This window comes from Schistocerca americana, chromosome 8, assembly GCF_021461395.2.
Source record: "Schistocerca americana isolate TAMUIC-IGC-003095 chromosome 8, iqSchAmer2.1, whole genome shotgun sequence".
NCBI classification, from domain to species: Eukaryota; Metazoa; Arthropoda; class Insecta; order Orthoptera; family Acrididae; genus Schistocerca; species Schistocerca americana.
In genome coordinates this window covers 521,339,981-521,484,159 of record NC_060126.1, presented here as the reverse complement: position 1 = coordinate 521,484,159, position 144,179 = coordinate 521,339,981, and the positions used below count along the sequence as shown (strand labels likewise).

The 144,179-nt window shown below is 41.9% G+C and overlaps 1 protein-coding gene across 1 annotated transcript; it reads right to left on the bottom strand.

The window, feature by feature from the left end:
• Window positions 1-28,402: 28,402 nt before the first annotated feature.
• On the bottom strand, window positions 28,403-128,049 carry LOC124545252 (cytochrome P450 6j1-like). The gene is made up of 9 exons (XM_047124124.1): window positions 127,974-128,049; window positions 95,691-95,977; window positions 69,808-69,970; window positions 61,127-61,257; window positions 51,733-51,992; window positions 42,474-42,624; window positions 37,921-38,142; window positions 35,294-35,545; window positions 28,403-29,408 (listed from the first exon to the last, which is right to left on the bottom strand). The coding sequence occupies exons 2-9, from the start codon at window positions 95,911-95,913 to the stop codon at window positions 29,221-29,223; spliced, it is 1,590 nt and encodes a 529-aa protein (XP_046980080.1). The 5' UTR covers window positions 95,914-95,977; window positions 127,974-128,049; the 3' UTR covers window positions 28,403-29,220.
• Window positions 128,050-144,179: the final 16,130 nt, after the last annotated feature.

Here is a 144,179-nt window from a genome sequence, read left to right as displayed (position 1 = left end):
TGACTTCCCTCAAGAAATTCACAGTGGCTGTTGACCCATACATACAAAAGAGTAAAAGTTGCACAGCCCACATGAAGGTGTAACTGAAATCCTCAGGGAACTTAAATGGAAATCTTTGAATGAAGGACGGCACAGTCCTCACAAAACCCTCTTCGGTAAAATTAGAGGACCTGTATAAAAAAAGGCTGTTCTACCATTATGCTGCCACCATCAAATAACTCAAGCAGGGATCATGAGAATAAGATAAGAGAGATTAGGGCTCATACAAGGGTCACATGGAAAGTCATATTTCCCTTGCTCAAATTTTTAATACTGGTACAATATTGCCTATGCACTGAACAGTGGGCTGTGGAAGACACACGTGGTTGTAAATCTAGACAAATACAACATGTTTGATTTCATTGGCTGCTTCACAACCAATAGCATCTGGAGCCTCTACGCCAGTACTAATGTCTGAATTGTGGTGATGGTATTTGTCCTTACCAACACATCTTTGAGCCTGCAATCCTCCAGACCTGTCTCTACTAGCCAATGTCCTGTAGATGGTCCCCCAGCCCTACATACACACACCGCTTCTCCCATTGATCTATGCTCACCAAATTCCCCTCTGCAGTCTTTGATTAGTTAGTTGTAAAAATTGGCATTTTTCTGAAGCTCAGTAACATTTACTACCTTGGTTATTTATCTGTCAACCACTCAGCACCTCAACTTCACAGATAAAAAAATATTCCTACCACCGAGGAGGAGTCGTGCAAGATAACCAGAAGTAGGTAGGCATTTTTCTGCATCTGAAAGGTGGCTTCTGTTCAGATTTTGTGCCAGTCACATAAGAGTGGCGCTAGTGGCACTACTTTGAGTTTTCAAATCAGGTTTGCTTTAAATAGGTGATGCAGTGGTAGTGAGTGTTTGTTACCTTTGGTATTGGACATAGTGAGGTCATGTTAGTGAAGAATGCCTTCAAGATGATGAAGAGTCATTATCAATAGCTCACTGAGTTTGAATGAGACCATGTAATAGAGCTGAATGTTCCATCTGCAATACTGCAGAAAGACTTGGGAGGAATATAGCCAATATACACTATTGTTGGCTGTGGTGGTCACACGCATGAAGACTGAGTTCCGGACAGCCACACACTACCGAGAGGGGAGACCACCGTGTTTGGTGTATGTCTTTGGCGCATCATATTGCATTGCCAGCAGCAGTTTGAGCACAGTTGGCACCACAGTGACACAACAAACTGCTACAAATTGGTTACTTCAAGGGCAGCTCCAAGCTAGATGCCCTGTAGCATGCTTCCATTGACCCCAAACCACCACCATTTGCAACATCAGTGGTGTCAGGCAAGAGCTCTTTGGAAGGCAGAGTGGAGGTCTGTTCTGTTTTCTGGCGAAAGCTGGTCCTGCCTTGAACCCAGTGATATGCGTGGCTGGTCAGGAGGTGGCCAGATGAGTGCCTATCTGTGATTTAGACGCACTGGACCTACACCTCGAGTTATGATCTGGGGTGCAATTTCTCATGACACCACGAACACACTCATGGTTATTCCATGCACTCTGACAGCAAATTTGTATGTCAATCAGGTGATTCGATCTTGTTGTGCTGCCATTCTTGAACAGCATTCCAGGGTGTGTTTTCCAACCACATGGTGCTCGCCCGCATACCACGATTGGTCTTATTTTGGTTTAGCCATAAAGTAAATTCCTTTAATAACCATTGGAACACTGTGGATGGCACTGATGCAGTAGAAATGTGCCACAACAGAAAGAGAGATGTACGAAAATAAAGGTGACATACATCTGTGTTCTAATGTTTCCATAAGACGTTATCAGATTCTTCACTCTTATCACTCACTATCGGTCTCTTCCCATCTGATTATGGGAGGACATATTACATGAGTGTTGCATATTACATGAATGTTGCACAACAATATACATATGTATGCAAGTTTTTCCAATATATCTTCTGGGAATGGAGGCAATTAATTTCATTTCTAATTTGCTTTATCCTGATGTTATTTCTGATTTTGTTATACTGTATTCTTTATTGAGCTGGACGCTACAGCCTCTTCTTCAAGAAAGAAGAGGTAAATATCACCCTGACCAAAGAAGAGATAATATATCAGTTAATTTGGACTCTTACAGTGGTAATCGTAGGGAGAGACTTTGGCGGTGCAAACTTAGATGCATGAATTGCTGCTGTTGAAAGTATGCACCAGCCACATACCTGGAAGTAACCCACATTATTCGCACCTCCTTACAGCACCAGTATAACTGGCAACTGTGATAGGACGGTGTAAATAATTGGAGTAATTATAATATGTAAGATTTGTAAAAATTTTGTATTGTATTACTTGTTGTTGTTGTTTTCAGTCCTGAGACTGGTTTGATGCAGCTCTCCATGCTACTCTATCCTGTGCAAGCTTCTTCATCTCCCAGTACCTACTGCAACCTACATCCTTCTGAATCTGCTTAGTGTATTCATCTCTTGGTCTCCCCCTACGAGTTTTACCCTCCACACTGCCCCCCCAATACTAAATTGGTGATCCCTTGATGCCTCAGAACATGTCCTACCAACCGATCCCTTCTTCTGGTCAAGTTGTGCCACAAACTTCTCTTCTCCCCAATCCTATTCAATACTTCCTCATTAGTTATGTGATCCACCCATCTAATCTTCAGCATTCTTCTGTAGCACCACATTTCGAAAGCTTCTATTCTCTTCTTGTCCCAACTATTTACCATCCATGTTTCACCTCCATACATGGCTACACTCCATACAAATACTTTCAGAAATGACTTCCTGACACTTAAATCTATACTCGATGTTAACAAATTTCTCTTCTTCAGAAACGCTTTCTTTGCCATTGCCAGTCTACATTTTATATCCTCTCTACTTCGACCATCATCAGTTATTTTGCTCCCCAAATAGCAAAACTCCTTTACTACTTTAAGTGTCTCATTTCCTAAGCTAATACCCTCAATATCACCCGACTTAATTCGACTACATTCCATTATCCTCGTTTTGCTTTTGTTGATGTTCATCTTATATCCTCCCTTCAAGACACCATCCATTTCGTTCAACTGCTGTTCCAAGTCCTTTGCTGTCTCTGACAGAATTACAATGTCATCGGCAAACCTCAACGTTTTTATTTCTTCTCCATGGATTTTAATACCTACTCCAAATTTTTCTTTTGTTTCCTTTACTGCTTGCTCAATATACAGATCGAATAACATCGGGGACAGGCTACAACCCTGTCTCACTCCCTTCCCAACCGCTGCTTCCCTTTCATGCCCCTCGACTCTTATAACTGCCATCTGGTTTCTGTACGAATTGTAAATAGCCTTTCGCTCCCTGTATTTTACCCCTGCCACCTTTAGAATTTGAAAGAGAGTATTCCAGTCAACATTGTCAAAAGCTTTCTCTAAGTCTACAAATGCTAGAAACGTAGGTTTGCCTTTCCTTAATCTTTCTTCTAAGATAAGTCGTAAGGTCAGTATTGCCTCACGTGTTCCAGTATTTCTACGGAATCCAAACTGATCTTCCCCGAGGTCGGCTTCTACTAGTTTTTCCATTCGTCTGTAAAGAATTGGTGTTAGTATTTTGCAGCTGTGGCTTATTAAACTGATTGTTCGGTAATTTTCGCATCTGTCAACACCTGCTTTCTTTGGGATTGGAATTATTATATTCTTCTTGAAGTCTGAGGGTATTTCGCCTGTTTCATACATCTTGCTCACCAGATGGTAGAGTTTTGTCGGGACTGGCTCTGCCAAGGCTATCAGTAGTTCTAATGGAATGTTGTCTACTCCCGGGGCCTTGTTTCGACTTAGGTCTTTCAGTGCTCTGTCAAACTCTTCACGCAGTGTCGTATCTCCCATTTCATCTTCATCTACATCCTCTTCCATTTCCATAATATTGTCCTCAAGTGCATCGCCCTTGTATAGACCCTCTATATACTCCTTCCACCTTTCTGCTTTCCCTTCTTTGCTTAGAACTGGGTTTCCATCTGAGCTCTTGATGTTCATACAAGTGGTTCTCTTATCTTCAAAGGTCTCTTTAATTTTCCTGTAGGCGGTATCTATCTTACCCCTAGTGAGATAGGCCTCTACATCCTTACATTTGTCCTCTAGCCATCCCTGCTTAGCCATTTTGCACTTCCTGTCGATCTCATTTTTGAGACGTTTGTATTCCTTTTTGCCTGCTTCATTTACTGCATTTTTATATTTTCTCCTTTCATCAATTAAATTCAGTATTTCTTCTGTTACCCAAGGATTTCTACTAGCCCTCATCTTTTTACCTACTTGATCCTCTGCTGCCTTCACTACTTCATCCCTCAAAGCTACCCATTCTTCTTCTACTGTATTTCTTTCCCCCATTCCTGTCAATTGTTCCCGTATGATCTCCCTGAAACTCTGTACAACCTCTGGTTCTTTCAGTTTCTCCAGGTCCCATCTCCTTAAATTCCCACCTTTTTGCAGTTTCTTCAGTTTTAATCCACAGGTCATAATCAATAGATTGTGGTCAGAGTCCACATCTGCCCCTGGAAATGTCTTACAATTTAAAACCTGGTTCCTAAATCTCTGTCGTACCATTATATAATCTATCTGATACCTTTTAGTATCTCCAGGGTTGTATTACTTACCTTTTGTTTTCTTTATTACATGAAATGAATAATATTGCCAAGAGAAAGAGAGGAAAGATCATGAAAGAAGGATATGGAGAATAAAATTTATGAGGAAACTACCAGAGAAGAAGCAGGGGGGGAGTGGGAGTGGGAGTGGGAGTGGGAGTGGGAGTGAAACCCATCGAGAATGTAGGAAAAATCTAACTTACAGCTTACATGGCTGCATTTGGCAATGCGTCACTCTGATGTAATATTAGTAGTACCACCTCGCCCCTATCATCCTAAAAACCGGAGTATTTTAAATTGTATGAGGGTAATCCTAAAAGTAACGTCTCCTTTTTTTTTTTTTGGAAGAGCAGTTGAACGGAATGGACAGTGTCTTGAAAGGAGGGTATAAGATGAGGATCAACAAAAGCAAAACGAGGATAATGGAATGTAGTCGAATTAAGTCAGGTGATGCTGAGGGAAATAGATTAGGAAATGAGACACTTAAAGTAGTAAATGAGTTTTGCTGTTTGGGGAGCAAAATAACTGATGATGGTCGAAGTAGAGAGGATATAAAATGTAGACTGGCAATGGCAAGGAAAGCGTTTCTGAAGAGGAGAAATTTGTTAACATCGAGTATAGATTTAAGTGTCAGGAAGTCGTTTCTGAAAGTATTTGTATGGAGTGTAGCCATGTATGGAAGTGAAACGTGGACGATAAATAGTTTAGACAAGAAGAGAATAGAAGTTTTCGAAATGTGGTGCTACAGAAGAATGCTGAAGATTAGATGGGTAGATCACATAACTTGGAGTTATTGAATAGAATTGGGGAGAAGAGGAGCTTGTGGCACAACTTGAGTAGAAGAAGAGATCAGTTAGTAGGACATGTTCTGAGACATCGATGGATCACGAATTTAGTATTGGAGGGTAAAAATCGTAGAGGAAGACCAAGAGATGAATACACTAAACAGATTCAGAAGGATGTAGGTTGCAGTAGGTACTGGGAGATGAAGCAGCTTGCACAGGATAGAGTAGCATGGAGAGCTGCATCAAACCAGTCTCAGGACTGAAGACCACAGCAACAACAACATTTTTTTTATGAGTACATAGACCTATTTATTTCTGCAATGGCTTACATCAGTTTACAGCTTGAACATTTAGTTATTTTTCGACATAATCGCCATTTCTGTCGAAGCATTTTTGTAGACGCTGTGGCTGTTTTTGTATGCCCATGTCGTACCAGCTTGCCACCATGCTGTTCAGAAAGTTATGAACCTCTTCTTACACCTCATTGTCAGAGCTGAATCGCTGGGATCACAATTAATGCTGACAGGTACCATGAGACTCTGAAAAAACGCAAACAGGCAATTCAGAACCGGAGAAGAGGAATGTTGAGCTAGGGTGTACACATTCTCCATGACAACGCTCGCCCACACTTCGCTTGGCAAACCTTTGCTCTCCTGCAACAGTTTCAGTGGAACATAATTACTCACCCACCCTATAGTCCTGACTTGGCACCCAGTGACTATCACCTGTTCCCTAGCTTAAAGGAACATTTGGCCGGAAAGCGATTCAGCTCCGACGATGAGGTGAAAGAAGATGTTCATAACTTTCTGAACAGCATGGTGGCGAGCTAGTATGACATGGGCATACAAAAGCTGCCACAGCGTCTACAAAAATGCATCAACAGAAATGGTGATTATGTCGAAAAATACCTAAATGTTCAACCTGTAAACTGATGTAAACCATTGTAGAAATAAACAGGTCTATGTACTTAAAAAAAAAAAGTAGGAGACCTTACTTTTGAGATTACCCTCATAGTAAAATAATATATTTTTAAATATATTCAATGTCTGCTTGTGGCTGTATATGTGTGGATGGATGTGTGTGTGTGTGTGTGTGTGTGTGTGTGTGTGTGTGTGTGCGCGCGAGTGTATGCCCGTCCTTTTTCCCCCTAAGGTAAGTCTTTCCGCTCCCGGGATTGGAATGACTCCTTACCCTCTCCCTTAAAACCCACATCCTTTCGTCTTTCCCTCTCCTTCCCTCTTTCCTGACGAAGCAGCCGTTGGTTGCGAAAGCTAGAATTTTGTGTGTATGTTTGCGTTTGTTTTTGTGTCTATCGACCTGCCCTTTTGTTTGTTTTTAGATATATTTTTCCTACAAGAAAGAATTAATATAGATTTAAAGAACTTTATAGAGAGAGCAATATCCGAATTACTAGATAGGGTATGACACTAACACAGAAACTAAGATCTATGTAGAAGTGGTCAAAGAGGCAGTCAAGGAGAAGGAAAAGGATTTAATTGCCAAGACTGAATAAGGTTTAAAGGAAATGAAGAAAAATTGAAAAAGTGCAGAACAGTTTGACTACTGATACTGATTTCATGGAGGAGCCACTAATCGCTAGCAATCAGGTGCAGTCAGGCAGAATACCTGTCCGCTGTTTACCGCTAGACCTTCAGGCAGAGAGGAATGGAGTATACAATGTAACAGGCCCTACCAATGTCAGTTCCAGTTGCACTATCTTATACTGAGTATACCCATATGTAGCCGAAGAATGCAATGGCAGTAGCAGATAGTACCTTCTGCCTGTCTACTCTTCTAGCTGATGAAAGGTTACTCCAATAAAAGCAGTTTCCGATTTTTACTACAGAGGGTAAAAGAACGTACCCCATGGTATTCAACAGAGCTTTCCGTAACGTGTTAACATGCAACAGGACCAAGGCACAGAAGATCAGGTTCATTGTGGGGTACACCCAAGATGATGCTTTATTATGAGCAACCAATATGGCCAAGTGGCGTCATGCTTATGAACAGTTTGAGTGTGCCCTCTTGAAAAAAATTCTAATAGGTAGCAGTCCAGGAGAGACTACAGCGAGAGATATTTAACCCAGCAGCTTTCAATAGGAAATTTGGGGGGCTATGAAAGTATTTTGGAAAATATCTGAAAAAAAAAAGTACTGGACATATCCATTCTTGCACATGGCTGTGCAAAAATACTCAAAAGTCGCATACCAGCAAATATAAAGGAAAAATTGATCCCAACACATGAGAATGATGTACAATACTTTTTATCCAAGCTGGATTCGGTTGACCTGATTTATGAAGGGGGGGAGGACAACCCCAGAATAATAACATGCTAAATGAACCTCCACAAGATAGTGATCTGCAGAGTTGTAATGGTAGAAGGAACCAACACGGTGGGCACCCGTGCTGCCTGCATAATAATACCAAATAGAACGGTTTCAGACAACAGATTCAAAACGTAACCTTGGCAGTTGCTAATAACTAGAGATGGGATTATATGCATTTGCATGTTGCTTATGCATTTGCATATTTGGCTCCTTTTCGCCGGTTATTGCACATTTTAACTAAAAGCTAGTGATGATGCATATTTTCACTCTGTTTACAATATTTTAAAAATTTAGATGGGCAGTCACTACCTCGGTCTAGTTTTGATATCGGCAACAATTAAAGTAAACTACGCAAGCTTTTAATTGCGCGTCCAGTGTTTCAGTTTATCTTTATGTTTACTTGTACACAGTTGAATGTGTTTACGGCATGTAATGTGTAACATGTTGTGCGCTTTGCTGCCCGAAAAAAGAAACGTCATTTCATGGATAGCTGACCATCCGGAACATTTACGTATATTGTCAAGATCATGAGAAAAACGTTTTGTGCAAAAAAAATTTGAAATAGACCATCATGTCAAGACAAATCTTCATATTGCAGGAGTGCAGAAGAAAGGACCCCTACTTCTGACAACAGCAAGTTGCTGTAGCAGGGATTTGTCCAAAGGTAACCAAAAAAGTTGGTTTAACATGTATATATGTGAAGCATTCATTGCAAGCAATATTCCTCTTCACAAACTTACAAACCATATCATCAAAGGCTCCTGCACAAATATTGCTTAAACCAAAATACACCAGATGAATCAACATGGCGTAAAAATTACATACTGACAATTTACGTATTTGTTCTGGAAGAAATACACAATAATCGCAAGGGCAGCATTATCTGGATTTCAGTTGATGAAACTACAGACACTTTGTGGTTGTTACATTGCAAATTTAATTCTTGGTGCTTTAAAAGAAGAGCCTTCTTCTATTAAGCGGCCTACAAAGAACTTGCGAAAGTAAATCATTCTACAATCGCCAGATTCGTGAATGAGGGTATTAGAAAAATATTTCCAGAATTTTCTGCAGATGAAAGGGTGTTTGTGTTTATTTCAGATGCTGCTCCCTATATGATCTAAGCAACAAAAGCACTCAGAGTCTTTTATCCCAATTTGGTTCACGTGACATGCTTTGCTCGTGGAGTACATTGCCTTGCTGAAAAAATATGTTCCACGTGTGTGAATGTAAATAAACTGATTCCATCCACAAAGAAAGTGCTCCTAAAGGCTCCTGATCTATGTGCCTTTATCTCCCAAAACAGCGGTAACTCGTTGGGGTTCATGGTTCGTAGCTGTGTTGTTTTACAATGAACGTTTCGAGGCCCTTAAAGGGGTAGTAAACAACTTCAATAGTGCAGAGGCTTTGGCAGTTTGCCAGTGCAAGGAAGCTTTTAATGATTATGTTATTAAAGCAGACATTGCTGTGGTTAGCACTCATTTTTCCCATATACCTATAAGTATTAAAAAGCTTGAAACTCAAGGTTTGGTGTTGAACAAATCTATTCAGTTAATGAATAAAATTATTGTAGTGAACTCCTCATTGCCCAAGAAATTCACAGTGCCGTAGACACTGGCGAGCAGATTGATGCCGTATTCCTGGACTTCAGGAAGGCATTTGATACGGTTCCGCACTTACGTTTAGTGAAAAAAATACGAGCTTACGGAATATCGGACCAGGTTTGTGATTGGATTCAGGATTTCCTAGAAGAAAGAACACAACATGTCATTCTTAACGGTTCAAAATCTGCAGATGTAGAGGTAATTTCGGGAGTACCGCAGGGAAGCGTGATAGGACCTTTATTGTTTACAATATACATAAATGACTTAGTTGACAACATCGGTAGCTCCGTGAGGCTATTTGCAGATGACACGGTTGTCTACAAGAAAGTAGCAACATCAGAAGACTCGTACGTACTCCAGGAGGACCTGCAGAGGATTAATGCATGGTGCGACAGCTGGCAGCTTTCCCTAAACGTAGATAAATGTAATATAATGCGCATACATAGGGGCAGAAATCCATTCCAGTACGATTATGCCATAGGTGGTAAATCATTGGAAGCGGTAACGACCGTAAAATACTTAGGAGTTACTATCCGGAGCGATCTGAAGTGGAATGATCACATAAAACAAATAGTGGGAAAAGCAGGCGCCAGGTTGAGATTCATAGGAAGAATTCTAAGAAAATGTGACTCATCGACGAAAGAAGTAGCTTACAAAACGCTTGTTCGTCCGATTCTTGAGTATTGCTCATCAGTATGGGACCCTTACCAGGTTGGATTAATAGAAGAGATAGACATGATCCAGTGAAAAGCAGCGCGATTCGTCATGGGGACATTTAGTCAGCGCGAGAGCGTTACGGAGATGCTGAACAAGCTCCAGTGGCGGACACTTCAAGAAAGGCGTTACGCAATACGGAGAGGTTTATTATCGAAATTACGAGAGAGCACATTCCGGGAAGAGATGGGCAACATATTACTACCGCCCACATATATCTCGCGTAATGATCACAACGAAAAGATCCGAGAAATTAGAGCAAATACGGAGACTTACAAGCAGTCGTTCTTTCCACGCACAATTCGTGAATGGAACAGGGAAGGGGGGATCAGATAGTGGTACAATAAGTACCCTCCGCCACACACCGTAAGGTGGCTCGCGGAGTATAGATGTAGATGTAGATGTAGGTATTCCCAAGAAAACTTAAAGAAAAGTTTGAAAATGTTTTAAACAATAACCGAGGCTTTGAACCCTTGTGCCAAATTGATAGTTTTATTTAAAGGATGGCTGAACTTTTACCAGAAAAAAATAAGTGTCAACATAGCACCCAAATTCAAATACTGCCCAGTTACCTCAGTTGATATAGAACGGTCCTTTTCTGTTTATAAAAATGTTTTGAGTGATCGAAGACAGAATCTTACTACTGAACATTTGGAACAGTATTTGGTTCTTTATGTTTACAATAGTAGAAAAATGTAAATACATTGTAAATGATGTTCTGGTCCAATAGTATTAATTAATAGTTAATGCCGTTCAAAAAATTTCATGATTGTATGTTGTTTTTTTAAATAAAATATTTCGGAATTTTTGAGCGTGCCCCTCTGCGTGCGATATGTTGGTCCTGTAGATTCCTGTACATATCAATGGATTCGCTGCGACTCACTCCCGTCATTTCCACTTGTTACTGACAACAATAGCAAAGACGGAACAATTCTTGAAACACTGTATGCAGCCCCATTTTGCGAATTTTTAGAAAATAATCCCAGAATATCACCCTTCCTAACCTCTACCACAAAGTATTCGGAAAATGGTATCAGTGTTTTTAATGTATCAATTTTTCGTGTGGCCAGCACTGTTCCTCGTAATTGATATGCACAGGTTCGACTTTGAGATATAATGCATGCAGTAACTATCAAGATTTTTTATTATTTGATCTTGTATATTATGACACCTTTTCACATGTTTTAAAACATTTTTATGCATATTTTAAGGTTTTTATGTTGCATATAATCCGGTCTCTAATAATAATCTATATAATAATTGGCAAGGGCCGACCGGTGGTAGGCGACCAGGCAGTCCTCCTCCTGAACAGTCCTACAACCAGTAGAACAACAGTTGTGTACCAGGCAGGGGTCAAGGTCAGAGAGAATTTAATTCACAGGTATCGTTAATTAGATCACCCCCCCCCCCCCCCCCCCCCTTTCCCCTACCCTACAACCTTCCCAACTACCAACTAATCCGGAAAACAAGACAGGTCACAACAGGGTCCCATTTGCAGACTGAGACTGAGGAAGAGAGTGTGGCCATACAATTAGTTCCTAATTATTTTCTAAGATATGACTAAGAAGTAGATATCAAGGATGACTTGTGTCAGAAAATGTGGACGATTTGGAAGAGGACAGAAGAGAGTCTGCACAGGCCCTAATAAACACCAGGATCATTGATTTAGATATGCACATTATACTGGATACAGGTGCATCAACAAATGTCATCTCACGAGGTTTATTTAATGAGTTACAAAAACGAAAACACATACCAATTTTCCCTGTGCAGAACTGTGAATCCTGACTGTAGTAGGGAGCAAATCGAAATGGGTGCAACTTCAAGCACAATACCCATTACTATTCAAAAATGTTCTTTAAAATGTACTTTTCTAGTGGTGGAAAAACTTTTAGTCAATTGTCTTATTGGTATGAATACCTTCTGACAGTACAATGTATAGATTGACACATGACTGGGAAAGTGTTCCTTTACAATTAATGAACAAAGGTTATCAGTAGATTAAATCGGAACCAAAAAAAAAAAAACTAACTGTGCCAAATGCACATATTAGGGTACAGTTGTGTTGTTCAGATATTTTGTTCTGCAGTGCACAAAATAAGAACAGCTACATGAAAGAATTATGGATCCTAGCACTAGCACAAGAAAAGGTAAATGAATCAGTTTGTTTGTCGGAAGACCAGAATGTGGAACTATGGGAATTAATACTACGACATGAGCATCTGTTTGGAAAGTGCGCAGGAGTAATAAAAGGTTACACACACAAAATGGATGTTCATCCATCATACCTCATACCCTGAAGGAGGCAGTAGGGAAGGAAATTAAGAGGTTGATAAATTGGGGTGTCATACAACACTCATATTTGCCATATTGTTGTCCTACTTTAGCTGTTGCCAAACCTGATGGTAGTGTTAGGCTTGTACTCGATGCCCGGAATATAAACAGGATCATAGTTCCTGTTAGCACACATCCCAACAACTTAGAAGAACAGTTACTGAAGTTTCATAAAGTCAAATACCTTACCATAATGGATTTAAAGGAAAATTGTTGGCAGATAACTTCCCACGAATACAGTGGGAAGTACACAGTCTTTGTGTGTGGGGGCGAAAGCTGTGAATTTTGTGTCTGCCTTCTGGCTTAAATGTGAGCATAGGTGTCTTCATTTCCACATTAGACAAAGTTTTAGGTCCACAATTACTTAATAAAGCCACTGTGTACATGGAGTACTTGCTAATAGCAATGGCTGTCAATGCCTTGTCAAGAGCATTTGTTATTTTTGGCTCAAGTACTGTACCGATTCTCAGAATACAGTGTTAAAGCAAGTTTAAAAAAGTCCTAATTTGGAAAGGAAAAGGTCAAATTCCTAGAATACACCACGTGATATTTTGCCAGACCTGGGGAAATTAGATGTAATCAGACACCCCCCCCTCCCCCTGGGGGGGGGGGGGGGGGGAGTGGAAGTCAGTTTATGTGGGTTAGTGTCTTACTTTAGAAAGAAGAGTAACCCGTGGATATGGACCAATCAAATGTCAAATTGATGACTTAAAAAACATAAAAGCAGATCTACTCAATGCGAATGTTTTGCATCACCCAGATATGCCACAAGTGTTTTCTTAAGCACTGGTGTGTCTTTGCAGGGTCTGGGGTATGCCAATTCCAAGTCACCAAGACAGATGGACAACAAACACCCAAGAAATTAGTTTTGGAAGCAGAACTCTTACTGAATGTGAGTGATCATATTCATTAAAGAAGCTTGAAGCTCTCTCTACAGTGTGAGCTTTTAAGAAATTCGAATATTATTTGTGGGAAAACACAGCGAAGTCTGCTGTGATCTCAAAGTGCTTTCTTTTCTCTTGAAGTGCATGTTGCTGCACAGGAGAATAGATAGATGGTGTTTTTGGATGCAGGAATTCAGTTTCGAGGTAGTGCACATCAGAGATTTAAAAAAAAAAAAAAAAAAAAAAAAAAAAAAAAAAAAAAAAATATTATACTGTGATTGTAAAAACTTAAATTTATGTACAATTTATAAAAAAGTACTGTTTCATTCATGTAAACCTACCCAGGAATAATGGTGCATTTGTTTATGTGAAAAATTTGTAGAATAATTCATTCTTTACTCACAACACATGGCATCATTACGGTGTCTCTAAATGCACTGATAAGGCAACTTCCCCAAGTAATTTGAAAATGTGTTATTTGTCACAAGACCAATCATTTCAACAAATCAAAATCAATTGAACTACATCCAATTGTTCCCACAAAACCTTTAGAATTACTATCAGAGGATGCTGTCAGTCCTTATGCAGAAGGAAAAGGTGATGATCTTTCTAAGTATATTAAGTCATATTTAATGAGGTCAGTGACTGCTGGTTTTATTATTAGAATAATAACAGATGACTGTCTCTGTAGAGTAGGGAAGCTGTACAGCCTGTTAACTGATAATGCATAGTTCTTAATAGGTAACAGATGGAAGGAATTTACAACCACAAATAAAATAAAAAATATATTGGTATCATGTTTCCAGCCTGAAGCAAGCCCCCATAGAATGAGTGTTTAAGGAATTTAATAAGTTTATTTGCTGCTACACACCACAGAAACATATAAAATGCATCAAGTTCATCTTGCCATTTCGTCAAATCATTAAAACTTGCGACATACTTTCGAGAGGTTATTAATGTTTAATTAATAATTTAATTAAATTAATTTAATTAATGTTTAAGAAATGAGAAATGGATGAGTGGGAAAAACCACTACCTAAAGTATCCAAGGGAGATATGCCATTTGAAGGAAAAATGTGCCAAGCCTTGTTTAATCTAGGAGAAAAGATTGAGCAGAGAAAAAGTACTGTGACAAGATTAGGGTGCACTGTACAGTTCCATACAGGGCAAGAAGTATTGCTGCGAATGCACATAAAGTCTACCAAACAGGGAACTCTTGTACACTGGCCCATTTGTAATTACATAAGTTCGCCATCCAGGACCATATAGACCGGCTTACACTGTAAGTGGAAAGGACAAGGGACTTTATCCACACAAGGATTTGAAGGAATTTGTACACTGAATGGGTTTGACAAAGGTTAAACCAACTTGTGAAAATATTATGCATAAGTAGAGTGTAAATATTTCACTATAAATTATGAAAGATATTCACTTAGATTTAGGATAAGTTTCTCTCTTGTTATTTATATGCGTGTAAACAGAAATAAGATGAGTCATTAGTTATTCATGATTTTGTTCACTGAAAAAAGGATGTGAAATAAGTAAGAAGCTGAATTTAATCAGGATGATGCGAATTCACTACTAAAATACACACACCTTCCAACCGCAAGTTGACAAGTGTGGAGGGGAGCAATAAATCACTTAGTGTTACAACAAGTGATCTAGGCGCATGTGCGAAGGCAAAAAGTCCAACATACTGCTTAACATGCCAGATGCTCAACTACCATTATATCTGTACACCAAGCAGAATATATCCAAAAGATTACAAATATAAATTGATTACTAAAATAAATACCAAGGCCTACATTATTAGAGTAAAACTAATCCAAGAAAAGATGACGAAGATAAGGAAACATTTACATTGGAGGAAAGAAAATAACTAAGGCAAGATATCCACACAGTAGGTTACTATTTACGATGTGTACACAAAAATATACATTGCAGCTATAAACAATATAAACTTAAGCACTATAGTATATGAAATCTGTATATACTGCAAAAGAATGAATAATTCTAAGGATATGCTCACACTCTGAATAAGCTACTGGAGGGGGTAAGGACACTGCCTCATCTAGGAAGATACCTATTAGTTTCATGTGCACTCATTGTATGAATAGGAAGAGACAGTAAAGGTACGTAGAAGCGATAGGTATGCTGTTAATATCTGTGGATATTTGCACCCTAGGGAAAAAAGAAGAAAAGGTTGGATCTGAGACTCAGTCAGAAAATAATGAAGTAAAAACATTTGTGTACTGAATGAAAATATATGTATGATAAATGTGTATGATACATTGGTTGGACTTGGAGAAACTATGTACTTAGCTTATAAGTTTAGTATTAAGCTTTTTTACAGGGAATGATTCAAGGACATAGCCCAGTAATGCGAAGAAAGATAATTTAGGTAGCTGATACCAAAAGAAATGGGCCACACTGCAAACTTGAGTAATTATATAATAAATAAATATGTGTATAAATTGATAGTGTGAATTTTATGTATGAATATGAAGAAGTTATGATATGGAAAATGTTGTGAAATGAAGTAGAGGTCCTGTACTACCAAAGGATTAAAATAAAAAAGGGTCGGGGGCAGTTTTGGACTGTACATTGAAGAATGTAAGTAACAGATATAAATGCCAAATACAATTTTTCAAGACAGTTACACATGATCATGGCTTACCTGAATGTCTTTCCTTGAACATTTCTTTTGACACAATTTCCATAACAAATTCAGAGCCATTTGAACCATAACAAATTCACACACACATGAGTTGTATAAATTAAGTACACTGAAGCAAATGACATTAATAAGCTTGTATGGCAAAATGATGTTAGAATTTTTATCTATAGTGCTGCAATCACCGAGTAAATAGTTTGTTACAAAACACAAAAAAGAATGCACAGAGATTTCCTCAGTTACTGCGTGATGTGTAAACAGTGGATTCCAGCAGAAGATGATAAATGCTTCTTTCCATTCCTTAGCATGACCCCCTGTAGATTTGTAGATCACCTCCTGGTAGATTTGAGAGAGGTGGGGCTAAGCATAACTAGGCTTGCTTGTGTCCGAAATGTGAGAGTGAAGTTCTCTATTCCTTGTGTTAGCAGTCTGGAATTATTAACACTTGAGTTAAATGAGATGATGGTGGTAGTTCATGGAAGCAAATTATTCACATAAACAAAGATTACATCATGAGTTTAAAAGTTAAAGGGATTACTAGATCATCATAAAAGTTGTAAACATAAATCACTTAATAATGATGAGAATTAATATGAATTAACTTGGCACTGAAATGGGGACTAGTGTAGCAGGGGATACAACCCGTCGGCTTTGGACATTGACGTCACAAGTCGCCAATCGAGAAGCGATTCTTCTTAGTGTTGTAGCTCCCTTCAGTGGCCTATAAGTGTTTTTTGGCTTTTTAAAAAAAATCTCACGAGATAGAATAAACAGATCCACTTTATTAAGCAATCAGTAAAGAAACGAAACTGAAACATAACAGCAAAAGCGAAAATGGTAAACTGCTATCTGGCGACTTGTGACGTCATTGTCCAAAGCCAACGGGTTGTATCCCCTGCTACACTAGACCCCTGAAATGCTGCCTTACGAATTTTGAAGGCAAAAACAACTTGTTAAATGTTATTCACTTGTATTTAAGTATTATTATACAAACATCAAATGTTATATGACACATTCATGTATAACACACAAAGTTTATGCAAGCTTTCAGAGGCAGTGGCTCCTCCTTCTGGCAGAAGAGTTGAAAGGGAAGGAAGAACTTTATCCATCTGGTGTCACCTGACCTGGGGTTATTGGTGGCTTTTCTGAACTATACTTCTTTTTGTAAACCTCTCCAGTCTTTTTCCTTCACCCTTCTTCCTTCCCCCTCTATTGCGGCATCGAACTTTGTAACCAAACACACATCAATGTGCACGTGTGCTATGGAGCTACCCTCAGGACACTAAAACGACATGCAGTTCTTTGTCATCAACAAGTTTATGGACTCGGGGCATTGATGTTAGAGCAAGGGACGCACACAACAAACACAGCTTAACATTTCGAGATGTGGCCACAGAAATTATGAGTGGCAGTTACACCTCAGGAGCGAAAGACTCTAATTTAAGTGTGTCCTTTGTCGAGTCATGATCTCTCAGAAAGCGCACCTATAAAGTTTTGTAAATTTCATGTAAATTAATCATAATATAAATAAAGCTGACATGTGCAGGGGATAGATAAGGTATGGACTTGGCCACAAATTAAGGGATTTGATCCACAGCCAGACCAAAAAGTAGTTTAAGTGGTACTTCCATATGAAATTTGGTTGTTTATGTTATGTATGTTTGCAAAATACACCATTACTGTATATTGTCATCCTGTAATCATGAACAACACCAGTATACAGTAGAGGACAATTGTGATAGATCTTATTTTGGTTTAGCCATAAAGTATACGTCATTTAATAAGTACCAGAATGCCGTGTGCGGCAAAGATGCAATATAAACAGGCCCGTGCCAAAAAGAGATAGGTACGAAAAGAAAGATGAAAATATATCGGTTTTCTAATGTTTCCTTAAGCTGATATCACATTTTTCAGTCTTCAACTATCAGTTTCTTCCTGTCTGTTATTCTAGGTGGACGTATTACGTGAATGTCAGACAACAATGTATATTTGTGCAAACGTTTTTGCAACATATCTTCTGGAAAGGAAGGCAGATTCTTTAATTTTTAAATTGCTTCATCTTGAAAATGATACCAGGATAAACTGTAGCCTGCAGGCTTCGGAACATGTGGCATCATTATTTATTGTACTGCATTCTTTATCCAAAGCTGGACACTGCATCTTCTTCTTCAAGGACTCAGTGAGGTGGCGCAGTGATCAGCACAATGGACTCGCATTCACAGGAGGATGATGGTTCAAACCTGCATCCGGCTATAAAGATTTAGGTTTTCCATGATTTCCCTAAATAGCTCCAGGCAAATGCTGGGATAGTTCCTTTGAAAGGACACACCCAATTTCCTTCCCCATCCTTGACACCATCTAAGTTTGTGCTCCATCTCTAACGACCTCAATGTCGACAGGACGTTAAATTCAATCTTTCTTCCTTCCTTCCTTCCTTCCTTCCTTCCTTCCTTCCTTCCTCTTCAACAAAGAAGAGGTAAATGACACCCTGTTCAAAAGAGAGTTAATATATCAGTCCATTTTGCCTGTTACAATGGTAATCGTAGCGAGAGACTGTGGAGAGTCGAACTTCCATGCATGAATTGTTGCTAGTGAAAGTAACTGCCAGCCGTACACCTCAAAATAATCCACATTATTTGCACCTCCTTACAGAGCCAGTACTTGAAAACCAGTTTACACTGTTGCAACCCAACACGGTCTAAAGAGTCTCGAAATGTTGCATTGTCATGCTAGATCACCAGATCCGTCTCCATTCAAGCACATGTGGGACATCATCAAACATCTCCAGCATCATCCACAACCAGCAGTAACTGTCCCTGTATTTACCGACTGAGTGCAAAATACATGGAATTCCAACCCACAAACTAACATTTGGCATCTGTATGACACAATGCATGCAAGTTTGCATGCTTGCATTCACAAAAGAAGGCAACTGTACAACAAAATGTACATTGAGCCGTGGTTATTATTGCTTTGGTCTTGTTTACTGCAGGATATGCTACATAATTAAAGGTAAGAACTCACCATTAACAGACAGTGAGAATCTGAAATAACTGATGAGACTACACTACATGGATTTCTAAAAATCACAAGATACTGACTTATTTTTTATTAGTATGTTCTATTTGGAAAGTATAAATGTTATAATTATTATGTTTTTGAAAAATTTATTAGTTTTGGTGTCAGCCTTTTCTCAGGAATGTGTGGCTTAATCACACCTGTAAATTACACATCTGCTTCTGTATGTGATGTGACATGGTGCCACTATAGCAGTGCACCACAGCTTGATGGAGTGCAGTTTCTGTGCTGAGGAGTGGGCATCAAAGAGTTTGACAAATGACATACCCTCTAATTTGGCCAATGACATACCTAATGTTGAATGCCTCTTCGGTGTTTAATGAAGGAATGAATATTTTACCTGAGGTGTTTGGAAGGCAAACCATCCCCCCCCCCTTCCCCCCTTTCAGATTTTAGCCATTTCAATATCAGTGCTTTGAAGTGTTAAATGTTCACTTTGTTTAACTGAGTTTATTTTGATACTGCAGGTGCTAAATCAGTTTTGCTGCTTTATCTTTTCTTAATGTTTTATTAGTTTCATTTTCTTGATTGAAAAAAAAAAAAAAAAAAAAGTGATACAACTGCAGTGTAGAAAACAACTTTCAAGTCACTTAGTTGGTGCCTGATTTACTTAATACACTACTACTCAGGTTTGGATTGGATTAATTATACTTTTTTCTGTTTCGAAAATTAAGTTGTACTCTGTTATACTGGGGCCAAGGTAGCCCCCGAGAACTGGCAACCCATATTACACCACAGAGGACGAGTTGTCTATGCCCAAGGCATACCAAAAGCACCATGGTAAACACAAGCTATTTACATACAAGATAATGGAAACAGACATTCCGAGCACTACTTTCTGTAGGGGGAGCTTGAGCCACGGCCTGCAGGAAGTATCACTACTACAAAACTTGATTGGCTGGAGACAGCTATTTAGGGGCTAGAACCAGCCCCGAAGCTCAGTTCACGCTGGATGCCGACCTTGTGTCCTACGACCATTGAAGATTACGTCTTCATCTCGGAATTGTACAGTTACTAGTGTGTGTGCGTGTTAACACAAACCTTTATGGAAAATTAGAAGAGAACTTTTGTTCACCTCAATTAGGAGACTTTTGCTGGCATTGTTATTGTTACCTTTTGTTTGTTATTCAGTCATCAACCTTGCAGATTTACATCAATAAAAGTTGTGTTTGTAAAAAATTGCAAATTGTCAGTCACAACACAAGTGGCGACGAGTTGGTGCCTGCGTGTGTCTTCATCATGGCGGAAGTTGTCCTTCAGCAGCTGGTCCAAAGTGTGCACGACTTACTACAAAGTTTTCAACAGTTTTGCAAGAACTCTCAGGATACACAGGAACATTTATTTACGGAACTCTTGCAAAACTCCCCGGTTCCGTTGTCCCTGGCGTTACCCACTTCCAACAAGGATGCTGAAGACTGGGAAACATACGAGAAGTGGCTGCAGCAGCGTTTTCAAATCCACCAGCTTGTCCAGGACGCTGCTCATCGTTCCTACTTTTTGTCCTGAGGCAGTCCAAAGTATATGTTTTCTTGACGAAACTCCAACCTCGACCTCCGGATTCTTTGACTTTCTCCCAGATTTTTGAGGCTCTCACAGCTTACTACCGATGCCGGTTCCATGTGTTAACTGCCCATATCAAATTTTATCAGTGTCGCAAGAAGGCTGGCCAATCCTACAGCCAGTGGGCAGTGGAACTGCAAGGTCTCAGCCGGAAATGTCACTTCAACACACGAGTCTCCAAAGAATCCTACGCGGACGAGATGGTCCGCGACCACCTCATCCAGGCCGCCCCTGGTGCTGCTTTCTGGCGCGACGCCCTCAGACTTGATGATCCTACTCTGGACCGGATCATTGATCTAGCATTCAAGTATGAAGTCTCTACGGCGGCCGACAAGTGTTTGTAATCCTGGGCGGAAGTGGCAGCCCTCCGCGACCGTGACGCCTCGGAGCCCACCGCATCGCTGGCGGAGGTCGAAGACATTGCCACCGTCCATTCCAGTGACTGGTGCTGGCCATTCTGTTCTGCACAGCATGGACAGGGCAGCCGCCCTGTCCCCGACATTGCGTCCTCGGACAGCTCCGCGGGTCCGGCACAGACCATTAGTGCACGGAGGCCCCCGCACCCTCGACAGCACCGCCAGCATCTCCGGATGCCTTGTTGCCCAGGATGCTTTAAGGACCATGCACGGGAAGACTGCCCTGACAGGTGGGCATATTGTGCAGTGTGTACCTGTAACGGACATGTCAGTTCAGTCTGCCAATCTTGACAGCCCCATCCTCATCCGGCCAATGACAGTTGGGGGCCTATACCCATGTATGTCAACCAGGTGCAGTCTTCGGGATCTTCCAAGCTGATGATCGACGTTCAGGTCAATGGTCGGGCACATCAGATGCGGGTGGATACCGCAGCAACGGTCTCACAGATCAACTATTCCTCTTACGCGAAGATTGCCCCCCCCCCCCCCCTCCCTCCCCCTGATGCTCCCACCTTGGCACCTCCTTACTTATAATAAGCAAGCGATCACCCTCTTGGTTCAGTTCAAGTCTTCCGTCATGTATAAATTGGTTCGCCAGGAAGCTACCTTCCTTGTGGTCAACAATGCGAGACTCAGAGGACCATAGACACGGGTTCCCAGGTAGATACCGTGTTCCTTGACTTCCGCAAGGCATTTGATACAGTTCCCCACAGTTGTTTAATGAACAAACTAAGAGCACATGGACTATCAGACCAATTGTGTGATTGAGTTGAAGAATTCCTAGGTAACAGAATGCAGCATGTCATTCTCAGTGGAGAGAAGTCTTCCGAAGTAAGAGTGATTTCAGGTGTGCCACAGGGGAGTGTCGTAGGACCGTTGCTATTCACAATATATATAAATGACCTTGTGGATAACATCGGAAGTTCGCTGAGGCTATTTGCGGATGATGCTGTAGTATATCGAGAGGTTGTAACAATGGAAAATTGTACTGAAATGCAGGAGGATCTGCAACGAATTGACACATGGTGCAGTGAATGGCAGTTGAATCTCAGTGTAGGCAAGTATGATGTGCTGTGAATACATAGAAATAAAGATCCTTTATCATTTAGCTATAATTTAGCAGGTCAGCAACTGTAAGCAGTTAATTCCATAAATTATCTGGGAGTAGGCATTAGGAGTGATTTAAAATGGAATGACCATATAAAATTAATCGTCAGTATATAAGATGCCAGACAAATTCATTGGAAGAATCATAAGGAAATGCAGTCCAAAAACAAAGGAAGTAGGTTACAGTACACTTGTTCGCCCACTGCTTGAATACTGCTCAGCAGTGTGGGATCCGTACCGGATAGGGTTGATAGAAGAGATAGAGAAGATCCAACGGAGAGCAGTGTGCTTTGTTACAGGATCATTTTAGTAATTGCAAAAGTGTTATGGAGATGATAGATAAACTCCAGTGGGAGACTCTGCAAGAGAGTCGCTCGGTAACTCGGTACAGGCTTTTGTTGAAGTTTCGAGAACATGCCTTCACCGAGGAGTCAAGCAGTATATTGCTCCCTCCTATGTACATCTTGCGAAGAGACCATGAGGATAAAATCAGAGAGATTAGAGCCCACAAAGAGGTATACCGACAATCTTTCTTTCCGCAAAACAATATGAGACTGGAATAGAAGAGAGAACCGTGTCCATGGCAGATCTCTTTAGGTTGGATGCCTTCCGGGCATTTGGCTTCAACATCGACGACAATGTTCATCTGGTGTCTTACCAGGTTCCGTTCCCGGCAGTCGATTCCTTGTGCACGGAATTCCAGGTTCTCTTCTCGCCGGGCCTTGGCTGTGCTCAAGATTTTCATGCGTCGCTTCAGCTGAAACCGTCTGCCCACCCGAAGTACTTCCGAGCCCGGCAGGTTCCCCACACCCTCCAGCAGCCTTTTCCACAAGAAATGGACCATCTCACCATGGAGGGAGTCATCACTCCGGACCATTACAATTCATGGGTGACACCCTTGGTCGTCCTCAAGAGACCAAATGGGTGTCTTTGAGTTTGTGGTGACTTCAAGGCTACATTTAACACTCAGCTACAGGTTGAAGACTACCCCTCCCGCATCCCGAGGACCTGTTCTCCAAGCTTGCAAGGGGACAATTTTTTTCAAAGTTCGGTCTTGTCGAGGCCTACCTCCAAATACCTCTAGATGAGCCTTCTACTCACTTGGCTGTCGCCAACACACCATTTGGGCTGTTCCAGCTGAACCGCCTCATGTAAGGCATCGCTAGTGCAGTGGCCATCTTTCAGCGTTACTTGGAACAGCTCTTGCGGGATGTGCCAGGTTGTATAAACTGCCTCGATGACATCATTGTCACCGGCCGTACTGTGGATCAACATCCCAGTCATCTGTGACAATTGTTCCTGCGCCTGTGGACCGCATTTGCAGGCCTAACATGCAACCTTTCTAAATGCTCCTTTTTTCAACCTGCTATCTCCTACCTGGGTCGCATCATTTCCCACGATGGCATATTTCCTACCTCCTCCCACATCGCGGCTACAACGGCCCTTCCTTGTCCGTACAATGTCCACCAATTGCTGTCTTTCCTGGGTAAAATTGCTTACTATCGAAAGTTCATTCCCTCTGCACCCCTCCATCACCTATGTCAAAAGATTGTGCCCAGTTTGTGAATTGGCTTTCCAAACCTTAAAGCGGAGGTTGCGCTCTGCAGCATGGCTCATGCCATATAACCCCTCTCTTCCTCTCCTCTTGGCTACGAACGCCGCAGACTATGGTGTTGGGGCTGTCCTTTTGCACAGTCTAGTGGATGGATCAGAAAACCCGGTTTCATACATATCTAAATCCCTTACAGAGGTCCAATGCAAATATTCTCAAATTGAGAAGGAGGCCCTAGCAATTGTGTTTGGCTGTACCAAATTTCTCCCGTACCTTTATGGTAGGTCTTCTCGCTTAATCACTGACCATAAGCCCCTCCTGGTCTTATTTTCCCCTTCAGCCCAGTTACCCACGAAGACTTCCCACTGCCTTGCAGCGATGGGCCTTATTCCTTTCACGATTTAGGTACACCATCCATTTCCAGTCCACCTACCAGCATGCCAGCGCCGATACCTTGTCTCGGCTCCCCTCCGGTCAGGATTCGGCATTCGGTTTCGTCGGACCTAATTTTTCAGGTCAATGACGACATACAGAATGCATTCGCTGCATTCCCAGTTACAGCTGAGAGGGTGGCTGCAGCGATGACTGCAGATCCGTTCCTCCACCTGGTGCGCCGCTATGTTCTCCGCAGCCGGCCGACGCTTCGTCCGGCTCGTGCCCATGCTGACCTCCGATCCTTCTTCTCCATCCACCATCAACTGGTGGCCATCAATGGGGTTCTCCTCCGTGCGGAAAATGATGCCACTCCATGAGTCAGCGTACCAACTCCCCTGGGGTCCTGGATTCTCCACGTCTTACATCAAGGTCACTGGGGTATTGCCGAGACGAAAACACTCGTATGCCGCCATGTCTTCGGGGTAGGCATGACAGCGGACATGGAGCGCATGGTTCGGGGTTGTCAGCAGTGTACTCAGGCCCTTTCCACACCACGCCAGTCCTTCCAATCCTGGCTGGCTGCTTCCCTCCCATGGGAATGCATCCATGTGAATTTTGCAGGACCCTTCCTCGGCGCTTACTGGTTACTCATCACAGATGCCTACTCCCACTTACCTTTCATTATCTGGTGCTCCTTTATCACCACAGAGAATATCATCATGGCCCTGTCAAAAATATTTTCCACTGAAGGCCTTCCCGCCACCTTGGTATCAGACAACGGCCCACAATTTTGCAGTTAAGAGTTCGCCAAATTCTGCCACGATAATGGTATCCACCACGTCTTTACCCCTCCTTTCCATCCCCAACCCAATGTAGACGTGGAGTGCCTTGTTTGCACATTTAAAACTCAAATGAAGAAGTACACAGAGAACCGTTCTCCGGAGGAAGCATTTACGTTATTTCTCAGACCTACAGGGCCACACCGGTGGTTAACAAGAGTCTAGCTGAACTGCTCCATGGTCACCAGCCTTGGACCCTACTCCATCTCCTCCTGCCGCAGGTTGGACAACATGCCCTGCCAGGCGCTTCCCGATATTCATCCGGCTCCAAGGTGTGGGCTCGTGGTTTCGGGCTCTGGCCCAGCTGGTTTCCGGGGGTCGTTATCTGGCCCTGTGGTCGACAACTGTTAGACGTACGCCTGAACAACAGGGTGGTTTCGCATCACCGCAACCAACTGCATCCTCGTGCAGCCGCAGCCCCAAACGCCGGCTCCTCTCTTTCTCTCCCATCGCTGGACCCTTCCTTGGGGACTACTTTGGTGTCCTCTTCTCAGTTGGTGGATGATCTTCCTGGAGATAGCCAAGAGACGCTGGCTGCTAGCCTTGCATCGCTGCCTACTCCGGACCCAGGATAGCTCCGGGACCTTCCCCTGAACCCACTTCCCGGCCCCTCTTCGGCGCCGCGTAGGTCGGATGACACAGACATCCCCGTGCCGCTTGCCCAGTCCGACGTCGCCTCTCAACCGCCACCAGTGCGGTATTCCAGCTGACTCGCGCGGAAAGCGGCACCCTACTCTCCGGTGGCCGGGTTCCCCTGCCTCCTTCAGGAGGACTTAGTTGCATATCTGCCTACGGCACCAGGCTATATTGATACTCTCTCCCCCACAGTCGCCTGTGCCTCACCAGCTTTACCAAGGGGGGAAGGTGTGTTATACGAGAGCCAAGGTAGCCCCTGAGGGGCGGCAACCCATATTACACCACAGAGGACGATGTTGGCTATGCCAAAGGCATGCCAAAAGCACCGTGGTAAACACCAGCTATTTACATACAAGATACAGGAAACAGACATTCCAAACATTACTTCCTGTAGGGGGAGCTCGAGCCGCGGCCTACAGGAAGTGTCACTACACCAAAACCTGATGGCTGGAGACAGCTATTTAGTTCACGCCGGATGCCGACCTTGTGTACTGCGACCGTTGAAGATTAAGTCTTCGTCTTGGAATTAGACTGTTACTAGAGTGTGTGTGCGTGTTGCCACAAACCTTTGTGGAAAATTAGAAGTGAACTTTTGTTCACCTCAATTAAGAGACTTTTGCTGGAGTCGTTACTGTTATCTTTTGTCTGTCGTTCAGTCATCAACATTGTGAACTTACATCAATAAAAGTTGTGTTTGTGAAAAATTGCAAATTGTCAGTCACAACATACACTCACCGAAATCCATCCCACCTTCCATGATTCCATGTTTTTTCCTCGTGTCCTATATTTGGTAATGATGTCAGCTGTTATTTTTTATAACATATCCTGCCTTTCCTGACAAAACATACAGAACGGTGAAGGTTTGTACAGCCAAACACTGGATAACTCCTTAAAAAGCTGAAACTAGTTGTGAAACAAAGAAAAAGTTTAAATAAATAACAAACAAAGTGGAAAAAAACGCCACCTTTAAAGGCTGATGTGGTTTCATTGAAAATATGACAAATTTTGTGCTCCATCCACATACAATTTCAGTTTGTGTTAAATCTCTAATCAGGCTAGCCACAGGTTCTGGAAATCACGGAAAACATGGAATTTCAAACACATCAGGGAAATCTGAAAAAGCTGTGGAAAAATCCCATTTTTGTCTCAGTAGATGAAATGGTTTGTTTACTGAGGTGCCACGCATTGTCGCTTTCTGGGTGCAGCTGAGTATGTGCGCCACTTCCCTACTCCCTCATTGCTACTGCTTCTCTTCTTCCCTTGCTACCACTCCCCTCAGCTTGCGGTCAGTGCTGGCACCAATTCTTGCAGCTAGCCTAGCAGCTGTTGACGAGAGGCAGGGAGGCATGAAGAGTGGTTTGTTTGGATCTGATTCTCAGAGAATGTAGATGCAGTGGCCAGAGGCGGTGGTAATGTTTTCATGAGTTGTGTCTGAGTGATTGTGTGAATGTGTGTGTTCTCGTTTTCTGACAAAAGCTATGGCTGAAAATATAGTTGTGAGAGTGTGATTGTCTTTTCTATGTGACTGTCTGTGTGTTAGCAATCATCTTTACAGTGAACTGCTACCTGTCCTCGTCACTATTATTCTTTCGCAGAGTATTTGAACAAGTTATCGGTTGTATGGATTGATCACCGCAACCTCGTTTCATCGACAAGCTGTCTATGGCTCACGAATAGCTGGCCACATGAGTGGATTTCCAGATGGGCCAAAACCGCAGGCCGTTTCTGCAGGTATCTGTAGTGGATCGAGCCTGCCAGTCTGAAGCCATTCAGTTCCCACTATAGTGCAGGCCCTGCCCATTGGATCTAATCTCACCAGTCTGCCTGCAGGACAGGTCTGTTTGTGTGTGGCATAACGCAGTGGATTTTCATGGTTTATCCATGGACCCAGGACCGCAGTCCTCCTCAGCAGGCCAGAGGCCTGTCTCACCACAAGTGTGTTGTGCAGTGCAGCATTTTATAGACATTTTATTTGTTCTAGTACATTTTGGCACTTCAAATGTAGTTTATATGTTAGAAAGTATGGACGATAAGAAGAAGAAAATTGTGTCAGCTGCTGGCGGTTTGCACACTATGTGCTCATATAATTCTCGAAAGAAAAGTCATGCAATACCAGTAAAATAATAGATAAAACAGAATGGGTAATAACTGACAATAATGAACTTAGTAGAACCAACATTTTATTGGCAGGCACCTACAATCCTGCACCTTAAACATTACTTTCAAGAGGCCTACTTTTTTCTGAGGTTATTTCTGAAATCAGTGAAGGTACTTTAAACCTGTCTCACAACTCCAAGGAAGTGCATATTTTTGTCACCAAATGTTTTTTGTTTTATTGAAATAAAATAACATCAGTGGTCTTAGTGAAACATACATACTATTTGGCTTGCTTTCGCCATCTAAAAACAGTTCATTACAAAAGATGTTGATGTTAGTACTTAAGATTTTTGCTCACATCAGGAAACACCATGTGCTTGAAACATTTTTTTTCTTTTTTTTTTTTTTTTTCTTTTTTTAAATATACGTTTCCTCATTTGCACTATTGTTTCTTGTACCATAGCTGAAAAGACAGATTGTCAACTTATGTCTTAACTTATCCTTGAGATCTCAAAATTTGCCAGGGAAAAATCCCGAAAGGTGCCTGGAAATCAGCGAAATATTAGGGAATTTCACTTGGGGAAATTTGTGGCAACCCTGCTAACAATCTCACTGTCAATGCGATGTTAAAACCTGATTTTCCCTGCATCCTGCAACTCAGTTAAAGTTAAAAAAAATCTTGTACATCACCTTCATACCTTTATTGAATTTTCAGGTTAAGAAATCAAAGTAGAGGAACAAGTAATAAAACAATTTGTCTCGCTTTCCAACATTTATTCAAAGTTTACAAGTGGGCATATCTTGAGTAATGTGCCTTTAAGATAGCAGACATATGAAGAAAATGCTTTCACTAGCTGTCTGAAATTAAGAAATTGACTCATATAGCACAATAATAAACTACATTTTAGTGTTTACTTAATTCATTACCTTATGTTAATAAAAATTCATGACAATCATGTGTAGCTGATTCAGTCAACAATTGTGTCACAATTATTGATAGTTGGTAAGTTTGATATTCTGGTTGATGTGAAATATCATAAGCCTAATTTTTAAATAATTAATACAATCTTTTACTGTCAACATTATGTTCTCAGAAGAGTAATTTTTTGGAGATAAACAAAAATGTCAGACGCGGGTACTGTAATCAAGGTATTTTAGTTTATGGCCCCCTTCCTCACCTGTTCCCCTTGTCTCACTGTATCAAAGTGACTGTGGTAGTACCACATGTGGCTGCTTTGCCAAATCATTGACATTATCGTAAAAATCATGACAGTGGTAGATTTACAAAACTTGTCTGAACATTTCATTTACACAACTGTTGTCAAATTCCTTTATCTATTACCAGCAAAAATTGCTCTCTGCTCTGTGATTCCCATTTGACTTATTCTTTATTGCACTGTTTGATCTATTTTTCTATTCTATCTTTTTTTTACCTTTACTGTGGTGTGGCTTACTAATGAGTGACTGTGACTCTATCCAAAGTGAAACTTATATTCTCAGTTTTTATCATTTCCAAACAGTCATATTAACTAAGCATTATGTATGAATGGCTAATTTTTCCAATATAACTATCGTCAAGGCTGTTTTTGCCTTTTACTCTAGTATGGTTTTATGTGATCATTGTTTCATAGCTGGAAAGGGCTTGAGTTTTTTGAACAAAAGGGGAAGGTCACCCCTGGGAGTCAGCACTGCATGACTTGGATCCATCTGTAACGAATTTGGAGTGGATGGTGCAAGATGTACACTGAAATTTGCCATGATGTGTGCTATTCCAACTCTGATCTGCATCTGACCCATCCTCATACCTGGAAAAAAAGGGGATACTGATGAACTTTGTGTTATGAAAACATTTTGGTGTAAGTTAAAGAGCAAATATAGTGATGAAAGGTATAGGGCAAAGTGCTTCAGATGAGATTTTTTAAATTTGTTTGTGTGGGTATATCAGTAGGACTATTGGGAAGGCATGAAAAGTTGGATGCATTAAAGATACAGAACATGATAAGTGAGATTCGCATATTTGCAATTTAAGCTTATGTGCTACAACATGCCGATTGGGATTTCTGAATGGAAAATAATCAGCAGTTTGTATAAAAAAAGAATTACAATTCATGTAATGGCCTGGACTTGTGAAGTCATCATGCTCACTCTTCCCAGAGAATGAAATGAGAAAGTATCATGTTAGTGTCCATGTTTCAAAAGATTGGAGCAGATTTTTCTGGTGTTTATTGGCTGTCCTGCACACAAAATACTGATTAAAGACATAGACGCTCCTTCTTTTTGTTGTGTATGTTCTCTGACTATTTCTTCAATGGGAAAGGATAATATTTTTTTATTGACTGTGGTATTAATGGCCAGTTATTGATAGATGTCTGGGAATGACGGTATTACAGTCCATTGTAGCTATCAAGAAAGACATACAAAATCCACTCTAATGTACTGTTGCAAGTTTCAACAATGTGCATCAAATAGCAGGTCTTCTTTTAGCTCTGAGTGGTATTCAGCCACTGTGAGCTAGGTAGCATACATAGGGACACTTCTGAATGATAATTTTTGTGATTTAAAATGGAGTCTGAGTGGAAGCCAGTCCTCAAGCAGTGAACTATGCCATTTTAGGACTCTTCCTCCTTAATTGTTTTCATCTCCTGTCATAGGCACAATCCATGTTTGATAACACAGATTAAAAAGCTATGTAAATGTCCTTGAAGATGAATATTGGTTAGGTTGCCTAGCAACGTCTTTACCAAAGGAACTGCATTTCATGTTGATGAAATAGGAGGATACTCACAGCGCATACTACAGTGGTCGCTATTTGTGTGCCACTGATCGGTTGTTTGGTTGGTTGATTGGTAAGTTAGATAGTTAGTTACATGTACCATGGACAATTTGTACAATTAATTGCAATGATGTGGAGTGAGTCATTTCACATTCACATATACATTCATAAGCAAATATGGCTAAATGCTGACCATTTACAAGTTTTTCTCCTTAGATACAGGTGTGATTATGCAAATATGGCTACGTACTGACCATTTACAAGTAATTTTCGTAGATACAGATGAGAGTTAGTAATTCTTACTACTCACCATCTTTTACATATTATAAAATAAAAATTCTCGTATGCAATCAGAGTTGTTAAGAAGAAGCTTTTTCAGTTTGTTTTCAAATTTAACTCCACTGCCTATCAAACATTTTATGTCAAAAATTTTGTAGCAGCATTGTGCAACCTTTCTTGTGTTATGGACAACCTTAGTGTATAGTAATGAGTGTCATTTTTCCTTCTGGCATTGTAATTATGTGCATCATTGTTCCTTTTGAACAGCAGTGAATTATTTACAGCAAACTTCAAGAGGAAGTAAACATGCTGGATTGCAAGCCATCTCTCAGATCCTACACAAGTCAATGTATACTAATGAGATTGTAGTTGTGAATGCCTTGTTATGTAGCCCAGGGAGGGAAAGGACAGTATTTGCAGTTCTGTTAACAGGTTGATATGTTAAGTTACAACAAGTCAAAATACAGTGACTGTGTCATAATTAATAGTGAAAACTGACATGGAGGAAAGTATGCAATAATAAAAGCAAAAACATTCTACTAAACATGTGTCTGCTAGCCGTTTATGAAACTCCAACTGACTTCATTATGAACTGTTGCCTCAGTTACAAGAGCGGTATTTAAAACATAAGCTTTCTGATTAAGTCCACACCTGGCATGAAATTTCACCAATGACCCATGGATGAGAAAAATAAATCCTTGATGATCGCCATCACATCTAATGCACCAATATGGTCCAAAATGGATAGGTTCAATAGGCATGTACTTGGTCTCCAAGATGACTGGACCTCAGTCCTGTAGTTTCATCTCAAATGTGAACTGTAAAGTACTCCCATTGGTGTGGTAGAAGAGCTGAAGCAGCAAATTGTACAGTCTTATCAAAATTTATAAAATGATCTGCAAATGTTTGAAAAATTCCTAACTGACTAAAGAGATGATTGCAACATTCCATCAAAATGGAAGGATGACATTCCAACACCCTCTTTTACAGGTACGAGTGTACAATAAATTGTAACTTAATGCCCTGAAGCAGTATTGTATTTCTTGTTACAGTAGGTCATGAGTAAAATTTGAGCTGAATTAGAAGGGTATTTAACTGAAAAATTTACATTTCAAATACATTTGTACTAACTAGGACAATGCTTTGTACTATACTCAGTGGCAGTTCATGACTACAGATTTGCAATTACCTCACAAACAGCTCACTTGCCACATTATGTTTACTGGAATGTTTTTCCTTCTACTACTGTAAATTTTCATCCATGTTAGTTTTTGCTATTAAGTATGATACACCATGTATATACACACATCAAAAAAACTTTTGCATCACCTCAGTTTCAAGAGTTCTGGAACCTGTAGAGAAAACTGGAATAGAGATCAACATAAACATTATTTTTGCCCTTTCTATTGCTCATGAAAACCACACGTTGCATGTCGTACCACCATACAGCGATACCTTCAGAGGTGGTGGTCCAAATTGCTGTACACACCAGTACCTCTAATATGCAGTAGCATGTCCTCTTGCATTGATGCACGCCTGTATTCGTCATGGCATACTATCCACAAGTTCATCAAGGCACTGTTGGTCCAGATTGTCTCACTCCTAAATGGCGATTCGGCATAGATCCCTCAGAGAGGTTGGTGGGTCATGTTATCCATAAAAAGCGCTTTTCAATCTATCCCGGGCACGTTCGATGCGGTTAATGTCTGGAGAACATGCTGGCCACTCTGGTTGAGTGATGTCTTTATCCTGAAGGAAGTCATTCACAAAATGAGAACAGTGGGGGTGCAAATTGTCTTCCACGAAGATGAATGGGGTCTTGGTTACAAAGGTGGACCTTGCCATGGACTTCAGGAGTGAAGTTGCACATCATGCAGCCTATTGCGCACAGTTTGAGTCGTAACACGACATCCTGTAGCTGCACAAAAAGCACTATTCAGCATGGTGGCATTGCTGTCAAGGTTCCTCTGAGCCATACTCCATAGTTAGTGATCATCCACTGCAATAGTCGCCCTTGGGTGGCCCGAGCGAGGCATGTCATCGACAGTTCCTGTTTCTCTGTATCTCCTCCATGTCCGAACAACATCACTTTGGTTCACTCCGAGACACCTGGACACTTCCCTTGTTGAGAGACCTTTCTGGTACTAAGTAACAATGCGGACGTGATCAAACTGTGGTATTGACCATCTAGGCATGGTTGAACAACAGACAACACGAGCCACGTCCCTCCTTCCTGGTGGAATGACTGGAACTGATCAGCTGTCAGACCCCCTCCGTCTAATAGGTGCTGCTCATGCATGGTTGTTTACATCTTTGGGTGGGTTATGTGACACCTCTGAACAGTCAAAGGGACTGTGCCTGTGATACAGCAACCACAGTCAACACCTATCTTCAGGAGTTCTGGGAACTGAGGTGATGCAAAACTTTTTTTGATGTGTGTAGATTATAATCCAGCATGATAGTAACTGTTTGTGCACAAAATATTCCTGCAGAATTTTCCCAAGGATGCATCTCTTGGAGACTGCACTTAATGGCTTCAGACCACCACTAGATTCATTTAGTGGTTTGAGGCCATGCCTAGACAGCTACAAATTAATTAAGAGCACCGAGCGAGGTGGCACAGTGGTTAGACACTGGACTCGCATTCGGGAGGACAACGGTTCAATCCCGCGTCCGGCCATCCTGATTTAGGTTTTCCGTCATTTCCCTAAATCACTCCAGGCAAATGCCGGGATGGTTCCTTTCAAAGGGCACGGCCGACTTCCTTCCCCATCCTTTCCTAATCCGAGACCGATGACCACGCTGTCTGGTCTCCTTCCCGAAAACAACCAACCAACCAAGAGTATTTTGAGGAGATGTGAAGGTTAAGTTTTCAGAAAGCTAGAGCATAATGTACCGTAACTCACCACTGAACATGAGGAATATCTTGCAGAAGATAGTTTGACTAATTACTCCCATCTTTTTAATCTGTGGTTGTAATTTTTGAGGTGTCATTCACATAAATCATCTTCAAGGTAACTACAGCCACAATGAGTTCAGCTACCCATTTCTTAACTGTCTGAAATGAAGGAGTGGGTTCTTTAAGAAGTGTGACAAAATTTGCATGAATTTCCGTCCAAAATGAAGACTTTTATTATTGCAAAGTATCCTTGTTTCCCCATTTGGACCAGACATACACAACATTACTGCATTAATAAACCATATAAATGAAACTGTTCTGCGGGTCAAGGTGGCACTCGACTCATGTTCTTGTAGCATGCACCAACTCAAAAGTACCAAATGTCATTGAAAGCAGTGTCATCTTTGGGCAAAGCCAACTACTTTTCTCCTTACCCTCATCTTGTGCATCATTCTCCATTTTCACATTTCTGGTACCTCTTTTTGTCCCCCATTCTTGTCTGGTTGCTTTTACCTATTTAATTACAACTTGAACTGTTCCACATCCCAAAAGGTGGGACTTGTGGAAAACAAAATGTAAGAATAAATAACTCTCAGAAGAAAACAATATGTAGCTTGGAAGTAAAACTGCAAGAGTATCTGGAAAAGCTGTCTATTGGTAGGCTGTATATGTCACACCCTGAGGTAACAAAAGTCATGGGAGACCTCATAACAGTGTGTCAGACCTTCTTTAGCCCAATGTAGTGCAGCAGCTTGACATGGCACGGACTCAACAAGTCGTTGGAAGTCCTCTGCAGAAATACTGAGCCATGCTGCCCCTAATTGTGAAGGTGTTGCTGGTGCAGGATTTTATGCATGAACTGATCTCTCAATTATGTCACATAAATGTTCAACGGATTCATGTCAGGTGATCTGGGTGGTCAAATCATTTGCTCGAACTTCCCAGAATATTCTTCAAGTCAGTCATGAACAATTGTGGCCCAGTGACATAGTGCATTGTAATCCATAAAAATTCCATTGTTGTTTGGGAACATGGTGTCCACGAATAGCTGCAAATGGTCTCCAAGCAGCCAAAGATATCCATTTCCAGTCAATTATTGGTTCAATTGGACCAGAAAACCCTGTCTATTCTGTGTAAGCACATCCAACACAATTATGGACCCACCACCGGCTTGCAGAGTGCCTTGCTGACAACTTTGGACTACTGTTTTCTGGGATCTGTGCCACAGTCAAACACTACCATCAGCTCTTACCAACTGAAATTGGGACTCATCTGACCAGGCCAATGGGTTTTCAGTCATGTAGGCTGCAGCTGATATGGTCACAAGCCCAGGAGGGGTGCTGCAAGCGATGTGCTGTTAGCAAGGGCACTTGCATTGGTTGTCTGCTGCCGTATCCCGTTAACGCCAAATTTACCTTTGGGAGGAGAAACTTGTAGTACAGCCGACAGAAACATATAAAAGTAAAAGCAACAAACTATGTAGTTTTCAGAATTAATATTTCTTTGCTTGGGGAACAGAGATGAATAGGTTGGGAAAGTTTAATAAGAAAGGATAGGTCACACAAGTCTCAGGATGAGATTGACCACTTCAGTGAGCACGAGGGTGCACAAAGATGGAGGGGGGAGGGGGGAGGCACCAGAGAGCTCTGACCTACATGAAAAAATTCATATATGTGACAGTTTGTCATCTTCCTCTGCCTCTATGATGTAACAAGTTCATCTGAGGAATATTTACTTACCAATACAGTTTCGTGGTCCAATCCCAAATGGCATGTACACATAATTTGGTATCTTATTTTGTTTCTGTCTGTTGAATCGTTCTGGCACAAACTCCTCTGGGTTATCCCAGAACAGACCATCCCTGTGCAGGCCAAGTAATGACACTACTACTCCCATGCCTTTTGGAAGGCCAATACCAGTTCCAGGAATAACATAGTCCTTTGTCACTTCACGATCAATAAATGGTAATGGAGGGTATAAGCGAAGAGTCTCTGTAAAAAAAAAAAAAAAAAAAAAAAAAAAAAAAAAAAAAAAAAAAAAAAAAAAGTTTTTACATTAGTTTGCCACAAAATTTGTTTCCAACTTGTATAAGCCAATTATACGATTACATAATTGGTTATTTAGAAACTGAGGCATTATTAGAGTTTTGTAGGGATCAAAACGGCATGTTTCCTGAAACAGTGAATACTGTTTACATTAGGACATATTTTCTGTTTGCATGCTAATTAGCAGTATATTATGATCATGCTGTCACACTGGTTCTCCAGCAGGTGTACAGGGTGGATAAAATAAAACTGTCTTTGTCGCTGTGCTCAATTCATCAAGCCATGAGACATGTAGCAGCTGTGCCTCACGGATAGCAGCAGTAATATTTTTGACCCATCAGTTTGTTCCACAGGAAGAGAAATCATGTGATCAAGCAGGTCAGGATATTGCACAGCCTAGACAGCACATGTCACCACAAGTGCCCTCAGATGAGGGTTATGAGGGTTGTTCAAAAAGTAAGGTGACTTTTCAAATTTCGAATTTTTTTATTTTATTTTATTTTTTTTTTTTCATGTCGGTACACATGCCTCAAAAATATGTTCTTAGTTTCAAGTGTACATCATATATAATGAATTGCAGATAGAAAGGTTAGACATGTTTTAGTGTGCTTGGCGATTTTAGATTATTATAAAAAGTGGAGCAAATAATTTGCATCAAATTTTGTATGAAAAATGGAGTGTAGTGCTCTAAAACACTTGAAATAGTGACAGTGGCATATGGGAGTATGCTTCTTCCAAGATGGCTGAGAAGATGCCAATGATGAACCTCACTCTGGACGTCCCAGCACATCAACAAATGATAACGTCAAAGATGTGAAGAAAATTGTTTTGGAAAATCTTTGAATTGTTGTAAGAGAAGTTGCTGAGAATGGCTCTGCTCATGTCATGCAATTTTTTTGGATGTTTTGGGGATGAGACGTGTGTCAGTGAAGTTTGTTCCAAAATTTCTCAGTTTTGATCAGAAGAACCACCGCATGAGCATCACTCAGGAGCTCTTGAATGATGTGAGTGATGATCCTGATTTTCTCAAAATAGTCATAACTGGTGATAAATCTTGGGTTTAAAGTTATGATGCTGAAACCAAAGCCCAATCGTCCCAATGGAAGCAACCCGGAGAGCCAAGACCGAAAAAAGCACGCCAAGTTCGATCAAATGTCAAAGTTTTGTTCACTGTTTTTTCAGTTACCATGGTGTTATGCATCATGAATTTTTGCCTTAATGTTGTTTGGTCAATAAGGAGTATTACCTTGATGTTATGCACCATTTGCAAGAAGCAATATGCAAAAAAGTCCGGAATTGTGGAAAAGCAATTCATGGCTTTTGCAGCACAATACACCTGATCATTCATTGTTGCTTGTGAGAGATTTTTTGGCCAAAAGCAGCAGGACAATCATGCCTCAGCCATCATATTCAACGGATTTGGCCCCCGGCAACTTTTTCCTGCTCCCAAAACTAAAGGACAAAGATTTTCAGTGATTGAGGAAATAAAATCTGCATTGCTGGAAGCACTCAAGGCTGCACCAAAAAGTGCTTATGAGAAGTGAGTCAAGGATTGAAGAAACATTGGCACAAGTGTATTGTATATGTGGGGGATTACTTTGAAAGGGACAACATGAATACTGATGAGTAAATAAATATTTTTTCATAAAAATGTAAAGTCACCTTACTTTTTCAACACACCTTGTACAAACCAGACCAGAGTCAATCTGTGCCAATTTCAATTATTTTGCAGGGTTGATCCAATGTGTCCCGGTTGGTCTATTGGTTTGGTTCTTGCTATAGACTTTGTTTATGGGTGTTTACTCTTTGGACTCTGTGAGTAACTGGCTGGACTCTGACATTGCACAAACTGGACTTTTGATGAATTGCATGCTTAAAGATAGCTTGCAGTGCTCCGGGGAGTGTTCTATATCTTAATTTGTCAAGTAAAGTGGAGGAGTATCCATTAGTATTGGGTGTAGATTGCCACTAACAAATTACTACAGCAGGACTTTATTGAGAAAAGAAGGTAACAGGTTTTATTAAATTTTGCATTTACATATTCTATATGTTTATTCCATTTTACATTGCTTTGTAGTCACAACCCACAGAATTGGATTTCTATATTGTTACCAACTGGTTCAGAGCATCTATGTTTAAGCTTAGATCATTCCTATACAAAAAGAACTGAACTGGTCCCACTACATTTTTTAACAGAGGAGCATCTATAATGGTAAACAAACTGTTATTAAACTTGAAAGGTTGCTGGTATTCCTGAACAACATGGGTTCCCCAATTAATTTTTAATGAACTTACATACTTCATTAATAGTTCCAACTTACCAGCAATGACCATATGAAGGTATGTCATTTCTAGGATAGCATCATATGTCATTTTGCAATCATGTTTTGACAGTGAGGTCACTATATTGTGTCTTAGTTTATCTTGTACATCTGGATGCTGAGCAAGCTCATACAATGTAAACATCATTGTTGAACTGGAAGTCTCAAATCCTGCCACAAGAAAAATAAACACTTGTGCTACTATATCTTCATTATCCATCCCTGAAAAAATATTCAGTGTTATCTCAGTATGAAAAACATTTTCTTGTAATTCATTCTTTCATTCATTCATCCTCATGTTCCAATAACAACATTCTAAGGAATGTGAAACAAATCTAAACATACATTTACAAAGAAGGTCAGCTATAATGAACAGCAGTTGCTTATTACATTAGAAGAAAATTAAGTGAAAACAATCTTTGTTACATGTTAAAGGGACTTGCCATTTTTATTAGCACTTAAAAAGTAAGCAAATTAGTGTCCTACATAAGAACCATATAGAGGAGACGTTGAGTTACAGACAGGTGCAACAAGAAGATTGCTGTTGCAGTTTCAGTGACCAGAGACAGTGGTCATGTGTGTGTGAATTGTGAATGTGTGTGCGTTTGCTGGTCGGAGTGGCCCAGCGGTTCTAGGCTCTTCAGTCTGGAACCGCAGCACTGCTACGGTCGCAGGTTCAAATCCTGCCTCATGCATGGATGTGTGTGATGTCCGTAGGTTAGTTAGGTTTAAGTAGTTCTAAGTTCTAGGGGACTGATGACCTCAGATGTTAAGTCCCATAGTGCTCAGAGCCATTTGAACCATTTGTGTGTGCGTTATCTACTTCAGAAGAAGACCTTTCAGCTGAAAGTTTAAATCTATGGCACTCTTTTTGTTGTGCATGTCTGCGACTCAACATTTCTATACAATGATTAGCAATCTATCCTTTTGCCGGCCGGTGTGGCCGTGCGGTTAAAGGCGCTTCAGTCTGGAACCGCGTGACCGCTACGGTCGCAGGTTCGAATCCTGCCTCGGGCATGGATGTGTGTGGTGTCCTTAGGTTTAATTAGTTCTAAGTTCTAGGCGACTGATGACCTCAGAAGTTAAGTCGCATAGTGCTCAGAGCCATTTGAGCCAATCTATCCTTTTCATAATATTGTCACTGTTCCATGGTGGACTTTTCATTTATTGATGTTGTCTGACATAATTAGCAGAAAACCTGCTAATTTTAAAGAAGCTGCTTTTGTAATGATACTTTTCAGCTTCTTGTTGCCTTCTATAACATACGTAACAATTGCAGCTAGAAAGATATGTTTTTGTGTTCCTGATTTCCAATCACTGGCCGGCAGCTGTGGCCGAGCTATTCTAGGCGCTTCAGTCCGGAACCACACTGCTGCTACGGTCGCAGGCAGGCATGAAAGTGTGTGATGTCCTTAGGTAAGTTAGGTTTAAGTAATTCCAGGTATAGAGGACTGATGACCTCAGATGTTAAGTCTCATAGTGCTTAGAGCCATTTGAGCCAATCTCTTGTCTGTGAGGCACCAGCTAAAAATATCCGCACCTGGAGAAATAAGCCTTCTATGTACACTAGGTAGGTACATAGAATCAGTATGGTAATTATTTTTATAGTTTGCATTACAGTTCAACATACCACACATAATTCCAAATTGAGTTTTATTATTTTGCACTGGATAACTTAGAAGAGCTTATAGACTGACATGATGTAAGAAACCAATTTAAGGAATAAATGTAACAATTCTGAGCTCTTGTAGGTAGCTGTATGTAAGATTTAGTCTTCAACTGTATGTAATATCCTTATAGCTCATGTTTACACAAACAGTACAGTGTAGGTCTTAGTGCCATTGCACTAGCTGCCTATTTTGTAGGATAGCCAGGTGTAACATCAAGTTTCCAGTACAACACAATGAAAATTACACTAAAGAGCACTTGAGTGAGTGCTAGCTGCTGTAATGGAGAAAGGCTACTCCTGTTGCCATACTGAATGGAATTGTTCGGTGTGTGTCGCACAGCTGGGATGGTGTCAGACCTCATATAATCTGAGACCTTCGCTGCTCATGTTGTATGTTAATAACCTGGTAGATAATATTAATAGTAATCTGAGATTCATTATAATACTGTTATCTGTAGAGAATTACTGGCTGAAAAAAGCTGCATAAATATTCGGTCATATCTTGATAAGATTTCAAAGTAGTGCGAAGACTGGCAAATTGTTCAGGAATATAAAACCGTGTGCTTCACAAAAATATAGTGTCCTAAGCCTGCAGTATCAGCAGGTCAAAATTGGAATCAATGACTTTATACAAATATCTGGATGTAACAGTTTATACGAGCGTGAAATGAAATGATTAGATAGGCTGAAGTATAGTTAAAGTAGGTAGTAGACTTCAGTTCATTGGTAGGATACTATGAATATATGGATATGAGAAAGAGATTATTACAAAACAGTCAGTGACTCATCATAGAATGTTTCTGAAGAGTGGGACCCATGCAAAACAGGAGTAACTGGGGATATGGAACAACAATGGGTAGCACAAAAAATAACAGGTTTGTTTGAATTGTATAAGGGTGTCACAGAAATGCTGAAAAATCAGAACTGGCAGTCACTTGAAGACAGATTCCAACCGCCTCACAAACATGTACTTACAAAGTTTCAAAAACCAGTATTAAGTGACAAATCTAGCAATGTACTACAATATATGTGTAGTTCTTTCGGACATGTCCAAAAGAACAGATATCACATATATAATTAAGGTGAGGACGGTCAGTGATCATTTCAGTGCAGGTGCAAGTTAAACTTGAACTCTTATGAGAACCAGTGAAATGTCACGAGTGACTGGGATAACAGGTAAGGGGCACTACATCAGTAGTGTGAGGGTAAGTTGAGAATTTGGGTCTCACAGGAGGGTCCTAGGGTAATCCGTGTACTTGCGATGATCACTGTATGCAGATGGTGTACGGTCGGCGCATCTACGCAGTAAGCAGGAGACACGGGTTTGAATCCCGGTCCAGCATAAATTTTCAACATTCCCTATTGATTTAAATAAGTGCACTCTGGCAGCTGATGTCTTCAATTCCTTTGTGTCTTGATACACTACGGTTCACTAAATATTTCTTGTACAGACACTGGCATACACACACAGGCACTTAAGCATTTAATCTTACCATGCTCTACGCATTAATAGAATACAAAGGAATCCTAATATGTCCTTCAATGAGAACTAACTTCTACCATGCACTTCATAGTGGTTTGCGGAGTGTGAATTTAGGTGTAGGTAAATATCAACGCAATTGATGATGTCCAGATTGTGTGTACCTGATGCACGTTACATTTCATCTTTGTCCCCATGCAGATACTTTTAACATGCTATTCAGGAAAAACCAGCAGCATCATAGCTACAATGGGCAACAATGTGTTGATGACAGGGGTTGCTCTCAACTGTCAAATGTGTGTGAATTCCTAAGGGACCAAACTGCTGAGGTCATCCACACACACACACACACACACACACACACACACACACACACACGAGGGAGGACTCGAACCTCTGGTGGGGATGAGCCACACAGTCCGTGACGTGGCGCTTCAAACCACACGGCCACTCAGTGCGGCTCAACTGCCACGGATTGGATAGATGGGCTGCTTTATGAAATGTCATGTACAAGTCCAGTGCAAGACTATAACAGCTGGTGAGCAGCCGTACCACCCAACTTTAGGTCACTGTGCAGAGATATTTCTGCTAGTACAGGAACACGTGAGGAAGAGCAACCTTCTTGCTAACAGAATACCAGTCAGCCAGATCTTAGAAGCATTCTCACGTGGAGGATGTTTACACTGGATGACATGAGGCCCAGATATCTCTACAAACGTCTCTCACCAGCAAGCAATAAAGGAGACCTGTACTGTCAGAATAATAATGCGCCACCCAACTGCTCTGTTTGTATCATAAGGATTTGAAGAACACTCCACAGATAAGAGGATCCTTGTGTTGTCCCCCACATTACTTTTAAACCACAATTCTTTCTAGCATGTACCATACATCTTATCTTAGCTCCATCATATCTTAGCTCCATCATATCTTAGCTCCATCATATCTTAGCTACATCATATCTTAGCTCCAGTTCTGATCACCTCCATTAGTTTTAGGCAGAGGTTGAGCAGCCAGAGATCAAGATGGGTTCCCAACACTTTCACAGCATCATGGAGATAATTCAATGGTGCATCACCGCTGTCATCAAGGCAAAAGAGGGTACATGAATTTACTTCTAATTGCAAAGCAGGATGAACTGAGTTTGTCAGCTTATATATGTGTGGCATCTATTTTAATTTCTTTATCATAACATAACAAATTTTAAAAATGAAATTTCATGGAGTAAGCAACTAACAATATTTACTTCTGGGCAGGGTACATCAGTATTTGTTAATTAATTCTTATAAGATAAATGATTAAGCTATTTATTTCAAGCATATAAGCATGATCAGCAATTTACTGTAATGATACTGGCACTTATCCTGCAAAATAAAATTCATGGGGAACTAATGGAATAATACTCACAAAAATGTGGATCTCTACTGGAAATGCTTTCATTTGTATTTTTGTTGACTGATAGCATTTCATCAGTCATATAGTTTCTCTTTTGTACTCTCATGAGTATATCCAGGAGGTCTCCATGCTTCACTTTATGTCTTTTTCTGTATTCTAGAACCTGTAAATGTAGGTCCATTTTCATTTAATAACAATCATTCTCCACTATCATTGTGTGCGTCTACACCTGAACTTATATTAGTTATACATATTGACGTACACTGATGAGACACAACACTATGACAACTGCCCATGATGAGACTGAATTCTATCTGATGGTTTTGTGGGCATAATAAGGAAAGTATATAAGTGGAGCAGAGATGAATGGGGAATCATTCTAATGACAATACAGGCTGAAAATGGGGAAATCCACTGACATAATTGGCTTTGACAAAGGACAAATTGTTATAGCCTGGCACCTGAGAATGAGCACCTCAGAAAATGTAAACCTAGTCGACTGTTCACATGCTACGGTTTGCTACTGTTGTGAGTATCTATGGAACAGATGAAGGACAGTGAAACAAGAAGTAGGCGACATTGTTTGAATGTACTTGCTCATCCAGTATGCATTGGTAGGAGCATTGCCTCTTTTGTACTGCAATATAGGTAGCGATATGTGCCAGGTCTGACAACACAATATGTTGTTGAACACAGGGCTCGCAAGCAGACAACTCCTGTGTGTTCCCATATCGACTTAATGGCAATGTTAATTACAATTACAATAACCACGGTGTCATTGAGACTGGACCTTTGATCAATGGAAACTTGTGCCTGGGTCGAATCGATACATTTCTTGTTACACCAGGTCAATGGTAGTGTCCCGAGGGGCAGATTGAGGGAAACAGCTGCGAAACATGCATCGCACCACAGACACAGGCTGGTGGGACAGTTTTATGCTATGGAGGACATTCATCATGGGACCGGCAGTAGTAATCAGAGGTGTCATGACAACTGTGGACTATGTGAACAACACCTTTATCCTGTGTCAAGAGGAGGCAAATAGAAAAGGAAAGGGCCTATTAACCTTCAGTAGTTCAAATGTATGGCAAATAATGGTACCCCTTAGGGAAACGGCAGCAAGAGGCAGAAAGGAACACCAGTGAACTTGGTGTTTATGTCTGGGTCCCTCATTCAACATTTTGAAGAGGCTATTCCAGAAGCCTTTGAGGGATGGTATGCAACAAACTGCAAAGTGATGTGCATTTTGGAATAAATGATGCCTGTCATCTGGGTCTGAAGGTCATGCTTAGGTCATTCCACTGACTGGCAATGAAGATTCGGAAGACTACTCTTACACATACGAGTTTCAATAAAGCCCACAAATTGCATAATTGTCCCCAGAATTGATCATGGCCACCCTGGTTCAGAGTTGAGACACAGGATTGAACCAGAGACTTTGAAGGTTCTGTAATAAGCTAGGTTGTGACTTCCTGGATTTGTGCCATAGAGCTGAGAACTGGCGAGTCCCTGTAATGGGTAAGTGTGCACTGCACATCAGAGGCTGCTACTCTGTGTGGGTTTCATACAAGGTTTTTTAAAAATTAGGCAACTCTTCATCCAGTCTAGATAACTACAATGATAGGAGATCCAGAAGTATTAATGTAAGGGATTCCCCCACATGTGAGGGCATTAAAACCTAGTAGTTAACTGCCAAAGCATTCACAGCAAAGTGCCAGTTTGAAGTGCTCTTGAAAAGCAGTGATGCTCACATAAAATTAGGTACAGACAGCTGATTAAAACCTGGAGTTGATAGCAGTGAAATTTTGGGGGGATATTTAAGCAAATATTGAAAGGAAAGGCTAGTGTGAAATGAAGATGATGTATCTCTCACAGTAGGCAAGACACTCAGATCCACTGAGATGGAAATTGAAGCTATATTCAAGGTTGGCCGAGCAAGACTCAGTATAGGGGTGAGCATAAAATTGTAATTGAATTCCTCTATCAACCACCCGACCCATCTCCTCATGTTAAATGAAAACTTTAGAGAAATCTTATGCTCACCAGTATGTAAATCCCAAGTCATATTGTAATCATCGGTGGAGACTTTAATCACCCAACAATCAATGGGAAAAATACATGTTTGTTAGTGGTGGAACATGACAAAACATCCTGTAATACATTACTAAATACCTTCTCTGAAAACTACCTAGAACACATGGCTCGGAACTCCAGTCATGATGGAAATACAGCATAGTTATAAATGATTAAAGTGATTTCACACATTTGCTGAAGTTATGTTATTTAATATATTGTCACAGAGCTTTGCACATGCATAGTACAACTCAAAAAGTTTTATTTTGACATATCACAAGTGCTCCATGTGTGCCCCTACTGGTTCTACAAATATCCCATTGATAATCAAGTTCTTCACACGATTGGTGCACCATGTCCTGATCAGTCTGTTCAAAAGCATTTTTGATGCAAGCCTGCAGTTCTGGTAAGGTTGTTGGCAGATGAGGTGTAATTACTGAATCTTTCACATAGCCCTACACAAAAGAAAGATTGCACAAGGCTGGGTTGGGAGAATGTGGAAGCCATGACATGAATTGCTGATCATCAGTGCCACATGACTGATCCATCTGTTCCTAAATTTCCTGTTTAGAAATTCACTAACATTACGGTGGAAGTGGGTGGAGCACCATACTGTAGGTAGATGAAGTCCACACTGTTGCTCTCTAGTTGCAAAATGAACCAGTTTTCCAGCATGTCCAGATACACATGTCCTCTAAGAGTCTTTTTGCAGAAGAAAAATGGACTGAAACATTGAACTGTGAGGCTGCAAAGAACACAATAACTTTTGGTGAACCATAAATGGGCTGCACGATAGCAAAGGGATTCTTTGTCTCCAAATTCACACATTATGTCTGTTCACTGTCCATTCACAAAAAATGTTGTTTCATCATTTAAGATGAGTTTCTCACAAAATCCATCCTCTTTCATAAGTTACTGCAACCGTGCTGAAAATTCAAAGTGCCCAACTTTGTCATCAGGCAGCAGAGCTTGTAGCAATTGCAAGTGGTAAGGCTTAAGCTTCAGTCATTTCCTTGAGATCTTAAAAATAGTTGGTTATGGCTGCTTGCTCAGTTCATCAACTTGGGCTTTGTGCAAAACTTGCCCACATGCGGTCAACTGTTTCTTCACTACTGCAGGCTGACTCGTTGATTTCTCCTTGCAGAGGCATCCTGAAGCTTTAAGTGGCACATACCATCACTGAAGGGAGTTGGCAGAATTCATGTGACTAGACTGCAGATTTCTTGGTAGGGAGGATGTAGGAAGTTATCTTGGAGGGAGAGACATCATCAGATGTAGGAGTAGCTTCGGATGTTCCCCGGGGAAGTGTGCTAGGATTCTTTGCAATTCATGTTAGTATACTAATGACCTTGTGGGCAATATTAATAGTAACCTCAGACTTTCAGCAGACGATGCAAGTATCTATAACAAAATATTGCCTGAAAGAAGCCGCACAAATATGAAGTCAGATCTAGATAAGATTTCAAAGTGGTACAAAGACTGGCAACTTGTTTTAAATGTTCAGAAATGTAAAACAAAATAAAAAAACCAGTAGCCTATGGCTATACTATCAGTGAGCCACAATTGGAATCAGTCATCTCATAACAAATACCTGGGTGTAACACTTTGTGGGGCATGAAATGGAATGATTACGTAGGTTCCATTGTGGGTAAAGCAAGTGGTAGATTAGAATATAGTTCAAGTGTGTGGACCCATACCAAATAGAACTAACTGTAGATACTGAATGTATACAGAGAAAGGCAGCACAAATAGTTACAGGTTTCATCATTGGGAGAGTGTTACAAAGATGCTGAAGAAGCTGACTGGCAGACTCTTGAAGACAAGAGGTAAACTGTCACAAGAAAGCCTACTTACAAAGTTTCAAGAACGGGCTTTAAATGATGTTTCTAGGAATATATTACAACCCCCATCTATTGCTCCTATAGGGACCATTAGGACAAGGTTAGATTAATTACAGTACACATGGAGGCACTTAAACAATTATTCATCCCACACACTGTATGTGAATGGAATTGGAAAAACCCTAATAACTGGTACAGTGGGACATACCCTCTTATATACACTTTACAGTGGTTTGCAGAGTACAGATGTAGATGTAGATTCATGGTTGAGGTCTTCCCTGATGGTGATGGCATTTTCTATCAGGATAATTGTCCTTGTCACAAGGCCAAAATCATGCTACAGTGGTTTGGGAGCATGATACCAACATCATTCTCTAACCATCTCTATGAGTCAATTCACAATGATATCTTGCTAACCAAATTCACCTGATCCGAACCCAGTGGAAAACATCTGGGATGCTCCAATGTCCAGCTCCACACCCACAAACCACAGGCCTGAAATTTACAGGAATTGTGTGACCTGTGCTTAGACATTTGGTGCCACTTACCTCTGGAAGCCTACAAAGTTTTTTTGAATCCATCCCATACACAATTGCTAATGCATTTTGTTCTGGAGGCAGATGAATGTGTTATTAAGCAGGTGGTTATTATGGTAAGATCCCTAAAGTTAAAAGAAAGAAAGAAAAGAGAGAGAGAAATTGCAAAATTTTTGCTCAAGTCTGTCTTTGCATTGGAGTTAATAAATGCCAAGCATCCACTGTTGTCTTTCAGACTGACTATTCGGCCAGAGCCAGTATCGAGTTTAGCTGGGTTGGGTGGTGGAGACAGGAAGTAATGCCTGGTAAGATTTGATGAGTGAAAAACAATAGAGATGGGAATTAGAAAGGACTGCTGTAGTACAGAAAATATAATGACATGCTGATGAGATGGTTAGCACCTTTGCAGGGAGCATTATACAGAAGCTTTAGCAGAACCGTGGATGATCTTGATTAAGAGTGGCTCTGAGCACTATGCGACTCAACTGCTGAGGTCATCAGTCGCCTAGAACTTAGAACTAATTAAACCTAACTAACCTAAGGACAGCACACAACACCCAGCCATCACGAGGCAGAGAAAATCCCTGACCCCGCCGGGAATCGAACCCGGGAACCCGGGCGTGGGAAGCGAGAACACTACCGCACGACCACGAGATGCGGGCAATTGATTAAGAGTAAAAGATAAATAAAGAAAGTAATGAGAGAGCTAGATTGGTGTGGTAATGTAATAAGGTATTACTCGCCAAACCTGACTGACAATCCGGCCCTGGGGGCAGCACCATTGTGTTTACACCCAGCAAGCAAGGAGGGGACATAGGAATAGTGTACACTTACACTCCAGTACTCTTACAACTGGAGTGCTGTTACACGCTACACATCTTTACTTGCAACTCTATGAAGTGACTGTAGTATCTGGAATCAGACACGACCAGGAGGCAAGGCCAACCAGCTGAGTGCGGCAGTGATGAGTCACCAAAAACCACGGATGGACAAGAAATGCAACACAACAAAATGAGAGTGAACCGAATTGACAGCTTTGATGCAGCAATATCAGGAACGAAACGATGATGAGTGCAGTGGTCAATACAAGAGCACAGACCAGACACAACTGAGATCCCATGTGCTGTTATCTTTATAGTGCAGCTGTGAGAGCATAAAGGCTGCTGCAGGGGATGTGGCTCATGAATAGCACTGAGGCAGCAAATTTTAGGACCACCACCTAGCGGCTGTTGTCTCGGTCTGTGTGTTCTGGCAGGCTTTCAAGCTCATCAGGTCAGGATATTAGAGTGAGAAACAGAACTTACAGTATTTCTCACCTTAGCTGGTTTGCTGGCAGTTTTCGTAAAACTAGATTTCCCAATGTTGTCATTATTTTCCACAGCAACACCGAGATTAATCATTTGCTGTTTTAGACATGGATTATAATGCTGACTCTTTATCTGAATTTACGCCACCTGATTTCATTATATTTCCAGTTTCTTTGTCTGACAGAGTATCTGTCCTTCAATAGTCTCACACACTTTTTTGATGTGATCAAAGTAGCGTTACATAGAAAGGCTTGCACCAGGCATGGTGACGTGACAATCACTTATTAGCAACAGAGGCATCAGTTTTTATTTATTTGGGTTATAGAATAAGATGCTTGATGTATTACAATTATGGATCTTATTCTTTGCAAGATCCCGCATCGGCTGTATAGGATTTAAGTCTAGATGGTATGGCAGCAGTAGATAAGGAACCATTTTCTTGCAAAGTTTTTCAGGAGGGTAATGGGAAGAAGTTTGGTGTTCCTTAATTAATGCCAAAAGTTTGTCTTCTCTTGTCTTTATGCATTTTTAATTTTATTTTTATCCATTTGTACATGAAAGTTCAAAGTTTTCCTATTATAGTCTTATAGAAGAAATGACCATGAAACAAAATTCTGCATTCACACCAGTGGTACATTGTCTGGCTCTGTTGTTTGACAAAACTCATTAGACACTGTCACTTTTCAGCATTTATTCACAAAACAAAATGTGCATAGGGCATATTTGGCTGGGACCCCTTGCCGTCTGGGGCAAGTCATTTTATTCCACATCACTTTGGCAACTTGCGCATTGGTGATAAAGAAATGATGATGAGGACAACACAAACACCTAGTCCCATGTGGAGAAAATCCCTGACCAGATCAAGAATCAAACCTGGGCACCTGGGCACTGCGGCTGAGAGTCAGCAGTGCTCAACAAAAGTCCATGAGCTGCTGACATTTGTTCACAGTCAAGTGGGTATGAAAAATAAGTGATGATATCCTTACTCAGGGACTTTTGAAATCAAATCCCATAGCTGGAACAGTTGTTCCTCAGGGCTTCTATGCTTGTCTTGTAGTCCATTTTTCGTGACAAATGCTGTCGAGTTTTTGCAGAGATTGATTTCTTTGTGTTATTCACAATAGCACAGAAATTGTTACGTAATAATTCATTTATCTGTATCATCATTGAAATACTTATTATATATATTTTCCTTTTTCTGCTTTGGGGTAGATCCTTGAATACTGCTCCACTTGGCATCATGTACATCTTTCTGTAATTTGCACATCACAGACTTACTTAACTTTCACTTGTCAATATTTGCTTGCATCTTCCATTGCCTTCTCTGTTAGCATTATTACACCTTTTTGAGTCAGCACAGATCCGCAATTTCTTGTTTTATGTCTGCCAGCAGCTTACTGCAGACTTCTGTTTTAGAATGCAGAATATTTCAACAAAGAGATGAAGTCTGTTTGCGAACAAATATCTGAAACTGATTTTATTATCAGCATCCAAAGTCAGAAAGGAGTAATTGTATTGAGAAGTGAGTGAGAAAAATCAAAGATCTCTGAAGAGGCCTCCCCTTCAAAGCTTATGTAATTTGAACTATATTGGTCTCCATCACATTTACTAAGTACTTTTATAACTAATATCTCAATCTATCTGTAATAACTGCTATTTTCCTAATTATTTATTGTGTGACATTGATAGCATTTAAATATTTTAAAGGGTTAATTAATTCATTCATTATGTTCTGGAGATCCCATCAAGGAGGGGAACCTCCACATGTCAGGAATGAGGCAAGGAACAGTATGAAACAAAATAAAACTGTAATTTTGTTGTCTGTAATATAGTTTAAATGGTGAAATTCGAATACTTTATATCCTGAAGAAAAACTGAAAACTTCTTGTGGATACAATGATCACTGAAGCATTTAAAGGCTGTGGAAAGACGAGTCATGCAAGAGAAAGTAGAGGCAGTCACGCCGGGCTACTTATGTTAATGTACACAAAAAATAAATTGAGTAGTGCTAATCTACACACACTGGTAAGTATACAAATTGCTTCTAGATTATTTTATATGTGTATATGTATATTAGGTACCTGACTTTGTAGCCAAGGTCACTAATGCACATCTGTGCAGTGGTGCTCTGCTTGGAGGTAAGCTGGTTTGAATCCAGGTGGTGGATGAAATTATCATTGCCAGTGTTTGGCCAACCAAGGGAGGAGAGGTTCCTGAACACAGTGTCCTGAATTAAGTTCCAGACCTCTCTGCAGTGTCTCATAGGGTGAGGGCATGTGACGCTCTGGCGATACATCTGTTGGATGGGGACATTAAGCTTGGCAGGCTCCTCTGTGCCTCTGAAGAGCAGTAGGCTATGTGCCGGCACTGTCTTTCACCCTCTCCCTTCCCTACATCCACAACAACAGAAACCCAACACTACCCTGTACAAGCAATCACCATAGTCATCCATATGACACAGATATACACCTGACATTTCATAACAGGCCGGAAGAAGGCAACGGCAAACCACCTCCAGTAGGATCTTGCCATGACTGGTAATAGAGTGTCTGCTCCCCCCTGCTCATTCCTGAGTGTGGGACTATTTATTATGGATATTAGGAGAAAACAACTGCTTTGAATAAAGCCACAGCTCCTCCTCTTCTTACACAACTCAGTTCCCAGTTTTATCTAACACTTCAAACAAAGATTTTATGTAAGTTCACTCAGAACACTATCAGTTTTCTATATATTTGCAAAGTCTAGACCTATTTAATACAAATATTAGGGTTTAGGAGAATTTACATTTTTTAGTATGAATACGCTTATAAATTGTGGAAAGACTGGCTGATAAAGTATTACTTCACTTTATTTATGAATCTTTCAGGATTTTCAATTCCCTGCCAGATGTTTACCAACAACCTTTTTGAGAATTTTGCTTCAGAGTATGAAACTCCATTCTGAACTCTGGATAGGGATGCTTTATTGACATGGAATTATTTTTACCTCTAGTGTTGTACTGTGAATTTTACAGTTCATCCTAAATTCAATCTTGTTAATCACAAATATCATTAGCAAGTATATGCATTGGCATGTACTAGTTGCTTCTCACAACATTTGTGATGACACAGTCATGCATACGGCAGTCTCTCCTGTGTCGGATTCATGCATGAAAAGAAAATAACATAAATATTAATACTTTTTGTTATGGTAAACTACACCTGTAAAGAATTACAATATTTTCAGCCACTGATGGACAGCACAGCTCAATTTCTCTTAGTTGCAAGGAGTCTGCACATGGCAATCTATGCATATTCTGAGAAACAGTATTTTCATCAAGTATATTTTGTCTCTCATGTGTGTATTAACGTACTATGTTACCAAATTTTCTGTTATCTTCATGAAAAATTTTCTGAGTGGTTATTTCTTTGTGTATGAAATGTTCAATAGCTTTTAAGTTTGTTATAAAATTTCACTGATTATCAGTAAATATGCAATACTGCCTCTATAATCTGTTATGCAGAGGAAAACTTACCTTACATACTACATCACGAATGAAGTTGTCAACTTCAGGCACTGAAATGCTGAGCCGCAAAAAATCCCTAAGTTTTGGTGCCAGAAATGCAAGCATCAGCTTGATATAGCGCCAGTTGCTGAAATGCATCTGTTGTTTCAGATTTACTCGTAACGGTGCTGTGTTGTCTCTCAGTGATTCACTCTCTATTCCAAGAAATGCCATTCCCACAATGTCAGTCATGAAGCAAGCTGACATTTCCCTTAACTCAATAACTGCTTCTGTAACAATGGAAACAATCCAGTAGCCTGCATGCAACACAATTAATAACTTTACCAGTGCTCAAGAATCTTCCATTTCAGTAGTTCATTTCCTCTTAAAAATGACAAAATTTCCTTACTGTACAGTGATTTAGAAATATTGCACTGTCAGTTGTATAAAGCATTATGAATTGCAAAGAGACAATTTATTTAAAATATGAAACACTCCAAAGTGGATACACATGATTAATGGTGTACATCTAGGTGTCCAGCTGACTAGTTGTTTTTATTTTTGCACACTACTTTGATGACCAACCCTGTCCTCTTCTTCAGGTGCTGCGTATACCATCTTTTGGTGTATGATGGAGGTTACTTTGTGTACCAATATCACTTCCCCAGTCACGTTGTTTGCTGGAAGAATGATTGCTGAGCTCAAATCTCTCTAATTTTAACTTCATGGTCTTTTCATGAGATATATGTAGGAGGAAGAATATATTGGTTGACTCTTCTAGGAACATGCACTCTTGGAACTTTACCGGTATACCACACTGTGATGTAGAATGCCTCTCTAGTGGCATCTCCCTCTGTGGTTCGTTGAGCATCTCCGTGAGGCTTTCATGCTCATTCAATGAACCTGTAACAAAACATGCTGCTCTTCTTAGGATCTTCTCTAATTCCTTTATCAATCCTCTCTGGTATGTATCCCAGAATGGTGAGCAATATTCTAGTACTGGTTGAACAATTGTTTTATAAGCTACTTTCTTTGTTGATGGACTACATTTCCTGAGGACTCTTCCAAAGAATCATGTCCGGTGTCTACCTTTTCTGCTATTAGTTTTATTGGTCTTCCTGCTTCAAATCAGTCTGTCAGGCTCTTAGATATTTTATGGAAGTGAGGTGGATGCTCGGGTGAGATACACCAAACAACACCTTATAATCAGGAGTTCATTTATTTACCTCTTCACACAAGTAAGGCTTACAGAGAACTGGATGGCGGAACGAAACAAAGATAATGTTTTGCTCAGTTCAAAGATGATGCTCAGATTGATACTGGAGTCGATCTCACCGGCGTCACATCCCCCCCCCCCCCCCTCCCCCAGTACAGAGTATTCCTGAGAGGCCGGGTAGGGGACGACAATGGTGTCGGCAGCACGGGTAGTCCACAGGAGCCGAACCACAGTCAGCTCGACAGCATCATCGGGGAGCTGTGTTGGTAGATGACATGAAGGAAGGTCCGGAAACCGAACCTGGAAGTCGTTGAAGCGCGCCAGGCGTCGTACTGGGTATGCTGGTCGTGCGGCGACAGGTAGGCCTGCGGTTTGTAGGAGGAACGGAGCAATGATGATGATGGGTGTGTCGAACACACAAAGCATGTCCAGGTCGACGAAGGGTGAGAGGGGAACACATTTCACCAGGTGGCAGGGAATGGCGGACGTTGTGTCATGAGCATTGGATGAAGCGAACATACGACAAGCAGTGTGTCATTGCATAGTATTATAGAGATGTTATGGATTATGTCCGGGGGGACAGGCACAAACACCTCGAGCGAGGGCACGTTCAAGATGGGAGCCGTGAGAAACGTCGACAGGGCGAGGCAGGCAACGGGGGAGAGGTCGAAGGGGCCGGAGAAGGGCCTGACGGCGAGGGCGTGATCGTAAGTAAGCTCGACGTGGGGAGCATGTGGTCACTCGACGGAGTGTCTGAGACCGGAGCAGAAGGCGAGATCAGAGAAGAGTTCGACGACTGGAGCTGGAAGTCACTCGACTGAGTGAGTAAGTCCGATGTGGAGGAAGTGGTCGGAGCGTCGTGAACCATGACAGTGAGTGGTGTGGTCGTGGCCTGAAGGGGGTAGAAGCGGGCTCGACAAGAGCAGGCTTAAGTCTGTTGAGAGAGACTGTAACAGCTGAATCTTTTATCTGGATGTCATAGGTGTTGGCTGAGTGCCGGAGAACTCTGTATGGGCCGGTATGTGGGGGTTGGAGGGGTGCACGGACAGTGTCATCTCAGAGCATGACATACTCCCAATTGTTCAGAGATTTCGGGACGTGAACCTTAGGGTGGGAATGGCTGGCGGGTGGAGGGATGTGGAGGTTGATGAAGTGGCATCTGACGCGGTCCATGAAGGAAGGTAAGTCAGACTGAGGGAGAGAAGCGGAAGGGCTCACAAGTTCGCCAGGAAGAACAATGTTCTGGCCGTATACGAACTCGACTATTGTGCCTTTGAGGTCTTCCTTATAGATCGCACGAATGCTGAGTAGCACAAGGGGAAGGGCCTCCGTCCAAAGAGAGTCGTGGCATCAAAGATCCGCCTTGAAACTGTGATGCCAGCACTCAACTAGCCCATTACTTTGCGGGTGATATGCTGTGGTATGGATGCGCTGGATGCCGCAAATGTTACAAATCTCGTTGAACAGGGCCGACTCAAATTGTCTGCCCTGGTCAGTCGTAATGATAGCTTGACATCCGAAACATGATACCCATGACTCGACGAAGCTCGAGCAACAGTTTCTGCTGTGATATTTGGGAGGGGGACAGCCTCGACCCAGCAGGTTGTTCGGTCGATAGACGAGAGAACATAACAAAAGCTGTGAGAGGGGGGGGGGAGAGGGCCGAAAATGTCAATTTGAATATGCTGGAAACGCCCAGGAGGGATCGAAAAAGTGCCGAGAGGGGTAAAGTGTGCTTTTGTACTTTGCAGCGTTGGTTCGCGACGCAGGAGCGTGCCCATTGGTGGCAGTCCTTGTTGACATCTCTCCACACAAAGTGCTCTACTACAAGGTGGGCAGATGCACGAACACTGGGGTGGGACAGCTCGATGGAGCGTGGTTGGGATGAGGGGGCAAACATGCCAGTACTGTCGTCACACCAGATCTCACCAGAAATGCCAGGGAAGGTGGTGCGGACGAAGTGCAGTGAAGAAGTAGAGTCTGAAATCAGGTTTTGTGTGTCCTCGTCAGCGGATTGGAGGTTAGGCAGTTCAGAGAGGTCTAACAGCGAATGAACGGCGTCGACTCGTGAAAGGAATCAGCAACTATATTGTCAGCACCCTTTATGTGGCTGACATCGGTGGTGAGCTGAGATATGAAGTCCATGTATCTGAAGCGGCGAGGAGGCGGGTCAGCTGGTGGGTTTGTAATGGCTGCAGCCAGGGGTTTGTGGTCTGATAAAACATAGAAAGGGCGTCCCTCAATGTCAGTCTTAAAATGCTTGATCGCTTCGTAGACCGCGAGCAACTCCCTGTCAAACGTGGAATATTTCCGTTGTGCATTGATGAGCTTGTGTGAGAAGAACTGCAGAGGCGAAATTTGGCCGTTGACTGTCTGGCTAAGGACAGCGCCGATGGGGATGAGGATGCGCAATGGTTCAGGCCTCGGCAAGAAGATTTTTGAGGGTAGTGAAAGAGTCAGTCATAGCAGGGGTCCACGGAACGGGCTGAGATCCAGAAGTGTTGGTGCCTGCCAAGGAGTCCGTCAGTGGAGCCTGAATCTCTGCAGCCTGAAGTAGGTGATGGTGATAATAATTAACCTACCCCAGAAAGTGCCGGAGCTCTTTGAATGACGAAGGTCTGGGTAGGTTTAGTATTGTTTGTACTTTGTCAGGGGGCGATCAAATGCCGTCGTCAGAGACCCGAAAACCAAGAAAAGTGACAGCGGGTTGATGTAGCTGCAATTTGTCCTGGTTCGTCTCGATGCCAGCTGCCACGAGAGTGTCCATAACAGTTTGCACATGTCGGATGTTGTCCTCGACAGAGGAGCTGAACACAAGAATGTCATCAAGATATGCAAAACAGAATTTTAGGCCGAATAGTACTTCGTTGATGAAGTGTTGCCAGGTCTGTGTTGCGTTTTTTAGCCCGAATGGCTTGAATTGAAACTGAAATAACCCCATTGGGGTGGTGATTTCTGTCTTCTCGATGTCTTCAGGAGCCATGGGGATCTGGTGGTAGGCCCGTTTGCGATCAATGACAGAGAATGTGGTTGCTCCTGCGAGGGAACTGGTAAAGTCGGGAATGTTGGGAATGGGGTAGATGTCCATAATTGTTTGTGCGTTTAGTCGACGGTAATCTCCGCACATGCACCAGGACCCGTCTTTCTTGGGTGTCATATAAATGGGCGTAGACCAGCTACTGGCAGAGGGTTCAATGTCGCTGGAGCTCAGTAGTTCAGAAATATCTGCTTTTTAAGGTCGGAGAGGCACTCGGGACAAAGACAGCGTGATTTACTGGAGATCGGGGGGCCTGGCGTTGTGAACCGTGCCGTTGGTGATGACGGAAATGTTGCTGGCAACACGGGAGGTGGTTTGTTTACAATGTGAGGCATACGGGGCAGGCGAGGCGAGGTCGTGGTGTTCGGAGCCACTCGGCGGATCCGACGGGAGCTGAGGCGGCAAAGTGTCCCAGGAGTCAACGCAACAAAATGGCCGCCGGCCCGAAGCAGTGGCACCGTGGTTGGGTGAGCTCAGTAGAGCTTGTGTTGTGTTAGTGAGTCCATTGTCCGAGGGCGCGGCCTGTGACAGCACGGTCACAGGCGAAGCGCTAGGCACGAGTGCTCTGTTTGTGTTGTCAGTGGTGGTCGCACGGCGGTGCGCAGGAGCCGAAGTTGCATAGTTTGAGGTGCTGCCCGTGAGGGGAGGGGTAGGAGCTGTCAGTACGGGAACACGTGACGTTCGTCATGCATGCACACTCGTGTCTGGCCGAGTGTCAAATGCTGCCATGTTAGGGGGGCCATGGTCCTGTGAAACTGTCAGTACTTGTTATGGGAGACTTGATAGCACAGTTGCGAGGGGTAGTGGGAGGTAAGTACATGGAGGCTCGATTGCTGGGACTACAAGTGGATTCGACACACGTACTGACCTTGCTTTGTCCTTGTTGCAGTATCTGTAATTCCTTTGCTGCATCAGATAGCTGGAGCTGAGTTTCGTGGAGCCGGAGGGAGATCTCAAAGTTTTCCTTGTGTAGGCGAGCGACGTTTTCAAGCTCAGCAAGGCACTTGTGCGTTGTTTCTTGTAACGTCTTTGACAGAGCCGAGCATGTACAGATGAGATGAGCCCGGACCGAAGTGTCACGGGGGGGAGGGGGGGGGGGGGGCGGCTTGCTCGATGGAGCGCAGGGGAAGTGAGTTTTGGACGGGTGATGAAACATGTTGTTTCGCACTAGGTCTGGTGAAAGTTTGTGGTGTCACAAGAAGGCAATGCCTAGTATAGGTTCCTCAATATTGCACACTAAAAAAGTCCACTCGAGTTTGCAGTTTGCGGAGAGTGAGACGACATGTGAGGTTGAACCCGAGCACTGTAGTTTAGTAGAATTCACAGCTTGCAGTGAAGTATGATGAGGGCGGATGCTCGATGACACTAAGGACGTAGGCAGCAGTGAAACATCGGCACCTGTGTAAACTAGGAAAAAGTATCCCGACGAAATTTCTTTAATATAAAGTCGTCCGCAACTATCTGATCGTTCCCGGACAGAATGGAGCACCCGGACCTACCTGCGATTTGCGTTTGGGAAGCAGCAGGGTGGTCTGCAGTTCCGTGCCGCCTCACCAAACCGTGTGTGGAAGTAACAGTATGGGTAGTGTGGCTGCATTTCCTGTGGAAAATTCGTTGCCAGAGGCTGTGGCCGAGGTTCAGAGGCCACAGTCGGTTCGGTTGCAGGAGGGGGCGTGACCGTGCAAAGAGCCGGTGATGTCCCAGTTGCTTGTTTTGTTTACTGCTTCCCAGCACAGTACGGCCCCGGCTGCGTCCAGCCGCAGGGCGATGAGCCTGAACCTGAGACTTGTCACGTAGGCAGTGGCTGGCGAAGTGGAGCAGTGATGCATCGTGTAGTTTGTCAGCAATTGTCATTCGTTGCTCAACAGGTTCGGGAGACCTCTGAGCCAGAGCAAAACGGATGTGGGGAGGTAGTTTATCTGCCCAGATGGTGAGGAGAGCTGTGTGAGAGACTAGATCGTTGCTGACCAGGGCCCGTAGCCGTCTCCAAAGTTGTGAAGGGTTGTCGTTGCCTAGTTGCTCGATGTGGAGCACTTGCCGTATTGCTGTCTCAGTTGAGCGTGCAAGCCGACGTAGAACTGTCTTTTTGGCTAGAGTGTACCGCTTAGCTGAGTCCGGGGCATCGACCAGGTCAGCAATCAAGTCCTCCTGGCCGTGCAGGTGGGTGATGAGGCACAGAAATCTGGTTGATTCGTCGAGTCTGAAATGGTCGAACACTTCGACCACAATTTTAAACCAGGTTATTGCCCTGTCGGGATTGAACGGCAGCAGCATCGGTAAGCTTTGTAGAACGTTCGGAAGAACAGGGTGAGTTGAATTCGTCGGGGTACTGCCTGAAGCAAGCTGTTGTTGCTGCAGTATTCCAGGAGAGTGTGTCTCCAGGGTATGTGGTGACAACGGCTGGTCGGGTGGCAGCATGAAGGTGACGCGTTGTGGTTGAGCGCGATCCGTCGTGACGTGGAAGGCCGACGTGGGTGGGACACCGTAATGTGTCAATTGCGGTTGTGGAAGTTCGATTGGAGCCGGCGCGGGGGCGGCAGTTGAGAAAAAGTTCAGAGTTTGAAAATGCGTGCCAGTCCATGGAAAACTTGACGTGCAATCAGAGTCGGAGGCACCTGTGTTGCAGGGAGGCTGCGGAGGTGTGGGGTGTCCAGAAGCACAGTGTGGGAAATGACGTCAAACATTGGGCAAAATGTGTGAATGTTCAGTGTTCGTAGTCACTTCACTCAAAAGGGTGTGCGGAAAAGGTGAATGTCGTGGCACAAAACACTGAGGTGTAGCAGTAGGACGGATATGGAGGTCAGGCACAGATAACAAGCCATTGTTCCTGTTGCAGGCCGAGGTACTGAAGCAGGAAGGCACGTGCTGATGCTGAACCGAGGCAGGCACGGGTGTGGTCGGATGCTGAATGGGTTGACCTGTGAATTCCGGCCACATTGCAGGAATCCGCGTGGTACTGCACGGATTGCGGTGTGGCAAACCATTGTCCTGGCGGTGGTAGGTTATCCAATGGAGCATTTGCAGAAATTGGCATTGATCCCGCACTACACGGAGATCCGTAAGAGGTAACTGCACAGTCTATGAGGGAGGGCACATGTGGCGGTAACAAAGGCGTCTGATAGCCAGAGTCATGCACACTCCTAACCTCACTTATTGTTGCAGGCACGAAAACGTCCAGCGAAATCGGCGTAATCGACAAGTGAGAGGCATGTTGTTGCAGTCCTGGCGGGTGTACATCGCCCGCAACACAATGCATGTCGATCACAAAATCTGGCGTTAGGCATTGGGCTGAAGCCATTGTTCAAATGTTGTGTTGATGTAGTACACGCGAAAATAACCGACGCGGAGGCTGCGGACACAGTAAAACGGCAAAAATGGAAGACGTTACAACTTGGGGTCACCAGTGAGGTGGATGCTCAGGTGAGATACACCAAACAACACCTTATAATCAGGAGTTCATTTATTTACCTCTTCACACAAGTAAGGCTTACAGAGAACTGGATGGCGGAACTAAACAAAGATAATGTTTTGCTCAGTTCAAAGATGATGCTCAGATCGATACTGGTGTTGATCTCATCGGTGCCACAGAAGTAACTGCTTCCAGTGATTGTTCTGCAATTGTGTAATCATACAGTATATGGTCTTTCTGTCTATGTTTTGTAATATGTTACATTTGTTTATGTTCAGGGTCAACTGCCACTTTCTGCAAGAAGCATCAGTCCTCTGCGGCTCATCCAGCACTTTGCTACAATTTTCCAAAATTGCAACTTCTCTCTATTCAATCGCATCATCCATGCAAAGCCTCATGGAAATTCTGACATTATCCACAAGATCATTTATACTTATTGTGAAAAGTAATGGTTCTATATACTTCCTTGTGGCACACCTGACATTAAGTTTACTGCTCAGGACTTCTTTCCATTGAGAATGACATGCTGTGTTCTACTTGCTAGAAACTTTTTGTCCAGTGACACATCTCTTCTGATTTTCTTACACTCATATTTTGTTCATTAGGTAGCAGTGTGGAACTGTAACAAATGCCTTCTGCAAGTCAAGCAGCGGGAACTCCAACCAGGCAGCAAGTACGCAGAATTGCACAAATCATGGCACTTGAAGAGGACAAAATACTGTGTGAAACAAAATATTGTCTTATATCTAAAAACAAAGATGATGTGACTTACCAAACGAAAGCGCTGGCACGTCGATAGACACACAAACAAACACAAATTCACACACAAAATTCTAGCTTTCGCAACCAGCGGTTGCTTCGTCAGGAAAGAAGGAAGGAGAGGGAAAGACGAAAGGATGTGGGTTTTAAAGGAGAGGGTAAGGAGTCATTCCAATCCCGGGAGCGGAAAGACTTACCTTAGGGGGAAAAAAGGACGGGTATATACTCGCACACACACACATATCCATCCACACATATACCCTCTCCTTTAAAACCCACATCCTTTCGTCTTTCCCTCTCCTTCCCTCTTTCCTGACAAAGCAACCGCTGGTTGCGAAAGCTAGAATTTTGTGTGTATATTTGTGTTTGTTTGTGTGTCTATCGACGTGCCAGCGCTTTCGTTTGGTAAGTCACATCATCTTTGTTTTTAGATATATTTTTCCCACGTGGAATGTTTCCCTCTATTATATTCATAAAATATTGTTTTACCATTATATAATCTATCTGAAACCTTCCAGTGTCTCCAGGCCTCTTCCATATATACAACCTTCTTTCATGATTCTTAAAAGAAGTGTCAGCTATGATAAAGTTATGCTCTATGCAAAATTCTGCAAGATGGCTTCCCCTTTCATTCCTTACCCCCATTCCATATTCACCTACTACATTTCCTTCTCTTCCTTTTCCTATAGTCGCCCTCCAGTCCCCCATGACCACTAAATTTTCGTCTCCCTTAACTATCTGAATAATTTCTTTTATCACATCAGACATTTCTTTGATCTCTTCATCATCTGTTGAGCTAGTTGGCATATAAACTCATTCAGGTAGTTATAAAATCGAAATTGATGGTATTTCATTATTTAGGAAGTATTCCATATATGTGAAAGAAAAAGTTGGCAGAGGAAAGAATGATAATTGAAACAGAGCTGTCCAGAAATTAAAGAAGAGGATAAAATGTGCCCAGAAAGTTAATAGAATCTAATTTGCGAAAACAATAATCCCATACCTGTGTGCTTAGCTGCAGCAGTTTCCACATACAACGTCAGTTGTCTGCTGATGTAATCCACAACATGAAACAAGTTCCTCATGTTTCGTAAGGTGAACGTCGGTGTTAGTCTCATGCGTGTCTGCCTCCACCTGTGTGACAAGATTTTATATAATAAAGTCTTTATAAGTACTTTGAAAGCTACTGAAAAACAAGGAAGTATTTTCTGTTTCTGAGAACTTACCATTTTCAAAGTGACATAAAGAAGAATCAGTTTTAAGATGTGTTTTGTCAAATTTTAAAGGTGACTGAACTTACTATCAACACTTCTGAAAACTACACCAATATTAAATTTGTAAGCAAAATGAGTATTTGCTATTACATTTAAAGTGTATGATGAAGCAATATATGTCACTTAATGGCATAGCCCACATTATACATATTGGCAATGTGTATTGAATTTGAGTGAGGCAGTACAATGTTTAACACACTGGATTTTGAAAAAAATGACATCAAATACCTGTCTTTCCATCTAAATTTATATTTTTCATAGCTTCACTAAATCTAAATCAACAGGAGTATTTATTGATCAGTCAAAAGCTTTTGACATTGTGGATCATAAGATTCTGCTGTCAAAGCTTGAAAAGTGCATTACTCAAGGTACATCCAACAGTTGATCCACTTCCTGCTTAAGCAATCATAAGCAAGCAGTGAATGTCAGTCACACCTTCTGATCCTTTTGTACATTAACCATCTAAGCTTAGATGCGGATGCTCATAAAATGATCATTTAAAGATGACACTACCTCACTTTTATTAAAATGGAAAGTTATGGAAGAATTACCAAAATTGGAAAACACTGTCACAAAACACTGGGCACAGAATAAAAACATTTTTAAAAATATTAAAAAAAAGTATCACACTATAATTTCACAAGACTCTGTGCAAGGATATATACATCCCATTTCCCTCTATCAATTATGAACTAGTTCGTAACATTACAGAAACCAGATTCTGGATTATCGTGGCAAATCAGTGTAAAATGGAATAAGCATATAAAATATCTGAATGCAAAATTGAGCAAGACCTGCTACATTTTTTGCTCACATAAGTCCTGCTGTATTAGAAAACAGCAAAGAGTGCATATCATGCCTATTTTTATTCTCATCTTAAATATGAGGTCATATTTTGGGGAAATTGTAGAGGAGTTCCCATCACATTCAGATTGCGAAGAAAGAGCTATTGCAGTCATATTAGAGTGCAAATCCAGAGACTTATGCAAATCACCGTTTAAGATCTCTGGTATTCCTTCTCTACCATGTACCTACATGATTGAAGAATGAAAAAACTGATACAGATGGCCTGGGGAAGATCAGTTTGGGGTCCGGAGAAGGTAACACCCCATTACAAGGTAGGCAGCACAAGAGCAAACCTATGTACATAGCTTTTGTAGATTTAGAGAAAGCTTTTGGCAATGTGGAGTGGACTACACTCTTTGTAATTTTGAAGGTAGCAGGGATAAAATACAAGGAGCTAAAGGTTATTTACAGGTTGTGTGGAAACCATACTGGAGTTACAACAGTCAAAGGATGTGAGAGGGAAGGCATAGCTGAAAAAGGAGTGAGGTAGGGCTGTAGCCCATCCCCAATGTTATTCAGTCTGTGCATTAAGACATTGAGCAAACTGTGAAGGAAACGAAGGAGAAATTTGTAAAAGGAATTAAAGTTCAGGGAGAAGAAATTACAAACTTTGGCATTTGCCAATAACATTGTAATTCTGTCAGAGATGGATAAAGGCTTGGAAGGAGAACTGTACAGAATAGATAATGGCTTGAAAAGAGATTGCAAGATGAACATCAATAAAAATAAAACAATGGTATTGAATGTAGTCGAAGTAAATCTGGTAATGCTGAGGGAATTAAGTTAGGAAAGGAGACACTAAATGCTGTAAATGAGTTTTGTTATTTGGGCAGCAAAAAAACTGATTATGTCCAAAGTAGGGAAGATGTAAAATGTAGAGTGGCAATAGCAAGAAGAGGGATTCTGAAAAAGAAGGATTTGTTAATATCTAGCATAAATTTAAATGGTAGAAAGTCTTTTCTGAAAATATTTGTCTGCAGTGTAGCCTGGTATGGTGAAACATGGACAATATACAAATCAGACAAGGAGAAGATAGAAGCTTTTGAAATGTTTTACTATAGAAGAATACTGAAGATTAGATTGGTAGATTGAATAACAAATTAGGATGTACTGAACTGAATTGAAGAAAATTGAAATTTATGGCACAATTTGACTAAATGAAGGGGTTGGTTGACAGGACAGGTCCTGAGGGCTCAAGGAATTTTCAATTTGGTAATGGAATAAATTGTGGGAGGTAAAAATTCTAGGGGAAGACCAATGCTGGAAAACAATAAGCAGGTCCAAATGGATGAAGTTAAAGTAGTTATGCAGCAATGATAAGGCTTGCACAGGATAGTGACTGCTGATATCTGGTGTTTATCAGAGTGCTGAAGCAGCAATGTGTTAAACATGATGTATATGAAGATACCAGACACTGCTGGTGTAATGTAAACAGGCTTTAGTGAGGCCCTACTGAGGAGGTCCAACAGTGACAATGCTTATACAACAGGGACCTTCACCGGATGCAGGGTCTCTGCCCCCAGACACTGCTTTGACCCCCAGTGTTGGTGCACTGTCTACTACAGGCAGCAGTGTTGAACTGAAGTCACAGCTAGTTGCTCTATCAACTGGAGGACTAAATAAAGTGCAAGTTGTATGTTAATTTTTTTTTTTTTTTTTTTTTTTTTTTTTGTCAAGTAACACCTGAAGCAATCATCCTGGCCATCCACATCACTAGATGCTACCAGTGACCTGCCACCTGACTTTGGGCTGCTGAACCTACAACCCTACCAGGTAGGATGCAGGTGAGCTTCACTGATTTTCCTCAATGATCAGCTGCAGAGGCTGGTGCTTCCTAGACTTCTTCAGACTGAATCATCTGGAACCAGATTTTCAACTGTTGGTTTTACGGGTCATCCAGATGGAGTAGGATTTAGTCTTTTTTCCATATAAACCTTTGCAAACTCTGTTCTGGTTCCGAATCTCTGCTTAAAAAATGCAACACGCAAATTTTGAAAGTAAAGATACTCACACACAGACAAATATCACATATTTCTCCCCTGGGTTAAATGTTGCTCAGGGTGACAGGAGGGGCACCTTGTCAGAGTACAAATATAAAATAATTTCTGAATTTTAATGTGCTTTCATAGCTGAGTGATCAGCATGCTTGACATTTCAACATTGTCAACGACTTTTCCTTGTTGGGAGAAGAGGGTACATGCAACATTTTAAAGTGATCAGGAACTCTTGAAGTACTGTTGGCTCAGTTACGTGACACCCAGAAGAGTGATGTCATAATCTCCTGTCCATCCATAGCAACGTCTAATAAAATATGAGCCAGGAGATCACACAGTTTTCGATCCTTAAAATGCGTTATATAGGTGCTGATTATGGAGTTATGGAGTTTATTTAAATTTTACCAAAAGCTCGGATGGTCAATTTTCCATCATTTACCCCCCTCCCCCCCCCCCCCCAACACACACACACACACACACACACACACACACACACACACACACACGCAAACACACACAGGCTAATGCTATAACCACAAGTAGCCAGATAAACAGGAGAGAGCGATGACAGAAGGCGAGAAGACTGCCTGTGGACAGGACTCAAATCCATGCCGGAATCAAGCAACAGGGCTGATCCAACGGTGAACCCAACACAATAGGAGCAAGTCAATAGCAACTTGTGTAGCCATGATGTGCAATGAACTTTCAACACAACATTCTCAAAAGGTCAAGTATGAGCCACAGTCCAAATTGAGACCAAAGAGGTTAACCAATATCAAAACGAAGTTGTCAATGAGAAGTCAGTAGTACAGTGGAGACAGTAAAGAAAGCTATCAGACAAAGTACACGATTGACTGAGCAGTCAAGGTGTGGCAGATTTATGCCAGCCGTGAGGGTCACTGTTGGCCGGTGTATTCATGTGGCGAGATGGTGGCACACTCACTAGGTGAAAGCAGCACTGTGGCAACACTGCCCTCTATCGTCCATCAATATCCATTTGCTCTGGTAGGCATTCAACTTCCATGCAGTCTGATACCAGGTCCCTCCCCTCCCAAAATGTCTGCTTGTGTCTGTGTATGTGAGGATGGATATGTGTGTGTGTGTGTGTGTGTGTGTGTGTGTGTGTGTGTGTGTACGAGTGTATACCTGTCCTTTTTTCCCCCTAAGGTAAGTCTTTCCGGTCCCGGGATTCGAATGACTCCTTACCCTCTCCCTTAAAACCCACATCCTCTCGTCTTTCCCTCTCCTTCCCTCTTTCCTGATGAAGCAACCGTTGGTTGCGAAAGCTTGAATTTTGTGTGTATGTTTGTGTGTCTATCAACCTGCCAGCGCTTTCGTTTGGTAAGTCACATCATCTTTCCGCTCCCAATCCCGGGAGCGGAAAGACTTAACTTAGGGGGAAAAAAGGACAGGTATACACTCGCACACACACACATATCCATCTGCACATACAAAGATACAAGCAGACATTTGTAAAGGCAAAGAGTTTGGGCAGAGATGTCAGTCGAGACAGAAGTACAGAGGCAAAGATGTTGTTGAAAGACAGGTGAGCTTTGAGCGGCGGCAAATTGAAATTAGCGGAGATTAAGGCCTGGCGGATAACGAGAAGAGAGAATATACTGAAGGGCAAGTTCCCATCTCCGGAGTTCTGACAGGTTGGTGTTAGTGGAAAGTATCCAGATAACCCGGACGGTGTAACACTGTGCCAAGATGTGCTGGCCGTGCACCAAGGCATGTTTAGCCACAGGGTGATCCTCATTACCAACAAACACTGTCTGCCTGTGTCCATTCATGCGAATGGACAGTTTGTTGCTGATCATTCCCACATAGAAAGCTTCACAGTGTAGGCAGGTCAGTTGGTAAATCACATGGGTGCTTTCACATGTGGCTCTGCCTTTGATCGTGTACACCTTCCGGGTTACAGGACTGGAGTAGATGGTGGTGGGAGGGTGCATGGGACAGGTTTTACACCGGGGGTGGTTACAAGGGTAGGAGTCAGAGGGTAGGGAAGGTGGTTTGGGGATTTCGTGGGAATGAACTAAGAGGTTACGAAGGTTAGGTGGACGGCGGAAAGACACCCTTGGTGGAGCGGGGAGGATTTCATGAAGGATGGATCTCATTTCAGGGCAGGATTTGAGGAAGTCGTATCCCTGCTGGAGAGCCACATTCAGAGTCTGATCCAGTCCCGTAAAGTATCCTGTCACAAGTGGGGCACTTTCGGGGTTCTTCTGTGGGAGGTTCTGGGTTTGAGGAGATGAGGAAGTGGCTCTGGTTATTTGCTTCTGTACCAGGTCGGGAGGGTAGTTGCGGGATGTGAAAGCTGTTTTCAGGTTGTTGGTGTAATGGTTCAGGGATTCCGGACTGGAGCAGATTCGTTTGCCACGAAGACCTAGGCTGTAGGGAAGGGACCGTTTGATGTGGAATGGGTGGCAGCTGTCATAATGGAGGTACTGTTGCTTGTTGGTGTGTTTGATGTGGACGGACGTGTGAAGCTGGCCATTGGACCGGTGGAGGTCAACGTCAAGGAAAGTGGCATGGGATTTGGAGTAGGACCAGATGAACCTGATGGAACCAAAGGAGTTGAGGTTGGAGAGGAAATTCTGGAGTTCTTCTTCACTGTGAGTCCAGATCATGAAGATGTCATCAATAAATCTGTACAAAACTTTGGGTTGGCAGGCCTGGGTACCCAAGAAGGCTTCCTCTAAGCGTCCCATGAATAGGTTGGCATACGAGGGGGCCATCCTGGTACCCATGGCTGTTCCCTTTAATTGTTGGTATGTCTGGCATTCAAAAGTGAAGAAGTTGTGGGTCAGGATGAAGCTGGCTAAGGTACTGAGGAAAGAGGTTTTAGGTAGGGTGGCAGGTGATCGGCGTGAAAGGAAGTGCTCCATCGCAGCGAGGCCCTGAACGTGCGGAATATTTGTGTATAAGAAAGTGGTATCAATGGTTACAAGGATGGTTTCCGGGGGTAACAGACTGGGTAAGGATTCCAGGCATTCGAGAAAGTGGTTGGTGTCTTTGATGAAGGATGGGAGACTGCATGTAATGGGTTGAAGGTGTTGATCTACGTAGGCAGAGATACGTTTTGTGGGGGCTTGGTAACCAGCTACAATGGGACGGCCGGGATAATTGGGTTTGTGAATTTTAGGAAGTAGGTAGAAGGTAGGGGTGCGGGGTGTCGGTGGGGTCAGGAGGTTGATGGAGTCAGGTGAAAGGTTTTGTAGGAGGCCTACGGTTCTGAGGTTTCCTTGAAACTCAGCCTGGACATCAGGAATGGGGTTACCTTGGCAAACTTTGTATGTAGTGTTGTCTGAAAGCTGACGCAGTCCCTCAGCCACATACTCCCGATGATCAAGTACCACAGTTGTGGAACCCTTGTCCGCCGGAAGAATGATGATGGAACGGTCAGCCTTCAGATCACGGATAGCCTGGGCTTCAGCAGTGGTGATGTTGGGAGTAGGATTAAGGATTTTTAAGACCAATATGTCTGCTTGTGTCTCTATATGTGTGGATGGATATGTGTGTGTGTGTGTGCACGAGTGTATACCTGTCCTTTTTTCCCCCTAAGGTAAGTCTTTCCGCTCCCGGGATTGGAATGACTCCTTACCCTCTCCCTTAAAACCCACATCCTTTCGTCTTTCCCTCTCCTTCCCTCTTTCCTGATGAGGCAACAGTTTGTTGCGAAAGCTTGAATTTTGTGTGTATGTTTGTGTTTGTTTGTGTGTCTATCGATCTGCCAGTGCTTTTGTTTAAACATTCCACGTGGGAAAAATATATCTAAAAACAAAGATGACGTGACTTACCAAACGAAAGCGCTGGCAGGTTGATAGATACACAAACACAATTTTGAGGTTTTGGGGGGCGTGGAGTTGGAAGTGGGAGATTGAGTAGATGGGAGTGACTGGGTCTGTGTGCAATGAGAGGAGGTTGAGGTTTGCTGGAAAGGTTGTGAAGGGTGAGTGAGTTGCCTTTCCGGAGGTGGGAAACCAGGAGATTGGATAGTTTTTTGAGTTGGAGGGTGGCATGCTGTAGGAATCAGCATGGGTTCCGAAAAAGACGATCGTGTGAAACCCAGCTCGCGCTATTCGTCCACGAGACTCAGAGGGCCATAGATATGGGTTCCCAGATAGATGCCGTGTTTCTTGACTTCTGCAAGGTGTTTGATACAGTTCCCCATAGCCTTTTAATGAACAAAGTAAGAGCATATGGACTATCAGACCAATTGTGTGATTGGATTGAAGAGTTCCTAGATAACATAATGCAGCATGTCATTCTCAATGGAAAGAAGTCTTCTGAAGTAAGAGTGGTTTCAGGTGTGTCACAGGACTGTTGCTATTCACAGTTTATGTAAATGACCTTGTGGATAACATCGGAAGTTCACTGAGGCTTTTTGTGGATGATGCTGTAGTATATCGAGAGGTTGTAACAATGGAAAATTGTACTGAAATGCAGAAGGATCTGCAACGAATTGACGCATGGTGCAGGGAATGGCAATTGAATCTCAACGTAGACAAGTGTAATGTGCTGTGAATACATAGTAAGAAAGATCTTTTATCATTTAGCTAAAATATAGCAGGTCAGCAACTGTAAGCAGTCAATTCTCTAAATTATCTGGGAGTAGGTAGTAGGCGTGATTTAAAATGGAATGACCATATAAAATTAATTGTCAGTAGAGCAGATGCCAGACAGATTCATTGGAAGAATCCTAAGTAAATGCAGTCCAAAAACAAAGGAAGTAGATTACAGTATTGTTCACCCACTGTTCGAATACTGCTCGCCAGTGTGGGATCCATACCAGACAGGGTTGATAGAAGAGACAGAGAAGGTCCAACGGAGAGCAGCATGCTTCGTTACAGGATCATTTAGTAATTGCAATAGCATTACAGATATGATAGATAAACTCCAGTGGAAGACTCTGCAGGAGAGACGCTCAATCGCTCGGTACAGGCTTTTGTTGAAGTTTTGAGAACATACCTTCACTGAGGAGTAAAGCAGTATATTGCTCCCTCCTACGTATATCTCATGAAGAGGCCATGAGGATAAAATCAGAGAGATTATAGCCCACACAGAGGTACAATGAGAATCTTTCTTTCCACGAACAACACAAGACTGGAACAGAAGGGAGAACTGATAGAGGTACTCAAGGTACTTTCTGCCACACACCAGCAATTGGCTTGCAGAGTATGGATGTAGATGTAGATATGTTGTTGAGAGATGTGAAATATAAAACGAAGTTGTATGCAGTGCAACTGCCCTGCCATTTAAATGCAGCATGTTCTTCGCAGTTTTCCCCTCTTCCCCTCCTTGCACTCAGACAGCATGGCATAGTGGTGGGGGATATATGTAGCAAGGCTGAGCACTTTGGCACTCGTGCCTGGACAATGCCTGTGAGCCAGTGTCTTGGCCGCCCCTGTGTTAAAGTGAATCACACTAAAAGAGAACCATTTACAGTACCATCAAAGTGAATTACAAAACTGAATCTGTCAATCAGGATCATGATGCAAATAATCACAATTCTGCTAAGAGATACAGATTTGAATGCCTCCTTAAGAAAAGCTATTAAGATGTACCTGTTGCCTCTGAGTGCAAGCAGACCTCTTCCAACCAGTGGATCAGTGTCTGGAGAAAGGTGAAAGTTGCGGTTCACAAAACTGCTAAAGTCTGTAGACAGGATGTAGCTGGCTATAATTGGATCCCTGACTAATAACAGGGGTTGATCAAAGCAGAAGAGGCCTGAAACAGAAAACAGTTTACAAATATGCAACTTGAGTCTGTGCTACAATTTCCTTTTTATATATGAATAAAACTGTTTGTGGGTAATATAGTTAATAATTTTTGATATATTGGTCTAAACAGTAAATTTATCTTATGACTGTCTCCAGAAAGTCTCCAACAAATGCTGCGCAAGTGTGATGGCGGAATGCTTGACAAAGAGAGTACTGCTTGAATTAATTTCAGAAGCTAGAACTGTAAACGTCATAATAATCTTGTCAAGTCTAGAGGATGCTCACAAAGTGTAGTAAACTTCCCCCAACCAATAAAAACTGCCTCACTTTTGAACTTAGAATGTACTAGAAGCCTTCACAGTTCTAAGACCCCTACATATTATTTTACATTCTTGTTAAGATTCTTTAAGATATTTTCAGGAATGAGTACAGAGCCACTTTTAACAACTTGTATACTTCTCTCTCTCTCTCTCTCTCTCTCTCTCTCTCTCTCTCTCTCTCTCTCTCTCTCTCTCTCTCTTACTCTGTGTCTAGCAGATACATTGTTCAAGAGAAGAAGGGAGGAATACAAGAAGATGTACTTAGGAAGGAAGGGCATGGTGGAGGGCAAACAACAATACAACAATGGAGGTCCTTTATTCACAATCTGACCCTGAGCCATCCTTATTTTATTGAATTATCATGTAAGTGTGTACTAGTGTGTGCAATAGCCTGTTTGTGTGTACCCTATTGTTTATGAGAAGTTCCATATAATGCAGTCCCCACAAAAGTGATAAACTATGTGTAACATACTCATAACAGTGATCCAAATGTGTTATTAAATTTCAGTTGAAAAGAACAAGGAGGAAAGTTTTTGATAGAGTACCACATGAAAGAGCTACTGGATATGTTCTTGGATTAGCAAGTAGAAAGCTGCTTTATCAGAATTCAGTTGACTTGTACTGCCAGGATAATACTAGACATTTTTTGAACAGGTTTGATGATGGTTCAGTGACTTATTTGTCAAACTTGCAGGGTGTGAACGACAACTGAGTAACATATATTTGAATATCTTTCTTAGTCTTTGGTGCCCAGTGATATCAGTGACAGTTTCAAGATGAAGATGGCTTGTGAAGGCTGTGGGCCACAAAAGGACACCTCATCACAGCCTAACTAAAATTGTTGTTTGCAGTTCTCATATTGTTTGAATTAATTTTATAGTGAGTTTGTAAAAGATCTGATTCTATAAAGTACATTCTCCATAACATGTAAACAAAATAACTATAATTTTACACTGTTAATATACATGATTCCTTTTCCTGTTTAATAGAAGACTGGAATCACCTGGAAATGCTGGAAAACCAGCTAGGTCAGTTATAAAAGTTAAGTGACCTTTCTTAGGGATCATGATAATTATTTGATATATTATGTGATTTACCTAATATGAAATACCCTTCTTGTTACAGCGCATGTCTACCCTTTGCTGCTCATATAAGGATTATTGTGTATTCACGTGTTTTTGATGTAAATGATCCAAAATAAATCAGCCATGGGATACACCATATATGAGGATGAGTCAAATGAAAACCTTAAATATTTTTTTAAATATTATTTATTGATCAGAAGTGGTTCAAAGCTGTATCACCCCACACTCAATGCAAGTCCTCCAGCACTTACAAAGTGCATAAATTCCTTTAGAAAAAAATTCTTTTGGTTGTCCACGCAACCACTCATGCACCACATGGCATGCCTCTTCATCAGAACGGAACTTCTTTCTGCCCATTGCGTCTTTGAGTAGTCCAAACATATGGAAATCACTTGGGGCAAGGTCTGGTGAGTATGGTAGATGAGGAAGACACTCAAAATGCAAGTCTGTGATTGTTGCAACTGTTGTACAGGCAATGTGGGGCCCTGCATTGTCAAGTTGCAAAAGGACACCTGCTGACAGCAATCCACGTCACTTTGATTTGATTACAGGCCGCAGATGATTTTTTAAGAGATCTGTGTATGATGCACTGGTGACATTGGTCCCTCTAGGCATGTAATGCTCCCAAATGATGCCTTTTTCATCCCAAAAGAGAGTCAGCATAACCTTCCCTGCTGATGGTTCTGTTGGAAACTTCTTTGGTTTTGGTGATGACGAATGCCGCCATTCCTTGCTCGCTCTCTTCATTTCCAGTTGGTGGAAGTGAACCCAGGTTTCGTCCCCAGTAATGATTCTTGCAAGGAAGCTATCACCTTCTCGTTCAAAGCACCGTAGAAGTTCTTCACAAGCATCAACACATCATTCTCTCATTTCAGGAGTCAACTGCCATGGGACCCATCTTGCAGACTCTTTGTGAAACTGGAGCACATCATGCACACACCTCCACTACACAAAAACCAAATAACAGAACGCTGTTTTTTCCTGATGCAAGTCGCAAGTGGGGCAGCCATCTTTATACTGATACTGCAACGGTATGTGTGCATCTGCACTATGCTGCTTTCTACAGGCCATTCTGCACACTGTTTGTAGCATGCTTACCAACTTACAGGATAATGGCGCAAAATTTCAATTTGTTATTACAAATTTAAGGTTTTCATTTGACTCACCCTCGTATGTAGCGAATAAAACCCAACTGCATATTTCAGAGAAAAAGGTCTCAAGAATATTTTAGCTAAATTAGGTAACAGCATTGGAATAGTTAATTAAATAAGATAGTAGTCTTGAAACTGAGTGTAACTGTAATATGAAAGATAAGAAGTTTCCAATTACAAAGACGTAAATTGTAGTCATCACTTTCACTGGTTGAATTTTTTTGTATTATTTGTGTGGAATATCTGTCTGATTGTGTTTTCAAACTAAGTGGGTTTGTGCAGCATTTGCTATGTTTGGCTCACGTTTGGGAAAAGTGGGCTCAACTCTGTGTCTGGCTATTCCAGTTTAGATTTTCCTAAATCTTTAAAGACAAATACTAGCATGGTGCCTTTGTAAATAATGAAACCAATTTCCTTCTCTATGCCTGTGCTATTCAAACTTGAGCTCCACTTGCAATGTCTTTGTCATTGCTGGTACAGTAGTGGCCAACCACGCTGGCACTGTGGTGTGTGATGGTTCACGGTCAGGTCGAAGTCAGGAGGTCAATGGAGAATCAACCAGAACTCTAGGTAATGCTGACTCTGAGGGTACATTCCTGACACCTGATGGCAGCATTGAAACAATACTGAAACATGAAATACACTACTGGCCATTAAAATTGCTACACCACGAAGATGACATGCTATAGACATGAAATTTAACCGACAGGAAGAAGATGGTGTGATATGCAAATGATTAGCTTTTTAGAGCATTCACACAAGGTTGGCACTGGTGGCGACACCTACAACGTGCTAACATGAGGAAAGTTTCCAACCAATTTCTCATACACAAACAGCAGGTGACTGGCATTGCCTGGTGAAATGTTGTTGTGATGCCTCGTGTAAGGAGGAGAAATGCGTGCCATCAAGTTTCCGACTTTGATAAAGGTCGGATTGTAGCCCATCGCAATTGCGGTTTATCGTATCGCGACATTGCTGCTTGCGTTGGTCGAGATCCAATGACTGTTAGCAGAATATGGAATCGGTGGGTTCAGGAGGGTAATACAGAATGCCGTGCTGGATCCCAACGACCTCGTATCACTAGCAGTCAAGATGAGAGGCATCTTATCCGCATGGCTGTAACAGATTGTGCAGCCACGTCTCGATCCCTGAGTCAACAGATGGGGATGTTTGCAAGACAACAACCACCTGCACGAACAGTTCAATGATGCTTGCAGCAGCACAGACTATCAGCTCAGAGACCATGGCTGCGGTTACCCTTGACGCTGCATCACAGACAGGAGCACCTGCGACGGTGTACTCAACGACGAACCTGGGTGCACGAATGGCAAAACGTCATTTTTTGGATGAATCCAGGTTCTTTTTACAGCACCACAATGGTCGCATCTGTGTTTGGTGACATCATGGTGAACGCACATTCGAAGCGTGTATTCGTCATTGCCATACTGGCGTATCACCTGGCGTGATGGTGTGGGATGCCATTGGGTACACGTCTCGGTCACCTCTTCTTCGCATCTCTCACCAATTGAAAATGTCTGGTCAATGGTGGCTGAGCAACTGGCTCGTCACAATACGCCAGTCACTACTCTTGATGAACTGTGGTATCATGTTGAAGCTGCATGGGCAGCTGTACCTGTGCACACCATCCAAGCTCTGTTTGACTGAATGCCCAGGCATATCGAGGCGATTATTACGGCCAGAGGTGGTTGTTCTGGGTACTGATTTCTCAGGATCTATGCATCCAAATTGCGTGAAAATGTAATCACATGTCAATTCTAGTATAATATATTTGTCCAATGAATACCCATTTATCATCTGAATTTCTTCTTGGTATAGCAATTTTAATGGCCAGTAGTGTATTTATTATCCACAAATTACAACAATTGAGATATTGACATTCAGACTGCTCATGCTTGTGGGCAGGGGGAAATCAGCTGCCGCAATATGTGCTCATCAGCATAGGATCATCACTGGGTGGCTGCACCAACTCAGCTGCGTAATGAACAAGGCCAATAATCCAATGTACTACCATGGGGTTGTGCATGCACTGCAGTAGCTGCACACAACTTCCAAGAGAAGATGACTGGGGCACCCATGACCCTGTTTAGACTATTCACGGAAAAGGCAGCCACCGGTAACAGTACCTGCCCTCATAAGCAGATGATGGGGAGCCATGTCAGCTCACCCTTCATCATATGCATGTCCCCAGTTGGGAATAAGAGACCTGCATCATGGAAGATGGCTGCAATCATAGTTGATCACTCTGCTTGGTCCACAGCAATCACAGCTGCCCACCATCTGCTTATGAAGGCATGCACTGTTGCCAGTAGTGATACCGTATCCAGGTTAAGTCATTTTACTTTCATTACAGTCGACCATTGCAATGAATTTGTGGCATCGATAGGTCATATTGACCATAGACAACATTAATCTTTGGGACTCAGGTCACTCATCCGAGCCGCCATGTTAATCCAGTCTGTTCTTATACCTTGTACTGTGTGCACGTGTATGATAGTTGTCAAAATATATGTATGTGCAGATATTTGTATGTGGGGACAGTTTATTCCGTATACCACTATTCGTATCCTGTTTCCATACTGGTGACCCTGAAGTTTCTATGTCTTCCACGACTTCCACGCTGGGTGTTGTAAATCAACAGGTTATGCGCACGCCACCATGGCCACCTCACCCAACACTTTGTTCGAAGATTTGGAAGTCCAACTATGACCGCCGGGCCCCTTCAATACTTCACCAATGGCAGGCTCTCCATTACTCCATAGTGATTTACGATCTCCAACCACATCAACCTCAAACTATGTTGTTCTACAACGGTCGAGTGCTACACCGTTAACTCAAACGATGGACTCGGGTTTCATGTCACCTGACTGTGCTCGCCAGTGTGTGAAGTTTGAAGTGAACAGTATTCAGAACTGTGTACCTACTGATTGATCATATAATGTTCAAAGCGATCTACATTCGCACGTGAACATTGACTCTCAACGGGCCGCAACAGCTGTTACTGTCGTGCCGTGCGCAGCGCCGCCATTTGTGCAAAATGCACCCGGCCACTATCAATCGTGACCTGTTCCGGTTTTGCCTCATATGCAGACTAACAATTGACATTTTTGTGTGCAAAATTCTCCTTGTGCACCTCCCAGATTTGTTGCTCAATTTTTTGACCACGTGGGTTCGAGTACATCTTTCAGCATTTTGCCTTCCAGGATCATCTTACCACACCGCAGTGATCTTCTACAAGTTCCACCAGTGATTTATAGTTTGACGCCACGGGGCATGTTTTCAACGTGCGTGGAGAACTCACACTTTTGTCACACGAGTTACCAACTAACGCACCTGCGTGCCCCCACACTCGCAGGGGGCACCAGTTCCGACTGCTCAGCCACTCGCCTCTCCTATAGCTCTGCCTGTGTCTGCCATGCCGGCCTTCCACATTATTTCAGAGGTGGGCAAATTCAAATCAGTACCTGTAACCTAAGGTCCAGTTTACAGGACCACTACACGTATCGCACAACCACTCGTTCCCACGGTACTGACCGTGCCAGCCACATCATGTTTTCGTGACACGTCATGGACAATGCAACCCGCCATTGCTACGGATGTTCTTGCCAGTAACACACCCATGCCTACTGTGCCAGCCTGCTGTACAGTCTCTTCTGCCACAGAACAGCCAGTTTCCCAAGGGACACCGAAGCCGCCTTTGTCCCTTCCCCCAGGTCATCTGCCAAAGCTGCCAACTTTATAAGAAGACAACCCTGTATCACAGTTTGTGCTTGTCGAGCGTCTTTTCGAGTTGCATCATGTGTCTGACAACAACTCTAAATTCCTGTGTCTTGTCATGCACTTCTATGATCACTCGGACTTCATTTGCGATCTACTCCTGTTGCCACCACCTCCACTGAAGTAAGAGTTCGTGAGGAAAACGAACATGGAATGACTCGCCTGCTCACCACAAGAATTAATCACCAAGATCTTGTATGAGGAACACCTGGGGGACTGAACTCCATCAAAACTCTGGCGCCACCTTCGGTTACTTGTGAGTGAACATACCATGCCAGACGTCACACTGTGGGCAGTGTGGTCTGCTAAATTGCCTACTGACCTACTGATCCACCTGCTACTGCACTCCTTTGAGTCAATCAGCTCTCATCTTCGCATCACAGAGCAACTGTATTCATTGTTATGACAACACCAACCAGCTCACCACTGACCACTAGTTGGCACAACTGCTCCTGCTTACTGGCCGTCTGCTGACAGAGGCAGGGCTCACTCCGCCTCTGCACCTTCTACATCACCTGGCAGTATCCACTCTCACTCTCTCCACCATCCAAGCACTCCAGGATCGCCCACACACCATACGTGCCGGTATACATGCTGGAACAAATCAACGAGGACAAACCTCCTCCACTGCTGCAGTCACCACCACCATCACCGCATCCGGCTCATCCATACTGCTGGTACCACAAGATTTTTGGCGATAATGCCAAGAAGTGCCGATTACCTTGTCAGCACCCAAACGCCGACCGCAGGACCTAAAAGATGCTGAGTCCTGCAGGGAATCTCACAGGCATCCACATACATTGCACTCCATCCACTCGTCCGCCCAGTCGAGCAGTCTTTCGTACGTGACTGACATTTCGTCACGGCTCATTTTCCTAGTTGACAGTGGTGCTGATGTGTCTATCATACTTACGTCGATGGCTCCCCCTGTCTTTCCACTGATGAAGTCACTTCTACTAGCTATCAACGCATCAACATTACAAACCTCAGGCTCTGTCCAAGTTATGGTGCATCTATCTCCTTCTCTGTGTTTTACGTGGACTTTCTACATTGCCAACATCGATGAACCAATTCCCAGTATGGTTTTTTTGTCCCATTACAAACTCTCTCTGAATGTAGTTCAGGGCTCAGTGCTACACCATCCCACTAACACTCAGATACTGCGCTCCCGCACTTATGTTCCACATTCTGCTTCTCTTGCGCGACATGTGAGTTAGTACACGAGTGCTCCACCCTTGTGGGCGACATTGTGACCTGCGTCACTAACCTACTGTCAGAATATGACTCGGCGGCACAACTCTGCTGGGAAAATGATGAGCTGAAACAACGAATAGCACACACTTACAACGAGCTCATTGCGGCTCGTTGAAACTGTAGTCCACAGTCACACCACCTAATCATGTTTCTCCCGGAGACACCAACTCGGATGCTCATCAGGTTAGTCCAAAAACATTAATTGCATGTAACAATTCGCGCCTGGTAGACTCCGCATCCCTGGCACACTCGCCACATTCACTGCCATATGTGTCAGACAGTGCTTCCAATAACAGTCGCGCGCATGATATGACCCCGCCCACCACGCACGCAGCCGCCCTGCATGTGCACCAGCCACATGACTCGGCAGCCATAGCTGTTCCATGTGCAACACCAATGCCGCTCTCGCCCGCTCCAGGTACCAAGTGCAAGGTTGACAGCAGACAGTTGCCACACATTCCGACCCACTCTGCGCTGCGCACACAGCCGCCCTTTCCAAACATGTGCACGCCATGCTCAAGTACAAGACATGTGACTTTCGTGCTGCCTTTTTGCTCTCGCACTAATGGTTAGGCCTCATCATGCCCTACCTGTCCAATAACTTTGCATCAGACACTGATCAGTCTCATGTGCAGTTCTTAGTTTCTTCTGTCACTGACGGAATGACCCTCCATTAGGCACAAGATTAGATGCCTCAACCCTATTCCTAAAACATGATGGTTCTTTCCAAATGTGCGGCAACTACAGACGTTTAAACGCTTATACTGTCATGGACAATTACCCCATGCCTAACATAAATGATTTCACTCATATGTTATCTGGTGCTACAATCTTCAGTCTTATTGAATGTGAAAGTGCCTACCACCAGCTTCCCGTAGTGCCGGATGACATCCCTAAAACAGTTATTATCACACCGCTTTGTTTGTTCCAATAAAACTTCATGCCATTCAGCCTAAAAAACATGGCACAAACGTGGCAGCGTTTCATTGGCTCCATCTTACAATAGTTCGAGTTTTGCTTCACATATCTGGAGGCCATACTCATTTTCAGCAAGTCAGCTGAGGAACATGAAAATCGTTTATCCATGGTCCTCCAGATCTTGAACTCCAACGTTGTCGAGGTCAACAAAGAAAAATTCCAGTTGCGTCAGCCTTCCGTCACTTTCTTGGGTTACACCATCTCCACCGACGGAATACAGCCTCCCAAATCTCCCGTGCATGCCATCACTTCACTGCCACCCCCAGCTACTTACAAAGAACTCCGACGTTTCCTGGGCACAATGCATTACTACTGTCGTCACCTGCCTTCTGCCTCTGCGGTGCTGGTCCAGCTGACAGACTCATTTTCGGGTAAACAGACTTCAGGTTTCTAGCCCATTTGCTGGATTGCACCTATGCTGGAGGCTTTCAATGCATTACAGACTTCTTTAGCTCATGCCGTGACACTCACCCACCCCGACCCCTTGGCCAAGTTGTTCATCACTACAGACGCCAGTGACATCGCAGTGGGAGTGGTACTACAGCAACGCAAGACAGACGAGGTTTCTCCTCTTCATTTCTTCTCTAGAAAAACTATCAAAAGCTCAGAAGAAATACTCCACTTTCGATAGGGAACTCCTTGTGGTCTACGATGCCATCAAACACTTCTGCCCCGACAGGGAGGGTCACTCGTTCTTCATCCTCACGGATCACAAACCACCGGCAGATGCTTTCTGCAACCCCCCCCCCCCCCCCCCCCCCTCCTGAGGACCCACCCCCTCGGCGTTTCTGTCACTTTGATCTAGTCTCCCAATTCACAACCAACGTTCGCTACATCAAAGGCGTGGACAACATTGCTACAGATTTTTTTTCTTGGATTGATACTATTTCACACATCATTGACTTATCCAGCCTGGCTGCCCTACAAGCCTCCGACAAGAAATCTAAAACTCTCCTCACGGACCCTCAAACACCCCTTGTGTTTACCAAAGCTAAATTCCCTGGCATTGTGGACGAGGTGTGGTGTGACTCTTGTACCAGTACCTTAAGCCTGTTACTCCCACCCCCTCTGCACTGGCAGGCCTTCAACATTTTGCACAACCTCGCTCACCCTGGCATCCACACCGCTACATGGCTCGTCTCTGAGCGTTTTGTTTGGAAAAATATAAAACAGGACTGTCAGACCTGGGCACACAGCTGCGTCCCCTGCCAAAGCAACAAAATCAGCTGCCACACCACCCCACCACTGGGCAAGTTCGACATCCCTCCAGGATGATTTAGTCATGTACATATTGATCTTATCGGTATTCGGTAACAATTACATGACATGTTTCCTTACCCTCATTACCTATAACACTGCATCAGATTTACCCTGGTCCTCAGGCACATATTCCTGAAAGGATTCTGTCTTGATAGCTGGATCAAGAGCCTGCAAACATTTTTCTTCCTTCTTCTCCTCTTCTCTCTCCCTTTTGGAGAAGGCAGCACTGCCATAAGTGGGAATGAGTCTGCATTCTCCAGAAATAAATCTGTCTTTAATACTTCCTAATCCACAACATTTGCAACACATCTAACGTCATACTACTCTCTGATGCATTCTCCATACTATCTACCATAAAATCACTGTCTGCAGTTCCTTTCTGCACAACACAAAAATCAATAGCACATATTCTTCCCCGTACTTCTGGCCCAGGCTCTACAGTATCAAAACAACTACCATTATCACCGAATGGTGTAGATACTACTGCACTTAAATCAGTGTTACCAACATTCCTAATTACACACTCATTCAGTACTATACCTCACACACTTGCACAATGTGAACAAAAGTATCTGGACACCCCCAAAAACACATGTTTTTCATATTAGGTGCATTGTGCTGCCACCTACTGCCAGGTACTCCATATCAGCGACCTCAGTAGTCATTAGACATCATGAGAGAGCAGAATGGGGTGCTCCCCGGAACTCATGGACTTCCAACGTGGTCAGGTGATTGGATGTCACTTGTGTAATATGTCTGTACATAAGATTTCCACACTCCTGAACATCCCTAGTTCCACTGTTTCTGATGTGATAGTGAAGTGGAAACCTGAAGGGGCACGTACAGCACAAAAGCGTACAGGCCGACCTCGTCTGTTGACTGACGGAGACCGCCAACATTTGAAGAGAGTCGTAATGTGTAATAGGTAGACATCTATCCAGACCATCACACAAGAGTTCCAAACTGCATCAGTATCCACTGCAAGTACCACGACAGTTAGGTGGAAGGTGAGAAAACTTGGATTTCATGGTTGAGCGGCTGCTAATAAGCCACACATCATGCCGGTAAATGCCAAACGACCCCTCGCTTGGTGTAAGGAGTGTAAACATTGGACAATTGAACAGTGGAAAAATGTTGTGTGGAGTGACAAATCATGGTACACAATGTGGCAATCCGATGGCAGGGTGTGGGTATGGCGAATGCCCGGTGAACATCATCTGCCAGTGTGTGTAGTGCCAACAGTAAAATTCGGAGGCGGTGGTATTATGGTGTGGTCATGTTTTTCATGGAGGGCCCTTGTTGTTTTGTGTGGCACTACCACAGCACAGGCCTACATTGACGTTTTAAGCACCTTCTTGCTTCCCACTGTTGAGCAATTTGGGGATGGCGACTACAGCTTTCAACATGATCGTGCACCTGTTCATAATGCACGGCCTGTGGCAGAGTGAGTAGATAACGATAACATCCCTGTAATGTATGGCCTGTAATGAATGGCCTGCACAGAGTCCTGACTGAATCCTACAGAACACCTTTGGGATGTTTTGGAATGCCGGCTTCAAACCAGGCCGAATCGACCGACATTGAACCTCTCCTCAATCCAGAACTCTGTGAAGAATAGGCTGCCATTCTCCAAGAAAACTTCCAACACCTGATTGAACATACACCTGTGAGAGTGGAAGTTGTCACCTGTGAGAGTGGAAGTTGTCATCAAGGCTAAGTGTGGGCCAACACAATATTGAATTCCAGCATTACCGACAGAGGGTGCTATGAACTTGTAAGTGATTTTCAGCCAGGTGTCTGGATACTTTTGATCACATAGTGTACTTTGTCTGACACAACAGCTACTTCAGATCCCATATTTTCATTTCTTAGCTTCCACCCAGTATTTTGCACATCAAGTAAACTCACAGGAACTTCCACAACCTTCGATTACTGTCACCTGTTTTCACTGTCAGCTCCCACCTAAGCACTTTTTCTCTATAATTCCTTCTGCTTGCCCATAATCCTAGCATTCGTTAATGCTGGACAAATACAATTGGTGTTTTCCTCATACCAAGCATTGTAATCTCTTCTCCATCTCCTCCAGAGTAGCAAAATGCCAATCTTGTTCCCTCTCCTTTCAACCTTTTTTTCTCAGTCCCTCGTCCGGCCATCCTGATTTAGGTTTTCCGTGATTTCCCTAAATCACTCCAGGCAAATGCCAGGATGGTTCCTCTCAAAGGGCACGGCCGACTCCCTTCCCCATCCTTCCCTAATCCGATGAGACCGATGACCTCGCTGTCTGGTCTCCTTCCCCAAACAACCCCAACCCAACCTTTTTTTCATCCTCTAAAGCTGCCATATCTGTATTCATAGCTCAATTTTTTTAAAAATATTCGCATGTCTGACATGCACCTGAGCTATTTGCATTGCCAAAGCTCCCAACAGTTCCTGTGTTTCTGACTCAGACATGATTGACCCTCTAACAGTTACATGAAACCCAACAAATAGCAAGAGAAAACACTAAAATAGAGGTGCAACCACTTAAATATACCACTAGCACAGACATTTTACAACATAACTTGCAATTCAAATGGCTACTCATAGCTATTGTATCACACATCTAAACATAATGAATCATACTGTTTACCTACACTAAAATGCACTGACTGTTCAAAACAGTACAAATTAACACATATAGTCAGCACTCATATGTATTCATTTCCTTCAGCTTGTACATACAAATACAACCAGACATCTGGCAAAAAAAAACCACTGATTCTCCGTGACCCTCATGGAGGATGTGGGGGGGGGGGGGGGGGGGGGGAGGGGGTGGAAGAGGGGGGTGGGGGGGACACCATGAACAAAAAGACTACATTCACCAATTTGTAGTGCTGGACTGCTAGGTAAGGCTGCAGTAGTGATCCTGGAGCTAACTATACCTCCAATGTAGGGTGACTTCTAACAGGACAACATCTGATGCCGAAATAGCTGTTGACCAGGTGGAAGCTACTTGGGTGGTGGTTTGAAGTCAGCTCAAGGTCAGAAGGTCAACAGAGCATCACCCAGGAATTTGAGTAATGCAAACTTGAAGGGTAGATGCCGAACCAATGCCCAAAGCTGTTATTGAAATAATATTAAAACATAAAATATTTTATTGTCCACAAGATGCAACAGTCAAGGCATTGACATTCAGGTGGTGGGTGCTGGTGGGAGAGAAGGAAGTCAGCCTCCACTTTATGTGCTAATCCGCATGGGATTGCTGCCGGGCATTGCCACCAAGTGAGGTCCATGACGACACCAGGCCAGCAACCCATTGTACTAGTGCGAGGTTGTGCCTGCACTGTGTACAGCTGCACATAGTTTCCAAGAGCAGAAGACAAGGGCACCCATGCTCCATCATAGACCGCATACAGGAAAGGCAGCCACCAGCAACAGTAACTGCCCTCAAGAGCAGACACTGGACAGCAATGTCGGCTTGCCCCTCATGGTGACGGAAGATGGCCGCACTCATAGTTGAGCCCTCCACACAGCCAGCAGGTCGAAGGCATCTGAATTCTCCCCATTCATCTCAGCAGGGATGACAGTATTGTGTCTGGCAGTATCAAGGTCCCCAGGAACTTATTGTTCTATTGGAGCTCAAAGACAGCTAGATGAGTAGACGGCAGGCTGGCATAAGTTCCTTCTCCAGGCTGGTCAGCTGAATAATGAGTGGTCAGCTGAATAATGAGCATGTTTCCACTGGAAATGAACAATTTTTTGTGAGGGTGACCTGTGTCCATCATGCTTCCACGAGGCAGCAATGACATCACTGGGCCTGCTTTTCTTATCTGGTCAGCTTTCTTGGTTACTTCAGTATTTCACAACTTTATCTCTCAGGCACTCTTTCTGCCATGTCACTATACTGAATAGTGACTCTTGTGTCCAGCTTATGCTTTCTCACACCACAATGAGTAGCCACCATTGTAACAGCATTTATTCGTCACTCTGATGTCATTCAACTGTGCTGCTGGCTCAGGCAACCAGACTGTACGATGTGTAGCAATTGCTTCTGTATTTGCTGCAATATCAGTGGTCCTTCTTCACTGGAATTCCAGCCGGCTATTGACCTTTTCTGCCCTGCCTCTTGTGTCACCAAGGAAGGTTGCTGAAGTTTATCTTGCTGCACCATGTATACTAATCTGCAGCACTTCAGTACACTAGATCCTAATGTTACTTCCTTCCTTTGTATTTGAACTGTGTCATGTTCCACCAGTGGTCTTGTGAAAGCTGTCTTTTTATCTTGGTGAATTAAATGTTACTAACTGCTATCAGGCATAAAGTATAATTCAGTATCTGGAAGAGTAATAATTTTTGATTAAAGTAAGATAGGCATTTTTATGAACTCAGAATTCAAAATTGCATTTTTGTGTATAATCTATAAATTCAAACTGTGTACTTAAGACCTGCTTGTAGTTGTATCTACATCAATCAAAACGAATAGCATGCTGACTGCATAGTCCCACATTTTGCAGGAGAATATTGGTTGAAAGCCATATTAAGTCATCCAGATTTAGGTTTCTCATGGTTTCCTCAAATTGCTTAAGACAAATGCCCAGGTGGTTTCTTTCAAAATGGCATGGCCAATTTCTTTCCACACTCTGAGTTAGTGCTCCAATTCTAATTACCTAGTCATTGATGGAGTGTTAAGCCTTAATCTTTATTCATATTATTCATTTATGTTTCTAACAGATCCTTAGTGGTGGGGCTAAATATTATCTGCTTTTAGAGTGTGTTCTATTTATGTTGCTTTTACAACATGAAAGACAAGATGAAGTTATATTATGCTAGCCTGTTGTTGTTGTGGTCTTCAGTCCTGAGACTGGTTTGATGCAGCTCTCCATGCTACTCTATCCTGTGCAAGCTTCTTCATCTCCCAGTACTTACTGCAGCCTACATCCTTCTGAATCTGCTTAGTGTATTCATCTCTTGGTCTCCCTCTACGATTTTTACCCTCCACGCTGCCCTCCAATGCTAAATTTGTGATCCCTTGATGCCTCAGAACATGTCCTACCAACCGATCCCTTCTTCTAGTCAAGTTGTGCCACAAACATCTCTTCTCCCCAATTCTATTCAATACCTCCTCATTAGTTATGTGATCTACCCATCTAATCTTCAGCATTCTTCTGTAGCACAGCATTTCGAAAGCTTCTATACTCTTCTTGTCTAAACTAGTTATCGTCCATGTTTCACTTCCATACATGGCTACACTCCATACAAATACTTTCAGAAATGACTTCCTGACACTTAAATCTATACTCGATGTTAACAAATTTCTCTTCTTCAGAAACGCTTTCCTTGCCATTGCCAGTCTACATTTTATATCCTTTCTATCATCAGTTATTTTGTCCCTCAAATAGCAAAACTCCTTTACTACTTTAAGTGTCTCATTTCCTAATCTAATTCCCTCAGCATCACCCGATTTAATTCGACTACATTCCATTATCCTTGTTTTGCTTTTGTTGATGTTCATCTTATATCCTCCTTTCAAGACACTGTCCATTCCGTTCAACTGCTCTTCCAAGTCCTTTGCTGTCTCTGACAGAATTACAATGTCATCAGCAAACCTTAAAGTTTTTATTTCTTCTCCATTGATTTTAATACCTACTCCAAACTTTTCTTTTGTTTCCTTTAATGCTTGCTCAATATACAGATTGAATAACATCGGGGAGAGGCTACAACCCTGTCTCACTCCCTTCCCAACCACTGCTTCCCTTTCATGTCCCTTGACTCTTATAACTGCCATCTGGTTTCTGTACAAATTGTAAATAGCCTTTCGCTCCCTGTATTTTACCCCTGCCACCTTCAGAATTTGAAAGAGAGTATTCCAGTTAACATTGTCAAAAGCTTTCTCTAAGTCTACAAATGCTAGAAATGTAGGTTTGCCTTTTCTTAATCTTTCTTCTAAGATAAGTCGTAAGGTTAGTATTGCCTCACGTGTTCCGACATTTCTACGGAATCCAAACTGATCTTCCCCAAGGTCCGCTTCTATCAGTTTTTCCATTCGTCTGTAAAGAATTCGCGTTAGTATTTTGCAGCCATGACTTATTAAACTGATAGTTTGGTAATTTTCACACCTGTCAACACCTGCTTTCTTTGGGATTGGAATTATTATATTCTTCTTGAAGTCTGAGGGTATTTCGCCTGTCTCATACATCTTGCTCACCAGATGGTAGAGTTTTGTCATGACTGGCTCTCCCAAGGCCATCAGTAGTTCTAATGGAATGTTGTCTACTCCTGGGGCCTTGTTTTGACTCAGGTCTTTCAGTGCTCTGTCAAACTCATCACGCAGTATCTTGTCTCCCATTTCATCTTCATCTACTTCCTATTCCATTTCCGTAACATTGTCCTCAAGAACATCGCTCCTGTATAGACCCTCTGTATACCCCTTCCACCTTTCTGCTTTCCCTTCTTTGCTTAGAACTGGGTTTCCATCTGAGCTCTTGATATTCATGCAAGTGGTTCTCTTTTCTCCAAAGGTCTCTTTAATTTTCCTGTAGGCAGTATCTATCTCACCCCTCGTGAGATAAGCCTCTACATCCTTACATTTGTCCTCTAGCCATCCTTGCTTAGCCATTTTGCACTTCCTGTCAATCTCATTTTTGAGACGTTTGTATTCCTTTTTGCCTGCTTCACTTACTGCATTTTAGTATTTTCTCCTTTCATCAGTTAAATTCAGTGTCTCTTCTGTTACCCAAGGATTTCCAGTAGTGCTCGTCTTTTTACCTACTTGATCCTCTGCTGCCTTCACTATTTCATTCCTCAACGCTACCCATTCTTCTTGTAATGTGTTTCTTTCCCCCATTCCTGTCAATTGTTCCCTTATGCTCTCCCTGAAACTCTGTGCAACCTCTGGTTCTTTCAGTTTATCCAGGTCCCCTCTCCTTAAATTCCCACCTTTTTGCAGTTTTTTCAGTTTTAATCTACAATTCATAACCAATAGATTGTGGTCAGAGTCCACATCTGTCCCTGGAAATGTCTTACAATTTAAAATCTGGTTCCTAAATGTCTGTCTTACCATTATATAATCTATCTGAAACCTTTTAGTATCTCCAGGGTTCTTCCATGTATACAACCTTCTTTCATGATTCTGTTATGATCCTCTTATTGCTGGGACCACGTATTTTTAAATTTATTCATTTTGATTGCTCCTAATGTGACCCACTCACTGTATCCTAATTTTATTAATACCTGAAACTTGAATGTACCCTAACATTTCTCTTGACTTACTGGGAAATGATGCATATGCATTCTGATTACCTTTGCAACTTTCCAAGGCCAATTACAAAACTCATTAGAACAATTGCGTCACAAACTGGATTGAGATGCTCAATATCTTTAATTGTTGATTATTCTCTTTTGACTATGTGCTTAGTCTTCTAGATATGAGTGTGCCTGTACTGAAATTGGTATCAGTGACCACAAGGCAGTTGTAGCAAAAAGGATGATTAAAATACAAATGTCACTTAATACTAATTGGAAGATTTACATGTTTAGTAAACTGCTTAAAGAGGCAATCATATCATATCTCAAAGAGGAACACAAAACATTTGTCTCTGGGTAGAAGCATGCTGAAGAACTATGGCTCAAGTCTAAAAGATAAGGTGACCAAGCACTGGACAGATATGTACCTAATGGAAAAGTTCATAATGGAAGGGACTGTTCATGATATATAGACATTGTAAAATACTTCTAGAAATCAGTGACTGCTGCATAATAGGTGTAAAGCACAACATAGGACTACAGTTAGAGAGATGCCATATTAAATGTCTTCAGCTGTCAAGAAGGCAATGCAAGCTGCCTTCAATAACTACTGTAGCAGAATCTTATCACAAGATCTTTCACAAAACCCAAAGAAATTCTTGTCATACATACGAGCTGTCATAGTCATCAAAGTTAGTGTCTAGGCACTCGTGGATGACAAAGGAAAATGGCACTGAAAATAAACCAAATCACTAAAATGAAGTGAGGCTCCTGGGCCTGATGAAGTCCCAGTCAGATTCTAAACAGAATTTGCAGCTGAGTTAGGTCCTGTTTTAACCATAGTATACCATATATCCCTTGAACAAAAATCTGTACCCAATGAATGAATGAAAGCACAGGTCACAACCATATACAGGAAGGGTAGTAGAAGTGATACACAAAACTACTACCATATATCTTTGACATCCATCTGTTGTAGAGTCCTAGAACATATCCTGAGCTAAGACACAACATACATCTTGAACAGAAATGACCTCCTCAATGCCAGCCAGCATAGACCCAAAAATCATCAATCATGAGAAACCCAATGTGTACTTTTCTCAAATGACATCCTGAAAACAATGGATCAAGGCAATCAGGAGATTCCGCACTTGTTGACTTCCAAAAATCATTTGCCTCTGTACCACATTAGTGATTAGTAACCAGAGCACCATTATATGCTGCATGAAACAAAATTTATGAACAGACTGAGGATTTCTTAAGAGAGGATTCAGCCTATTATCTTGGATGGAGAGTTATCAACTGAACAGACGTAACATGTAATCTACCCCTCCCAATTTATATCATTATTTTATACATGAACCTAGAAATAAATTTAATAAATAGTGTCAGATTGCATAATTGATAGCATATTTTGTAATTTCAAATGTTTCTAAAAGAAAAAGTAATTTTAACTGTACATAAAGAGCCAGTACATATCAATTGTAACAATGAAATAAAGTAATTTCTTTTTATGGTTTACAGCCTGAAATATGCCACGTTGTGTACAAAACCATATGAAATTCTTTTAGAAAAACAACTGAGATAATGAAACTTCCTGGCAGATTAAAACTGTGTGTCCGGCCGAGACTCGAGTTCGAGTCTCGGCCGGACACAGTTTTAATCTGCCAGGAAGTTTCATATCAGCGCACACTCCGCTGCAGAGTGAAAATCTCATTCTGGAAACTGAGATAACGTTTAGTGCCCTCAGATATATCTGTATATAACACAGTGCTCTATAATGAAGTACCATCTCAGAAAAGTTGCACAATTTTCACTCAGAGGGAAGAGATTTCAAAGTGATGAATAAATCAGTAACTTGTTTTAAGTGCATAAATGTAAAATTATGCACTTCATGAATCACAGAAAGGTAAATTCCTATGACTATATCAACAGTCTTCACAACTGGAATCATTTGACTCATACAAATACCTGGGTATAACAATTTGTAAGGATATGAAATGGAATGATCACAGGCAGGTGCAGCCTTTGGTTCATTAGTGGACAGTTAGTTTTAGGTTCCATGGATCATTTGCATGATTAATCATAATGTCGTTGAACAAGTCAGTTTACATTAATATTACACATTCATATATAAATATAGCTACATGCTGACCGTTTACAATTTTTTTAAAACAATTCAGATGTGAATTAGTAAGTTCTAGCACCACCTTTTACAAACATAGAACTACTTCTATGGATCAGAAGGAGTTGGCAAGGAGAAAGTTTTTCAATTTATTTTCAGATTTAACTTTGTTGTCAGATGTTTTGTATCACTGAGTAAGTGGTAAAAAGTTTTGGTGGCACCCTTTTGCACCCCTTAAGACAACCTTAATATGGAGTAATTAATGTAATTTCTTTCTTCCATTATTGTAATAATGTACATCAGCATTCCTTTTGAACTGTAGTGGGGGTTATTTACAACAAACTTTGTGAGGATACAAAAGCAGTAGTCAAAGTGCCGGACTCTTGCAAGAGACATCTTCTAGGTTACTGTGTAAAGACCTTGCTGTCATGCACCCATGCTAACTGCATCTTCATCATAATCATCATCATCATCATCATCATCATCACCATCACCACCACCATCATCATGTAACATTATTCTGGGTGAGCACAATATATTAGTCACAGAATATATTTGAACAATCAAAATCTTCTTTCTTGAACATGAGTTACAGCAGAATATTATTACATACCACATTACTGAATGAAAATATGAAGAATATGTTAACTTACTGATTTGTCTCTCCCCCACATTTGCAATGATTTGAAGTGCAGATGTGGCTGAACTGAGTTGTTTTAGGAGTTTAAAATGAGGAAATAATTCTCATCAATAGAGACACCAAAAATTTTTGAAATTTCCACCACACTCATTATTTCCTGACAATGTGTTACATTTATTATTGATCTAGGTGTGCAGAACTGAATCTGTTGTCTCTTTTGAAATACTTTCAAGAACTTTTTTTGTGATTTCTTTGGTTGCTATAAGTATGTTTGGACTGATTCAAAGACAAGTTACATCTGCACAAAAGAACTAATCCTGGAGTTGTTGCATATAAAACCAACAGTTGGTCACATATACAGGGTGAGTCAAAAACGACTTTACAACTTTTGAATGATATAGAAATTTATTGAGATAACTTACAGAATCGGCAGATGTGACACGAGTGCCAGTGTAGTGCACTGTTAAAATGGCTACTTTCACTGGTGCAGAGTACACTCACAGTGTGTTTTAGTTTCATGAAATGAACATCAGTGAAGATGACCAAGGTGGAGTGGTTTACTACCAACAAGATGGTGCGTCATCTCATTTCCTCATGGAAGTTCGAGGTTTTCTCGATAATTCCTACCCAGGTTGATGGATTGGCTGGGAAGACCAATTGCATTGCCACCTCATTTCCCAGATTTGACACCACTGGATTTCTTTCTCTGGGATTTCATTAAAGGCTTTTTGGATGTTGCTCCCCTACCAAATAGTTCCATCAACCTGAAAAATTGAGTCTATGCTGCCTTTGCACAAGCTATGCCTGATTTTCTGCACTGAGTGTGGGAAGAAACTGATTGCCGATGTGATGTTTGCAGCATCACAAATGGTAGCCACATCTAACCAAAATGACACTTGACACTTTTGTGTGAAACTTGAGAGGTTGTTTGCTACAAAATAACACATCTACCAATTCTGTAAGTTATCTTAATAAATTTCTATATCATTCTAGAGTTGTAAAGCTCTTTTTAACTCACTCTGTAGACTAGAAAACGATAGTGGATACAAGATTGAACCTTGTGGAACACCATAAATGATTTCCCAAGAAGGGTCTCTCCTGACTACATTGGTACAATTATTAAGAAAAACTTTCTGCATTCTTTTTGTTAGATATGATATTATGCATTGGTTGGCTATACAATGACCTTCATAAAACCTCAGTTTGTCTAGGAGGATATTTTCAATTTCTGATTGTTTGTTAGTACACTTGTCATTCAGTTTTATGGCACTAAAGTCTTCCTGTGCTCTTGGTTGCCCTGTTTCCCTTTCAATAATATTCCAAATTGCTTTAATTTTATTATCAGAGTTACTGATCTCAGACATGATACACATGCTTCTGGACTTTTTAATAACTTTTCTTAGTACCGCACAGTAGTTTTTATAATATTGAACAATTTTGGGGTCAGTACTCCCTCTTGCTGTTAGATACAGTTCTCTTTTACGGTTGCAAGATATTCTTATTCCTTTAGTTAGCCAAGGTTTTTTATATGTTTTCTTGGAATTATGTTTAACTATTTTCTTGGGAAAACAATTTTCAAATACCCTTAAAAATGTATCGTGAAATAAGTTATATTTCAAGTTTGCGCCGGGTTCCTTATACACTTCATCCCAGTCTAGCTGCTGTAGGCTTTCCCTAAAGTTTGCAATATTTATATTGTTAATTGAACGCACTGCTTTGAAATTCTGATTTGATATACTGCATGGAGCTATGTCATGTACTGTAACTAACTGTGCACCATGATCTGAAAGACCATTCTCAACAGGATAAGCATTTATGTCCTTAAACTTATCTTGGTCTATAAAAAAGTTATCTATCAATGTCCTGCTGTTCTTTGTTATCCGAGTAGGAAAATCAATGACAGAGCTCAAATTGAAAGAACTGAGTAATACTATAAGGTCATTCTTCCTATTACACTTTTTCAGGGAATCAACATTGAAATCCCCACAAATGATAATTTGCTTCCCCGTGTCTGACAGATAGCACAACAAAGCATCGAAGTTTTCTAGAAATAGCTGGAAATTCCCTGAGGGGGACCTATACACTGTTACAATTATGAAAGTGCCATCATTTAGTTTTAGTTCAGTGGCACATGCTTCCACATGTTGCTCTACACAATTTTTTTTAGTTTCTAAATTTTTTACACTGTGGAAGCTTTTGACATATATGGCAACTCCTCCTCTCATCATATTATCTCTACTTACATGTGCAGCTAGTTTGTACCCATTGATGCTAACCTTTTGCATATCAATGACAATGTGATGCTCAGACAGGCATAGTACATCTATTACATTCTCAGTTTCTATATCTTCTAAACAAAGCAGAAGCTCATCAATTTTATTCTTCAATCCCCCAATATTTTGATGAAATATACTAACATTATTTTTCACTTTACTTTTGTGAGTATCTTGAACTTTTTTAACGTCTTTAGTACTTGCCTGGCTGAGTTTCCCACTAGGCACTGATCTTACACTAAAAAAGAGTTTCCACCATTAGATGTAGTTCCTCCCCCCTTTAAATATCCTGCTATCAGCCCAGCCAATTTACCCTTCCCTTTCTTGTTGAGGTGTAGGCCATGTCTAGTATAGTCCCACCTACAGAGTGAATCAACAGGAACCACACCAATGTGTGACCCTGCACCAGATCCAAGTAGCCGTTCCAACTCCAAATTAACTCTCCTGACAGAAGAGCTCAAATGAGGTCGGTAGTGGCACTCCAGAACCGACACAAACCCAACACTGGTATGACTCGATGTTGATTCAATCTTTGCCAGGTCACACTCTATGCTGTACTCCGGATCTCTGTCAATACTGTTGCCCGGCCCACCCACAATAACCACAGTATCTTCCTTAGTAAAGCCTCTACATAGTGAACCTAAATCCTCTGTAACCTGCCCCAGTCCGGCACTAGGTTTGAAAAAACTTGTGACCTGGTATTCTGACCCTAATTCATCCTGCAGAAGTTGGCCCACACCCCTAGCATGCGAACTACCTAGCAACAAGACTTTCTTTCTCTTTGCAGACTTCCCTACATTCTTATTCAATTTGCTGCTGAAAGCTTGTTGAGCCCTGTCTACATCTACTTCTGTGAGAGGCTCATCAGTTTCTGACTGAGGCAACAGGTAAACCTATTTTTTACATTAATAACAAAGCTGTCAGAAGAATTTCTTGGCCTGTTCCTTATGCCTGTTGCCACTTCCCACCCCTGTTTACCCTTCTCCCCCCTTAACCTGCCCAGTTCTCGCCTAGCCTCATCTAACTCAGCCTGAAGGGCAGCAATTTTCCCCTCCTGTTCCACAATCTTTCTATCTCTACTGCATAGCCTACAGAACCACTGATGAGTCTCGCTCATTTTCCCAATTCCCATGCCACTACAATTGCCCCAATGAAAAAAGTTACTACATCCATCACACCAGACCCCGGAGCTAACGATTCTACGGCACGTCAGGCACTTTACACTCATGGTGCAACTCGATCTTAGTGACAGAAACGTCTGAGTTCAGCTACGTATGCTATTAGGGTTATTGCAAATTTTAGTGATAAGAATCTCAGTAAATTAGCTTACTATGCCTACTTTCATTCACTGCTTTCATATGGCATCATGTTCTGGGGTAATTCATGGTTGAGTAGAAAAGTATTCATTGCTCAAAAACGTGTTATTAGAATAATTGCTGGTCCCCACCCACGGTCATCCTGCAGACATCTATTTAAGGATCTAGGGATCCTCACAGTAACCTCAAAGTATATATATTCACTTATGAAATTTGTTGTTAATAATCCAACCCAGTTCAAAAGTAATAGCAGTGTGCATAGCTATAACACCAGGAGAAAGGATGATCTTCACTATGCAGGGTTAAATCTGACTTTCTCACAGAAAGGGGAAATTATGCTGCCACAAAAGTCTTTGGTCACCTACCAAACAGCATCAAAAGCCTGACAGATAGCAAACCAACATTTAAAAATAAATTAAAAGAATTTCTAGATGACAACTCCTTCTAGTCATTGGCTGAATTTTTAGATATAAATTAAGGGAAAAAAGACAACAACAACTTAAACATTAGTGTCATGCAATATTTTGTGTAATGTAATATCTTGTACAGGTATCTTTTATTAACCTGACACATTCCACATCATTACGAAGTGTCGTATTCATGATCTATGGAACAAGTAGTAATCTAATCTAATCTAATCTAATCTAGCCAAATGCCTAAGATGCATCATAGAAAATGTCAACCAGAGTTATTTTGTTATTTAATGCTTCTAAAATTTGGAGAGTGCATGTGTAAATGGTATTTTCAGTTGAGGAACTCTTCTGAAATCTAAACTGCAATAAACTAAGGATATTACTTTTGCTCATGTAGAATACTATTCTGGAGTACAGAACCTTCTCAGAGATTTTGGAAAATGGTGTCAAGTAAAATGGGATGGTAGTTATTGACTGCAGTTAACCTACAAGGAGATTGCCTACAGATCACCTGTGCACCCATCTTAGAATATCTCTTAGAAGTGTGGCACCCATATCAAATAACTAACATGGTCAAGGGAGAAAATCACAGGAATGTTGAAAAAGCTGAATTAACTGACATTTAAATAAAGACACCAATTATCCTATGGAAGCCTACTTACAAAGTTTCAAGAACCAGTATTAAGTGAAGAGTCTAGATATTTTTCTTCACCCCTTTTCATATTGCCCTTGTAAGGAGCATGAAGACAAAATTAGACTATTTACAACACACATAGAGGCATTTAAGGAGTTATTCTTCCAGCATTCCATACACTACTGGAAAGTAAAGAAACCCTAACACGTGGTACAATGCAAACTGCTATCTGCCATATATTTCTGTAGATGTGGCAAGATGCTTTATGTTTCAAAAAGATCTATTCTTCCTCTTGAAAGACAATCATCATCTATGGATGACAGTGTTGTCTAAAGAATAATTGAGAACCCAATCAATAAACAGTGTCTTTCACATGGTTTAGTGGTTTCAGAAACTGCCACAAAATATTTTGTAAACAGTAAAGTCATTCCCATCATTCTCTGTTTTTCCATCAGTAGTTGCAGAAATACTCTTACAAATTTCTCATGAGACGTCATGAAGCTGACCTACTCTAAGAAAGAGACAAAATAGAAAAATCTACTTTTTGCCAAACATCATTAACCTATTTTTGAAACTGTTGATGAAATTCAAGTCATTTATAACAAAATTATCTACTTATAGATTAAAGGGCAGAAAATTCCTGATAGTTGCATCACATGCAGTTTCCCCATAATGCTGCATGACAAGTAGTACTGTACTGTAAACAGGTCTTTGTTGAAGAGATGCAGGTAGCTATTTCATTTGAAAAATATTACTGTAATCAAGTAAATATTAAGCTATCAGCAGAAGATAAACAGCACGTATTTAATATAATGAGGTGTCAGAAGCTTTTCAACAAGTTCTTTTAATTTACTACATTTAGCAAAGGACTAATAATATCCTTATTTACAGTTATAGATTATTGTTAATACAGTGCACAGCTTAAATTTTTGCAGGTTGCCTGTTTTTTGTTAATCTGTATATGTACTTGATCCAAACCTCTCAACGTTCTCCATCATCTGACTGTTGAGTTCCAGTGTCCAGACATAGCAGCCATAGCAGCTTGTGTGAATATGTGTGAATGTGTTTATGGAGAAGGACTTTGTCCAAAAGCTTAACATTCTAGCAGTATTTTTTCAATATGCCTCTCTGCAACTCAGTGTCTCCTCTAGGTGATTGGTAGCACTCTATCCTTTCCACAGTGTCGTACCTGTTTGACAGGCATATTGAGGACAGTAGAGTGCGCAGTGATGACGGTATACGAGATATATGGGCACTGTTACCTATGAGCTGATGCCCGTGTCCACGCTTGTAGCAGTGGTGGAGCAGCTCCCCCATCTGGTAACGGCCCAGTACTACTGGGGCCACGTCCCCCACCAATGGCAAGGGACAGTTCATGACGGGGATGCCGAGTTGTCGCCAGAACAGTGGACGCCACACCAGTGACAGCACTGCCAGTATCACCGTCAGCAGTGCTGACAACCATATCCCCAGCACGGGCAGCATGCTGGAGCAGGTTGTTTGTGGCTGCGTCTGCTCAGCTGTGTGATGAGCCCGGGTCCTCTGGAGTCTGCGTATGTCACACAGAAAACATTTCTGTGTAATTACCTTTTCTTTTAATTAACTGTAGACAGTAAATATACGAGATAGCAGTTCATAAATTTCTATCAAGAAGATCTGTGTGTTTGTGAGCAAGTATACCCTGATTTCTAAATTTTGGCTAAAAAGTGGTGTGGGAAAATGTGGCAATGTTTATTCACAATCAACAGAAAGTTTGTCTTGTGGCAGTGGATGAAACATGGATCCATCATCACACTTCTGGAGTTTTAAAAAGTTAGTGAGAGTTCACCAGTGATGACAAAGACTATTTTGTTAGGCTCCCTTGGTATAAGCTAATTACTTGGACACAGGCAGAACAGAACTGTAGGCAGAATATAATTGGTCTTAATTGTATTTTGTTATGTTAACTGTTGATTGAAAAATAATCACAACTGGCATTAAATTAAGTTTTCAAGAACAAGCACAAGACTCCAATCCATGCAGCAGCAGTCACAAACGCAAAGACACATCAGATGATTAGAATTGTTTCAACTTCTTCTTCTTATTCAGATCTCCTGTGTAACTTGAAATTTTGATTTGCCTGGGAGAGATTTTCATTAAAAGAAGTGTACCCTTCTCTTTTAGGATGCACAAAATGAGAATGCTGCTGGATCAAATCTGGTTTCTTCAAAGGAATCCATTTAATATTACGCATTTTTTACAAGTGTTGTCCATCTATCATTATTTTATTTTTGTTCATTTCCATTGCAGGCACTGTCTGTGAAATATGCTAAAAACCAATAACAGTTCATGCTTATCTTTACTTACATTTTTAATTATCAGTGCAGCTTACTTTTTCCAAGAAGTGTAGCTGCAGTTACGCACAAAATCATCTACATCTACATCTATGTCTATATCCATATTCTGCACATCACTGTGAAGTGCATGGCAGTGGTACTTCCAAGTGTATCTATTATTACAGCTTTCTCCCAATCACTAAACATGTGGAACATGGAAAGAATGACTGTTCAAATACCTTTATGCATGCTGTAATTGGCCTAATTTTGTCTCCTTGATTCCTATGGAAGTAGTATGTAAGGAGTCATAATATATTCCTAGTTTCACCACTTAAATTTGGTTCTTGTAACATTCTAAATAGCCTTTCAAGGGATAGTTTACATCTATCTTCAACTCCCCCCCCCCCCCTCCCCCACCCCACCCCCTGCATCTCTGTGACACTATTCTATGAATCAAACACACAAACCTGTGACCATTCTCGCTGCCCCTATTTGTGCACATTCAATATCCCCAGTTAGTCTGATCTGGTATAGGTCCCACACATTTGAGCAATATTCTTAAATGAATCACACAAGTGTTTCAAAAATTTTTTTTTGTAGACTAATTGCATTTCTCTAGTATCCTACCAATGAACAGAAGTCTGCCACTCAGTTAATGCAGTTTAAAACAAAACAAGCAAAATTAAATGATATTCAGGCCAGTCATAGAAACCATGATTTGCAGGAAGCCGTCTGTATGACATTCCTAGGAATGCAACTGGATAAAAATCTATCATGCAGCTCACATATACAATACTTGCAAATAAATTAAATAGCGTAGCATTTGAAATGAGGATATTGTACAATGCTACCAGTATAAGCATAAGAAAAGTAATATATCACAGTTACTTTGAGTCAATAATATAATATAGAGATTGTATTTTGAGCTAACTCAAATCATGTGTGTCAAATATGAAAACTTCAGAAAACTATCATTAGAAACCCAATGCACAATGTAGAGTGATAGCCCTAATTTATTTGTAGTAAATCATTTTCAACATGATTACAACACCAGAAATCAAAATAATTTTATGCTGCCCACCCACCATTTAAAACTTTATGCTCAAACTCCACATTATATGGGTATAATTAATTGAAAGGAAGAGAACTGCTCAGCATAAATTTGGAAGCACTTAAAAAATGTATGAGAGACTAGTTCTGAAATGTTACTATTTAGTAGAAGAATTCATGAATGACAACCTGCAAATTTGAGAAGGAGAGAGCAAGAACTTAGAACTGTTAATTTTTAAAAGTTTGTTACTTTTGAAGAAAAATTACTAATTGCTCAATTAATTAATTATCAGTACAGTATATTATATTACTGATATTATAAGGAAATTGTAGATCCGTTTTTGTGTTTTGATGAGTCTCCTGTACACTAAGTCAATGAGTCAATGACTTGATATTGTATGTTACAAGACAATAAACTTCTATTCTATTCTATTTGCCTACAACTGAACCTATGTGATTGTTCCATTCCATATCCCTACAAGCTGTTACACCCAGGCATTTGTACTACTTGACTGATTCCAACTGTAACACACTGAGCTTATACTCATAACATACTATGTTTTTGGTTTTGTGAAGTACAAAATCAAAGTGCATGAGGCAGATCCCAGTTAAAAGTTTATAAAGTGTCAACTACATGATGCTAGAAAAGTGTCCAAGTTCATAGCTGCAAAGACTAAAATGAAAAAAACTAAGTTCTTATACAGTAGACACTGAAAAGTTTGAGTTTGAGTCACTCACCTATATCAGTGATTTTTCTGAACTTGACAAAGTTTCACTCATGATGTTGAGAGAGCATCTGAATGCTCTTGGCCTTCACTATACATCTCCCTTGTGGTAGGGAACTGCTAAACTGCTGCCTGTCACTTCTGGTAACTGACCTTTATGCGAAAACCAGTTTGCACACAGTGACCAGTCAATTGGCTCTTCCATCATAGCAGTGATGAGTTTGCAGGTGTTTCATTTGGTCTAGACAGACTTAAAAAACACTTTTTTTTCTGAACTGTTCACCCACATTGGTCATTCAAAAGAAACATGCAACATCTGTATGGTGAATGTCGAGCTGTTTAACTGTGTGGCCAGATTGTATCAACCTGTGATAGAGACTGTGGTTATTGATTTATCATTTTCAGACAACACTACAATTGCTTCTGGATTTGAAAATATCAGTAAGCAGGCCATTTCCTGAGTGCCAGGGTAGGACTAATTTACAAATTATACTGCATGCCGGGCATTACTCCTCCTGACATCTGCTGAGAAGTAGCTGCAAATTCCAAATGTAAGAAAGTTGGAAGAAATGATTTACACCCACTGGATGCACATATTTCACCAACACCTAGGTTTAAAATCTAGGAAGAGCTTTCTACAGTCAACATCTGTACTACAGAAATCAGCCAAGGAAACCAGAGAGAAACAGTGGTCAGCCAAAAACGTCATCTTAAGCTCTCCTTCAGTGACAGTTGAAAAGGAGTCAGATGAGTAGAGGGCATTGAGGAGAGGGACAGAGAAAGTGACTGGTTTAATCCTGTCTTGAGGATCAAAGCAAGGCTGGTGACCCATATTTAGCTTGATAACATATGTGTAGAAGGGCATAAAAATTATCCAGGCCCACCATCAAATGTTGCAGGGAGGTCTACAGAGCAATAGGTCTTGTGATTTGTCTCATGCACCAAATGGCATGAAGAGTTCATGGACTCTAGCCACAGTTGCAATCAGGACTTCATCAGAGACTACAGAATATTTGAGACAAGGGACAGGATGGAATACTTCAGTCAGCAGTGCACCCTGAGATATTTAGGAGATGCCACTGTCTCAGCTCTATGGCACAAATTTAAGAAGTTACTGCCTACCTTGTTACTGAATCTTCAAAGTCAGTAGTTCAGGTTTTCTCCTCGACTCAGGATGAAGGGGCCACAATCAATTCTGAGTGCAATGCTACAGATTGTAGGATTCACTGAAATCCTGTGATTAAGACTGATCCTCTTAACGTCCGCCCCAGTAGCTGAGTGGTCAGCGTGACGGATTGCCGTCCTCTGGGCCCGGGTTCGATTCCCGGCTGGGTCGGAGATTTTCTCCGCTCAGGGACTGGGTGTTGTGTTGTGTTCATCATCATTTCATCCCCATCCGGCGTGCAGGTCGCCCAATGTGGCGCCGAATGTAATAAGCCCTGCGATATGGCGGCCGGACCTGCCCCGCGAGGGGCCTCCCGGCCAATGACACCAAACGCTCATTTCCATTTCCATCCTCTTAACATTTGTTGACATTTGGTGGAATTCCCCAAGTACTACCTCAGAGTCCAGACATCATAAGTCATTTGTTCCAACATGCACCACAAGCTATAGCTGGTAGCAGTCCATTGCCTCAGTGCCTGCTGGAACAGCTTCTTCAGCATTAGAATGAAGACCTGAAACATTTACACTGAGTGCCTGAGGTGATCCTCCTTGTCTGCCGCTTCTTTTGTCAAACTTTTTGTTTCAAAGAAGACTGCTAACAATCATCACAACCCAGCCCCCCCCCCCCCCCCACTCATACACACACACACACACACACACACACACACACACACACACACACACACACACACACACACACACACACACACACACACTGTTTTGCAGTTGGCTCACCCTGACATGGGCCACTGAAGGCTTCCCAGATATTGAGATGTATTATACTGATACCAATTCATTTCTTGTGAAAATCATAAAATGTCCCAAAAACACTGCCTGAGGAGCTTAATACCCATCCACATCTATACTCTGCAAACCACTGTGAACTGCATGACAAAGGGTACATCCCATTGTACTTATTATTAGGGTGTCTTCCTATTTCATTCACATGTGGAATGCGGGAAAAATGTCTCTGTGTGTGCTGTAATTATTCTAATCTTATCCTCACAAGTTCTGTGTTAACATTACACAGGAGTTTGTAATATATTCCTAGAATCATCACTTAAAGCCAGTTCTGGAAGCTTTGTTAATAGACTTCCTCGGGATAGTTTACGTCTATCTTCAAGAGTCCGCCAGAGCAGTTTCTTTAGTACCTCTATGACACTCTCTCATGGGTCAAACAAATCTCTGACCATTCATGTGGTCATTCTCTGTAAACATTCAATATGCCCTGTTAGTCCTATGTGGTACAGGTCCCACACACTTGAGTAATATTCTGGAACTGGTGGGACGAGTGAGTTGTGAGCAATCTCCTTAGTAGACTGATTGCACTTTCCCAGTATTCTATCAATAAACCAAAGTCTACCATCTGCTTTACCCATGGCTAAGCCTATGTAATCATTCCCTTTCATTTCCCTACAAAGTGTTACACCCAGGTATTTGCACGATTAGGCAGATTCCAGCAGTAACTTATTGATATTATAGTCATAGGATACTACAGTTTTCTGTTTTGTGAAGTGCACAATTTTACATTTTTCAACATTTGCCATTCTTTGCACCACTTTGAAATGTTATCAAGATCTGATTGAATACTTATGCAGCTACCCTCACTATAGACAACTGCATCCTCTGCAAAAAGTCTGGGGTTACTATTAATATTGTCCACAATGTGAACAGTAAGGGTCCCAACACACTTCCTTGGGGCACATCTGAAGTTACTTCTACATCTGATAATGACTTTCCATCCAAGATAACATGTTGCATCCTTCCTACCAAAAAGTCCTCAGTCCATTCACAAATTTCACTTAATACACCAGATGATCATACTTTGGCAATAGGCATAGGTGTGGTGTGGTACTGAGTCAAATGCTTTTCAGAAATCAAGAAATACTGCATTTACCTGACTGCCTTGATTCAAGACTTTCAGTATGCCATGTGGGAAAAGTGCAAGTTGGGTTTTACATGACTGATGTTTTCAGAATCGATGCAGGTTGTAACGGAGGAGGTCATTCTGTTCAGTTACTTTGTTATGTTTAAGCTAAGAATATGTTCTAAGGTTCTACAACAAATTGATGTTACATATATTGGATGGTAGTTTTGTGGATCGTTTCCACTATCCTTCTTGTAGATGAGTGAGATCTGTGCTTTTTCTGAGAACTGGGTACAGTTTTTTGTTTGAGGGATCTACAATAGACTACAGTTAGAAGAGGAGCTAACTCAGCTGCAAATTCAGTTTAGAATCTGACAGGGATTTCAATGTGCCATGGAGCTTTGTTCAGTTTTAACAATTTCGCTGATTTCTTGACATCACTGTTACTAATACATATTTCACTCATTTTCTCAGTGGTATGAGGATTAAACTTAAGCAATTCTGCTGGGTTTTCCTTTGTAAAGGAACATTTGAAAATGGAGTTAAGTTTTCAGCTTTTGCTTTGCTAACCTCAATTTCAGTTCCTTTCTCATTCACTAGGCCTTGACACTAATTTTGATGCCATGAACAGCCTTTATGTATGACCAGAATTTCTTTGGGTTTTGCTACAGTTGTCATTGGAGGCATCACACATTGCTCTCTTGACAGCCAAATGCATTTAATTCAGCATCTCTCTGTCTATGAGGCTGCAGTTGCACTGTGGGAAAGTCCCTTCGTATGTGGTGTGTCAGTCTCGGGGTATAGTTCTGGACTTGCTGTATACGTGAATAGATTGCATTCCCCTACACTAAGGTGGCATACTTCAGGACCATCAGAGGAGTGTCTTGTACAGGATGATGTCAAGGTTTATGGTAACCACTTTAATTCTTTATTGCACAGTGAAGGTTGGTCTGCCATCTGTTAAACACAAAGTCTCAAAACAAAACTCAACATTTTTCTATAAAAAATGGTAGACCATTTTGATGTAGCCTTGATCCTACAAATGGTAAACATCAGAAATAATGCAAGAGGCTATGGCTGGATTACTAAAGGAATTAGAACTTCTTGCCACAAAAAAGAGAACTGCACCAAATCTACAAGGAAAATAGGGTCACAGCAGATATGCATACTTGCTACAAAACATACACAAAAAAGTCACAAAACAGGCAAAAAGAATGCGCACTGGTAGGTATATAAAAATTCAATGAATGAAGTAAAAGCTATGTGAGACATCATGAAAAAGGGAACAGCACAACTAAGAAAACAAATAGCAGATCGATGTGCTGGGCACAGAAACACCTAACAGAGAACAGTATTCACACTGGACTCTTCACAGTGATGTGGATGTGAACTTTGAATTACACAAAACAATTCTGTTTGCCGATGACACATCAGTATTAGTAAAAGAAGCAAAAAACTGAAGATATCCAACATGAAATAAACTCTGTTACAAATCAGTTATAATAAACATAGCTTAACTATCAAAACAACACTTTGCCATATCCAGATATCACAATCAACCAACAACCCATTGTGTATAAAGAGGTAGCAAAAGTTCTCGGCATTTGCATTGAACATTACCTAAAATGGGACAAACATATTGAACACATTACTGACAAGATGAGTACAGGCAGTTGTCTTTTAAGTGCTCTAAACAGCTGCATAAATGCACAAGCGCTAATGTGTGCTTATTATGCATATTTTAATGCACATTTAAAATGTGGTTTCATGCTCTTGGGAAATTCTCCATTAGCTCTGGGGACCTTCAGAATCTAAAAAAAAAGAGCCATTGGGATTATTACAGTGAGCAGAGCTATACAGTCATATAAACTAATATTTAAAACACTGAAAATGCCACCATCAGTGGTGAAGCTCTTCAGATGCTTTTAATGCTTAACCTACCCAAAAATTTGAAGAAAACTTACAATAATTAGAATTAGAATGTAACAATGCCTTCAAAACAGTTTAATAGGAGCATCGTAACAAGGCTTGCACCAGCTCGAAAACTGTGTTGTTTTGTTCACTGTTCAGTCCTGATTTTACTAGTGTCATTTGTGACTGCATGTGATTAACTGATTACATTATGGCTTACACAGATGGAATACTTGGGTCTCTATTTTTCACATTAGGTGACAAACCATTTTAAGGCTGGACTTAAGAAATAAAGAGAACTTATAAACATAAGCGATTCACACCACACTTAGAAATTAAAATAGTTGAAGGAAAAAAAAAAACACACAAAATTTCAGTTTTCTTCATCTACGTCTACATCACTGTTCTACAGTTCACACTTAAGTGCCTGGCAGAGGGTTCTTCGAACTGCCTTCAGACTCTTTCTCTGCTGTTCCACTCCCTAACAGACCTAACAGTGTGTGGAAAAAATGAAATTTTAAATCTTTCTGTACAACCTCTGATTTCTCTTATTTTATTATTAAGATTATTTCTCCCTTTGTAGGTTGGTGACAATAAAATATTTTCACATTCAGAGGAGAAAGTTTGAGACTGAAATTTCGTGAAAATATCTTGCCACAATGAAAAATGCCTTTTTAAAAATTATTGTCATCCCAACTCTCTTATCGTATCTGTGATGGTCTCTCTCCTATTTCACAATAATACAAAATGAGCTGCACTTCTTTGGACTTTCTAGTATCCTCCATTGGTCTCCTTGGTATAAAAAGTATGCGTAGCCAACAGGTTGCTCTGTAACAAATCAATTGCATTGTTACACTTGTATTTCATTTGGTGGGTCTGGGATTGAAAAAGAATGGAGGTTTCCTTCTTTTGGAGTATGTGTGACAAAAAAGTTTGACAGAAAAGCTGAGAAACACCAGAAATCAAAATGTTACCTTCAGAATCAAGACAGTTTTCAGTTGATGGGTCATGAATGAGCTGAAAATTTAATTTTTGAAGGAGCCAAACTTTTAACCAGAAAATATAATGTGATTATGAATCAAAATAGATTCGTTATTAAGAGACTTATTGGTGTTGTTTGTTTCTTGGGCAAGCAAGAGCTTGCGTGCAGGGGCACTTTGACAATGAAAGTTCCAACAACAAAGGGAATCACCATAAATTATTGGAACTTTTGCCTAAATGGGAACAGTATATTCGTTACCACTTGCAGAGCACTCCTGGGTTCAAGGAACGTTCAGTTCACAATGAATTAACTGAACTTGTTACCAATGTCATTAATTACTGCAACGAAGAAAAGTTACAGTCATGCGAGTTTGTTGGAGTGCAATCAGATAAAACCCTGGATAATTCTTGTAAGTCACAAATGATTATTGTTCTCATGTTTTGTACACAAGAAGGCCCCATAGAAAGATTTATTGGTTTTCACAATGTTCCTAGTGACAAAATTGCTCATATATTATCAGAAATTTCACTCAATGCACTTGATGTTTGGAGAGACGCCAACAAAATCGCGAGCCAAACACTTGAGAAACATCAGCAATGGCTTGTAAACATGGAGGTGTCAAAAATTTTGTCAATCAAAAATGTTTGCAGGCTATATTTTTGCACTGTTATGTCCATAAACTTAATCTAGTGCTATGACAATCTTATAAAAATATCAAAGCAATCAGGATTTCATTTACAATCCTGCAGCATTCCTTTCATTTTTAGCAAGTCCTCAAAGAGAATACAGCTCTTACAAAATAAAGGATTCAGATCGCATCAAACATATGCAACATTCTGGAATTTCAGTTTACAAGCTGCTCAGACAAGGTATCTTAAACACCATGAGTTCAAAGACATTTTCCAAAATATCACCACAGATGATGAAGTTTGGGATCCAGAGTCATTCAGCAGTGCTTCTGGCTTGCTTAATATTCTTAATAAGACTCAGTTCTTTTTTCCTGATCTGCCTTTACAAAGAACTGTTAGTAGCCTGTATGTTGACCATTTCAATGTGCTTCTTGAACACAAAATTGCATGCGATACTAGTATGTGCAATGCTGAAATCAAGAAGACTATCAGTTTGTTGAAGGATATGAGATCAGAAAAAACTTTGACCTTATGTATTGAAAGCTGTTACAAGAAATTTCACAATTAAATAAGTGTTAGTGACTGTGATTTCAAAATCCTTACAATGTTTTTTATGGGAGCTTAGATAACATGATGTAGTGCACATGGAAATGCATTTTCGAGACCTTCAAAATATTCAGTTTATAGAGCTGCTTGATGAGAATCAGTTTGGAAATTATAAATCAAACTTTTCAACAATCAAACTGAATAGACTTCTCACAACTTACCCATTCTTCACCAAAGAGCGACTAGAAATTGAGTTAGGAAACATTTGTATTGACAAACATAAATATTTACCATCTGCAGACCTTCTTAAGTTCATAATGGAGAACGATCTTCAAAATATTTATAACAAAATATCAAACCTTATCAAATTGATTTCTACACTCCCTGTCACTACAGCTACTTCTGAAAGAAGTAGGAGTGCCTTTAAAACAACTAAAATTGCGTTTGCAGTTCAATGAAAAATGGTAGGTTAAGTTCTCTCAGTACAACTGCCACAGAGAAAATGTGGTTGATCAGAAATTTAAAGATAACATGACTGTTGACTTTGCTACCAAGAAGAATCAACACATGGATCTCCTGTATAAAAAGATATAAGATTAACCCTGCCCACAATTAATCCATTAGCTTCGCCACTATTACTTCCTTGTATGTTTATTCCTGCCACACTAAATTATACTAAAAATATGTGATTTGAAATCATAATAGTATTAAAAAACATGACTTGCATTATTACAACACTAGATTTAACAGTAATTGCATTTACTCCCAGCCAATACTTGCTATTATCAGAAATGCACATGCTATGTGGGAATAAAACTATTCAATAAGTTGCCAAATGGTCTAAAATGTGTACTAAATATTAATGCTTCTGAAAGATCTAGCAGAGAATATCTAAAATATCACTGCTTCTGTTCAGTAAATGAATCCTTGAACTACAATAAACATATAGATCTGTGACTTTAGTCATTTATAACATGTGGAACTATATATAATCTTGAAATTGTTCTCAGTAATGCCTAGAGCTAAGTCCAATATCATCTTTTACATTGTACTACGTATGGCCAAAGGACTAAATAAATAAATGTTGATGGCGGATTCAGAGTGGCATGAGCGTCTGTAGATATTTATCCAAGTGGGGGAAATACTAAAATTGCCATTTTCTTATATAAATGAGCTAGTGGATATGTATCCAAGTAGGGAAAAGACTCTAAAATTGCCAATTTTGTACATAAATGAGCTAATGAGTTTGGGTATGTGTCATGCCACAAGAACTACATTTTATAGGAGACACAGGAAACTTACTGTTTATCATAGATAACTGATGACTACCCCCATGGCCCAAACTGTTCTAAGAGACTGGAACATCACATATTAACGACACTTCTTTTTATTTTAAAGTATGAATATAAGAATGCCAAGTTTATTTCACAGAAGTTTGAATGTGTGGCACAAAGAATACCATATTCTCCTTTAGAAAGTAGTGGGAAAGTGCAAAACAAGACACTCGAGTGTGGAGTGCAGGTTTCTTCCTTTGTGAGTCTTTTTCTTGTACATTTGGTGGGCTGTTCTGGTAATGACCTACCTAGAGTCAGGGACTTGTCAGCCAAATACCAGGCAGGCTGGGAGTGGGAAAGAGTGAGGCCCAACCGAGAACATTTAAGAGAGTTTTTCCACTTCTGGCACTTGGCTTACTTTCAAAGCAAGCCTCCTGAAACCTCAGTCAGAATGCATTAACGGTGAGTCAAAGTAGACTGTGCTGATCACCCGATGCCAAATCTGGCAGAAGAATTTAGGGAAAACATGAATAATATGTACTGATACATCAGTGCCAAAGACTACTTAAGATCCTGGGTATGTGAATTTAGCACCCAACTAAACCAACATCAGAGGATGAAATTAGCTGGCATTCCAACCTGGGAACAAATAGCAGAAACTATAGTATTTTGGCTAAAAGAACACAAGAGTTGCATGACAGTAAATTCTTTGCTAAGTGCCAAAATTTCATGAAATTTAAAATCACAGCATAATGAAGAATTCTATCTGAAATTTTTGAAATTGGCATAATGTTACTTTGCACTTCCAGACCAAAATTCCAATGTCGAAAGGGTGATGTCTTTCACATACACCCCATGGACAAAGGAATGCAATAAATTGCAAACCGCCAGTCACAAAGATGATGACACTCTTGTTTAATTCACAATTATCCTGTCAAGATTTCCACGAAATGAGCTCCAATCAAGGGGGCCAATACCCAGGGGTAAGAGCGGGTCGCACCCCCTCTAGCCCCCCTCCCCCCCTTCCCTTTGCTCTCAGGGAAAGGAAAAAGTATAGTGTAATCAGTCGTTTTCCTTTCAAGAAAATGATTGAAAGTAGGTATTACCCAGGTTTTTACAGGGTCTGAACTGGAAATTTTTTAAGGCTACTTGAAAATTGCCATTTGTCTTTCACGATATTACAAATACTTCAAACACCACCGTTTGCCCACTGAAAAACTATAGAATGGGCGCCCATGGTTCCAATAAAAATAATGTTCTCCATACAGTGGATCTGAATTTGAAATATTAATACTTAACTACACATTAATATTATTTTTGACAAGTCTAATGAATGATGAAAGTTACTGAATATCTCTTTGTTTTATGTCCCAGATGTTACTTGTTTATTTTGTTTAATGAAAAACTTTTAGTTCATTTCGACATAAGATTAGTTTAGGCAGATGACCAAGTACTTAGTTGCTATCATAAGTGCCAAATTATAAGGTTTTTTATTTATTATTTTTTAGTTTAATTTACATTTAAGGTAGATCTTCCAAAACCTGATTGTAACTGATAGCTAATAGACGACTCAAAATACCTGCCTCACTCTCTTTCTATTTAAGACAGGTAGCCAGGGTTTTAGGGTAAAATGTCCATTTAAATACAATGCCAAGTCCCACTATTCTGTTTTTGGACTTGGTAACCCTAAGAAAAAGTATATTTTTAATGAGTACAGTTATACAGAGTGAAGACGATATCTATGTCGCTGTGAGTCTTCCTCCCTTCCATGTTTTTGAATTGGCAGGTGTACCACAAAACAAAGGAAAGGGAGGGAAAAGACGCTCTTCTATGCTCCTCGACGTACTGTTGTAAAGTTGACTACGAGACGTAGCCCGACTGTTGGGGTAATCAAATATCAAAATTCCCCGTATTGTACATCGCTAAATCATACTATGGAACATAGTGTGGGGCTTAGACCTAACATGGTTTTCTATAGTTCGAGATGCTTGTTGTATGTACAATCTTAAGAGGATGCACAGTTTAAGAGGGCTCACGATGAGCGGGATGATAAGGCTACCAGAATCGATAGAAATCAAATAATATCGACAGCTATTAACCGACTTGTGACCGCTGCTTATTTGAACAGGCAGATAACACTATTCAGTGCATTTACATCTGTTGTTGTATGTGACATTGAGTTTGGAATGCTCTTACTTATAGACCTGTTAAATCGATTAAGCATTTGTCTGTTGTCAAAAGGTGGTATCAATTGGAAACTAGTCAATACTGATTACAGGCATTTGATTTCAGCCAAATGTTGTGGGGTCAGTGGGTCAAGCCCGGGACTCCAGATGGCCGAGCTGAAGCCGGGACCCACCGCATCGTATTTTGTCAGGAGGCCGAGCAAGTTCAAGAGCGTCAAGGGGCAGTGCAGAGTGATACAGCGGTATTCAGATAACATTTGTTTATTCTGATAATTTGCAGTACTCGATGGGTGAAGCGTACTGTCGGCATGCCATCAGTGCGCTGTCCCGCGAGTCCAGCCGGCTCAGCAGACTCCCGGTATGCCGACGCCGCTGCTGCCATCAATGATGCTGCCCTGCTGTAAGTCTGCCACACTCTCCTGGTCGCCGCTCGCCGTGGTACCGTGCTGCTGCCCGCGATTCCGGAGACTGCTACAGTCCCTAGTCCTCACTGCTCTCCACCTCATTTGGCCTGCTCTGTCTGACCGTCGGACGAAGGTGGATGTACTGGTCACCTGTGGCCCTCAGGCCGCCGCTGCTCCCAGGACAGGACTGGACTCGAACCTGCGCCCTCTTGGATGCTGTACGACAACTTGCTGCTAGTGGTGCTTGCCAGCTGGCAACATCCGCCACCGTCTCTGGTGCTGTCACAGCACTGCTGCACCTCCAACAGCGTACGCCTCACCCAGACCCTATTACCCCAGGTGGGAAGCGAACATGGCCCGTGGACTCGAGTGGAACCGAGCTCCTCCTGGACCTGCTGCAGACCACTGTCACCACCCTCTTCCGGGCAGACCGTGCAATCTCCAAGTTTCAGGCAGCCGTTCCGTCCCACCCCTGTGTTGTGTCGCCAGTGGCAGTATATAGCCAGCACAAGTACATAGAAAACAGAATACAAGTTTATGCAGAATACTTACAACATTGCTGCCAGACTGGCCCCTACAAGCGAAGACCAGCACAGGTACGTCCCGACGCTCGACTGACCTGGCACACTCTGTCCCAAGCTAAAACTGCCAATCTATTTATATTGGTTTCTACCTTGCTTTGACGTCAGAGAGAGACAGGAACTATGGCAGGGGTAAATACCCACATGTCAGCCACGTACAAATCACCATTTTTGGCTCTGGCATAGTGCCCCGCCTCATATATCGCGATAACTTAAAGTAATGCTGCAGTTTCCTGCCTTGTTGTTGCTCCAGTCAAAACAAATCTTGCATGCAATACCGCTGCCACAGCTCCATGCCTGCGAGTGCCATGTCTACCTTGCGTAGCCCGCTGGCTGCCGACTGTTACCACACTCTGCCAGCGACCCCAGATTTCATCGCCCAACCACGCCTTTATTGAATTTTGATAAAATTTCCCTTTCCCTTGACTAGGACTGACACTAGCGCAGCACACCTCCCTCCTTTCAACAAGATTTGTCCCGAATCAAGATAAAACAGATGTGATCTGTGGCTACGTAAACATGTCTTGTTCACAAAACTTACGTTCTACAGACTAAAACTAACGAGAACATCAAAACATTAACTCTACACCTATACACTGTTTACACCAGTTACCCATGTCGTAGGCAACTGACGTGTTGGCACCTCCTCCACTGGTGCACGTTTCCACATTCTCCACAAAGCTATACTCGAGAAAAATAGCAAAACGACACACCCTGTGGCTGAAATGCTCACTGTCATTATCCTGTTGCTCCGAAGCTGTTGTAATGTTCAAATGTGTTCCAATATTTTATTAACCATGATAGGTCCTTCCTGTGCATTAATAAAGGAATGCAACATTTCCAAAAACTCTGGGTTTAACATGGAGTTCAAATATGTCAGATTCTGCACTGGTAATATCTCCAGAACCTCTTCCGGATAAAACAACGTTCCCTGTGACAAAGTTAAAGATGTTGCACCTGAATGTGATCCTGGAAGATGGAGATCCTCCCCCACAATCTCACAAACCATACCATTTATGATTATTCCACTCTCCCGCAGTTGCAACCTCCTTATTTTATCCGCTCTCTGCTTGATATAACAAGTGACCATCACCCATATCGGCATAAATACCGAATATAACCAATGCCTCCCTGCCTTCTGGAAGTACTAATGTGTTGATAACACCTCTTTCTCACAGTCTGAGCCATTTGTAATCCCCAGGAGCAATCCAACTTTGCATGTACTACTATCTGAAAAAACTGGTCGATTATGGCGAACCATTACCCGTCTTTGCGTACAATGCTCCAACTCTGACAATGGTAGCACTCCGTGAACTACTCTGTTCACTGAAATAAAAAGTACATCTCGCATCCTAATCTGCACCCATTTGCCGATCTCCTTCCATTTCACTGGGTATGGGTGAATAGTGTACCACTGATAATGTGAGTCAACTTCGACTATTGGAAAATTGACATCGATGTTAGCTCACGCCCCATCCGTTCTCACCTGTACCAATGACAAATGAAAGATTATTGGTATAGTGGCCCATGTTACCTCCACTGCTCTATATCTGGTGGAAGTTGCCTCTTTGCAAATTGTAATCCTCCAAAAAGATCATTTGCCGAGATTAACACTGGACTAAGATGCCCGTTTATTGCATGATATACTGCTTCCTGTAACATCGTAACTTCTGTATGTGTGTCACTTAATCAGTCTGCTAATGCCCTGAGCAACCTGGCAATAGCCAACTTACCATTCAATATGTTCAATCGTTTCTGCAGTATCTCTAAATCACTATTTATAATTTCCCATGTCTTTCCCGCGTATCGTGTCAACTCCTCCACTAAGGTTCGTATGAGCTTTTTGTTATTCAAGACCCTCGTTTCTAGGCTTGACAAGCTTGTTGTGTGCTACTCTAAAGTTCCTCTAACCTCATTGACCGCTTTCTCCACCTGCATTACTGACTGATTCAATGCTCAGAAATCATTGTCGTCTCCTGTACCGGACACTGTTTTCAGTATCTTCCCCCCTGCATTTATCCATCCCCTCTTTCGCATAGTTGCCACCTGTGGCACACTCCACCCTAAATGAGAGAATTGCTCCCTAAGTTTACTATAAGTCAGACATAATTCTTGATACTCCCCTTGTACTTCTTTTAATATGTGATTCCTTTCCCCCTCAGTATACAATTCGAGAATGATTCCTGTAATTTTCATACTTCATTCCTGATCTTCCATACCTCTATTGTTGTTCGTAGTGACCATTTATGACTTGTTACTAATATATATGGCTGTCGTGAATATAGTACCCCCAACTGAAAGCTCTGGATCATTATCTGTTGATGTCCAGCTCCACTGCTGTGACCACAAATCAGCATCCCCATGGCTATCATCCAGCACATCCACATATGTTCTCACCCAGAGAAGAAAAGGAACGAAACATATGTGTGCCACCTCTTTTCCAATACAACTTACTACAACATCGTACGACATCCTCAAAAATTCCCGACAGTTCACTCTGCCCCTATCGAATTCTCTGGGAAAAGAGAGAGAGAGAGAGAGAGAGAGAGAGAGAGAGAGTGCCTCCCCCATACAATGACAAAACTAAAACAACAAACAAGAAAAATGCAACTATTATCGGACCCACCAAAACACGAGAAAAAGAGAGAGAGAAAAAAAACACACACACATAAAAAACCACAAATTATCCCTTGATACAAAAACACAAAGTGTAAACATGCCAGACAATATTACACACACAATAATTTACTCCCTCTGTGACCATAACGCATACAGAACATTATGTGTCCATTGTTATCCTTCCGCTGAGACCTTCTTCTTCCGCTTTTTTTGCCTAAGCCGGCTGGTGTGGCCGTGCGGTTAAAGGCGCTTCAGTCTGGAACCGCGTGACCGCTACGGTCGCAGGTTCGAATCCTGCCTCGGGCATGGATGTGTGTGATGTCCTTAGGTTAGTTAGGTTTAATTAGTTCAAAGTTCTAGGCGACTGATGACCTCAGAAGTTGAGTTGCATAGTGCTCAGAGTCATTTGAACCATTTTTTTTTTTTTTTTTTTTTTTTGCCTAACCCCTGCAATCAGGTCACTTCCTTGTACTTGTTGTAATCCATCCACCATTCCTTTAAAAGGCTGTACTCTACTCACATGGATAATGGATGTTTTTGTTGGCACCTGCACTTTAACATTCACAGGTGAAGTCATCTCCATGACCTGGTATGGTCCGTTGAACTTCGTCAAGAATTTTTTCGTCTTTTCCTTAGGTGTATATGGGTTCCTGATTAATACCAACTGACCTACCCTGTACCGTGGTAAAGGTCCCAAGCACTTATTTGGTTCTTCCTGCCTCTCTAATGCTTTTGTATTGGCCTTCTGTACCTTCTTCCATACTTCCCGTATTGTTCATGCAAATTCCCTCACTGCATCCCCTTTAGCTCCCGATTGGACATAGAACGTCAAATGGTGATGGCATCTTTCTTCCATTGACCACCTCAAACGGTGTCATTCCAACCCCCAAATGTATTTTAGTGTCATAACTCGATACCACGTATGGAAGATAAACGTGCCAGTTATCATGGTTCCCATTCACATAATAACTTAGCATTTTCGAAATTGTCCTATGTACTTGATCTGTTCTCCCATTCGCCTGCAGATGAAATGGACTGGTCTGTAATTTTTTAAATCTCAATAGATGACACAACTGTGACATTAATTTGGACATGAAATGCATTCCCTGATCTGTAATTATGGTATCAGGCACCCCAAACTTCAATAACCAGTTATTGACTAAAGCTTGTCATACCACACTTTCCTGTGACCATGGCTAGAAACCAGGAAAAGTGATCAATTATGGTTAAAACGCAATGATTCCCTGCTGGTGTTTTGTTGTATGGCCCACAAACATCTAGGCTGATGAACTCAAATGGTTTCGAAGCCTCTGGTAACTGTTGCAATGGAATTCTTGCATGTGTCACATCTGCTCGCTGCATACATGGCACACAATTTGCTATGTATTGTTCCACATCCCTTCTGTGAGTGCGCCACCAAAATCGTTCTGCAGCTCGTCTTCCCGTTGCTCGACGACCACCATGCCCTGGGAGCACATGATCATGGCCCTGCTTTAAGACTTCCTCTCTCAAACTCTCTGGTACCACTACCCGTGGTCCACACCTGGTAACTCTACACAACAACAGATTTCCCTCCACAATGAAATGTGGTTGAGTTCTAAAACCCTGGCACTCCTCATCCTCTGCTTGTGTCCTTCGCCGTTCTGCGACACTCTTACCCATTACTCCTAATGCGTCTAACTTGCGACTTAATGCATCTGCATTCCCGTGTTTCTTCCCTGGATTACGAATTACTTCAAAGTCAAATTCACTTAATTTTAGAGCCCACCGTGTTAATTGACTAGAAGGATCCTTGAGTCCCAGTAATGATCTCAGCGCTGCATGATCCGTCATGACCTTAAACTTCATACCATAAAGGTAACAACGAAAACACGTTACTCCATATATTACAGCCAACATCTCCTTTTCCATTGTGGTATAATTCTGCTCTGCCCTATTTAACTGTCTAGAAGCATACACCACCGGATGCTCCTCTCCATTCACCATTGGTCCCAAAACACACCCTACTGCACCATTTGAAGCATCACATGATAAGATGAAGTCTTCTTCAAAATTCGCGAACGCCAACACCAGACCAGAAACTAATCTCATCTTTAATTCATTGAAAGCTTTCTGACATTCCTCCGTCCATTGAAATTTAACCCCTTTCTTTAAAAGCTTTGTCAACAGCTTGGCCATTTTAGCAAAATCTTTTACAAATTTACGGTAATATGAACATAACCCAATATACAATTGTAATTGCTTCGTTGTACAAGGTATCGGAAAATTTTGAACTGCCTCTGTTAACCAAGGATCTACATCTACATCTACATTTATACTCTGCAAGCCACCCAACGGTGTTTGGCAGAGGGCACTTTACGTGCCACTGTCATTACCTCCCTTTCCTGTTCCAGTCGCGTATGGTTCACTGGAAGAACGACGTGCGTGCTCGAATCTCTCTAATTTTAAATTCGTGATCTCCTCAGGAGGTATAAGTAGGGGGAAGCAATATATTCGATACCTCATCCAGAAACACACCCTCTCGAAACCTGGACAGCAAGCTACACCGCGATGCAGAGTGCCTCTCTTGCAGAGTCTGCCACTTGAGTTTGCTAAACATCTCCGTAATGCTATCACGCTTACCAAATAACCCTGTGACGAAACGCGCCGCTCTTTTTTGGATCTTCTCTATCTCCTCAGTGAACCCGACCTGGTACAGATCCCACACTGATGAGCAATACTCAGGTATAGGTCAAACGAGTGTTTTGTAAGCCACCTCCTTTGTTGATGGACTACATTTTCTAAGGACTCTCCCAATGAATCTCAACCTGGTACCTGCCTTACCAACAATTAATTTTATATGATCATTCGACTTCAAATCGTTCCTCATGCATACTCTCAGATATTTTACAGAAGTAACTGCTACCAGTGTTCGTTCCGCCCCTTGTTCACTAATCACATACACTAAATATTTGACCTGCGTCTGCGCAAAATTACATTTTTCTGAGCTTAATATTAACCATGTTGACCGCAATCTTCTAAATACACTCCTGGAAATGGAAAAAAGAACACATTGACACCGGTATGTCAGACCCACCATACTTGCTCCGGACACTGCGAGAGGGCTGTACAAGCAATGATCACACGCACGGCACAGCGGACACACCAGGAACCGCGGTGTTGGCCGTCGAATGGCGCTAGCTGCGCAGCATTTGTGCACCGCCGCCGTCAGTGTCAGCCAGTTTGCCGTGGCATACGGAGCTCCATCGCAGTCTTTAACACTGGTAGCATGCCGCGACAGCGTGGACGTGAACCGTATGTGCAGTTGACGGACTTTGAGCGAGGGCGTATAGTGGGCATGCGGGAGGCCGGGTGGACGTACCGCCGAATTGCTCAACACGTGGGGCATGAGGTCTCCACAGTACATCGATGTTGTCGCCAGTGGTCGGCGGAAGGTGCACGTGCCCGTCGACCTGGGACCGGACCGCAGCGACGCACGGATGCACGCCAAGACCGTAGGATCCTACGCAGTGCCGTAGGGGACCGCACCGCCACTTCCCAGCAAATTGGGGACACTGTTGCTCCTGGGGTATCGGCGAGGACCATTCGCAACCGTCTCCATGAAGCTGGGCTACGGTCCCGCACACCGTTAGGCCGTCTTCCGCTCACGCCCCAACATCGTGCAGCCCGCCTCCAGTGGTGTCGCGACAGGCGTGAATGGAGGGACGAATGGAGACGTGTCGTCTTCAGCGATGAGAGTCGCTTCTGCCTTGGTGCCAATGATGGTCGTATGCGTGTTTGGCGCCGTGCAGGTGAGCGCCACAATCAGGACTGCATACGACCGAGGCACACAGGGCCAACACCCGGCATCATGGTGTGGGGAGCGATCTCCTACACTGGCCGTACACCACTGGTGATCGTCGAGGGGACACTGAATAGTGCACGGTACATCCAAACCGTCATCGAACCCATCGTTCTACCATTCCTAGACCGGCAAGGGAACTTGCTGTTCCAACAGGACAATGCACGTTCGCATGTATCCCGTGCCACCCAACGTGCTCTAGAAGGTGTAAGTCAACTACCCTGGCCAGCAAGATCTCCGGATCTGTCCCCCATTGAGCATGTTTGGGACTGGATGAAGCGTCGTCTCACGCGGTCTGCACGTCCAGCACGAACGCTGGTCCAACTGAGGCGCCAGGTGGAAATGGCATGGCAAGCCGTTCCACAGGACTACATCCAGCATCTCTACGATCGTCCCCATGGGAGAATAGCAGCCTGCATTGCTGCGAAAGGTGGATATACACTGTACTAGTGCCAACATTGTGCATGCTCTGTTGCCTGTGCCTATGTGCCTGTGGTTCTGTCAGTGTGATCATGTGATGTATCTGACCCCAGGAATGTGTCAATAAAGTTTCCCCTTCCTGGGACAATGAATTCACGCTGTTCTTATTTCAATTTCCAGGAGTGTACTTCTCTTAAAAGTGATACATGTTTTGTTATATCCTTCAAAAATACTATAATGTCATCTTGGTACACCATACATGTCTTTGGTTTCAATCCCCTTAAAATCCCATCTAATAATCGCTGAAAAGTTGCCGGTGCATTCTTCAACCTGAACAGCATACTTATATACTGATAGTGTTCCCCAGGAGCAGTAAAAGCTGTCTCTGCCCTATCCTCTGATGCTACTTCCAACTGATGGTATCCACTCAGTAAATCCATCATCATAAATTACTAATATTGTCCCAGATTGTCCAATGTGTCCATGATATTCGGAATTGGATATGCATCCGAGATGGTTTCCGCATTCAGTAACCTATAATCACGACAAAACCTACATTTCCTTGTACCATCCACTGACTTCTTAGATATGAGAACTACATTGCTTGAATATGGACTATCACTATGCTCTATGATTCCATCCTGTAGTTGTTGTTCTGTAAACTCTTCTAGTAGCGATTGCATATGATGTGCTATCCTATATGATCTCCTAAACACTGGTGTGTTATCCCCCATATGTGAGGCTTCATAATCGATGTTGCCGGTAACCTACCCTCCATTCTGAATAAATCGTTAAATGTCAATAACAATTCCTCCAACATGACTCTGTCATCTCCCTGCAAATGCTGTAATTTTCCCCTTAACTGCGCTGCATTGGCATTTTGCTTATGGTTCACCTCTAAATCCTCCCTACCGAAGTCATCCTCATGAAAAAACCCCAACGTGGCCAATAACAACCCTTTCAACAAGCTAAAATCCACTCTGCTGAAGTTATCTATACTTACAGGAACCCTATAATCTCCTTCCACATAACTTGAGCAAGCTAAACTCCTCCACACAAAACAGTGCGCATTATCCAACTCCTCATTACTCGAGAGTGGCTCCACCACGTACAACGCATCCTTTGGTAAGTTCGTATTTATCAAAACCCAAAATACCTTCCCTGTACCTGCCAGTATGTTATCCTGCTGATCGACCTTTAATGAATCCGTTCGCAGTATAGCTGGGATCGCCTTCATGTTAAGAGCGCCTTGCGGCATTCGCCAATTTGCAACCGTTTCCCCCACGCGAAACATTGTTGCACCGAGTTCCACTGTTTGTTGCCAATGATCTATCTTTGCACAATGTTTGTCAAGGAAGTCCAGTCCGAGAATCACCTAATACCCCTCACCCACACATGGTAATACCTCTACCTACTCACTAAACTTAGCTCCTGCGATCACGAATTGAAGTACCGTCGTACCCAATGACTCCACTTTATTACCTCCCACCCCACGTAACCTATAATGTGGTGGCTCAAGCCTTCTCCAGCTAACCAGGTCTAGACTAATAACAGACACGTGTACCCCTGTGTCAACCAGAAATCTTTGTTCCCTTCCGTTCACCAAGCCTAATAAGCAGCATTATGTCTGTGCACCTACAAGTGCATAACCTAATTTCATTGGGACTGTTCTCTGATGGTTGAAGCAATCCCATTCCCGCTGCTGAGGTTCCCCCCTACTTTTACTCCTGCAGTTCACTGTCCAGTGACCCAGTTTCCCACATGAGGAACACCGCAACTGACGCTGACATTGCCTCCTAACGTGCCCTACCTGGCCGCAACCAAAACACTTAATTTCCACTGCCATGACTCTATGCTCCACCCTTTGCTGCGTCGCATAATCTACTTACTCTGAGTATGTGGCAACCCTTGGAGCTGCCGCAAGATCACTGGGATACTCCATTCTCACCCGACGTGACATCTCCGGTGGTACTCCCCACAAAAACACATCTAATGCCCTGTTCTCGGCCTCTTGTAACAGCACTTTATTGGTCTCCCCATTCTGTGATAGTTCGAACATTTGTACATTCAGTTTTCGAATCCTGTCCGAGAAAATCTCCAGTCTCATTTCTCCTCATAACTAACACACTTAATTTTTCATGAAATAACCTGGTACTATTCTGTTTTTGATACCTCTGATTTAATCCAGCCTCAAGCTCTGAAAATGTCCCCACATTGTTCAACTTTTCATGGTACTATATGTACAACTTGGCCTCCCCTGTTATGTGTAACTTTGCCACTCTCAACATTACAACATCCAACCACCCATTGGCCTCAGCCATTGTGATAATGTCATTAAGTAATACTGACACATCCTCCGTTGCTTTACCTGGAAAGGGGGCTTAATCAATGCCACGATTGCCGGGTCACATGGTCTATGACACTCCAAGACCTGTAATTTACTATCATGTGACATCCCTACCCCTACTCGCAATGCCTCAAATCTCCCTGCTAATTCTCCATATTTTTCTTTGTCACTTATCCTCCCCTCTGACAATACCTGAGTATGTTCTATTAGAGCAGCTACAGCTTCCGCTGCAGTCACTGCTTCAGCTCCACTGCTTGCCATGTTTCCACCATTCTTGCTTATAGCTCCACTGTTGCCATTAATTTCACTCTGCTATTCCTCAAACTTAGTTCTTGTGGCGATTCATGGTGCATCTTCATTCTAAACAATTGCGCGCCAAATGACCAAATCTCTTACAAATAAAACGATTCTTTGCCACCCACTTTGTACATGGTAATTGAGATGCCTGGTTAAATCCACAGGACAGAACAGGTAGTTGGAATTGTGGAAATGGGCCAAAAAGGAGTGGCTGTCAATTACGCTTGAACACATATAACTTTATTTAGTTGCCCAAACATTACAGCACAAATTTCCGAGCTTAACTATCGACTGAATATGTCACACAATCTTATGGCTTAAGGGCACAACCTCTTTAATTTTTAAAATGGCTGAAGGCCCATGATTTAAAAACACAACTACAATAAACTTTCAAAAGGCAGAAGGACCAAAGCTTTAGCCTTAAATAATTTTTAAAAGGGAGCCTGAAGGCCCAAACAATCTAAGACTTAACAATAAGGAATTTTGCTTTTAAAACGGCTGAAGGTCCATGATTCAAAACACAACTACAATAAATTTTTACAAGGCAGAAAGCCCAAGGCTTTATCCTTAAATAATTTTTTGAAATGTGGCTGAAGGCCCAAACAATCTAAGATTTAACAAGTAAGGAATTTTAATTTTAAGACAACTGAAGGCCCATGATTGAAAAACACAACTACAATAAATTTTCAAAAGGCAGAAGGCCCAAAGCTTTATCCAGAAAAAAATATTTTAAATGCAAGACTTGACAAGTAAGCAACTTTGATTTTCAAAACGGCTGATGGCCCATTATTTAAAACCCAACTAGAAGCATACAAATTCAAACCATCGGCTATGAGACATTAAAATACACAAACACCAATAAGAAAAGGCAGTACAGCCAGTGGCGCTCAGAAGCTTCTGGGGGTCGGTCAGCACTTGAAATATTAACGTTCGCTTAGGGGAGACAGGTAGTCGGTCCAACTATATCCAATTCGCCGACAACCCAACCAAGAGACAGTCAATGAAACCACCGACAAGACGACTTGCTTTCCATCCGACCAGTACACTGGAACTCCAAAGCCAAAACGTAAAAGTCGTAGCCGCCCACAGCCAAGTATGCATCAGCTGTCAAACCTACACACACGTGTTGGACCGCAACAGTACGGTGAGGAAAGGAGACAGCCTGAATTCCTGAATTTTACGTCAGCAGTCAGGGCAGGTAACCGGAACGCTAACGGCCACAAGGCAGAAAATTCCGCAGGTGCATTTGGACTTCAAATAACCAAAATAGATTTAAACTCCACATGATCGTGGCCAAACTTTCGCCAACTCGAACACTCGCTGTTGCTCATGGGAATACCCCCAACAACCAACCATGAAAACCAAAGGCACAATGCGAACAGACTGGCTTCGGTAATTAAATCACCACTCAACTTTGATGTCCTGGGTAGGTGAGCCACGAACCTCGTAGCAATTGGAACAGCTCCCACACACTCCGACACTGCGTAGAGACCGCCAGAGGGCCCGGCCCGCTGCGCCGCGTGGAGGTTTCCTGGCTGATCCAAACCAACCGACCGACTGCAGCACACCGGCTAGCCAGAAATTATAAGCACCAGACCAAATATAGTACATGATACGAATATCGATACACACCGCTGCTGCCACACGTAGAAAGAGGAAGAACCACGGCATAACCACAATAATCGCGGGAAACCAAACGCAGAGTAACAGTCAAGGTTGAAACCAACGCATAAGCCGGGGCCAGCACGGCTCAGTAATCCGTGGCCTGACAGGTTACAAAAATTACATCAGTTGGGCGCTATGTTATCATGTCCCCCATTTCCCATGAATCCAGATAAATTTACAGGCCCCTCCAGCCTTATAAAAGACATCTTTAAAAATGCCATCCTAATTAACGAAAGAATGACACATAAACCATAAATCGAATGTCACTCACCCCTCCACATCGTGCTTGTGTGCAGGTGAACAGTCCTGCTTTCCTCCCTATACTCGTATGGACGAACACCTCCCGAACGACAAGATGTAACAAGAAGTGCACGACCACCCATCACAAATGCAACCAAACACCTCAACTACCCCTCTACACAGGCACACCTCAACGCTACTTGCTCGACATAACATGTGGCAGTGGAAATCCGGTACCAGCGTGGTAACCGGCACCACTTCTGACGCCACTGTTGCGGGGTTGGTGGGTCGAACCCGGGACTCCAGAAGAGTAAGCTGAAGCTTATATTAGTTATTTACACGTTCCAGAGATCATCGGAACAATTCTTTTATTGAAATGATGTAGAACGAGTCAGTTTACAGGACATGTATACATCATTAGTGTTAACATTAACGAAGATGTTTCTTAGTTATACTTGAGCAGCTACACTTAAGAACTAGATTTTTCGTTGCAGACTACTATTTTTTTAAATGAATTTGTCCATGGAAGTAGTAGTTGGTCCATAGCCCCATTTGGGGGGTTGCCTATTTGATAGCTTCAATATTTTCAGTATTTCGTATAATTACTGACAGATTTGAAAATTTTTATTGCGTAACTACACACTCGCTGTTCCTGCAGTGAAACTGCCGCGTCAAACATGACGTCTTAATAATTTGCTAGTTACTCTATTCGTAATACGTTTTGCAGATAGTGTCTACATATACCACTGAACGTATCTGCGAAATTATACCATTCTACGACTCACACTTCAAGAGATATGACGTCATAAACGTTGAGATGCGTGAGAAACTAGCTTTGCTTGAAACAGGGCACTGACTACCCAGATTATACTAATACAGTTTTTGATAATGATAGCACTTCGCGACTTCAAACAAGCTTTAAACATAATTTCAAGCCGGCCGGTGTGGCCGAGCGGTTCAAGGCTCTACAGTCTGGAACCGCGCGACCGCTACGGTCGCAGGTTCGAATCCTGCCTCGGGCATGGTTGTGTGTGATGTCCTTCGGTTAGCTAGGTTTAAGTAGTTCTAAGTTCTAACTCAGAAGTTAAGTCCCATAGTGCTCAAAGCCATTTGAAGCATAATTTCAAATCTTCTCAAAATTTTTTCTCGCTTACATGTTTAACGTCAGAAATTTTACATATTAACTTATTTCTGCAGTAATCAGACGTTTCAAGGCATTTTATGCATGGGAGTTCGATACTGCAAGGAATCTAGGGTTTTACTCGTGATTTTAAGTTAGATTTAGAATTTGCTTTGCTACATGTCAGACATTTTATGTTATTGGACAAATGATCAAAAACTTATTGCAACATGTTCAATAACGTGTAATAAAGGTCGCTTTCGCCTCTAGTGTTGTTGGTGTGGACATCACTGTTGTTCCCAAATTGTGATGGATTATTTATGATAAATTTCACTAGCGAATATCTGTAATGTGATGATGCAGTTAAATGGCTAACTCGTTGAAGAGGTACCGGTACCTATGTGATGACTGCGTGTGAATACTACAAATAATTCTTACTGCTCGCTTTTGTGAAGTCAACACTTTCTTTTTAAGTGACGAGTTACTCAGAAAATTATGCCATCAGACATCATCGAATGTACCTATACAAAAATTTCAGGAGGTAGATTCGTTTGTTTCCATGTATGCTTTGTTTGAACAGCTCAGTAATATTATTCTTCAAGTTCAAGTTTCGTCTATATGAATCACCCAAATATTTGGAGCATTCTGTCCCGTTCATGTGCTGGATCAATTGTTCATATGACTCTGTTTGTTGTACAGAACTGAATATACTGTTTTCTCAAAATTTAGGGAGAGGGAGACTCCATTTACAGAAAACCAAATAATAATTCTTTTAAAAAACATAATTAACAATACCTTCTGTTGCTTTGCCTCTAATGGGAACTGGACGATAATTACTTAAATCATTATTGCCACAGTTCTCATAAAAATATTTTAACAGTAGCATATTTGGATCTGTCTGGAGAAATCCACTGTGCCAGTGATGCATTGAAGATACGACTAAGGAGATTATTTACTGAGTTAGAATAACTCTTCTGAATTCTGTCGGAAATTCTATAGATGCCACATGAGACTGTATTTTTAAGAACTTTGGTATATGTATTAATTTCATTGAAGGATGTTGGTGCTAATTCTTGTTGCTTAAGGCTTGGTGGCAAGATATTTCTAATAAACCCTCTTGCTACTTCAGCTGAAACATTGAACCCTATTTTTGGTGCTACATTTAGTCAGACGAATGTATGGTAGGTGGAATAAAGAAGTTCTTTTCTGGATTCCAAGAGATAACAAAAGACTGAGACGACAACTATTGCAAGGTAAAAGTAAAAGCAAAGTCCGTGGAGTACAGCCCTTGACTGGGATGCTGGCCTGTCTGAGGGTAGTGTGCAACATTTATCCCTCTCCACCCTGGCCTGCACAATTGTGCGGGGTTTGTAATAAAATTGCTGTAGCTGAGCTACATCACTTTTTTGCATCACTCCAGACTGCAATGGTTTTGCGAGTTCCTGACTTCTGTTTGGCAGCTGTTTTGCTTCATATTGTGACCACCAGAGTGCAAAAAATCATTTCAAACTTCAACAAAAAGCCAAAATCATGGGTACCAAAGATAAACCAATATATTATCCTACATTTCGTTAGCTTGAGGCAATTCCTGGGTTATTTTAGAGTGAGAATGTTTCATTTAATGTATGTAATAAATCTAAACAAATGCTTGAATGCTAGTTGGATTTTATGTGTATTTGTATTTTGACTTTCTGAACAAACTATCACTATGAGAATTTTTTTGTATGATCTACAGGTCATAATGTATGGAAATTGGCACATTTTGGGTAAGGCTTTAAAATTTTTTTCTCTCAGGGTGGAAAGGGCTATTCACTGCCGCACCAGGATGGGAACGGTGGCGATTCCATCGCCCCAGCCGCCATTTACTCTCGGAAAAGGTCCCCGCTATTTACCCCTGGGAAAGGTCGCCGCTACAAATTTGATGGAAGCCGTTTAGACCTGGAGCCGTCCTGATTGTAAAGAGAAAAAAAAAATATTCACCCCTATGAGGGACTGAACCAGAGGTCTCCAGTAAGGCTGCTGATGTTTTTAAAAATACTGGGAATCCGAAATATCGATATTTAAAAAAATATGATTATCGTCCCTCGATATAGCGAAAAAAATTATCGATATATCGACGAAATCATATCGACGAAATGATAGCGACGTACCAGCCAAAAAACATATCAGCTGCACATTGTAAATATACTGCCGGTTTCAGAGCTGCATATTTAAGAATTGACTTATTATTAGATATTCTGTACACCAACACCCTAGGAGACTGCTTATCCCCCTCAGAGGAGGAACTGAAAAGAAATGATGCACGTTCACACTTGGCGACAACCACTTTCGTAACAATGGTAACTGCAGCTAAGTGGCACAATAAAAGGTGTCCGACGGGTTGGTTTCGTCACATATCGGATTTGTCTGGAACACTTCATGCTGACTTCCCCGATTTTTTAATTTCTGCAGACGCAGCAACATAGCAGCTGTAATGTCAAAACCGCATGGTGAAGTTAAATGTTGCAGTTTCTGTCGGTAGCGCTGAGCGCCGATTACGTCAACATTTCCTCTCAAACTTCTTCGCCCACCGCAAAGACCAGTCTTGTCATTTAGATTTTTGTTCATCAGTATCAGCAACGGTCTTTGAAGAATGCTGATGTGAAGAAATATTACACTAGTTGCGTTAGAAATTGTTTTTGAGGCAACAGGTGTGCTACTTCTACACATCGAATAATTTGTATTCCATTAACCCCCTCCCCCCCCCCCCCCCCCTGCCGTCCGGGCAAACGGACTTCTTCGTTGCGCCATCTACATTTGCTTCATTCAAAGAGAAAGATTGGACGAGATGAAAGGTCAAAAAGAAGTACGTCTGCCACACACATGAAAGCAAAATTATGTTCTACAACAATGTCAAAAGAACAACTTCAAATATTAATCGAAAATTTCGGAAAGAATATAATGTAAAATAAAAATATCAGCTCTTGATATTGCCATTTAGATAGCTATGTATCGGAGACAAAAATGTTTCCGACATTATCTATATTTCTTGGGAGAAACGTCGATGTATCGACATACACTCCTGGAAATGGAAAAAAGAACACATTGACACCGGTGTGTCAGACCCACCATACTTGCTCCGGACACTGCGAGAGGGCTGTACAAGCAATGATCACACGCACGGCACAGCGGACACACCAGGAACCGCGGTGTTGGCCGTCGAATGGCGCTAGCTGCGCAGCATTTGTGCACCGCCGCCTTCAGTGTCAGCCAGTTTGCCGTGGCATACGGAGCTCCATCGCAGTCTTTAACACTGGTAGCATGCCGCGACAGCGTGGACGTGAACCGTATGTGCAGTTGGCGGACTTTGAGCGAGGGCGTATAGTGGGCATGCGGGAGGCCGGGTGGACGTACCGCCGAATTGCTCAACACGTGGGGCGTGAGGTCTCCACAGTACATCGATGTTGTCGCCAGTGGTCGGCGGAAGGTGCACGTGCCCGTCGACCTGGGACCGGACCGCAGCGACGCACGGATGCACGCCAAGACCGTAGGATCCTACGCAGTGCCGTAGGGGACCGCACCGCCACTTCCCAGCAAATTAGGGACACTGTTGCTCCTGGGGTATCGGCGAGGACCATTCGCAACCGTCTCCATGAAGCTGGGCTACGTTAGGCCGTCTTCCGCTCACGCCCCAACATCGTGCAGCCCGCCTCCAGTGGTGTCGCGACAGGCGTGAATGGAGGGACGAATGGAGACGTGTCGTCTTCAGCGATGAGAGTCGCTTCTGCCTTGGTGCCAATGATGATCGTATGCGTGTTTGGCGCCGTGCAGGTGAGCGCCACAATCAGGACTGCATACGACCGAGACACACAGGGCCAACACCCGGCATCGGCCGTACACCACTGGTGATCGTCGAGGGGACACTGAATAGTGCACGGTACATCCAAACCGTCATCGAACCCATCGTTCTACCATTCCTAGACCGGCAAGGGAACTTGCTGTTCCAACAGGACAATGCACGTCCGCATGTATCCCGTGCCACCCAACGTGCTCTAGAAGGTGTAAGTCAACTACCCTGGCCAGTAAGATCTCCGGATCTGTCCCCCATTGAGCATGTTTGGGACTGGATGAAGCGTCGTCTCACGCGGTCTGCACGTCCAGCACGAACGCTGGTCCAACTGAGGCGCCAGGTGGAAATGGCATGGTAAGCCGTTCCACAGGACTACATCCAGCATCTCTACGATCGTCTCCATGGGAGAATAGCAGCCTGCATTGCTGCGAAAGGTGGATATACACTGTACTAGTGCCGACATTGTGCATGCTCTGTTGCCTGTGTCTATGTGCCTGTGGTTCTGTCAGTGTGATCATGTGATGTATCTGACCCCAGGAATGTGTCAATAAAGTTTCCCCTTCCTGGGACAATGAATTCACGGTGTTCTTATTTCAATTTCCAGGAGTGTATTAACAGCCCTAGTTTCCAGGGCCAGAGACCACAAGAGTTTTACCCACTAAAACAGCACGGCCACGTACCGAAAGGTGGACGTATAAAATTAGAAAGCATGCAGGAATATCTTGGGTGCATGTAGGGAAGAGGTTTAGCTAAAAAAATAACTGGATTAGGGAAATAACATTCTTAATTTTTACTACTTCGTAACTTTAACATTATCTCCAGAATATTGCCCTCCACGCTCCTTGTAGCGCTCCATGCGTTGTTTCAAATAAAATATCAGAGATGGCACTAGTATTAACGCTAGGCAAATAACGTACTCGTAATTCCCAAATTTCCCCGGTACCGAAATTTTCTTCCACGATTATTTTTCCAACTTTTTTGTTTCCCCAAAAATATTATGTTTACCAAAACTGCGAAAAAATCCTCATCTGGAATCAGTGTTGGCAGGTTAATGGGCAGCATTAATGGAGAGAGGAGACCCCCCCATGACTCGGCAGCGCAGCTTTTTACCCCGAGGTCCACGCTATTTGTCTGTTATAAAATTAGTACAGTTATTTTTAGACAAACTTCGTAAACAGTTAAGTCTGGAAGAACGTTTATATGTGATGCGTGTGGGGTGGCTGATAATGATGGATGTACAGCGCGTTGCATATGTTCGAAAGTTGTAACAAATCTGTTTCAAAAACGACATTTACCAACAATTATTACCCCCAAACGAACATTTTTTTACCATTTCGTAGAAATTCACAAGTCTTATCGGGTCATCCTCATCGTAAGGAACCCCACCAGGCTGCTCACATGTTTGATGGGTTGCTCTGGATACGCGTGGCTCGTCTTGTCAGTTAAACAGCGGTGTGCAAGGCATTAGAAGAAGCGAGGAAACAGTGGAACGCATCGCACGCTGACTGCCGCTGGCCGCCCCGACGCCCTCACCTCGACTGGAGCAGCAGCTGCCGTTGCAGCGACCCTCCCGGCTGGACGCTGGATCAGTCTGCGCGGCGTCCTGCCGTGTAACTGCTCTGTCCTCGTGCGCGACGCGGCGCAGCTTTTGAAATCCTGCAGCCCTGTCAACCCTGACCGCCCCTCCCCCCCCCCCCCCCCACTAGCCCGCACGTGATCGTGACCTGTCACCGTGACGCTTGATGCACCGACCCGGGACTGTCTTCTACTTACATCCGGCGCCAGTGCGTACTAGTGCAGTGGTTCCCAATCTGGAGGTAGTTACCCCCTGAGGGGTAAAATCTAATTTTCTGACGGGTAAAAACAGAAAGGGTCAAAATCGTTCAAATGGCTCTGAGCACTATAGGACTTAACATCTGAGGTCATCAGTCCCCTAGAACTTAGAACTATTTAAACCTAAGGACATCACACACATCCATGCCCGAGGCAGGATATGAACCTGCGACCGTAGCGGTTGCGCTGCTCCAGACTGAAGCGCCTAGAACCGCTCGGCCACACTGGCCGGCCAGAAAGTGTCAATTTTGTTACGGTCATGAAACTGAAGTGTTCTCTAATGATCATTACAATTACTGCTATTTCGGAATATAGTAATATATATATATTTCCAAACAGCACTGTTAACGCATGAGACAATGTGGTGGAGGTTACAGCTTCTTAAACGAGTGTTCGACTAACATCCTCACAAAGTCCACCCACTACACACATAGTCTTTACTCTGAATCTGTGACAGTAAAAGTGACACATATACAGCACACATCGTTAAATAAATTTTGAATATAACTTATATGAGTTGTGGATACCGCCCCCCCCCCCCCCACCCACACACACACACACACACACACACACACACCAGTAGACCAAAAATTCACTTTGCCGCAATCAACGACGTAATGGACAACATGACACATACAGTATATATGTAACGGCTACTGCACAGATGAAGTACTTACACTGTATTATTATTATTATTATTATTTTCGATTATTCCCATTTAAAGAGAGCGTTTGAACTTGAATTCCTGTATGATGATTGTTTATGTTTTTTCTGAGCCCAAATTTTCTTCATGTGTTCACTGTGTTGTTTCTTTCGCTGCGCTGTCCATTTGCATCCTGGTCTCTTCTGTGTTGTGGTGTCAAATTTATGTTTTTTGATGATGTTCCTGAATTCAGTTCTACTTTCTACATCGTTTACTGTTATATGTGCTTGTCTGAGGTCCTCTTCAACTTCTTTTATCCATTTTGTTTTTCCCCTGCCTGAATTGATGACTTTAAGAATTCGCTTTGAAATTCTGTTTTCATTCATCCTGTGGATATGTCCGTAGAACTGCATTCTGCTTTTCCTTATTGTGTCCGTAATCATGTCTGTGTATTTATATAATTCTGATGTTGGTCTCTTCTTCCAGATTCCTTGCTCTTGTATCGGGCCAAAAATTTTCCTGAGAATTTTCCTTTCTTGTTTCTCTATTTCTTTGATTTTAGTTTGCCCACTTATTTGTGTTGTTTCAGATGCATACAGTGCCTCCGGAAGTACGACAGTGTTGTAGTGCCTCACTTTTGCGTTAATGGATATGGACTTTTTGTTATAATAGTTCCACGTGAGTTTATATGCTTTCTGTAGTTTTTTTATTCTTTCCTCATTGGCCTTTACGTTGATCCCTGATGGCTGGATGATTTCTCCCAGGTACTTAAAATGTGGTACTTGTACGATTTTCCCATGGGTTGTCACAATAGGCAATTTGTCTTGTGGCACTCTTTCTATGTACTGGGTTTTCTCATATGAAATTTGCAGGCCAGTTCTTTGTGCAATTTCGTGTAACTTCTCTATGGCATTAGTGGCTTCTTTTCTATTATTTGTGAGGATTGCAAGGTCATTATTATTATTATTATTATTATTATTATTAAACAATGGAAAACCCAGGATGGAATGTAACAATATTATGTAAAGGAAAGTTGCCACTCACCATATATCGGAGATGCTGAGTCGCAGACAAGCACAACAAAAAGACTGTCACAATACAAGCTTTCGGTCAACAACTTCTTTGTCGAAAATAGACGACAGACAGAAACACACAAACACACACACACACACACACACACACACACACACACACACGGAAACGCAACTCACACACACATCACTGCAGCCTCTGGCAGCTGGAACCAGAAGCTGTGTGCGTGTGTGTGTGTGTGCATGTGTGTGTCTCGGTTATTTTCGACAAAGGCGTTGTTGACCGAAAGCTTGTATTGTGACAGTCTTTTTGTTGTGCTTGTCTGCGACTTAGCATCTCCGATATATGGTGAGTGGCAACTTTCGTTTTCATAATATTGTTATTATTATTTCATTATTAGTGGCAGTGGTCAGATACAAAACATTCGCAGCCTGAAGTCTCCCAATTTGCGCTCAATCAGAAATAAGGAGTCCAACAATGAAGTAATTTATAAACAGTTGGCCTAAGTACAGTGCAAACATTTCGTTGGACTGATTGTATGTGGGGCACCAGGGTATGGGGTATCTACGTGCCGTTACGGAGAGGATTGTTACAGAGGAAGCATGTTTTGTAGTAACTGTCTATGCAGCTAGTTAGCTTTCTTTTGCGAGAAGGATATGAAAGTAGCACTCGCGATACCCTGAGCAATCATTCAACATTCTGTAAAAAAAAAGACTAGTAACAATGATCAGCAGCAATTACTCATTGAACCATCAGTCCATCGCTCTATAAAACACCTATAGAGGATAAATATCATTTGTCTCTCGTCATTTTAAAAATGAAAACGTCGAAAGACAATTTTTTATGATTTTACAGGTCAGTTAGGTGCTAATCTTGATGACGGGAGGGGGACGGGAGTGGGGTACTAGTTAATATCCGATTACACTCAGGGATAATGATCTCGGAAAGGCAAAGTACCACCCTACTAGTGTCTACTGCCGCCTGTCACTTACTACAGAATAATTAGAATTTTGCACAAGTAACGCAAATTTCCAGACTACAAAATCAGTTTCTCTCTTTACCCAAGGTCTGTACGAGAGCGTGCTGAGAAGTAACGCCTCCCAGTTTTTTATGTGAAAACTCTTATAGCTTTTTATATAAAATAAACGTTATTAACATTCTACAACTTTATTCTTTATATATATTCCGCAGCATAGTCACCCTGGTGATAAACATATTTCTCCCAACGAGAGATCAGTTTGTTTGATGCCATTATCACTGTAGAATGTCTGAACTCCTTGACTGGGCCACAACCTCCCCTCTCCTTGCGCGGCTTCCTCGCTATCAAAGTTACTTTTCTGTATTGTTGAGTTTATGAGGACAAAGTCAATACGCTTGAGGCATTACTTGCTCGCATTATGAATGCTCTAGACGAAATTAAGAACAACCCCATGAAACTGAAACGAGCAACAGTACCTGTTCACAGACGCGCACTACAGTATAAGTGAATGGCTCTGCTCAACTGTATAAGAATATATATCATAAATGTGACAAATGAAATCACAACATCTAGAAAAATAGGTCTGTCAAACACATAAGAAGTTATGTTATAAAAACACTTATTAGTTGTATATTGTATTAAACATAAGATAGATTCATATGAATTCAGCATAGAAAACATTTTTGTAAAGATATTATATAGTTCTTAAAATGTATCCTGACAAATCCTATATCACAAATGTGATCATTGGAATGATAATAAATAAATAAATAAATGCATTGAACTCTGTGTAGACATTTCTGAAGATTTATTGTGAAACTGTATGTTCACAGCACAACTTCCTTAATACTGAGCTTTTTTTTCCGGTTTAACATGAATTCACGTGTGCTATGGTATTAATAAAAGCAGATTATCTGACGCATTCATACAGATTCAGTTAACGTTATTAACATCATTTTTCCAAAATTAAATTCTCTACAACTTCAGTTGAAAACCATGTGCAATTGTCTGGAATTTAAAAAACAAATTGGGCCAAGTAGTTAATAAATTAAAAATTTTACGAAATTACGTCTTTGCTTCTTTGAATGTTCTGGAAAACTACTGCAGATACACGCCTGGGACATGTTTTATTAGATTCACCAGATCAATAACGACAAAATAAATGGAAATCGTGCTTTACTTTAACCTCGTACAGTTTTCGATGGCTTCATATTAGCGAAGTTAGTTAATTTCAGGCAAAATCTTTTATTAGCCGTAACTCCGTAACTAAACATTTGCGGACCTATGTTTATATGATCTTTTTTCTTTAGTTTTACTTGTAGACCAACATATTAAATTTTTGGCATATCATCGTGAATCACCCTGTATGTAGACATGAAGAATAAAGATGTAGAATGTAGTATCGCGTACGCAAGGTATAAAGCGGGAGCGCATTGGCAGAGCCGTTATCTGCACTCGGGTGATTCGTGTGAAAAGGTTTCCGACGTGATCATGGACGCACGACCGGAATCGACACAGTTTCAAAACGGAATGGTAGTTGGAGCTAGAGACATGGGACATCCCATTTCGGAAATCGTTAGGGAGTTCAATATTCCGAGAGCCACAGAGTCAAGAATGTGCCGAGAATACCAAATTTCACGGTTTGGGCTGTGTTTACTTGGAGTGAATCCTCTGCTCCAGCTGAACGGATCATTAACTGGAAACAGTTATATTCGTCAACATCGAGACCATTTGCAGCCATTCAACTGGAATTCTTATTGTCACCAGGAAGCAACTGTTCGCGATTGATTTGAAGAACCTTCTGCACAAATCGAGTGAATGATTTTGTCACCCAGATCGCCCGACACGAATCCCATCGAATATTTATCGGACATAATCGAGAGGTCAGCTCGTGCATAAAAATCTCGCACCGGCAACACTTCCGCAATTAAGGAGTGCTATATATGCAGCTGTTGTTGTTGTGGTCTTCAGTCCTGAGACTGGATTGATGCAGCTCTCCAAGCTACTCTATCTTGTGCAAGCTTCTTCATCTGCCAGTACTTACTGCAATCTACATCCTTCTGAATCTGCTGAGCATGGCTCAATAATTCCGGAGGGGCCTTCCAACGAGCCGACGGCGGTGGCCACGCGATTCTAGGCGCTGCAGTCCGGAACCGCGCGACCGCTACGGTCGAGGTTCGAATCCTGCCTCGGGCATGGATGTGTGTGGTGTCCTTAAGTTAGTTAGTTTTAAGTAATTCTAAGTTATAGGGGACTGATGACCTCAGATGTTAAGTCCCATAGTGCTCAGAGCCATTTGAACCATTTTTTTGAACCTTCCAACGACTTGTTGAGTCCGTGCCACATCGAGCTGCTCCACTGCGGCGGGCAAAAGGAGGTCAGACACGATGTTATGAAATGCCCCGTGACTTTTGTCACCTCAGTGCATGTAACCAATATTACAGTCCAACGAAACAGTGATATTTTAAAAATAACTTAATTTCAGGAGCAAAACGCAATTACACACTTTTGTTTTCACCCCTCAGTGGGTAATTACCTTGAGGCTAGGAAGCGTTGTCGCAGAGGAATACGTAGGTGCGTGTGGTACAAGCACGGCTCACTGCTCTCCTGTGGGTAGGGAACTCCTCAACCAGCTCTTTCCCGGTCGCTGGATAACACGTGAGGGCGTTATCAGTTGGTCTGCGCGTTCGCATGCTTTAACGCCACCGCACTTCCGCACTTTTTCTACGAGGTGAACTCAAAAGATGGAGTCCGTGCACAAGTTATGACGACCCGAGAGCACTTAACACATCAAACTGTTGCAGCATGTGCAATGATATGGAAGGAATATCTTCAATCTATCCACAAGTCCTTGCACCAGCGACCACAAACGTGTTTTGTAATAGACGATGGGCATTCTGAACACTTGATGACAGAAATGGAAATTTAAGGAAGTGTAATGGATATGGGTACGGCAGATGGAGGCAGCTCGTGGGTACAATAAATTCTTTTTTGTTGTTTATTTACAGCCATTCAGTCTTTGATACCGCTGGTATTGATCCCTGGTGGGTGCGGCATTTCTAGCTGCGGTACATGGATTGTTAGTTTAAGTCGGACGAGGAACCACGTGTGACGGTGTGCAGTAGCTCCCAGACAGCAGTGAGTTCAGAGTTCCGGCAGCCCGTGGCCACATGCACTCGTAATGAGTATGCGGGAGCAGGCCGTGCACCGGAGGGGCCGCTGGGTCAGCCGGATGCAGATAACCTGCAGGTGGGCTGCAGCGCCGCATTTGCAACGCAAACCGTCTCGCCCGTCTGTGTGGTGCACGGCGAAGACCAGCTGCGACCTCGGAAGGGGATGCGGAAAATATGAAGTCCTAGGGCGACCACAGAGGGGCTGTTCGAGAGCCGCTACTTCCTCACTCACAACGGCACCTTCCCTTTGCGAACTTGGAGGAGGGACGTTTTGCAGAACGAAAATCTTCGCTATAAAGATCAGTACGGGTTCCGCGGACAGAGATCCCGCGAAAGCCTCTTCGCTCAGTTTGTCCGTGAGATCCATAGCGCTGCAGACAAGGGCGCTGTGATTGGTGCCGTGTTCCTCGACATCGGGAAGCCATTTGACACCGTCCCACACTGTCGACTAATGAAACAAATACGGGCATACCTAGCATCGACACTAGATGTGTTGCAGATCTGAGGACTTCTTTGCAGATAAAACTGAACATGTCGCTCTTAACGCAATAAAATTCTGGAATACCCCAAGGAAGTGTGGTAGGGCCGTTACTAGAATGAGATTTTCGCTCTGCAGCGGAGTGTACGCTGATATTAAACTTCAAGTTTCAGTGTCGTTACTGTTTACTGTATGTATAAATGATCTAATAGAAAGGCTCGGAAGCTCCTTTAATACTGTTCGCAGATGATGTTACTGTATAAAATAAAGTAGCAACGCTAGAAGGCAGTATCGGTTTGCAAAATGACTTACAGAAGACCGATGAATGGCGCAGTCTCTGGCAGTTGACCATGAACGTAAATAAATGGAACATATTGCGTACACATAGCAAAAGAACCACTAGTCTACACCTACATTAGTGGTTACAAATTGCTGGAAACAAAATATATCGTGAAATATCTGGGAATAAGTAGCCAGAGTGACCTTAAATGCGATGACTACATAAAAAGCAGTAGTAAAAACAGATGCCAGACTGAGATTCATAGGAAAATTTGGAAATTTGTGGTAAGGTCATATGGGACCAAATTGCTCAGGTCATCGGTCCCTAGGCTTACACACTACTTAATCTAACTTAAACTAACTTACGCTAAGGACAACACACACACCCACGCACGAGGGTGGAGTCGCACTTCCGACGGCGGGAGCCGCGCGAACCATGGCAAGACGCCTAGACCGCGCGGCTACCCCGCGCACCATAGGGAGAATCTAAAGGAAATGTAGCTCATCCACGAAAGAAGCGGCGTCCAAGACACCTGTTCGACCGATTCTTGAGTACGTTTCATCAATCTGTGACCCTTACCAGGTAGGACAGATAGGAGAGATAGAGAAGACCCAATGATGAGCGTCGCGTTTCGTCAGAAGATCGTTTAGTCCGGGCGAGAGCGTTACACAGACACTCGTCAAACTCCAGCGGCAGACCCTGTAACAGGGGCGCCGTGCAACACGGAGAGCTTTATTATTGAAATTTTGGGAGAGTACTTTCCAGGAAGAGTCAGACAACATATTAATTCCTCGAACATACATCTCGGGAAATGACCACGACGAAAAAATTCGAGAAATGAGGGCTAATTCAGAAGCTTACCGACAATCATTCTCCCTACACATCAATCGTGAGTGGAACGAGGAAGGTGTTAAGTTAGTGATACCAGAAGTAGCATATGTATAGGCTATATACAAACACTCTGCACTCACCTGCACTCGTTTCGTGTATTCCGCTGGTGAACATCGTGCTCCTGTGTGGGAAAACAGCGCCCCACAGCTTAATGAAGCCATCAGAGTTATCACAGCTAGATCTACTCCCATTCATTAGTTAGGTGTCCTAGCTAATTTTGCTCCGCAAGATCTAAAGGGACAGCCTTTATTGCGCAATAATACGTATTGTGACTGAGTTGCCTGACTTGGAAAATGCAGAACTGACGGAGCAAGTCTGAAAAGCTTCCAATAAAATTTCAGTGCACGAGGGGCTCATTCCCTGTGGCGCAGATTCGTAGACCAGGACAATAATCACAAATTAAACAAGTGAACTGTGTAAGTCATCGTGTACACAACTGTTGCGAGCGAAATAAAACAGTTATTTACTGATTACTGATCGGAATCTTACTTGATCCTATGACCGTCGTGTGACAATTTATGGGAAAAATTTGTGTGCTCACTGGATGTCTGACTTAATATTATTTGAAAATCCTGAAAACTTCGACAAGTAAAATAAAACAATTCTATACACGTTGTCTTACTTGGTTTTTCGATCTTTTTATTCGCAGTTGCGGATACAATTTGTAAAAAATTTATGCTTATTGTCTTCCTTTCCTAGTTCCCTCACTTCCTGAGGACAACTTCGAATCTGTCGTTTCCTGAACAGTCAGGAATTTCTTTACTCCAAGTACCACATAGTGCCTTAATATGCATCCTCCAGCACAGTCCCTGATATTTTGTCATTTACGTTTTTCAGTTATTTGCGAAAGGTTGTTCGGAGCGCACCGAATTTCTCTCCGTCTCTGCGGGAACTGCCGTTTATTGCGCATTACTGCCATTGCAATATATTGAACGAGCGTCAATATTTCTAAAGCTCTGCAGTCTCCTTCAGTATACTGCTCAAATCATCAATACGGCTCTCAGGCGGCCAATGTTATTGCGCAATACTGAGTATTGCTCCACCAACAACTCATGGGCAATCACGCAAACCACCCTGGTTTGATTCAGAAAGTGTTAGTTCTTTCGACGTGAATTCCAAGTGAGACAACGCTGCAACGAACATCCACCCAACTATGCTCACGTGGTCCCATAAAAAAAAAAAAAGAAGGTTGAGGGGTTCTAACTACCTCACACAACCTGCTCGAAGCAAAGCGCATTAGGACGGGTCATAGAAAACATTATTAAGGAGTGACTGCTTCGACCATTTGACGGCGATCCGACCAGTGTTGCCAAATCAGCTTTTTGGAGCTAATTCTGGCTTCTTTATAATGCCACTTAGCTGGCAGACGAGTTATTTAGCTGGAGACTGAACGTATGGATTTTTTTCGTAACCATTTGGCTTTTTTCTGGATTTCTATTTCTTCACTCTGAAAGCATGAAAATCCGTGTTGACTGAAGCAAAGTTATTTGCATTGAACCGATATTTCAAAACACACATTAATCTCCCGTGAAAATGCGTTAGTAGTTTCATTAAAGAGCACTGCAAAGCGAACTAAAGCTGTGTCAGTGTGTGTCAGAATACACATACACAAAAACAAAAACATAACTGCGAAATATAAACAGTTGAGAGAGTTACTGGAAACGCCGTTGCAGCACAGCTGGTGTCAGCACAATATTGCAACTTCACAATAATGAAGGAAGCTGTTCTAAGCAAAGCAGACTTTGATTTATACACGATGAATCAGAAGTCGTACCATCACAGTCTAAATAAACAATGTGCCAGCGACTGAAATCAGGAGAGGAACAGCAAACTTCTGCACAGTAAACAGATGATTTTGATGAAGCAATACTAAATGTAGGTTACATGGATACAAACTCATGTTTAATTTAACATGTGTAGTGATGGATCTCATCCGATTTAACCTTTTAAAATGCAGGTCATTGTTTCTGTAATAATAACGGTATTTAATCAAAAAAATTGTTATAAATTCCTCGTTAACTGTGTGTTTCACTATAATGTTTAGCAACCTCCAAATCCATAAAATAAATATAAAGTTATGTTAGTCTGTTACACAGTATAAATATTGCAAACATAAGATTGCGCATAATACACCTTATTTTATTTCAGCTTGTTCCTGGATTACTTTTGTAGGCACATTTAGCTTATTTCGTTTTGGAGAGTTGGCAACACCGGATCCGAGGTTACTACGCTAAGTGACCCAGAGTGCTCTGGACTAGATATAAAATATGGACATTTATATTTTATTTTATATACTTTTGTTAGATGTAAAATATGGACATTTATATTTTATTTTATATAGTTTTGTGTACTTGTATTAGGGCTCAATTTCGCCCTGAATGGCGTTCCAGTACCTCCTAGAGAATTTCTTTTAAATCACTGAAATGAGTCGGCATTGGTGATGTACACGTGTATTAAAGCGCAACGTAAGAGTAATTTGCCGCCGCAACGGCACCAGTGAACGTGACAATGAGTGACTATGGTTGCCATCCGTCCCGATATACTGGGACAATCACCGCTATGGACCTTCGTCTCCCGACATCCCGACAAGACCCGTTTGGCCCTATTTTGGAAAATACTGCTACGAGTACTGAAGTAATGCCATCTGTTAGTGGAACATGTAAATACAACCTCACAAGGGAACCTCCCCATCGCACCCCCCTCAGATTTAGTTATAAGTTGGCACAGTGGACAGGCCTTGAAAAACTGAACACAGATCAATCGAGAAAACAGGAAGAAGTTGTGTGGAACTATGAAAAAAATAAACAAAATATACAAACTGAGTAGTCCATGCGTAAGATAGGCAACATCAAGGGGAACGTAAGCTAAAGTGCGCCGTGGTCTCGTGGTTAGCGTGAGCAGCTGCGAACGAGAGGTCGTTGGTTCAATTCTTCCCTCGACTGAAGAGTTTAATTTTTTATTTTCAGTTTATGTGACAAACTCTTATGTTTTCATCACTTTTTTGGGAGTTGTTATCACATCCACAAGAAAACCTAAATCGGGCAAGGTAGAAGAATCTTCTTACCCATTCGCCAAGTGTACAAGTTAGGTGGGTTGACAACATATTCCTGTCATGTGACCCACATGCCGTCATCAGTGTCGTATAGAATATATCAGACGTGTTTTCCTGTGGAGGAATCAGTTGACCTATGACCTTGCGATCAAATGTTTTCGGTTCTCACTGGAGAGGCACGTCCTTTCGTCTACTATTCGCACGGTTTTGCGGTGCGGTCGCAAAACACAGACACTAAACTTATTACAGTGAACAGAGACGTCAATGAACGAACGGACAGATCATAACTTTGCCCAAAAAAGAAAGAAAGTAAACGTTTCACTCGAGGGAAGACTTGAACCCACGACCTCTCGTTCCGCAGCTGCTCACGCTAACCACGGGACCACGGCGCTCCTTAGCTCGCGATCATAGATGTTGCTTATGCTGCGCATGGACTGTTCAGTGTATTTTTGCTTATTTTTTTCATAGTTCCACACAACTTCTTCCTGTTTTCTCGATTGATCTGTGATCAGTTTTTCAAGGACTATCCACTGTGCCAACTTATAACTAAATCCGAGGGGGATGCGATGGGGAGGTTCCCTTGTCAGGTTTATGCTGGCAACACCGTCTCACAGATGGCGTTGCACCTTGCTTATCCTGTAGCGACCATGCAAGCACCTTCTAGATCTAGCCGTATCATACGAAAAAGTACTTCCCCAGTAGTACTGACTAGAACTATTCAAGCAGCGCCACGCGGAAAAATCGGGCATTTCCCGTTTGAATAGCAATCAGATAAGATCGAAACGTAATACGAGCAACGAGTGCAAGTTAGTAAGATCTGAAGTGTTTACTGCCGGTATATAGGGCGTGACTTGTATAATGATATGTATTTCGATAATAAAGTGTTATTGTCGACTGTTTACCGGCTAATAAAATTTTCTTATCGTAGATTACGAAAATGCCTAAGGATAGAAAAAGAGAGTGTCACTTTTCGGATGATTACATAAAAGAGTGGTCTTTTGTCAAGAAAAGACGTACGGATCAGGAAGCGTTGTGTGAGATTTGTAGCTGTTTCATTTCAGTAACTCACTGAGGTAAGACAAATGCGAGGCATCACATTTCTACAAAGAACCATACAAATAGATTCGCGGTAGTATCGACGTCAAAGCCTATTTCCACATTCATGATTAAAGAAGATACCGAGGAAGAACTGCTCTTTGCTGCTCCAGAACTAACAGCAGCTTATACAGTTGACAAGCTTCATCAGTCCTTCAGTTCTCTTGAAAGGTCTCTGTTGGATTCCTTTCATGGTAATTTCTTAAATCTGTTGTCATTTATGGCATAAATTCCTCTTCTAAATTTACTGTGGCGTTTCTATCTGGGAGGAGACTGAGTAGTGGAACGTGTTACTTTTACACATAAACAAGAACGATCTGTCACACTACTACACTTTAAAACACAGTTTATATGTAATTCATGTCACACAGTCTCATACGGAACCTACATCCGCTTTCTTTTATATACTGATATGATAAGATACTGTCATCCCCCTCCCCTTCTGTGTGCGAGGATGAATGAGCAAATGTATTTCTAGTTGCATGCTTGAGGGTAGCAGACAAGCCTGTCTGCTAGAGAACAGTAGGACCAACGTCGGAACAGGTAGCTACGCTTTCTAAAAGCAGAGAGGTTTCTATTCTTAGTATGGTCCTGTCCGTCCCTTGTCATGTTGGTATAGGAAGCTGCCTCACTGGTCACTTCCGTTTGTATCTGTTAGCACGCTCGGTAGGAGCCCAGGTCAGTCTGTCCGCGGCGAGCGTCTGAAGTGGTAAGATCTCCGGCTAAGCGCGTGTCTGCTAAGTCCGTAGGACAATGGATTTCTTAAGTTCAGCCTAACTGAAAATCTAATCACGTTTATTTCAGGTTTAGCTCTAAAATATCTCATGTTATCTTAAATTGCAACGCAGTGTGATTCGAGTGTACAGTTCAGAATATCTTCCAGTAGTTGCTTTGTCACTACTTTGTGAGTAAAGTGGAACCACGTGTTGATCAGTAACTCTAACTAAGATCATCAATCTTAAATGCGAATGTTCGTGAGATTATAACGTCTCGTCTTGACAATATTTTTCAATACAGCAACTTTTCTTTATGTTCAACCCACTTTGTGAGACCAGTACCACGTGCTTATACAATTGTTTGACCCATCAGGTTAATAGTAAGACGATATAAACCAGTTCGAGGTTTTTCTTTTGTAAATTGCTTTTCGATCTAATATATTTTAATTATCAAAATTATTGTGGAGTTACGCTCTTTGTGTAAACCAAGTTGACCACGTGAAGCATGAAGTGTAATCATCAAAGTAGCCCTCAGCTATTCTTTTCGGGAAGACACAGAGAGTTAGTATGAATTTAGTATACCAGTGTGTGGTAATTTCATGACGGACAGGATTGCGCTACGAACGTAAATTCTTTGGTTGAAAATTGAATCGGTTGGTTGTGGTTAATTTCCTCTTGCATATGTTTCAATATTCTTCGTGTGTTATTTTATGAATGCAGTGTTGTATGCAGTCTCCCAATCTTGGCTCCATATTTGATGTGTTCCATAAAATTACAAACTCACATTTTCACAATCCTAAATAGGGCACCAGTTTAGTCATGAATCAAGTTTAATATGCTGAAATCTCAATGATCAATGTTAAAATAAATTTCCAAAAATAAACTGATTTATTTCTTTTTATTTAAATTCTCTTTTTATATATATATATATATATCACCGGTTGTCGTATGACTATTAAAAGATTATAATTAAAGTTAGTCTGGTTTGGAATTTGATAAGCTAGACTGGATACCTGGTGAAACAGTTGCTCAGTAATGCAAGGTTAACTTCCCCAGACAGCTCACAGCTTTTAACCCGCTTTTATGGTCGTGAATAGCAGCACCGCTTGCAGAACAAATTAAAGCAACAACATTACACTCTTGGCTGCACCGTAAAACTGAATGCCGCAATGTATCCCGACTCCGAATCCCCCGCAAACCAGTCTACAGCCAGGACCAAAACTACGATTGTTAAAAATATTCTCGCGCTGTACTCCGTGTCCGAATGCATAAGACAATTACAAAAAGTTTAATTTTACCGCATAGGCACTTCCGCATCGAACCACAAGAGGGAAGACATTTTCCTGTAGTTGTTCAGTACTTTACTGAAACTGACGGAATCCAACAGACGCTGTTGAGTTTTGATTCGCTAAATAACGAAACTTCGGAGACAATTGCAAAGTTTTGTCTAGACACTTTAAGACAACTGCAAATTCGATTAGTTTTTTTTTTTTTTGGAGCCAATACCAATACCACCTTCGGAGGGCTCCATCGACGCGGTCACTGGAATGTGTTTCACGAAATTAAAGAAGAACTAGAAAAAAAAGTAGAAGGAACTGGATGCGCTGCTGGAGTCTTAACTGTCGACAGTGAAATAATTATAATGAAAGTATTTAATTGTTTTTCAATATACACGGTAAGGACACAGAGAAGCTGAAAGAGTTCTGATTATACATTGGATTCAATCATCAGACACTTCCGTCTCACTCAGAAACAAAGTGGCTGTCGTTAATGTCCGCAGCTGGCAGAATTCTTACGCTTTGAATTCAATTAAAACAATTTTTTGACGCCGAAGACAGGCCACCTTACTTTATGTTACTGCAGTCAAGCTTGGTTCTGTTCGGGAAAAAAAAAACGTGGAGAAGACTAGAGTCTCGATAATTGAAATAAGAAATATATTAATCGACACTCAAAGAAGTCTTAGTGATAGGAAGATTGCCAGTTTTATTGGCATACAAACCAGCATGAATTTGAACAATTTAAGAATGAGAAAACTAACCAAAAAATAATTAATTTGATTTCGAAATCTGAGATGGAGGCAATGGCTTTCTATACCAAAGCATTTGATTGCTTACAGAAATGGGCTACTTCTTTTAATAAATATCAAGTATTTGATCAGGTGGCGCTACCTGGAACCTCAGATTGGATGATGGTTGGAAACACTATTATATATCTCGCTAAAAATGGTGTGAAGATTTTGGTAATTGTTTTCAGGAACATATGTATGCGTACCTGAAGAGTTTTTTTTTAGAAACTAAGCGTGACTCGGAAGAATGGAAGTCTAAACACTCAGTGGAAGAAAGGTGGATCTACTTCGTAAGGAAACCGAAAATTCCGATCGCAAATGCCAACTGCTAAAATTGTGCGACTATATGTTTCATGATCCCGCACACAACGCCTGTGGAAAGAGTATTTTCGCTTATGTCGGCCCGGTGGACTGATGAAAGAAGTCAACTACTGCCGGGGACTGTGGAGTCAATCTTAGAGTGCCAGTTTTAACTATCAACTGGCTTGCACGGAGTTTTATTAATACGTTAAAGGGAAAAAGGTGAAATTTTCCGAAAAATATTGTGAACCAACTAATCTACTTCTGAGCAACAAGTTTCATGTAATTATGCTCTAAATGAAAAGATATTACATTAAATAAATATTTTATTTCATTCCCACACCTCCTTCTCAGAGCGTCCCGACGAGGCCCCAGCTAGACTGGCAACCCTGTGGATGACCAGCAAGATGCGATGGGCAGGGCATCCGCTAAGCTGAAGACATGACGTGACGAAGACTGGTGACTGGTGCAGAAATGTATCGAGCAGAACTAGGGGGCAACGTGACACAAGTACGGGGAAAGACATTTGCATGTGCTATTTGTATTAAATCTTATTTTTTTATCAGTTTGATTGTAAGAAAGTACGTTTTAAAAACCTGAATTTCAGTATAGTCTTTTGTAAATAATGATTTCTCGTTGTGAGTTTTTATCACACCTTTACAAAAACCGGAATTCGTGATTTCTATGGGGGGGGGGGGGGGGGGGTTGCATGGTTGAAGAGTTGAAGAGAAGCATTCTGGCGTCCAAAATTTAAGAAGTTCGATACTGTTTGCATCACGTGTATTCACTCTTGCATAGCCCCCACAACCCCGTCAACGACAGAAATCGGCGAAGATGAAACTTCCTGGCAGATTAAAACTGTGTGCCGGACCGAGACTCGAACTCGGGACCTTTGCCTTTCGCGGGCAAGTGCTCTACCAAACTGAGCTACCCAAGCACGACTCACGCCCCGTCCTCACAGCTTTACTTCTGCCAGTACCTCGTCTCCTACCTTCCAAACTTTACAGAAGCTCTCCTGCGAACCTTGCAGAACTAGCACTCCTGAAAGAAAGGATATAGTGGAGACATGGCTTAGCCACAGCCTGGGGGATGTTTCCAAGCTAAGCCATGTCTCCACTATATCCTTTCTTTCAGGAGTGCTAGTTCTGCAAGGTTCGCAGGAGAGCTTCTGTAAAGTTTGGAAGGTAGGAGACGAGGTACTG

Bases quoted from the DNA above. Each gene is read 5' to 3' on its own strand.
- LOC124545252 (XM_047124124.1), bottom strand. From the start codon at position 95,913: ATGCTGCCCGTGCTGGGGATATGGTTGTCAGCACTGCTGACGGTGATA. The intron at 51,993-61,126 runs GTATGGGATTAT...CCATTGTTACAG, and splicing joins TGCTGCAGCTAAGCACACAG to AAGCAGTTATTGAGTTAAGG. The intron at 35,546-37,920 runs GTAAGTTGGAAC...TTTTTTTTACAG, and splicing joins CCTTCATATGGTCATTGCTG to AGACTCTTCGCTTATACCCT.